The following is a 144,179-nucleotide window of genomic DNA, read 5'->3' on the forward strand; positions in this document are numbered from 1 at the left end:
TAGTTTAGGTGATCAAGAATTCAGATCCTTTCTCTGTTTGTCAACTTGATATCTCTTATTCTTTAACATGATAAATTCTACTTTCCTTAAGAAATAATTTTTACTGTTGACTGATAGTGTAAGTGAATATGCATTATTTACAAGCCTAATAACCAACATGTGCTCCACCTACTATCTGATAGCAACATACATTATCCCACAGTGATGAAAACTCATCAGGATATTGCAGAGAAACTGGTGTCAAAATTCAGTAAGTCTAATAAAGATTCATATTGGATTAAATAATAAAAATGAAAATAATATTCAGTAAGAAATTAAACCTTATGATCCAGCAATCCCACTGCTGGGCATACACACCGAGGAAACCAGAACTGAGACACGTGTACCCCAATGTTCATCACAGCACTGTTTATAATAGCCAGGACATGGAAGCAACCTAGATGTCCATCAGCAGATGAATGGATAAGAAAGCTGTGGTATATATACACAATGGAGTATTATGCAGCCATCAAAAATAATACATCTGAATCATTCTAATGAGGTGGATGAAACTGGAGCCAATTATACAGAGTGAAGCAAGCCAGAAAGAAAAACACCAATACAGTATACTAACACGTATATATGGAACTTAGAAAGATGGTAACGATAACCCTGTATGCAAGACAGCAAGAGAGACACAGATGTATAGAACAGTCTGTTGGATTCTGTGGGAGAGGGTGAGGGTGGGATGATTTGGGAGAATGGCATTGAAACATGTATAGTATCATATATGAAATGAATCGCCAGTCCAGGTTCGATCCATGATACTGGATGCTTGGGGCTGGTGCACTGAGATGATTCACAGGGATGGTATGGGGAGGGAGGAGGGAGGGGGGTTCAGGATGGGGAACACATGTATACTTGTGGCAGATTCATGTTGATGTATAGCAAAACCAATACAATATTGTAAAGTAATTAACCTCCAATTAAAATAAATAAATTTATATTAAAAAAAGAAATTAAACCTTAGTCTTTAAGCTTTTCAGCAAGATTGATAAATTGAGTATGGAAGAAATCACAGAAAATAATGACGTTAGTTAGATTCCCTTTCTGCTAGAATTTTTACTTAAATAATCAGTGAAATATTTATGTACATGTACAAGAATATTCATATGTGTGGAAGTGAGAAATAGATTCAAGGAATTAGATCTGATATATAGAGTGCCTGAGAACTATGGACAGAGTTTCATGACATTGTACAGGAGGCAGTGATCAAGACCATCCCCAAGAAAAAGAAATACAAAAAGGCAAAATTATTGTCTGAGGAGGCCTTACAAACAGCTATGAAAAGAAGAGAAGCAAAAGGCAAAGGAGAAAAAGAAAGATATACCCATTTAAATGCAGAGTTCCAAAGAATAGCAAGGAGAGATAAGAAAGCCTTTCTCAGTGATCAGTGCAAAGAAATAGAGGAAAATAATAGAGTGGGAAAGACTAGAGATCTCTTCAAGAAAATTAGAGATGCCAAGGGAATTTTCATGTAAAGATGGGCACAATAAAGGACAGAAATGGTATGGACATAACAGAAGCAGAAGATATTAAGAAGAGGTGGCAAGAATACACAGAAGAACTATACAAAAAAGATCTTCATGACCCAGATAATCACAATGGTGTAGTCACTCACCTAAAGTCAGAAATCCTGGAATGTGAAGTCAAGTGGGCCTTAGGAAGCATGACTATGAGGAAAGCTAGTGGAGGTGATGGAATTCCAGTTGAGCTAAATCAAATCCTAAAAGATGATGCTGTGAAAGTGCTGCACTCAATATGCCAGCAAATTTGGAAAACTCAGCAGTAGCCACAGGGCTGGAAAAGGTCAGTTTTCATTTCAATCCCAAAGAAAGGCAATGCCAAACATGCTCAAACTACCACACAATTGCACTCATCTCACATGCTAGCAAAGTTATGCTCAAAATTCCCCAAGCCAGGCTTCAACAGTACATGAACCATGAACTTCCAGATGTTCAAGCTGTATTTAGAAAAGGCATAGGAACCAGAGATCAAATTGCCAACATCCATTGGATCATCCAGTAAGCAAGAGAGTTCCAGAAAAACATCTACTTCTGCTTTATTGACGATGCCAAAGCCTTTGACTGTGTGGATAGCAACAAACTGTGAAAAATTCTTCAATAGATGGGAATACCAGACCACCTGACCTGTGTCCTGAGATATCTATATGCAGGTCAGGAAGCAACAGTTAGAACTGGACATGGAACAACAGACTATTTCCAAATTGGGAAAGGAGTACATCAAGGCTGTATATTATCATCTTGTTTATTTAACTTACATGCAGAGCATATCATGAGAAATGCTGGGATGGATGAAGCGCAAGCTGGAATCAAGATTGCCAGGAGAAATATCAATAGCCTCAGATATGCAGATGACACCACCCTTATGGCAGAAAGTGAAGAAGAACCAAAGAGCCTCTTGTTGAAAGTGAAAGAAGAGAGTGAAAAAGTTGGCTTAAAGCTCAACATTCAGAAAACTAAGATCATGGCATCTGGTCCCATCAATTCATGGGAAATAGGTGGGGAAACAGTGCAAACAGTGACAGGCCTTATTTTTGGAGGCTCCAAAATCACTGCGGATGGTGACAGCAGCCATGAAATTAAAAGACACTCTTTCCTTGGAAGGAACACTATGACCAACCTAGACAGCATATTCAAAAGCAGAGATGTTACTTTGCCAACAAAGGTCTGTCTAGTCAATGCTATTTTTCTAGTAGTCGTGTATGGATATGAAAGTTGGACTATAAAGAAAGTTGAGCGTCAAAGAATTGATGCTATTGAACTGTGGTGTTGGAGAATACCCTTGAGAGTCCCTTGGACTGCAAGGAGATCCAATCTGTCCATCATAAAGGAAACCAGTCCTGAATATTCACTGGAAGAACTGATGCTGAAGCTGAAGCTCCAATACTTTGACCTCCTGATGCAAAGAACTGACTCACTGGAAAAGACCCTGATGCTGGGAAAGATTGAGGGCAGGAGGAGAAGGGAATGACAGAGAATGAGATGGTTGGATGGCATCACTGACTCAATAGACATGAGTTTGAGTAAACTCTGGGAGTTGGTGATGGACAGGGAGGCCTGGAGTGCTTCAGTCCATGGTGTCACAAAGAGTCAGACATGACGGAGCACCTGAGCTGAGCTGAACACACATGCATAGACACACATACTATCTCAAAACTCCAAATACCATCTGCCTAAATTTTTGATCTTTTGTTGGACAAAACACAAATCAACCTTTTTTCAGTTCTGTATTAAATCTTGGGTATTTTTTGTACTTGATAAGCATTCTAGAAAAAGATGACTTAAATATTTATGTATGTCCATAACATTTATTTTCCCATGTATCTATCACAATTCTGATTTTTGAAATCATTCCTTTTGCTACCCTTTTCTTTCCATGATGTTGAGTTTTCTCCAGTGAGTAGTTTAAGTCATCCATTCTGCCATTTTTAATATCAGTGAAATTGCTAAGTAAGGTGCTATGGATGATTGCTTCAAAAGTATCAGAAATATTGCTACAATCAGAATGCTTAGCTCTAATTATATTCTGGACAGACCAATGTTTAGGTAGGAAAGGCTATATCATATCTTCTATGATACAGGACTTTGAAATATTTACCAAACTATTTAGGTGGGATGGATGAGAAGGAGTTTAATTGAGAAATACCCATAAATAGGTAAATTCTCCTATTTCATTTCTCGTATTTCTAAAGGGTTTATTACTATTAGAATTAAAACAAGGATACACATTTGCCATTTCTTTGGTTCCTTGAGTATTTATACATGGCTGTAGCATTCCTATTGCCCCAGAGGAATTTTGTTTCTTAGTTTTCATTTATTGATAAAAATCTTGGGAAAAGAAAATTAGGCAACTTATTAAGAGAACTAGGTAATCGGCACCCAAAGTTCAAATATTCTTGGATTTCTGGAGTTTTTTGTGTTTTAAGAAATAAAAATCAGTGACCCACTTCTCGTATAACCAACAAATCTTCTACAGGATCTCATCCTGCTGCAGATAAGAACTATGAACTCTGGACGATTTTTTAAAGTGAATTATGATGCTAAAAGTGAACAACAGCAGACAGTATTTCAGGAGTAAAATTTTTGAGAAAAGGGGATAACTCCTATGATTTTCTATTTCTAAGTTTTTTTGTCAAAGTTAGCTGCATATAAAGCAACTAAAAGTTTGATAGAAAACATAGGAACTTTTTGCTTTGAAGAATCAGAGAACAGAATTTGAGGCAACTAACAGCCGTTTAAAAGTGAGAGGGATTCAACAAGGGTGAGAACTAGTGATAGAAATAAACTTTGTATAAACTGTGTATAAACTTTGCCTAAATCATTTCACTCCTGAGCCACACATGCTTTTGATAGCCTCCAGAAAAAAATAGAGACAAAACTAAGCCGAGATCTGAGATACAGAATTTGGAATTGAATTCCTACAAGTAAACTTCCTGCTAAAATAACAAAATTTTAAGTTTTTTTGAATGAATAAAACAGATTCCCCAACTTCAAAGCATATCAGTGTTCAAAATATAATCCAAAATTACTCTGCATATGAAGAACCAAAAAGATTTGACCCATTTTGAGTAGAAAAGATAATCTTGAAATAACCCATATTTTACAGTTAGCAGGTAAGTATTTTTAATAGCAATTATATAAATATTCAAGAATATAAAGGGAATTATGCTCACAATGAATGGGTAAGAAATAGAAACTATAGAAAGAAACAAATGAACATTATTTACATGAAACATATAATATCTAAAATTTAAAAATAATAATGTAGAGGAAAGAAAATCAGTGAACATGGAGAGAAAAAATAGAGAGAATTTGGAAAAAACAAAACAAAACAAAACAAAAAACAGAACCTCAAGAAAATGTGGAACTATGTCAAAAGATCTCACATACATGTACTTGGAGTCCCACAGAAGACAAGACGGAGAATTGAGCAGACAATGTGTTTGAAGAAATAATGTCCATCATTGTCTTCATTTGGTGACATACATAAATTTAAACAGGCATGAAGTTTTGCAAGCATCAAGATGGATAAATATGGAGAAAACCATGCCCAAGGAACATCATAGTCAAAACACTAAATGCTAAAGATAGAAAAAGTCTTGAAAGGAGACAAAAATAAAACAGCACATTACCTACAGAGGAGAAATAGCATGAATTTCTCCTCAGAATATATAAAGTGAGGAAGCAATGAACCAATGTCTTGAAAGTTATTAAGAAAATAATGAATTGTATATTCTAAAAAAATTATCTTTTAAGAATAAATGTAACATGAAATGATTTTCAAATAAAGGAGAAAAATTAAGATAATTTATATCCAGCAGACCATCACTACAAGAAATGCCAAAGAAATCTTCAAAACTGTTTAGAGAAAACATTACTTCATTGTCCTGTTGGGCTTATATTTTCATGTATGTGTAATATATATGACAACTATAGCTTTAAAAAATGGCTGCACAATTTCTCCATTTTACATAAAATGGTGTAATATTATCATTTGGAGAAGGAAATGGCAACCCACTCCAGTGTTCTTGCCTGGAGAATCCCAGGGAGGAGGAAGCTTGGTGGGCTGCCGTCTCTGGGGTTGCACAGAGTCGGACACGACTGAAGCGAAGCAGCAGCAGCAGCAGCAGCAGCAGCAGCAGCAGCAGCAGCAGCAGCAGCAGCAGCAGCAGCAGCAGCAGCAGCAGCAGCAGAATGAAAAATAACGTTTACTGAAATCCATAGAGCAACCACTAAAAATAATGTAAAGTTCAGTTCAGTCGCTTAGTCGTGTACGACTCTTTGCGACCCCATGAATCACAGCATGCCAGGCATCCCTGTCCATCACCAACTCCTGGAGTTCACTCAGACTCGTGTCCATCGAGTCAGTGATGCCATCCAGCCATCTCATCCTCTGTCGTCCCCTTCTCATCCTGCCCCCAATCCCTCCCAGCATCAGGGTCTTTTCCAATGAGTCAACTCTTCGCATGAGGCAGCCTAAGCACTGGAGTTTCAGCTTCAGCATCATTCCTTCCACAGAAATCCCAGGGCTGATCTCCTTCAGAATGGATTGGTTGGATCTCCTTGCAATGTAAAAGGTCAAGCCAAAAAAAGCCAATAGATACATTAAAATGAAATTCTAATGATACTTAACCCAAAAGAATGAAGAAAAGGAATAACCAAAAAAAAAAAAAAGTAACAAATAGCAAAAGGATATATATAAATCACAACTGTGTCAATAATTACATTATGTATTATGGACTAAGCACTCCAATTGAAAGTCAGTGATTATCAAATAGGTAAAGAAATGAATACAATTCAACTATCTGTTATCTACAAGTGTTTCCCTTTAAATATAAAGATGCAGAGAAGTTGAAAGCAAATGGATGGGAAAGGGTTATGCCACGCTTACAGTATGCCTAAGAAGGTTGGAGTGACTATGTTAATATCAGATGACCTAATCTTTAAGAGAAAAGTATTTCCAGAGGTAAACAGAGAAATTCTCATAGGTAGCAGATAGCTGTTTATGTGGTTTATACAGAACTCAAAACTATATGAAGAAATTGACAGAGTTTATAGAGACACCTTCACACTCGCCACTGGAGATTTTAACACCTCTCTCTCAGGAGCTAATAGAACACCTAAACAAACAAACAAAATCAATAGGTTGTTTTAGTAACTGTGTCACCCACCTTGCCCTAACTGTTATGTATAGAACACTGTACCCAACAACTGCAAAAGACATATTCTTTTCATGAGCACTTAGCATGTTCATCAAGACAGAAATTATGCAAGAATATAAAGCAAATCAGATTAGTATAATTAAATCATGCAGAGTATGTTCTCTGGCTACAAGGGGTATATTTATAAATCAAAAACCATAAAGTATCTAGGAGAACCACATGTATTTTCAAATTAAACATGACACTTCTAAATAACCCATGGGTCAGAGAAGAAATGATAAATGAAATTGAACAATGTTTCAAAAATGAATGATACTGATGAAGCAGATCAGAATTTTGTGGTATACAGCTTAATCAGTGCTAAAGGAAATTACAATTTAAAGTGCTTATATTAGAGATGAAATAATAATCACTCTATATCAGAGATAAAGGAGAAATCCAACAGAATGAGATGAATTTTAAATTCCCCCAAGGCTAAGACAGGTTACCGGATATTTTGGAGAAAAGGTTAGCCTTTTAAATTGGACTTCTTATCCTTTCAATCTTTTCTCTCAACCCAAGAGTCCCAATACTTAGTTAAGCAGCTAAATTTGGATTGAGTGTATCTACTTCTTCTGTTTCTTTCTACTTCCTTTTCTTATGGTACAGCCACGTTTTAAAATTTTGTTTATTGATTGATCTATTTGGCCTCACCATGTGGCTTGCAGGATCTTAGTTCCTCCACCAAGGATCAAACCCTCTACCTACGCACTGACAGCGCAAAGTCTTAACCACTGGACTGCCAGGGAAGTCTTTCTTCTTACTTCCTTACTCCTCATCTCCTATCTCAGGTCCTTGATTGATGGTTCATAAGTAAATCAAGCTGAATTAGTCCTCAGATTCAGTGGTCTTCTTGTTCTGGTATCACTACTAGTACTGTGGTTGATGGATGTATCAGTCCTGCAGATTTTCTTAAAGATTAACCATTCTGAATGACTAAGGTGGGCTATTCCTACAGGGATTCCTTACCAGGGCCAAATGTGAAAACAAATCTGACTCACAGATATCCTTCAAGTGAAGTTAATCATTAAGTTCAGAACTTAACCTTGTAAACTTTGAAAACCTAGATTCAGAATGAGAAACAGAATCTGTATGGTCCTCCCATCCAGTGCTGATGCCTGAGTCAGGAGAACTAGCCCAGACCTGATCAAGGAAGTATCATTTCCAAGTTACAGACACTAGGCAAACACAGAGATGAAAAATTGGACTAGCATTTTTCACCTTTTAAATTTTGACAAGCTAATAATCAGTTTACCTTATTTCATTATGTAAATTTTATACAAACTTTTTTTTCTTTTGGCCACAACAGGCAGCAGACCAGGGATGGAATTAGCACCCCTTGCATTGCAAGCTTGGAGTCTTAACCACGGGACTATCAGGGAAGTCCCTAAGTTTTGAATAGTGATGAGAGACATAAAGCCTAGAATACACAAAATACTGATTTTACCCTCTATCATTTTCTGCCATATAAACACAAATCATATAACATCTAAATGGTCCTCTATCTTTAAGAGATGTAATATACATAATGTAGTCGAAAGAGGACTTCCCTGGTGGCTCAGATAGTAAAGCATCTGTCTACAATGCGGGAGACCCAGGTTTGATCCCTGGGTCAGGAAGATCCCCTGGAGAAGGAAATGGCAATCCACTCAAGTACTATTGCCTGGAAAATCCCATGGACAGAGGAGCTCGGTAGGCTACAGTCCATGGGGTCGCAAAGAGTTGGACACGACTGAGCGACTTCACTTTCTGCAGTTGAAAGAAGTTGAAAGTATTAGTCACGTCTGACTCTTTGTGACCCCATGGACTGTAGCCCACCAGGATCCTCTGTCCATGGAATTCTCCAGGCAAGAATACTAGAGTGGGTAGCCATTCCCTTTCCCAGGGAATCTTCCTGACCCAGGGATTGAACCCGTGTCTTTTGCATTGCAGGCAGATTCTCTACTGTCTGAGCCACCAGGGAAGCACAATGCAGTGCTGGTAGTCAATATATTCTTTTTTTCCCATTTTATTTGGTATAGAAATATTATGTATGGCACATACACAGTGTAGCTTGATGGCCATTGTGTGCTTAATGGACACATTTACTTTCCAAAAATGTCATTTTTGTGTTAAATTTTTTGAGAATATATACCTAGGCTTATTAGGTGTGTGCTAAATGGAATTTATGATATTAAGGGAGTAGGATATTATTATCCTGTGACCTACTAGGGAAGATCTTTTATGAGAGTATTTCACTGTGTGTTTCAGGGAAAAGAACAAAAAGATTTAGAGTGAAATTATTTCTTGGATTTAAGTGTATTAATTACTGCTGTCTTACAAAACAGTGTTCTCCTTAGGTGTCTCTCATAATGCCAAGTTATACTTAGTTTAGGAGCCTTGGGAATGTGAGGGAGGAAAAAAGAAAAGGATTGTTTGAAACTAGTATTTGATTGAAGTAAGAAATCTGGAAAGACTAGATTCCAGGTGGAAAACAAGATAACATCTGAACCCTGTGGTGAAGATTCAAAAAATATACAATTGATCCAGGCCTTTTTTATCTGCAGCCTATTTGCCATGGTCATAGAGATGTAACTTTATGAGCTTGACTGATTTTAGTATCATTTCTCTTTCTTTTTCCGTTTTTTTTTTTTTTTTTTTCATTTGGATGTGACAGTGTTAGTGACCCTAGGAACCACTGCAATGAAACAAACTCTCAAGAAGAGTAAATCAGAAACTGCTTTTAGATTCTATTTTTCTGCCTTGGAAACCTTATTTCCGTAATATTTATTTGCTCAAGTAATACATACAGATAATTTTGTAAATTTTATTACTGATGCTATTGTCACAAATAAATATTTTTTATATTACTCATTTGCTTATATGCTAAGAAATTTTAACATATGGAAAAACAAAATAGGGCTAAATGGCAGAGGAGAAGGTGGATCAAAGTGAACACTTCCTTTAATGGTAGGCTTATTTTATATTTGTTCTAAATGTTTTACCTGTATTAGTTAATCACTACACACACACACACACACACAGAAAACCTAAATTACTATAAGAGTAGGTAAAATAGATTGGGGAAAAGTGGAAACACTGACAGATTTTCTTGGGATCCAAAATCACTGCAGATGATGACTGCCGCTATGAAATTAAAAAATGCTTGCTTCTTGGAAGAAAAGATTTGATAAACCTAAACAGCATATTACAAAACAGAGACATCACTTTGCTGACAAAGGTCTGTAGAATTAAAGTTCCGGTTTTTCCAGTTGTCGTGTCTGGATGCGTGAGTTAGACCATAAGAAGGCTTAGAGCCGAAGAATTGATGCTTTTGAATTGTGGTGCTGGAGAAGACTCTTCAGAATCCTTTGGGTACCAAGGAGATCAAACCAGTCAACCCTAAAAAAATGAACCCTGAATATTCATTGGAAGGACTGAAGCTGAAGCGGAAGCTCCAATACTTGGGCCACCTGATTCGAAGAGCCAACTCACTGGAAAAGACCCTGATGCTGGGAAAGATTGAAGGCAGGGGGAGAAGGAGACAGCAGAGGATGAGATGGTTGGATGACATCACCGACTTAATGGACTTGAGTTTGAGCAAATTCCAGGAGATAATGAAGGGCAGGGAAGCCAGGCATGCTGCAGGTCACAAAGAGTTGGACATGGCTTAGAGACTAAACCACAGGTAATATAGCCTTCTAATTTTACACATGAGGAAATTGAGGGAGAGATTTAAAAGTGACTCCCCCCCCCCAAAAAAAAAGTGACTTGCCCAAGAATACATACTTATTGGATAGCACCACTGAAATATGCTCTTTGGCAGTTCAGTTTCAGAGGCCACATTCTTAACCACTATAATATTGTATTAATATTAGAAGAGTGTCCTTCGTAAGTTTTAACATTCTATGAAGAGTATGATAGTAACATTCAGTTACTGGCCTCAATAAACAGACCTCAAACTCCTCTGTTTAGAAAATCTCTGTTAACAGCTTATACGTCCTAGGATGAATCACCTCATTCTCTACATCGATTTCTTTTCTACTGAAAACAATCAAGTTGTTTGAGTAAATGGTTATTAAATATTTGAATGCATAAAATTCTATAATTCTAAAAACAATTATCAATGTCCCATTTATCTAGCTTTTGATTTCTTGTTATTTAACTATTTTGCAGTTTTGATTTTGCATTCAGACACAGAAGAGTGACCCATGGTCATATAAATGTAAAGAGTCTGCTTGTAATGTACTCAAAAAACATTTGTGGGAAGGGAAGTTGAAAATATTAAACAAAAATTATCACAGTAATGCATTTGGTTAATTTATTCAGTCACTACTATAGTTCTAAATACAGGTTTCAATATATCAAGTATAATGATAATAATGTAAATGGAAACACAAGAATCATTTGTAATAGTGACATTGAACAATATGCATTATTTTATTCATGACCAGTATGAATTTTTCTAGTGATTATTTCACACTGGTTCTTACTGTGAACAGAGAAAAGTCTTCCAGAAGCAAATGAAGATAAATTGCAGCAGTGCATATATTTAAATGCCAAAGCCTACTACAAAGTCATTTTCCCAAAGTGAAAATCTGTAACACCTTCACAATGCATGCAATTTTAAATTGTCTTTGTTTTAATATGAAATCGTGGGTTGTTTTGACGTATGCGTTTTACTAAATCCAATTGCCTTTAATATTTCAGATCTGCAGGATTTCACATAGGACTATTCGACCTAATAATATTTTATATTCCTAAATGTATTTAAACATACTGAATCACAGTAAACTATATAAGTTTGCAACCTGCAATTTTTTTCTTCTGACATAAACCCCTCCAGAATCTTATTAATCATGGCAAACCTTTGTTTTTTTTGTATGTAATTGTTCATACACCTTTAAAGAACCTTCTTCTGCTACATAGCATTCAAAAGCATGTGCCAAGGTAAGGGATGGGCAAATGTTTTGGAAATTGCTTGTTAAGTTTGGAGGAAGTCCCTGATTAATAAAAGAACTTTCAAAGACATTCCAATAGCCAAGTTCAATTTCAATTAAAGTGATTGAAATGCCCCAAATACCAAAACTTTTTTTTTTTCTCTCCAGGGTTGTCCTTATCCTATATACTATCTATCTTAAAGTGGGATTTACCTGCTTTTTTTCTTTTATCAGTATCCAACCATCTTCCCTCCCATTTCCTCTCTGGGCAGTCTGCTGGCCCAGCTCAATTAAAGGACAAATCCATTGCAGTCTGCAGTGTAGGAATTATAATGAAGTCAGCTGTCAAACTCCTATCTCGCAGCTGCCCCTCTGTGGGTAATCTGATGGCCACTTGTCAGCTGTTTCACCCAGTCAAACACAGACAAAGGGTCTCTGATGGCCTGCTTTATTCTAATCAATCTACATGGAGGCAGATGTTGAAATCCCAGCAGGAAAAGGTGTAATTTGATTTAGCATTCAGAACTGCCTTCTCCTATTGATAGATCCTATCTCTCTGAACTTGATATCCTTTTGCAACCGTGGGGTAAATAATTTTGTGTATATTTCCCTCATTCTGTCATTAAAAGTAATGCTTTGGAATGGTATTTCAGAGTATAGGACATCATCGGAGTGAAACATAACAGAATGCCACAAGTTAACTGGTCTCTCAAAGTGGAAGGAATCTAAGTGACTTAGGTTTTGAAAGAGAGGTCTCTAATTTCCTAAATGTTCTGAAGTGAGCCAGAAGAACTAGTGAGCTATTCATTCACTCTTATATGTTTTTTTTCTTTATTCTCTGCCAACCACAGTGGATATTAGAAAGAAAAAAAAAAAATTTCTCCTTAGAGTAATTAGGCAAAAAACATACAGCAAGATTGACTCAAGAAAAATAAAAATAATACCAATTATAATCTGATTAACACCAATTATAATCTTTTTTCCATTCTCCAACCACAAAGATTATAGTGAACTTACCTGTTTCCTTAATGAAGGATTTCTCTTTTTTAAATAATAACTTAAATCAACATATTAATACATATTAGTACTTGAACTCAAAACTTTAAAACTATGTAATTTTGATTATGCAATTACTAATTCTGTCACTCTCTGACTACAGCCATTTTATTTCCAAATTTCTAAAATAAGATACACAAATCTAGGAAAATTCAGCCTCAAATAAAATGGTTCGTCTTTTTTACTGAATTTCTACAAGTTCTATTTCCAATGACTTTCCTAAAGTGGTAAATTCTTGTTATCACTCAAATATTGAATACATCGAAGGAATTTTTTGTTAAAGATATGATCACAAAAATAGACCATTTATGTTAACATCTGCTTAAAAATGGAAACAGAAGTATTGGTGGTTTTAAATTGAATTCTTTTAGATTGAGAATGAATGTCTTCAGTAACCCAAATCCTGCTATTAATTTATTAAATCAACTTCACTTCAAGCATTTTGTTTAGATTTAATTTTGACTCTTTATCAAAATGCAAACTATTTTTTATTGTCTTAAAAAGTCAATGTAATATTGAAATTCTGATGTTCAAAGAAGTATATATTTTCCCCTCATATCAAGTTGCTAAAGGCCATTTTCAGTTACTTGATACTAACTGTCCAGTTGTTCTATTATTGTTTAAAACATCAATATCTTTCTAAGAACAGACTATTTTAGAATGGAGTTCTGCCCCCAAGTATTTCAATTGCTGATACTGGAAGAAATATGAAGAGATATCATAAAATTATAAGAAAATAGGGCCAAATCTTTGGTGACAAAACATTCAATGACACAATAAAAAGAATCACAGCCAGTACTAGACAAAATAAGCAATTATAGAAACCAGTGTGATTTAAAAGTTTGGAATTCAATACCAGAGTTCTCACACTCAAATAGTTTCAACGAATGCATTATTATGTTTGAAGATCAAGATGGGGTGTGTGTGTGTGTTGTTTACATCAGACTATAAGAATGATGAAAGTTTGATATCAAAAGAGAAAATGAGGACATACCCTTTCTGCCATTTCTGGTAAAATCATTATCTGTCTGGCCCCTGAGCACAGTTCTGAGATTGCTTTGTGCTAAAGGAAGAGTACGCTGTCGAAAGGTAAGAATAAAAACATACAATTGCTTCTGTGTTCCTGTATGAAAATGTTGGTGGCAGCATGGGGGAAAGGAATCTGGCTCCATAATTTTGTGCATTATCCAAATTCGGAGGAAAAAAGGAGATTCTTTGACTCTGAGATAACTGCCCTCCCCACAAAGAATTATATAATGCCTTCTTTCAAGAAAAATTACATAGTTAAACATATCTAGGCTGCTCAACTTTTTTCTCTGTGAATAGTTCTCAAGGTTTGTTTGGGACTCCTGGGAATCTCAGAGATCCTTTTAGGGTGTCTGTGAGGTCAAAACTATTTGCATAACAACACTCAAGTGCTGTTAGTCTTGTTACTCTAATTTCCCATGAGCAAAAAGAGGGGTTTTCTAGAGATCTAATGAAATGTTCACATATATTGTTTTAAAAATGCCTTGATTTTAATTTCTAATATAGTAAATATCAATGGATATAACCCAAATAAACAGGAGTTCTTTGGTATCCTCAATATTGTTGAAGGGTATTGCTAGGGACTGAACTGTGTTTCCCCTACATGCCCCACCCCAACCCCATAATTCATATGTTGCAGTTTAATCTCCAATGTGACTGTATTTGGAGATAAGGCTTTTTTAGAAAGTAATTAAGGCCAAGTGAGATCATAAGTGTGAGGTCCTATTCTGATAGTATTAGTGGTCTTGTTAGAAGAAGAGAAAGAGTTTTCTTTGCTTCCAAACACACACACACACACACACACACACACACACACACACACACACACACACACAATTAAAAGGTGAGATATGCTGCTGTTTAGATGGTATCATGCAAATGAATCAACTAAATACATTCATTCAAATTTATCTAGAAATAATTAAAGTAATCCTGAAAAAATGGAGTGGGCCATTTGTCCCAACAAAATAGACAACTATAGAAGGTTGGGTAGAATAATAACTATTTATAACAATTTATAACTATTTATGATCATTTATGACAATGATGCTGAAGCTGAAACTCTAGTACTTTGGCCACCTCATGCGAAGAGTTGACTCATTGGAAAAGACTCTGATGCTGGGAGGGATTGGGGGCAGGAGGAGAAGGGGACGACAGAAGATGAGATGGCTGGATGGCATCACGGACTCGATGGATGCAAGTCTGAGTGAACTCCACAAGTTGGTGATGGACAGGGAGGTCTGGCATGGGGTTGCAAAGAGTCGGACACGACTGAGCGACCGAACTGAACTGAACTGAACATTTATGACATGCTTTCTAATTCATCAAGAACATGGCATCATTTCCCTTATTTAATCCCAACAAGAATCTGATGCTATAAGAGGCTAAGCCCAAGGGCTGGGTTCAAATCTCAGGTTTTACTATGGCAGGTAAGTAATCTTAGATGTTTACTTAACTTACTTAAGAAGTTAACTTACTTAAGAAGTTTACTTAACTTCTCAATGCCTTGATTATGTTTTCTATAAATAGAAAAATAATAATAACACTGACTGGTATAAAGGGCTTACAGCACCACCTGACTCATAGTAACCTTGTTAAGAACATTAACTCTTATTCTCTTATTTTATTAATGAGACTTTGAGACTTAAGGAGGTTTACAAAAAAGTTACCAAAGTTTGCACTGGGTGAATAATACACAGTGTAGTGACAATAAAACTTTATTATAAACATTAAACTTGCCAAGACACTAAATCTTAATTGTGCCTACCAGTAGAAAGAAATAATAGTTATTGATGCAATAGAAGTGTTAGTTAATGTGACAGTAACAATAATACTGCAATATAAAAATATTAAATCAATATGTTGTACATCTTAAACCAGTGCAATGTTACATGTCAATTGCACCTCAACGGAAAAAACCAAACAAACAAACCACTTTTATATGCTTAAATTGGAATTCAAATCCAAACAGTCCAATTTTACAACTCCTGTTTATAACCTCTATTCTAAAGAACCTTCCTCAGAAGTGAAACAGAAAGAGGGGGAAAGTTAGAAAAGTGTTCTTACTTAAGAAACCATCAGAAAGAGTTGAGAAATGAAACATTTTCTGCTATATCAGTAAATATGTCATCCTTGGAGGGATCAGCTGCAGTCAGGAAGGAGAATAATACCTGTGATCTAATAGGCATCAGGCTGTAGCCAGTCCCTATGGTGAGCCTCAAGGGAGCTGAGGATGTGAAAGACACAGGATGTTGGACCCAGATAGCTGAGATGCATATGAAAGGAATAATATCAATGAGCCCATACTCTTGCATCTTCCCATACATAGAAAAGCACTAAATTTATTAACTTGGAATATCTGATTTTCTTTAATTAATAATAATCTTTTTTGATATTCAGCCTACCTGCCCTCTGTTGCAAAACTTCTGTATAACCTGGCTCCTCCCCTTGCCTCCTCAGAGCAGTTTTCTCAGGGTTACTTGAGATGCTGTCTCCCAGGCCTGAAGTTCTAAAAATTCCCACCGAATAAAACATAACTGTCAACTTTTAGGTTGTGAATATTTTTTTAAGTTGACAGAGTCTAAAACAAAATTGAGCCACAGACTTGTAACATCTTACTCTTTTTTAAGAATTCAGTGAGTCAAAGCAAGTATTATTCTTCTCACCTCACAGATTATGAAACTGAAACGGAAAGAGTCACACCTTGCTGATTAATGGGTAAATCTCACCTAAAATCTGACAGGAAACTCAGGAGTATAAATATGTAGAGATCAAGACAGGGAACAGATCTTGACCTGGCTCTGGAGGCGGGGCTTAGGATGGGGATAGAGGGGTATGAGGGTGAATTACTTGCGATCCTGAGCTCCGTAGAACTCTAACCACCAGAGGGGAACCTCGGCGCCCCAGGTGGTGCTAGTGGCGAAGAACCCACTTGTCAGTGCAGGAGATTAAGAGATGTGGATTCGATCCCTGGGTGGGGAAGATCCCATGGAGGAGGGCACAGCAACTCACTCCAGTTCTTCTTGCCTGGGAAATCCTATGCACAGAGGAGACTAGTGGGCTACAGTCCATGGGGTCGCAGAGTTGCTGGAGAGAGAAGAGGAAAGCTAAGAAAAAATGCTTTCATGGAAAATGATGACAGACGTGTGTTATAAAAAACCCCATCAGCCTCTATGGCAAAGGCTGCTAAGAGTCTGTGCTCAACAAGCTTGTGCATGGGTGCTCAGCTGCTCAGTTGTGTCTGACTCTGCAACCCCATGGACTGCAGTCTGCCAGGCTTCTCTGTCCATGGAATTTTCCAGGCTAGAATACTGTGATATTCTCCATGGAATCTTCCCAACCCAGGGACTGAACCTGTGTGTCTTGCATCTCATACATTGGCAGGTGGATTCTTTACCACTGAGCCACCTGGTAACATTATGAAATATAAACTTCAGTGACTAACTTTAATGGTCTTTGATAATCTTGAGAAGACATTGGGCTTTGGAAAGTATGGGAGAGAAAACGGAAGATAAGGAAGTGAATTCAGAAATTCTCTGTAAACAGGGAATTGGCATTTGAAAGGAGGATGCTGTGGTAGAGGTTGGTTTGGTTACTTTACAGTGGGAAACACAAGCATGTGCGTAGGATGATAAGAATGATCCAGCAGAGAAAAGAAAAATTAATGATGTCATTGAGTGAATTCAAGGGCAGAGATTATGGAGAAATAATGGTATGGCATAAATATAGAATAAGTTGCATTTAGAATACAGCATACATTTCTTTTTAAAAAATGTTATTTTGAAACATGTATAATATCATATATGAAACGAATCACCTGTCCAGGTTCAATGCATTATACAGATGCTTGGGGCTGGTGCACTGGGATGACCCAGAGGGATGGTATGGGGAGGGAGGTAGGAGGGGGGTTCAGGATGGGGAACACGTGTACACCCGCAGATTCATATTGATGTATGGCAAAACCAATACAATATTGTAAAGTAATTAGCCTCCAATTAAAATAAATAAATTTATATTAAAAATAAATAAAATAAAAGTTATTTTGAAGTTTATATTTCAAGTTTTGGGATAAGTGAGAGAAAGAAGAATCAGAAGGAAAAAAATGCTTGATCTGCACAAAAATTTTAAATAAACACCATTAAGTTTCAAACCATGGGCTAATGGAGCACTAACCAAGAGAATAACAGCTATAAAGCTTGAATGAGAAAATAAAATAATTTGTTATTAACATAATATATACTGCCACTTTATATTACCTGCCAAGTAATTCTTTAAAGTACTGTAAAATCAATTTGTTTTTCTAAGTAAGCTAGACATCATCTTCCTCTCCAAACACACATTGTGTTTATGTGTTTGTTTATTTTTTAGATAGAGGCATAGAGAAGTACAGGTCACATCTATACTTGAATTAGGACAAATTTGAGAGAAATATCTAGAGCCACTTAAATGCATTATAAGGAGGACATTATGCCAATATAAATTCCAATTATGGTGATGATCAATATTTATGTTGCCTCTCCCAGTCGCCTGAGCACATTCTGTGGCATCCGGAATGAGGGGGCTTATTTATAAGAATTGCTGTCTGCAGCAGGCTATTGAGTAAATCACAATCATAATATCATGACATTAATGCAGGCTGAATGATGATCAGTTTCCACTTCAGTGATGATAGAGTTGTGGATGGTCCAATTTCAAAGAGTGGAGGAAACTCATTATCTTTATTTATCAGATATTGTGGGTTGTTGTCACCTTTCTATGCAAAAGCTCTGCTTTCCAGATGAACTGCATAAGAAGACAATTGAGAAATGACAAGTAATGGCTTTTTGTTGTTGTTGCTACTGCTGTTGTTTCATTTCTAACTAACAAGATAAAATACTGTTTGAGTTTTTGTTATTTGGTTTTGGACTGTTCAAAAATCTATTTCAATTTGTGTGATATAAAATCAGGCCAGATATAGTTTTAATATTGCTGACATTTGCCGTAAGAATTTAAAGGTGATAGATCCAAAACCCAAAATGGCACTACCTTGTGGCCCTAGAGGTAGGAAAGAAGTAGGGTCTAAGAAGAAATCAGGTAGCTGTTGTTGTTATTCAGTCACTAAGTCATGTACACCTCTTTGTAACCCCATGAACGGTAGCAGGCCAGGCCTCCCTGTCCCTCACTGTCTCCTGGTATTTGCACAAACTCATGTCCATTGAGTCAATGGTCGATGATGCTATCCAACCATCTCATCCTCTGCCGTCTCCTTTTCCTCTTGCTTTCGATCTTTCCCAGCATTGGGGTCTTTTCCAATGAGTCAGCTCTTTGCGTCAGGTGGCCAAGATATTGGAACTTCAGTTTCAGCCTCAGTCCTTTGAATGGATATGTAAGGTTGATTTCCTTTAGGATTGACTAGTTTGATCTCCTTGCTGTCCAAGGGACTCTCAAGAGTCTTCTCCTTGCACTAAACCTAAAAGGGTAAGATCAGGCTTTCACAGCCTCAGGAGAAACCAACCATAAGCACATTTACTTGTTAAAGTTACGGAGTTAGGAAGACTGGTAGGGAAATCACTAGGATCTTTGTTTCCCCCTAGCTCTTCCCTCACACTTAGGCTGAAAAATCCATCTATGTTGGTAACTGAAAGGATATTGTATCACATGCATACAGGTATAATGTAGTGGAGGAAAGCATGAAACTTAGCATTGGATCATGTAGTTTGGAAATCAGCTATTATATGTAGGATGTGGTTACTCAGTTTCTTCGTGATTAAGAATTTTGATTTCTTCATAATTAAGATGGGTGTCATCATAACACTAATGCTTAACACATCTAGGAGATAATAGGATTCAGGTCCAGACCACCACAATAAAATGAATATTGTTACAGTCATCCCAAGTTTTTGGTTTCCCAGGCATATTAAAGTTATGCTTATAATATCTTGTTATTGTTTAGTTGCTAAGCTGTGTCCGACTCTTCTGTGACTCCATGGACCGTAGCTTTCCAGGTTCCTCTGTCCATGGAGTTCTCCAGATGGGAATACTGGAGTGGATTGCCATTCCCATCTCTAGATCTTCCCATCCCAGGGATCGAACCCACATTGCCTGCATTGGCACGTGCATGCTTTCCTGCTGAGCCACCAGGGAAACCCTGCTTACACTATAGTCTATTAAGTATGCAATTGGATTATGTCTAAAAAAAACAATGTGCACAACTTAATTAAATGCTAACCATCATCTGGGCCTTCACTTAGTCATAATTATTTTTGCAAAAGTAATAGCAAAGAACACTGATCACCAAGACAAATAAGATAATAGTGAAAAACTTTGACTTATTATGAATATTAGCAAAATGAGACAGATGGCACAAAGTGAGCAAATGATACCAGGGAAATGACGTCATTAGACTTGCTTGGCTCAGAGTTGCCACAAACTTTCAATTTACTAAAACAACAACAACAACAACAACAAAACCCCTCATTGTTTGTGAAGCCAAATAAAGTGAAGTGCAATAAAATGAGATTATGCCTGTACTTCATATAAAATGAGATTATGCCTGTACTTCATATAACATTTTGGGTTATAGAGACATGCATTCTGCTTTCAGCTTCCAGCCCTGTCATAGACACACTGCCTCACCTTGGGAATGTCTTGATATCTCTGAGTTTCAGGCTGTTCAGTGTAAAAAGAGCATCAATATCACCTTGCTCACAAGGCTGTTGTTGCAAGGAAATAAAGAAAATAATTAGATGTAAATTGCTGAGCTTTGTATCTTCCAGATACTTAAATACTCAATAAATGTTCAACATTCATTTTCTCTCTAATTCTACATATTTGTACCACTCTAGAAGCTACCAACGTAGCCAATATTTCCTCAAGCTTGTGAAGTGGACTCAATGAGATACTGTAAATTACTTTGATTGATTAGAATATTGGGCTTCCCAGGTGGCTCAGTGGTAAAGAATCTGCCTGCCAACACAGGAGACTCAGGAGACATCCAGTATTTGTGCCTGGAAAATCCCATGGACAAGGGAGCCTGATGGGCTGCAATCCAGGGGTTACAAAGAGTTGACCTGACTGAGCATGTGTGTGCTGGCAGTACTGGCCTTATGATTAGAATGTTAGGGAAGTGAGAATAGCTCCCAAATATTTAGAATAATCAGATACAAATAGTATATATGTGTTTTAAAAATAACTGTATTTCTATCTTTGTGCCAGTACCATACTGTCTTGATGACTGTGGCTTTGTAGTAGAGCCTGAAGTCATGCAAGTTGATTTCTCCAGTTCCATTCTTCTTTCTCAAGATTGCTTTGGCTATTCGAGATTTTTTGTATTTCCATACAAATCTTGAAATGATTTGTTCTAGTTCTGCGAAAAATATCGCTGGTAGGTTGATAGGGATTGCATTGAATTTGTAAATTGCTTTGGGTAGTATACTCATTTTCACTATATTGATTCTTCCGATCCATGAACATGGTATATTTCTCCATCTATTAGTGTCCTCTTTGATTTCTTTCACCAGTGTTTTATAATTTTCTATATATAGGTCTTTAGTTTCTTTACGTAGATATATTCCTAAGTATTTTATTCTTTTCGTTGCAATGGTGAATGGAATTGTTTCTTTAATTTCTTTTTCTACTTTCTCAATATTAGTGTATAGGAATGCAAGGGATTTCTGAGTGTTGATTTTACATCCTGCAACTTTACCATATTCATTGATTAGCTTTAGTAATTTTCTGGTGGAGTTTTTAGGGTTTTCTATGTAGAGGATCATGTCATCTGCAAACAGTGAAAGTTTTACTTCTTCTTTTCCAATTTGGATTCCTTTTATTTCTTTTTCTGCTCTGATTGCTGTGGCCAAAACTTCCAGAACTATGTTGAATAGTAGCAGTGATGACCCAGAGATATGTTATGGGGAGGGAGGTGGGAGGGGGGCTCATGTTTGGGAATGGATGTACACCCGTGGTGGATTCATGTCAATGTATGGCAAAACCAATACAGTATTGTAAAGTAAAATAAAGTAAAAATAAAAATTAAAAAAAAATAACTAAAATTTCCATATCCATCAGCAGATGAATGGGTAAAGATAAATTTGCTTTTTAGATAACTGCTGATATTTCCCCCTCTTAACCTCAAACTGTGTATCTTTCAAGTTCAGACACAGACCTTCAGAGTCAACTATTGCCTATAAGTCCAACTGAAGAGGAGAAAAAGTGGCATAGGTGTGGCATATCTTTCTCCTTACTATCACTTCAGATTAATTTTAGCCATTTTCATATACACAGATATGACTTTTCTTTCATGTAATCTTGTACACTTAGGTTATGCTTATCTATTCAGGGATCATTGTTTCAGAAGAGTTGTTAGATGTGATGGTGAAAAGCCGCTCAGTCGTGTCCGGCTCTTTGTGACCCCATGGACTGTAGCCTACCAGGCTCTTCCATCCATGGGATTTTCCAGGCAAGAATACTGGAGTGGGTTGCCATTTCCTTCTCCAGGAGATCTTCCCAACCCAGGGATTGAACCTGGCTCTCCTGCATTGTAGGCTCTACTGCTTTACTGTCTGAGCCACAAGGGAAGTCTCAAGATGTGATGGTAAGGTAAGAGTTATGATTCATTTCTCTGCACCAGCCATAACCATGCCTCCTTCAGGTCTTAACCATGGGAGTTCTGGGAAACCTTCCCTAGAGAGTAGGCCTGTTGCCCCTCCTCAATGCTCCCATGTCACCCTGGATTATCCTATCATTTATACTGTCTTACCATTGTTTTCAGGATCGGATTTTCCTATCAGTAGGAGTTTTGAGAAGGCAGATACTATGCTGTTATTATCCATCTTTTTATCTCCGGGGTCTGTCACAAACAGTCTCTAAAATGACTGTGGAATGAAGGACAGAATAAATGAATGTCTAGTCGAATGAACACTTATTCAATTGCTCAGGCGTGTCCAACGCTTTGCGACCCCATGGACTGCAGTGCTGCAGGCTTCCCTGTCCTTCGCCATCTCCTGGAGTTTGCTCACACTCATGTCCACTGAGTTGGTGATGCCATCCAACCATCTTGTCCTGTGTCGTCCCCTTCTCCTCCTACCTTCAATCTTTCCCAGCATGAGGGTCTTTTTCAATGAGTCAGCTCTTTGCATCACGTGGCCAGTTATCAGGGCTTCAACTTCAGCTTCAGCATCAGTCCTTTCTATTTGTAAATGTGGAATTGCAGATGTTAGTAACTTGAAAGTCTTGGATAGTTCAGTGGTGATAGTCATCTGACAAGAGTCTATAATTACTTTCCATTGGCAAAATAAAATTATTTCATTTATACTATCAATTAAACTTTGAGAGGAAAAAGTCCCTTTCTGTGAAAAAACTTATCAAAATCTAGGTATACCTGATTCTTCAGCTATCTGTTTCATACCTCCTAAAATCTTGGAAAAATATTAAATACTTGAATGCTATTAGCTTCAACTTGGATTCCTTAAAGAAATGTCAAAATTTATTATTTTTAAATAATTTTTACATGTTTCTATTATTAATTATTGTAGAAGAACCTGATGTTTCTAAATGATTTTTATCTGTATGTATCAAATATTTTATTTTCATTTATTTTGGTAATTTAAAAGCAGGAAACAATGATATTCTTAGAAACTAAGAAATTATTATTTTCTAAGCTCTCTGCTGCTGCTGCTGCTGCTAAGTTGCTTCAGTCGTATCCGACTCTGTGTGACCCCATAGATGGCAGCCCACCAGGCTCCCCTGTTCCTGGGATTCTCCAGGCAAGAACACTGGAGTGGGTTTCCATTTCCTTCTGCTAATGCATGAAAGTGAAAAGTGGAAGCAAAGTCGCTCAGTCGTGTCCGACTCTTAGCGACCCTGTGGACTGCAGCCAACCAGGGTCCTCCATCCATGGGATTTTCCAGGCAAGAGTACTGGAGTGGGGTGCCATTGCCTTCTCCGTCTAAGCTCTCTATAATTACTTTATACATTTATTATTTACTTTCTTTTGAAAATGACTTAAAAAAATAAAAACAAACTACAATCATCAAAGAAAGTCAAGATTCAATCTATACTTTGATTCTTTTAAGGAATAAGAGGGAAATTTTTCTAAGCTCAGGGACTATGAATTTGTTAAATTATTTTGTTGGTTGAGCAATTGAAGTAAATAAAATACTTTTTTAAAAAAGGTATAAAACTGATAAATATTACAAAAAAACTAATCAAAACAAACTTCTCTGCTTAGCAAAGCACTAAATAGAACTGGCTTACTGTTTTAGTTATTGTAGAAGATTGTACATTGATATTTCACAGTATGGAAGAACAATGAGACAATTACTGAATTCAGGTTTGATTTTCCCTTGTATTCTAATCCGAGAGTCTTTGTAGTGGCTGGACCAGATAATGCAGATAATTCTAAAAACTTTTGACTCAATATCTCTTATTAGAAATCCAAATAATTATGAAATAAATATCCTTATTTTCAAGGTTGTTAGTTTGCCTATCTTCATCCTTCATGTAACAATAGTCAATAAGAAGTGTGAATAGTATTTAATGATTAAAACTGCCAAAAGTTTAGTGCTGAATTTATGACTTTTCTAAATTTATGAAATCTTCAAGATAATGAAATTATTAGAAGGATAACATGGACAATTTAGTAAAAGTTGAAATATGAGTATTTAGAAAAAGAATACCATAAGTGAAAATATTTTGTGATTATAATGGTGAATTTAAAAGCCCACAATGCCCTTTTTACTTTTGTATTTCAGCCATGATGGTAGTAGGGAAAACCAAGACCCAGGTAAACCTACACTATTCCAGTCAAACATAAAATAGAGTAGGATCAAGAATTGAGACAGCCACAAAGGAAGAGAGATTCTGCAGACAGGAAAAACAGTGTAGAAATGGAATTCAAGGTTTAATTTACAGATGAACAGAAGGCTTGATCAGTACCTTGTGCTGTGCTGTGCCCAGTCATGTCTGACTCTTCGAGATCCCGTGGAGTGTAGCCTGCCAGGCTCCTCTGTCCATGGGATTTCCTAGGCAAGAATATTGCAGTGGGTTGCCATTTCCTTCTCTAGGGGATCTTTCTGACCAGAGATCAAAACTGTGTCTCTTGTATCTCCTGCATTGGCAGGCAGATTCTTTACCACCTGAGAAGCCGATCTGTACTTTTGAATCTCTAAAATACTGCAACAACTGCTTTAATTGGGGTGGTGGTGGTGGTACATTTGTCATTTAATTTTTAATTACACAAACAATCCATACTTACAAAAAAACCAGAAAGAGCAAGTAAACATAAATCAGAAAATTGGTATTACATGCTTCACATTTTGTGGTACAGACTTCTCTACAAAATGTATTTGAGTATTTTTGCACAAGAGTAAGATAATACTCTGGATATTTTTTTTAAAAAATTTTCTTCTACTTGTAATTAAACTACTTCTTTCTCTACTTCTTTCTAAGTCAGTCCATGTACTTCTATAACAATATTCCTAATAGCTTTACAGAATTCAATTATGTTTTTATGCCATCATTTAAATTCAATTATCTACTGTTGTTTTCAATGTTTTGCTGCTACAAACAAAGCTGTGATGAACATTTGTGTACTTGAGGTTTGTATAATCCTATTTTAGGAAAAATTCTTCCAGTTAGAAGAATTTTGAATTTTTAAAAATATTTTTGATACTGTATTCCAAATTATTTTTCAGAAGAGTGAAAGTAAGCTACACTCCTCAAAAAACATGGATTAGCATCATGTCTTCACTCTCATATCCAAAACCTAAGCACATTGGGCATACAATGTTTTTTTTTTTTGTTTTTGTTTTTATTTTTTTATTTTTTTTTAATTTTTAGTTTTTTATTTTTTAAATTTTAAAATCTTTAATTCTTACATGCATTCCCAAACATGAACCCCCCTCCCACCTCCCTCCCCAGAACATCTTTCTGGGTCATCCCCATGCACCAGCCCCAAGCATGCTGCATCCTGCGTCAGACATAGACTGGCGATTCAATTCACATGATAGTATACATGTTAGAATGTCATTCTCCCAAATCATCCCACCCTCTCCCTCTCCCTCTGAGTCCAAAAGTCCGTTATACACATCTGTGTCTCTTTCCCTGTCTTGCATACAGGGTCGTCATTTCCATCTTCCTAAATTCCATATATATGTGTTAGTATACTGTATTGGTGTTTTTCTTTCTGGCTTACTTCACTCTGTATAATCGGCTCCAGTTTCATCCATCTCATCAGAACTGATTCAAATGAATTCTTTTTAACGGCTGAGTAATACTCCATTGTGTATATGTACCACAGCTTTCTTATCCATTCATCTGCTGATGGACATCTAGGTTGTTTCCATGTCCTGGCTATTATAAACAGTGCTGCGATGAACATTGGGGTACATGTGTCTCTTTCAATTCTGGTTTCCTCGGTGTGTATGCCCAGAAGTGGGATTGCTGGGTCATAAGGTAGTTCTATTTGCAATTTTTTAAGGAATCTCCACACTGTTCTCCATAGTGGCTGTACTAGTTTGCATTCCCACCAACAGTGTAGGAGGGTTCCCTTTTCTCCACACCCTCTCCAGCATTTATTGCTTGCAGATTTTTGGATCGCAGCCATTCTGACTGGTGTGAAGTGGTACCTCATTGTGGTTTTGATTTGCATTTCTCTAATAATGAGTGATGTTGAGCATCTTTTCATGTGTTTGTTAGCCATCCGTATGTCTTCTTTGGAGAAATGTCTATTTAGTTCTTTGGCCCATTTTTTTAAATTGCCAGTTTGATATATAACATGTAGACTTTCAGGGATTTAACTTGGCAATGTTTGACTTCTGGTGAATTGGAAAATGTAAATGCTTTTTCTCTTACGCTGGTCATGGGGTATCTCTTCAGGGCTGCTCCAGCAAAGCACAGCCACTGCTCCTTACCTTGGACGAGTCGCCCCTCCTGACCTTGAATGTGGAGTAGCTCTATCGGCCCTCCTGCGCCCACATAGCCAGTGCTCCTTGGATGTGGAGTAGCTCCTCTGGCTACCACCCATGACCTCTGGTGTGGCGTAGCTCCTCTTGGCCGCGTTCCATGGAAAAGAAATGCAAAAAAGCAAAATGGCTGTCTGAGGAGGCCTTACAAATAGCTGTGAAAAGACAGAAATATAGATCAATGGAACAAAACAGAAAGCCCAGAGATAAATCCATACACCTATGGACACCTTATCTTTGACAAAGGAGGCAAGAATATACAATGGAGAAAAGACAATCTCTTTAACAAGTGGTGCTGGGAAAACTGGTCAACCACTTGTAAAAGAATGAAACTAGATCACTTTCTAACACCGCACACAGAAATAAACTCAAAATGGATTAAAGATCTAAATGTTAAGACCAGAAACTATAAAACTCTTAGAGGAGAACATAGGCAAAATACTCTCCAACATAAATCACAGCAGAATCCTCTATGACCCACATCCCAGAATATTAGAAATAAGAGGAAAAATAAACAAATGGGACCTAGTTAAAATTAAAAGCTTCTGCACAACCACAGAAACTATAAGCAAGGTGAAAAGACAGCCTTCAGAATGGGAGAAAATAATAACAAATGAAGCAACTGACAAAGAACTAATCTCAAAAATATACAAGCAACTCGTGCAGCTCAATTCCAGGAAAATAAACGACCCAACCAAAAAATGGCTGGATGGCATCACTGACTCAATGAACACGAGTCTGACTGAACTCTGGGAGTTGGTGCATACAGGGAGGCCTAGCGTGCTGTGATTCATGGGGTCGAAAAGAGTTGGACACGATTGAGCAACTGAGCTGAACTGAACTGAATCAAAAAACGGGCCGAACAGCTAAACAGACATTTCTCCAAAGAAGACATACAGATGGCTAACACACACATGAAAAGATGCTCAACATCACTCATTATCAGAGAAATGCAAATCAAAACCACAATGAGGTACCATTTCACACCAGTCAGAATGGCTGTGATCCAAAATTCTACAAGCAATAAATGCTGGAGAGGGTGTGGAGAAAAGGGAACCCTCTAACACTGTTGGTGGGAATGCAAACTATTACAGCCACTATGGAGAACAGTGTGGAGATTCCTTTAAAAAATGGAAATAGAACTTTCATACGACCCAGCAATCCCACTTCTGGGCATACACACCGAGGAAACCAGAATTGAAAGAGACACGTGTACCCCAATATTCATTGCAGCACTGTTTATAATAGCCAGGACATGGAAGTAACCTAGATGTCCATCAGCAGACAAATGGATAAGAACGCTGTGGTACATAGACACAATGGAGTGTTATGCAGCCATTAAAAAGAACACATTTGAATCAGTTCTAATAAGGTGGATGAAACTGGAGTCGATTATACAGAGTGAAGTAAGCCAGAAAGAAAAACACCAATACAGTATACTAATGCATATATATGGAATTTAGAAAGATGGTAACAATAACCCTGTATGTGAGACAGCAGTAGAGCCACAGATGTATAGAAGAGTCTTTTGGACTCTGTGGGAGAGGGCAAGGGAGGGATGATTTGGGGAAATGGCACTGAAACATGTGTAATATCATATATGAAATGAATTGCCAGTCCAGATTAGGTACAGTATGCTTGGGGCTGGTGCACTGGGATGACCCAGAGGGATGGTACAGGGAGGGAAGTGGGAGGGGGTTCAGGATGGGGACACCTGTATGCCTGTGGCAGATTCATGTTGATGTGTGGCAGAAGCAATACAATAGTGTAAAGTAATTAGCCTCCAATTAAAATATATATTTAAATTAAAAAATAAAATAAAAGTTACATGAAATTTTTATTAAAAAAAGGAGAGAAGTGAAAAGCAAAGGAGAAAAGGAAATATATAAGCATTGAATGCAGAGTTTCAAAGAATAGCAAGGAGAGATAAGAAAGTCTTCCTCAGCGATCACTGCAAAGAAATAGAGGAAAACAACAGAATGGGAAAGGCTAGGGATCTCTTCATGAAAATTAGAGATACCAAGAGAACATTTCATGCAAAATGGGCTCGATAAAGGACAGAAATGGTATGGACCTAACAGAAGCAGAAGATATTAAGAATACACAGAAGAACTGTACAAAAAAGATCTTCACGACCCAGATAATCACGATGATGTGGCCACTCACCTAGAGCCAGACATCCTGGAATGTGAAGTAAAGGGTCCTTAGAAACATCACTAGGAACAAAGCTAGTGGAGGTAATGGATTTCCAGTTGAGCTATTTCAAATCCTGAAAGATGATTCTATGAAAGTGCTACACTCAATATGCCAGCAAAGTTGGAAAACTCAGCAGTGGCCACAGGACTGGAAAAGGTCAGTTTTCATTCCAATCCCAAAGAAAGACAACGCCAAAGAATCCTCAAACTACCGCACAACTGCACTCATCTCACATGCTAGTAAAGTAATGCTCAAAATTCTCCAAGCCAGGCTTCAGCAATACGTGAACCATGAACTTCCAGATGTTCAAGCTTGTTTTAGAAAAGGCAGAGGAACCAGAGATCAAATTGCCAACATCCACTGGATCATGGAAAAAGCAAGAGTTCCAGAAAAACATCTATTTCTGCTTTATTGACTATGCCAAAGCCTTTGACTGTGTGGATCACAATAAACTGTGGAGGAAAAAAAAAGTATGGAAAATTCTGAAAGAATTGGGCATACCAGACCACCTGACCTGCCTCTTGAGAAACCTATATGCACGTAAGGAAGCAACGGTTAGAACTGGACATAGAACAACAGGCTGGTTCCATATAGGAAAAGGAGTATTCAAGGCTGTATATTGTCACCCTGCTTATTTAACTTGTAGGCAGAGTACATCATGAGAAAAGCTGGGCTGGAAGAAGTGCAAGCTGGAATCAAGATTGCTGGGAGAAATATCAATAACCTCAGATATGCAGATGACACCACCCTTATGGCAGAAAGTGAAGAGGAACTAAAAAGCCTCTTGATGAAAGTGAAAGAGGAGAGTGAAAAAGTTAGCTTAAAGCTCAACATTCAGAAAACTAAGATCATGGTATCTGGTCCCATCACTTCATGGCAAATAGATGGGGGAAGAGTGTCAGACTTTATGTTTTTGGGCTCCAAAATCACTGCAGATGGTGATTGCAGCCATGAAAAGACGCTTACTCCTTGGAAGGAAAGTTATGACCAACCTAGGTAGTATATTCAAAAGCAGAGACATTACTTTGCCAACAAAGGTCCGTTCTAGTCAAGGCTATGGTTTTTCCAGTAGTCATGTATGGATGTGAGAGTTGGACTATAAAGAAAGCTGAGTGCCAAAGAATTGATGCTTTTGAACCGTGGTGTTGGAGAAGACTCTTGAGAGTCCCTTGGACTGCAAGGAGATCCAACTAGTCCATTCTGAAGGAGATCAACCCTGGGATTTCTTTGGAAAGAATGATGCTGAAGCTGAAACTCCAGTTCTTTGGCCACCTCATGCGAAGAGTTGACTCATTGGAGAAGACTGTGAGGCTGGGAGGGATTGGAGGCAGGAGGAGAGGGGGACAACAGACGATGAGATGGCTGGATGGCATCACTGACTCGATGGATGTGAGTCTGAATGAAGTCCGGGAGTTGGTGATGGACAGGGAGTCCTGGCGTGCTGTGATTCATGAGGTCGCAAAGAGTCGGACACGACTGAGTGACTAACTGAACTGAACTGAACTGTGGTGTTGCAGAAGACTTTGGACTTCAAGGAGGTCAACCAGTCCATCCTAAAGGAGATCAGTCCTGGGTGTTCATTGGAAGGACTGATGCTGAAGCTGAAACTCCAATACTTTGGCCACCTCATGTGAAGATTTGACTCATTGGAAAAGGCCCTTATGCTGGGAGGGATTGGGGGCAAGAGGAGAAGGGGACGACAGAGGATGAGATGGCTGGATGGCATCACCCACTCAATGGACATGAGTTTGGGTAAATTCCAGGAGTTGGTGATGGACAGGGAGGCCTGGCGTGCTGCAGTTCATGGGGTCGCAAACAGTCAGACACGACTGATCGACTGAACTGAACTGAAGTTCTTTTTAAATACACCTTCATAACATATATTCATTTGAATGCTTCCTCTCCTAAGACTAGTAATGAATCCTGTCAGAATGTTATAGTAATAACAGAGGTACAAATGAGCGAGAAAAACACTCAAAGCTCCTGGTGTCTAGGCTGATCCTTAGCACACCATCACCACTGTGTCATTTTATTTGGGAGGGAATGTTGCATGCCCAAATTCACAGTCTACTCACAGAAGAATGTCATCAAGACATTTCTTGGTAGAGGACATGATTACTGGGAAAGAATTAGAGTTAACAATCTCATTTACCTCATTCATTACAGTGGTTTGTTATGACTCATGGAATTTTGGTGTGCTTACCACTTTTCTTTTGAACAGTTTCCACATCAACACAGGAAGTAGGAAATCCCCATATCATCAGGGGCCAGAAAGTGACAGAAACAGACTTCCTTGCTGGTACTGTGGTTAAGAATCCACCTGCCAATCAATGAAGAGGACAGGAGTTCAAGCCCTGGTCTGGGAAGATCCCACATGGTGCAGCGCAGCTCAGCCTGAGTGCACCACCATTACTGACTCCAAGAGCCCTTGAGCTGCAACTGCTGGAGGCCCCACAACCCTAGAGCTCCGTAACGAGAGAGGTCACCATAACGAGAAGCCCGCACACCACAGCTGGAGAGTTGCCCCAGCTTGCAGCAACTAGAGAAAGCCCATGAGCAGCAACAAAGACCCAGTGCAGCGAAAAATAAATCTGAAGAAAATTAAATTAAAAAAAAAAAAGAAGTGGCAGAAACTACAAAGCATTTTGGAAGCAGTAGTGCCCACAGTCAACTGTCAATGTCAAGCCTGAGGACAAATTGATCTGAATTTTAATAAACTCAGTGCTGCCCAAATTAAACATCTCTGTGGATGGATTTGATTTGGTCCCTAGTATGAGACCTTGGTCAAGCTAAATATCTTATTTTACTGTACCCTAATTTGCCTACAGTGGTGTTTCTTGGCAGACATAATGGTAGAATTCACTTGTTTGTATCAAAAACTCTGTGATTTTTCTTAAGTATTGATACTTTATTAAAATGTAGTGACGTTTAGTGTACTTTATTAAAATGTAGTGTACTTGTGTATGCCTTTCACAAGTATAGTGAACATTGAGACATCCAAGACTCATCACCTCTTGGATTCCAAGATATTTTAACATCGTCTTTGCTAAGAATCCAGCACTCAATGGAATTTTTTAAAAAATCACTGAAATTTGTAGTGTCTACTATTACTGACTTGGAAGCAAGTATAAGTAAAACTCCCCAGTTGGGATCAGATTAGATTCAAGGGGCAAGTGGTGCTGATTCTCAAAGTCAAAGACACCCATAAATGTTTCATTCTTTAATCAATCTCCCTAGGGAGATTGAGTGGAAAGTTTCCTTTTTCCCTTCTTTGTTTGCTGTCATTATTTTTTGGCTCATATTGTGCATTTCCGGCTGACTCTCATCCCTGGGATGTATTATAGAACAGTTAGGTTTTTATTCATTCCAGCCACCTGGATGAAATCTCAGCTTTCATCTACTTAATTCTCTCCTAGGACCTTTCCAAAACAGGAGGGGATCTAAAGCTTATTTTTAAGGCTTGCTTCTTCATTAAATACCAGGAAAAGAAAAAGTGAAGATAAAACCCATCCTCAGTGGATTTAAAACCAAGAATTTTCCCTAAAAATTAGCTGCTGATATGATCAGTACATAAAGTGGCAGTATTAAGCATCAAGTGAAGGTTCAGTTTCCTGAATCTGAATAATGGTTTTGCAATCACACCATCCACCAACTGTGCAGCTTTGGAGGAGTTAATGTTTCTATGCCTCAGCTTACTTACCTGTAGAAATGGGAGAACAATAGTATATATATATATATATATATATATATATATATATATATATCTCATATGAGTATTCTGAGAATTCAGTGATATGATAAATTAGCTACTTTTCATCCATCAATAAGCTATGAGTATTGGTTGCTTTGTGGCTCCTGGAAGAACAGAAGCAGGCTTGTGTCATGAAAGAAATGGATTCTGTTCTTTTTTTTATTATTATTGGAGTATAGTTGCTGTCCAATGCTGTTAGTTTCTGCTGTACAACAGAATGAATAAACTGTATACATCTATCTCCTCCCTCTTGAGCCTTCCTCTCATTCCCCCTCCATCCCACCTCTCTAGGCCATCACAGAGCACTGAGCTGAGCTCCCTGTGCTCCACAGCAGCTTCCTGCTAGCTATCTATTTTACACATGGTGGTGTGTATATATGTCAATGCTACTGTCTCAGTTTAATAAACTCAAGGCTGCCCAAATTAAACATCTCTGTGGATGGATTTGATTTTGGTCCCTAGTATGAGACCTTGATCAAGCTAAATACCTTATTTAGCTTCCTCTTCCCCTTCCTCTCCTTCCCCTTGCCTGGAAAATTCCATGGGTGGAGGAGCCTGGTAGGCTAAGTCCATGGGGTCACAGAGTCAGACACGACTGGGCAACTTCACTTTCACTTTCTCCTTCCCCTGCTGTGTCCACAAGTCTGTTTTCTGTTTCTATGTCTATTCCTGCCCTGCAAATAGGTTCCTCAGTACCATTTTTCTAGATTTCATATATATTTGATAATATACAATATTTTGATACTTGTTTTTCTCTTTCTGATTCACTTCAGTCTGTATGACAGACCCTAGGTTTATTCACATAACTTAAATGACCCCGTTTCATTTCTTTTTATACAATACTCCATTGTATACGTTCTTGACCCACCAAAAGTTAATGGGCTTTGCTATCTCTCATTCATTTGCATCACTCCTCTGGAGTTAATTTCCCATCTTGAAGAGTGAGGAGTTTAAACCACATGATTTCTAAAATCTCTTTCAGTCTTATACTTTTTATTATAGGAGGTAAGATGATAGGTGCCATTTATTCATGCCAGAGAAAGAGCAAAAGAAACTAATCATTTGACTCAAAGTTTACTTGGTTTGGTTTGACTGGATTTTTGGACTTGGAAAGGAGATTTTAAAACTTCTTATGACTATAAATCTATCATGAAATGTTTTACTTTCATTTATCAATAGTAAGAAAGAAAAGAAAATGAAGTTGCTCAGACGTGTCCGACTCTTTGCGACCCCATGGACTGTAGTTTACCAGGCTCCTCCCTCCATGGGATTCTCTAGGCAAGAGTACTGGAGTGGGTTGCCATTTCCTTCTCCAGGGGATCTTCCCAACCCAGGGATTGAACCCAGGTCTCTCGCATTCCAGGAAGATGCTTTAACCTCTGAGCCACCAGGGAAGCCCTATCAATAATAAACCTGATAGTAAAAAAAAAAAAAAAAGTATTCTATGAAATATATCAATTGATTCTGAATTCAGAAAGAAACCACACTGGCCATTCTTAGCACACACTTGCTTCTATTATTTGAAACTAATTATTTATTTTGGTCTCAAAGGAATTCATAAGTGTTTTTTGATGAACTACCAGAGCTTTAGTGCATATAAGGAAAATAAAATAAATGAAACTATGTGTTAGACTATGTGTCTATCTCAAGGTTTTAGAGTTAAAAATGTAATTATGGCAGGCTTTTCTTTCCAAGAGACACACTGCTTATGTTGTGTGGCCGGTTAATTCTCTTAAATAAGATGATAAAATATAAATATTATAACAGAAATTAAGGATAGATGACAGTAGCTATACATACCTATTAGGCTGTAAAACCACTAGTCTTATTTTAAAACTAAGAATTGACCTCTAAAATTACCTCCCTGTATTATGAAACATATATTCTGTGGCAATGGAGTAATTTTTGGAAATCTATTAATATTCAAAATGCACACAAGCTTAATACAGTAAAGTTATAAACAACTAATAGAGAAGACAGTAAAAACAAAAAAAAAATCCCACAGCTATTTCACTAATGAGTAATGGACTAGTGATTTTAATAGTGACTTTATGTTGACAAACAAATGTTTTCTGTATTGTCTTTTACAAGAGAGCAAAATAAAAGACATTTTAAGATGAAACCAAAACTGACGGGTTACCACTGAAATGCCTTTACAAAAGCAGTTTTTAAGAAAGTATTTTAACAGGAATTTTAAAAATTAATTATGGCAGAAATAATAAAATACAAGAAGAATGATGAGCAAATTAGTAGAAATGCATGTTAAACTGCCTATATAAGAATGCTCACTGAATTCCACCCAAATGAGAGAATTAAATAGATGAAAATGATATATAAATTGATAAGTGATAATCATGTGTTGAAGAGTCCTTTTTTTTTCTTTCATGGTGAGAATAGTGGGGTGGGACATTTTAAGACTGGATAATTATAGGCTCTGAAAAGTATGTATAGCTAACTAATTATAGAAATTTTCAGGCATAAATCATAAATGATTAATAGATGGTTTATCTGATATATTAGTGTGTAGAGGAGGAAAAGGAATCAAACTAGGCAAGAGATAAACTAAAAATTCTAAACAAAAGGAGAGACTAGAAAAGAAGAGATAGGAGAAAAAAGCACAACAGAAGAAAAACACAAAGAAAACTGGTTAAAATAAGTTTACTTTTTGAATTATCACATGGTTATATATGTGTTATTTTAAAAATGTACCTTGTTTTAGCCAACTTAGTGTTTTCCTGCTGTTTATATGATATGTATAAATATATTAACATTTAAATGTTAACACTTAAAATATAAGACCATAGTTTGATTAAAAATGTGGAGAAAAAATATGAAAAACACTAGCCAAAAGAAAATAAGAAAAGATTTTTAATAGAAAAAATAGCCTTTAAAACAAAATTATTTTCAGGATAGAGAAAATCACCAAAGGACAAAAAGTTCTACACATCAGGATAGTATATGCACATAAAAATAGCTTTAAAAATATAAAATATAACGTAAAGATTTATAGAGATAAGTTAAAAAATATTCTGTCAGTTACTCATAGGTGTAGCATTTCAAAGTTTGATAAAGATATGGAAAAATATTACAACACTACTAATAACGTTGATTTAACTTTTTTTTTGTTTATTGTCTTCTTTCTTAACTTTATTAAGATACAGCTTACATACTATAAAATACAGCTATTCCATCAAAGAAGAAATTATACACAAATTTAAATACTTGGACATTGCCATACCATTTGAAGTGGCAAAGGTCAGAAATTACCTACCTATCTGTCAATAGAGGCCTGGTGGCATAACTGTGGACTATAAAACAAAATGTAATATTAGAAACAGTTTTCTGTATAACTAATGTTCTAATTATAGATCCAGTGACAGGTTTTTAGGTAGATTTAAAGGTATTAACTTAATTCCTTGAAAAAAAAAATGGAATCCACAACTATTACTTCATCTGCATGACATGTCTTATAGCTAAAATGACTTTTATCTAGCTGAAGAAAGATTACACTTCACAGATTTTTCTGGCAAATTTTAAACAGACATTGCCAAAGTAAGAAATAGAAATAATTTTGACAACTGATTTATTTAATACGGAATTATAATTACAACTTTTTTTTGATTATTCAAAGATGAGAGCTAAATGATATCTCTATGGAGAACTGCATAACTAACCAGAACACTTATCCTACTGTATTAGCCATCAAGGTAACGATTATATAAAAGACCTTTGGTGCTTATTGAATAAATCATAAGAACTCATTAGAATTGGGTTATTAGAACACTAAAATCCTGACAGCATGATCCACAGATACAAAAGCACTTCAAGTCAGTTGTTTTCTTAGGAGAGGATTTACATTTTATAACAGCCAAGAGCTTCCTGTGCTTACATGTGGAGATTTTCTTGGCATATATAAGCAATCCCAGTACCCCTGGCTTAAAACAGGATTTACATGCACAGAGACCTTGTGTCCCATATCTCCCAAACTCACTTTGGGATCACGGTACGAATTCATAGTAACTGTAAAAATGAGCATAAATATTGAATGCTGCATTCTGCCTGGGTATTATCACAGAGAGGGTAGAAATTGCTAAAACACATTCTTATATTTAACTGGCTTCTAAATTACTTTGTGTTCCATACTCTTGGATTGCAAGTCAAGCCTACTGAACCAGAAACTATCAGGAAAAGTGTCCCATTATCATTTTGGAGGTGAAATAATAAACTCAGAATGCATCTAACTTGTCAATGGCTGCTTATCTTTTCTATTCATCAATGTGTTGAACATCAGTCACTTACTTATCACTTTTGCCCCTTTAAGAGCAAATTGTGGTATTTAGCAAAATTTAATGTATTCAATTCAGTAAATCGTTTATGTAACTGTAGAACATCTGTGTGAGTATCAGCATTGTTTAAGGTTATTAAAAAGAGTAAGACACAGAATAGACTTCTAATGCAGTAGCAGAAAGAGCCTACACCACCATATAATAAAATCTTGATGATATTGTATTCAAGCACAGCAGACTTTCTTAATCAACTGGCATTTCAAGGAACCTAGAAGGAACAGTGTAGCTTTTGAAAGTGGAAAAACCCAAGCCATCTAAAGACTGGACACCATTTGATTGGTCTGTTTTCATCAAATAATGATGTATTGATGAAGTTTATAGACTATAACTACATAAAAGAGTGCTGTGGTTTGAAACCACTTATTTGAAAAGATTGAAACACCACAATATATATCATTGGGAGACTTACAACCATTGAACTTCATGGAAATAATCTATAAATGGAAAATTGTGGCTTACAATGAATACATAAATGCAAAAAGAATGATAGCACATAAAACCAGAAGCAAGAGAATCAACATCGTAGCCTGGAAATAGTGATTAAGAATTTATCCAAATTTGCCTATGTGGCATAGAGTTAAATATTACCACTCAGTATTAATCAGATGTTTTCTATGGTGGGGTATGGCCATTTCTAGTATTTCATGCATTCCAGCTGGCTATATATAATGTGTTTCGTCAGATATGGTGGGGTTTTCTTTTTCCTGTCCTTTCCTTCTTTCTTCTTTCTTTGATTTTTTCTTTTTCTTTTGGTAGGTAAATTGACTGACTTCTTAGATACCGCTTTCTCCTTCCCCAGATTTGCACATACAATGAAAACGAGAGACCTTCTTAGCTAGAAGGTGACTATCTATGTAAAAGATGAGTATCTGTCATAAAATCCCATGTTTGTTATCCATGATGTACCAAGATTTTGCATGCTTAAAAAAATGTAAGAATTGACTCTTCTGTAAGAATATACCAGATCCCTACCCCTTCAACACTGTCTAGCTTAAGAATCTATTCAGGAGTCAAATAAGGATTTTTAAAAAGAATAATATATGCAGTGCCTGATTATATTCTTCAGCATAGATGAATGAAAGAATAAATAAGCTATTTTATAAGCCCCTTGAGAAACAACACAGTGTCTAATATCCTTTTCAGAGCATATTGTGATATTTAAAAAGTTTAAGGTTATCAGTTCAATTAAGTGGATCATCTATGTAACTGGGGAACATTTGTGTAAGTATTAGCTCTGTTTAAAGGTCATAAAACAAGAGTTAAAAAACATTCTAGTTCACAGTTGTAATTTACTTACCCAGTATAGTGTCAGATACTAAGCAGGCTCAAAATAAATATTCATAAGTGTATTAATCATTTATTTGTTTCTGACAACAGAAAATGACACTGGTGAAGAAAATGCTGTTGAAAGAAAATTTAGAAACCACATATTTTAAGCACATCTGTGTAGTGTGTGTAAATGTTTATCTTTTTTACATGGTTTGCATAGATAAAACTTGCTCTTTCTGCAGTAACTTATATAGAATTATTAAATTACAAAGGTCTAACCAATCATCTAAAGATAAGCATTCAGTCAGATAGTACATATACCTCCATTTATACCTTAATATCTTTACTTTGCAATAACTTGGAATTTACTACTTCACAAGAAAGCCTGCTTGACTTTTGGTTACCTGTATTTTCTAAACAGTATATTTTAAAATTGACCCCAAATCTGCCTTTCTATAACTTCATTCTTTGCTTCTATTTCTGCTGTTCTCTAGTGAAAAGTAGAATAAATTTGCCTGCTTTGTTATCCATATTTATTCAGCAAACATTTATCGAGTGCCTATTTTATAACTGCATATTAGGTGCTGGAGGTTGCTAAAAGACTTACTTTTTTATTGGTGCTTCTGGTTCAAATGCTGCTACCTCAAAAGGTCATTGTTCTCATCTTTAAAATTAAAGCAAGTCAGATAGGTTACATATGTATAGCTTTAAAACACATCAGAAAAAAGTAAGAACAACCCAAGCATAAAACCACTGTTATAACTCTGCTTCTATGAGTTTGCCTCTTTAAAATTTCACATGTATATGCTATCATGTACTATTTCACTTTCTCTGTCTGACTTTCACTTAGTGTAGTGACCTTATCCATAGAAAATCCTAAAGACTCAACCAAAAAAAAATTTTAACTGTTAAAACTAATAAACCAATTGAGGAAAATTACAGGATATGAAAATCAACATACAGAGATCAGTTATGTTTCTTTATATAAATAACAAAGTATCTTAAAAAGAAATAAAGAAAACATATCTTTCACATCAGTATCAAAAACAATAAAATGCTCAAGGATACATCAAATCAAGTGCATCAAGTATCTGTTCGCTGAAAACTACAAGATTCTAAGGAAAGAAAGACACAGGCAGCTAACTGTAACTTCAGTGAGTCTTAAACCCTAGGCCAAGGCTACTTTTAAAACATTGGAATCCAGTGTTGAACTAAAACTGGCATTTTAAAGCCCAAAGCCCAGACCTCAATAACCAAACATATAGACTCTGTTCCTACTCTAGCAAACTGACAGAGAAAGGGTATGTCCTTTGTGGAGACAGATATTATTTACCAGATCTTTATAGAAACACATTCAGCAAACAATTAAAAATAAAAATATTCACAAGAGAGAAAGAAAAATAATCAAGATACACAAAAAAAGAAATGGTCAATAGGAAGAGCATAAGAAAAGGCATAAATCTTAGAGCTATCAGAGTTTTAAACTGACTATTAAAGTAGAAAATGAAAATAGCATAAAAGGATGATAATATTAGCAAAGACATGGAAACTATGAAGCCAAAGAAATGAAAAATAAAGTATGAGAAATAAAAAATTTAGTTTATGAGTTTAAGAGCAGACTGCACATAGCAAAGGATAGGGACACAAGGAAAGCTCTAAAGAAAATACCCAATGTGAAACAAGAAGAGAAAAAGATTTAAGAAGAAGAAGGGAGAGGAGGAGGAGGGGAACAGAGTATCCAATTTCTGGAAAAATTCCAGTGCATCATATGCATAATTGGCATCCAAGAAGGAGACCACAAGAGAAGGATGGGACAGAAATAGTTAAAGAGACTATGACTGAGAACATTCCAAATATTAAGCTATGTATCAAGAAGTTCCATAAACACAACAGGAGATAAAAGTAGCAGGTCAAATTGTTGAAAATCAAATATAAAAACAGCTAAAATAGAAAAAGCAGCCAAAGTAAAAGAGTAAAGACAGAGAAGCAACAATGCTGATCACTCCAGGGGGAAAATGGAGGTTAGAAAGACAATTGGTTTACGTTTTTTAAGTACTAAAAGTAAAAAAAAAAAAAAAAATCACCTTTGATATTTATATCAATCAAAGATATTCGTCTTAAATGGCAGTGAAATGAATGCTTTCTTTGGCAGTCAAAGCTGAGAAAATGGTGTCCAATTGACTCAAATGACGATTTATTACAAAAGCAGTTCTTTGGACTGGAGGAAAATAAATACAGGTGGGGCCCTAGCCCTTTAGGAATAAATGGTGGATACCAGAAGGATAAATATCTAATAAAATAGCATTGATATGCTTTTACTACACATGTTAAACAGCTGTGTGTATGTGCAAGTAAAAATGTAATTTCTTTAAAAGACTTTAAAAAGTATAGTTTCTTTAACAGGTGATTTTAAGGCAAAAATCATCATAACGTACTGTTTGTGATTCACAGCATACCTGCATATACTCCTTTACATGTGTGTGATGTTTCCAAATGATATAAGACCTCATGCGCATAACCATGTAGCAAATTTTAACATTCTTACAATAAATTTGTATGTTTCTTTCAGGTGGGTGATGAGCAATATGCAACTTCTAGAAATAGTAATACATCAGCAATAATACACATATTCCCATATGTGACACCACTGTCGTTTAACAAAGTGACCCTCCACCAGAAAACACCAAAAAATTCCCTGTGTTAAATTAGGTGTTTCCCAATAAAAATGGATATGGCTTTTCTCTGTTTAAGCTGTTTCTAGCTTCTTACCCTTGCTTGAGATTTCATTTATTTGACATATTCTAGAATTTTTATAGATGCAGGGGCAAGTGAAAGCTCTTTCAATAGCTCCACCTGTTAATTTTGGAGATTGTGATATTAATTTACCTTCACAAAGGCTGAATCCCATACATCTGCCTTTATTATGAGCTCCATAGATCTACTCTCTGGTTTTGACTTCGAAATCATCTTTGTGAAACCCTGGTCAAGTATTTAATGTCTAGGAGAGAAAGTAACCACTAAGTTCCCCCTACATTTCTTAGTTTAATAAAAATAATATTTATTTGTGATGAATGCTAGCAAAGGTAAATTGCTCAAATAAAATATAATTCCTCTAACAAGGAAAAGAACAGAAAGATTACTCTAAAACAAAGTCAGTCCTTAAAAAAGTCATACAAAATTAGATTAACTATTGATTGTAAATACTATCAAAACAAAAATTAGGTAATAGATGTTCTGAAAATATGTTGTAGATAAGACTAAAATGCTTCCTAAGTCATGGGACTGGCTGAGGATGCCTCCTTAAATGGATCATGTCAACATAAAATAAAGATAATAAAAAATATATAAAGGGAATTGTACATGATGAAGACATTTTTACAATAGAAGAAAATGGTGTCTGTTAAAGAGGATAGAAAAAGAGGATTGTGTACACAGAATTTTTCAAAATCCTTTCAAAACTGTCCAAAGATGCTATTCAGAGATTTTAGCCCAATGATGTGTACTGCTTATTTAGATTGAAATACAGTTGAATGCACTAATGTATCAAATAATGTTAGCTTCATTCAGATAGCCTCTTAAAAATACTCAAATTTTATGCCTACTATATAGCACATCTTGGGCTCTTCAAATAACCATAATTGGTTATTCTGTTACATTAGCTTCAAGGTTAAACTTTTAAAATTCCGGTTTACATGATCCAGTCTGGAATTAAATGTGATTGGTTCACATGAATTTCTTTCCAAAATCCTTATGATTCATTGGTAAAATGTTTATAAAATTAAAGACTAACTCCTATATTTGCACTGACCCTGCCAAAAAGCCTATAAGGTGATTTTGAAAGTAACTCTGTGTGTGTGTGGTATTAATGGGTGTGTATCTGCCTCTGGGTCTCAGTCTCTGTCTCGCCTTCTCTCATGCTCTCAACCTGTCAAATACTCTACTGGTAACTGCAGTGGTGATTACAAAGTTAATAACAAATCATAACTGATCATATAACTTTGAATACACAGAGTGTCTCATTTTGTGTAGCGCAGTCTTTGCTTTTAGAAGAATGTACTTAAAGGGGCATAGTAAACCTAATGTCTTGTTTTAGATGTAATCATCTTATCAATGAGAGAGCCAGTCAAATGTTACAACCAGTTTGAAAGAGAATTGGATGGATCACACTTACAAAGATCTAGCAGGAATGCTGAAATAAACTTACAAAGAGATATAAAGAGATATAAATTTCCCATAAGTGGGGGATTCAATTATTCTTGCTATGGACAGCATTCATTTGCAAATGGAAAATAATGATTTGCATTGCTAAGAATTATAGGCAACTTAGAGAGTTACAAGGCTAGTGGAGGTGATGGAATTCCAGTTGAGCTATTTCAAATCCTGAAAGATGATGCTCTGAAAGTGCAGCACTCAATATGCCAGCAAATTTGGAAAACTCAGCCGTGGCCACAAGACTGGAAAAGGTGAGTTTTCGTTCCAATCCCAAAGAAAGGCAATGCCAAAGAATGCTCAAACTACCGCACAATTGCACTCATCTCACACGCTAGTTAAAGTAATGCTCAAAATTCTCCAAGCCAGGCTTCAGCAGTACATGAACCATGAACTTCCAGATGTTCAAGCTGGTTTTAGAAAAGGTAGAGGAACCAGAGATCAAATTGTCAACATCCGCTGGATCATCAAAAAAGCAAGAGAGTTCCAGAAAAAACATCTATTTCTGCTTTATTGACTATGCCAAAGCCTTTGACTGTGTGCATCACAATAAACTGTGGAAAATTCTGAAATAGATGGGCATACCAGACCACCTGACCTGTCTCTTGAGAAACCTATATGCAGGTCAGGAAGCAACAGTTAGAACTGGATATGGAACAACAGACTGGTTCCTAATAGGAAAAGGAGTAAATCAAGGCTGTATATTGTCACCCTGCTTATTTAACTTATATGCAGAGTATATCATGAGAAACGCTGGACTGGAAGAAGCACAAGCTGGAATCAAGATTACCGGGAGAAATATCAATAACCTCAGATATGCAGATGACACCACCCTTATGGCAGAAAGTGAAGAAGAACTAAAAAGCTTCTTGATGGACATGCAAGAGGAGAGTGAAAAAGTTGGCTTAAAGCTCAACATTCAGAAAATGAAGATCATGGCATCCAGTCCCATCACTTCACGGGAAATAGATGGGGAAACAATGGAAACAGTGTCAGACTTTATTTTTCTGGGCTCCAAAATCACTGCAGATGGTGATTGCAGCCATGAAATTAAAAGACGCTTACTCCTTGGAAGAAAAGTTATGACCAACCTAGATAGCATATTCAAAAGCAGAGACATTACTTTGCCAACAAAGGTCCATCTAGTCAAGGCTATGGTTTTTCCTGTGGTCATGTATGGATGTGAGAGTTGGGCTATAAAGAAAGCTGAGTGCCAAAGAATTGATGCTTTTGAACTGTGGTGTTGGAGAAGACTCTTGAGAGTCCCTTGGACTGCAAGGAGAGCCAACCAGTCCATTCTAAAGGAGATCAGCTCTGGATGTTCTTTGGAAGGAATGATGCTGAAGCTGAAAGACCAATACTTTGGCCACCTCATGCAAAGAGTTGACTCACTGGAAAAGACTCTGATGCTGGGAAGGATTGGGGGCAGGAGGAAAAGGGGATGACAGAGGATGAGATGGCTGGATGGCATCACCAACTCAATGGACGTGAGTTTGAATGAACTCTGGGAGTTGGTGATGGACAGGGAGGCCTGGCGTCACAAAGAGTTGGACATGACTGAGCAACTGAACGGAACTGAACTGGAGAGTTGGAAAGCAGTTCAACCTCTGCGCATAGTTCTCTGTTGAAGATATCAGTAATTATTTTCATCCATTTCAGAGTTCCTCGTAATTTTTTCTGATACTCTCAATGACCATGCATAACTCAAAGACCATACATAATCTCCTTAACTTCTTTATATTGGTTATCTAAGAGGATAACGGACAGCAGTGGAGACAGAAACACTGAAGATATGCAAAGAGGAAAGAGGAAGCCCGATGAGACCATCAGTGTTGGTGGAATGAGTGAAGAGGGTGGGCCAAAGAAGCCTTCTTGAGTTCCAATCAGTGTATCCCTCTTTTCCACTCCATGCTTCCATTTTTCTCTCTCCATACTAGAAGTCCAGTATAGCTCTCCCACAAAACAAAGATCAGTGAACAGGGAAAATTCATAGAGACTTGAAAAGGCGACAATTCTACTTTTCCAAAATGACAGCAGTTCATGAAATGTTATCGAGAAAGGAAAGGAAAAAGACTAATTAGCTAATTAAACAATATGGCAAATAATTTTGAAGCATGAAAAACAATAGGATATCTCACCAATCACAGAATGCCAACACATAACTAATGCAGTTTTCCAGACTGACAATGAAACAGAGATTCTTTTTGGCACTTAATTCTTTATATTGAGACAGCACAATGACACCAGAGGAAAAAGAACCTTGACGTATTTCTCAAGCTCCTTTCTTCCTTCAGTACATTCCTAGACTAAGCAATTCCTAGGCATTTTTCTTTCTTTCTTTCTTTCTTTCTTTTTTTTTTTTTGTAGCCTGCTTAATCAGATTAAGGGAAGAGGAAGGATAAAATATGCATGAGTATTAATAAGTATCTTAGATATCAACACCAGCTACTTATATATCTGGAAATAATGTGATGAACTTACCTAAGTGGAACTTTTAATCCCTAAGATTGTGAATTTTTCACATGCTGTCTCATGAGGTAAGGTCAGACACTGAAATGTACACTATTTTGAAAATTAGAAGTCTGTTTTTTAAATCCAGACTGTCCCACTAAATCACATGTCATGGTTGACCCTCATTTTTTTTATTTTTTAAAATAAGCCAGTTGAATTTTATTATTTATAAAGTCTCTTCTATCTTTAAAATCTAGTTATAGAAGGATAGTCTATTTAGTATTTTCCTGAGAAATGTCATTAAAGTTTTTTTTTTCTTTAAGAGAATATGTCAAGGATAAATCTAAGGAAAATAAATTATAAGCAATATGAATAAATATTTGAGAATTCTAGAAATGAACATAGTGGCTTTTTCTAATTGAATACATCTAAATACATGGAATACATTTAAAGACATCTAAATTCATGGAATACATCTAAAGACATCTAAATTCATAGAATATTGAATCTGTATGTATGTATGTTTATATTTGTGTGTGTTTGTGAGATGGGTTTTATTTAATCAATTTAGCCTGTTTGTATAATATAGTTTCAATGAATTGTATTACAAACATAAAATTATACCATTAGTATTGAGATGGAAGAAATCTCCAGTGCTGTAATCAGTGAGGGCATATTTAAAACAAAGCAGTAAATTCTACCATCAGTACAAAAAAAGCAATATCAAATGACTCAATATCAAGTGAGTTTGAAAGTTATAAAATTAACACAGTTTGCATTAAATTTGAACATGTGAATTATTTCTACATAGGTACCATACTCAGCAGCCAAGAACAATAAGTATTTATTAGCAAAATATATCTTCTCATAATCTCTGCCACTCTATTATATGAATAGAAGTGCTAGGTTATATAAGGGGCTTTAATATTGGATCTCAATGCAAAAACTTCCCAAAGGTCTTTTTAATGACAAAATGAACTTTGTAAATTAAAAAGATAGACATGTTTTCTGATATCCTCATATACCAATAAGGAGTTTTACCCTACTTTCTAAAGCTTTTTATTTTGAAATATTTAGACACTCATGTGTGTGCATGCAGTTATGTCTGATCCTTTGTGATCCAATGGACTGTAGATAACCAGGCTCCCGTCCATGGGATTTTCCAGCCAAGAATAGTGGAGTGGGTTGTCCTGCCCTCCTCCAGGGGATCTTCCTGACTCATGGATCAGAACTGTATCTCTTAACGTCTCTTATATTGGCAGATGGGATTTTTACTTCTAACACCACCTGGGAAGCCCTAGAGACTGAAAAAGAGTTGCAAAAAATTTGCAGAAAAGTCCCTCATGCCCATCATCCAGCCTCCCCCAATGATGACATGGAAACAAAAGTTCATTATCAGTTCAGAAAACAGATAGGCAGAGCAAAATCAACCAGCTGTCAGCTCTTATTCAGTTTTCACCAGTTTTTGCATGCACTCAAATTTTGTGTCTCTTTGTATATTAATTTTTACTTTCAAACATGGTGCACCAACTTTTCCTTTTTATTCTGTGCTAGTTTGAAATTCTAATGGTTAAAAATTGTATTTTCATTTCCATGCTGTGATAAGCAGGGTGCTCTATTGGCTTAAAATGAACATCTAGGCAGAGAGTCAGCTATTTGGGAAGCAATGACTAATACTTAGCTTACCAAAGGAGATTCCTAAGATATTATAACTATCTGTGCTATATCTGGTGAGGGACTCAAGTGTTAAATTAAATCTCATTTCACATTAGACACCATTAAGATATTCATTGACTTAGCAGATGTTTGTTGAACAGCTTATTTTGAGAAAACACCACACTAGACAATACTCACTTTCATGCATTGGAGAAGGAAATGTCAACACACTCCAGTGTTCTTGCCTGGAGAATCACAGGGACGGGGGAGCCTGGTGGGCTGCCATCTATGGGGTCACGCAGAGTCGGACACAACTAAAGTGACTTAGCAGCGGCAGCAGCATACAATATAAGGGATAAAATATGCATAAAAGTGGTTCCCTATCCATCCAGGAACTTGAATTATATGGCAGGGAAATATGATTGTTGGTTGGGGGAGGGGAGTGAACAGCAGATACTGAGAAATAGTCCAAATGAGGGACAGGTATGAAGGAGTGGCCTTATGTTTGTGAAGAATTTGACAATTTTCCTCAGCCAAGACCAAGAGATTTGGAATTATAAATCCAATTTAACATCTTAAACTGGTACTCTCTGGTACAGTCTTGACTTGCAATTCCATCTACATTAATTTTATTATAGCAATTTAAAAACCTACTCCCATGTTTATTTTTATTGTTTACTACCTGTTTCAAGAATACTAAAGTTCAGAACAAGGATAAATGCTGCATTGAAAATTTTTTGTTGTTTTTTCTTTTTTGGTTGGTTCATTTCTCACAAAATGCACACAGCCTTTCAATGGCAGAATTGACACTTCTTGGGAACACTAACTTTGTATCTACCTATCCTTATCCCAAGCTCCAACCTTTAGTTGGTAAGACTGAATATGCTCCCAAACTTAAAACCAACAGCAATAATAAGCACAAGACTCTACAGAAATAAAGGAAAACAAAGGAAAATTCACATCTTTTAAAAATTCTTAGCAGTGACTACTTTGCCCTATATCATTATTCACTTGGTTTTAACCGGAAGTATAACTAATGTCACATCTAAAAAGAAAGAAATGAGTTAAATTCCAACTTAGCATTGTAGATAAATGTTTGGGCTCTGGAAGCAGATCTGGTTGAAAATCTTGGTTCTTTAAAAGGTCGTAGGCAAGCAACTTAAACTCAGTGTCTCAGTGAGCCTCAGTGTCTCAGCTATAAGATGGGAGAAATAGTAGTGTATATTTTTTGGAAGACTTGGTGCCCTAATGAGTAAATCTTAAACATTAGAGCTCTAACCAATTAAAACCATGTCTCTTGTTCCCAGTACAGTCTAATGTATATCCCTGGTTGGACGGCTCTTCTGCAAATGGGCTTCTTTATTTTGTGGTGTTATATTCTTTAGTATGTAGATCGCAAGACAGCACTTTGCATATTTATGTCTACACATGTGCACATGTGTGTATGTGGGTAAAGAGGAGGGAGCATCACCTTTTCATCCAGTTGGAAATAGAAAAGCGCATGGAGGACTGTTCATGGGAGGTGTGTGCATGGTCCTGGACCAGAAGCAGGGAATTTCACAGCTGTTCAGATTACATTGGTTGAAAGTCATCACAAGGCATAGGGAAATACAAGATAGACAACAAAATGTGGTCAGAAAGTAAGAAACCAGGCTTGGGTGCATGTCTAGCAGCAATTTCCAGGATTCTGTACTTTGAGGGTTGTTTGAAAGTTAAACAGTTTAAAACATGTGAAATCTTTGGAATTATGCCTTAAAACAAATATATGAATCATTTTTTGCATTGTTTAGTACCACGTTTTCATAATTTCTGGTGATAACTTTCATAATCAATTCTAAAACCTGAGAATTCTACAAACAAGATGGCCAGTGAGTTACTGCTCAGGAGATCAAGAAGCTTGTGTCATTGGAAACTCAATTAGCAAGGTATTCATTCAGCAACTTAGCTTTTACTGTTTTAGGGAGACATATACACCCAGATCAATTCAGAGAAGATACCACATATTTAAATATTTATATGAGAAAATAGCCAGAGTAATGTGAGCCTTTCAACCCAACAGAATGGAGTCTCCATTGCACCTGTTACTTCTGCTCTTAGATCCTATATTATTTCCCTTAATTGATAGCACTTAAATTAGATATTTCTCTCTTCAGTGTTTCTTCAGAATTAGGGGATATTTTTATTGCCCCTTCCACTTTTTAAATTAATTCTTATTATGTTATTTGGGGACTTCCCAACTGGCACAGTGATAAACAATCTGCCTGCTAATGCAGGAGATGCAAGAAGCATAGATTCAATCCCTAGACCAGGATGATCCCCTGGAGAAGGAAAAGGCAACCCACTCCAGCATTCTTGCCTGGGAAACTCCATGTATGGTAGCTTGTGGGACCCTGGGCAAGTTACATTTTCTAAACCTCAATCTCTCCTGCTTTGAGTGGAGGAAATAGTGGAACCTACCTATGAATTTGGAGGTAAGCATATAGTGAGATTGAAACTGAACAGGTAATAACTATCATAATATTTATCCTTCTCCTCCTTCTTGTATCCATCCTTCTCTTTCATCTTCTTCTCCTCCTGCTCCTCCTCCTTTTTACTACTACTACTACAGCAAATGGCTGAGGATTCTTGAAATAAGTAGGGAAAAGAATACAAATGTGCTGTGCTGTGCTGACAGTCATGCTCGACTCTTTGCCACCCCAAGGACTATAGCCCACCAGGCTCTTCTGTTCATGGGATTCTCCAGGCAAGAATACTGGAGTGGGTTGCCATGCTCTCCTCCAGGGGATCTTCCTAACCCAGGGATTGAACCCAGGTCTCTCACATTGCAGGTGGATTCTTTACAATTTGAGCCACTAGGAAGCCCCCAAATACAAACAGATAGGTGGAAAAGAGTTGATACTGGAATTAAATAACTCAAGAATTCCAGTCTCCAGGCCTGATACAGTAAAACCAGCAATGGATTAAGGAAAGCATCACCTTTTATTGTCCCAGAGTCCTTTCACTTCCAAAATGCTAGATCACTGTTAAAGAACTTTGGAAAACTGCTAGTGGGTGGGGTAACAACTAGGAGATTTTAGAAGAGCTATGATGATGTATTTCCTTTCCTCTAGAGAGAGATACCCTTCCTCTAGAGAGAGATACCAGGGAAGGCAATGGCACCCCACTCCAGTGCTCTTGCCTGGAAAATCCCACGGACAGAGGAGCCTGATGGGCTGCAGTCCATGTGGTTGCTAAGAGTCGGGCACCACTGAGTGACTTCACTTTCACTTTTCACTCTCACACATTGGAGAAGGAAATGGCAACCCACTCCAGTGTTCTTGCCTGGAGAATCCCAGGGACGGGGGAACCTGGTGGGCTGCTGTCTATGGGGTCACACAGAGTCGGACACAACTGAAGCGACTTAGCTGCAGTAGCAGAGAGAGATACAGAGCACAGAGAGAAGAAGCATTTTTTTCCTTAACCTGGTTTTAAATAGTAAAAACCAGCAAAAAACAAGCAATGTCTCTATCTGTGCTATTTTTTGGGGCTGGGAGGAGGCAATTATTATTCATCAGTATTATCTCAGGATGTGAAATAAGTCTTATATAAGTAACCTGACTGAATCACACAGTCCTCTGACATCCTGACCTGTTCTTGTTGACAACCTGCAACATGAGTGGCCATTAGGAGCCTGAGCATTATTGAATTGGTAAAAAGCATTAAAACCAGCATAAGAGTCCTTAGCTCACTAGGGAGAGCTGAGAAGATGAGCGAAGTTTTCACTCTCAGCTTCGAGACTCCTTAAACTTCAACATTAAAAGCAGCCCTGAAAGGAATAATGCTATCCTCAAAGGAAGCCACCCTTTGAATAAAACATGATTTACTCCTGTTTCCTTCAAGCTGTTTTCCCCCATCGCCTAATTTTTGACCTTGTAAAATTTGGCAAAAACTTTGTGAGCAAAGCTGTTGCTTGTTATGGAGTAGAAATAGAGAGAGATGTGGAAGCTAGTTCTAAGTCATGGTCTGTTTGACAGGACAGCTCTAGGATGGGGTGCTATTTCTTTCCATAACTTGTTTCTTAGGCATCTTCCAAAGCTCAAAAGTCACACTGACTTGAAAACCCACAAAGAAGTCTTTTATGGATAACTTATGTAAAAACATAAATAAGACACAAATACACTGAAAAAAAGTAAATTAAGAAGAAAAAAATGAGAATAGTGTTGTTTCTTTATATATTTGGATCTGCTTGAATGTCGTGGGCTTCCCAGGTGGCGCTAGTGGTAAAGAACATGCCTGCCAATGCAAGAGATGTAAAGAGACACAGGTTTGATCCCTGAATGGGGAAGATCCCCTGGAGGAGAGCATGGGAACTCACTCCAGTATTCTTGCCTAGAGAATCCCATGGACAGAGGAGCCTGGCAGGCTACAGCAGAGACGACTGAAGTGACTTAGCACACACACAAGAATGTCATGGGTCTCTTGAAATACACAAAGCCTCATTTCTACCTTAGTCTCACCGCCCAGGTATAGGAGACATGGGATCTATGTAAGCTTACCTTAGGATCCAGAACCATACTTTTGTGTTAAAATCGCATATAGATCATGAGAGGAAGATGAACAGTATTTGCCTCTGTTGGCCTCATGAACAGAGATGGAGACCCGGCTCCCACTGAGTCTAATGACTCAGGTTTAAAGGGTTTGGCTCACACGATGCCAAGGTGAGGGAAGGAGAGGCTAGTTAAGCGTTGGTCATTTTCCAGTCTCTTCAGGGAGATTCTCCCTGTGCCAATCTCTGTGAAGGCTGGAAAACCCGGAGACAGACCTGCCCAGGAATCCAGCCAAAAAGGAAAGGATGATATGGAATTTATTCATTTCTGAATGTTTTTTATATCTGTGTCTTAGCCATCCAGGCACAGGTAGTGTATGTCTGACTGATAAAGCCTCATTATTACCTGTACCCAGCTCCCATCCAAGTCACCTGAGGGCATTCGTAAAGCACCAGGTGCTGTTAAGATGGAAATAATTAATGTCTCTTTACAGATTCCCAATTTAATCAATGTTCTTTACTGAATGAATGCCCAACTGGTGGTAAACAAAATGGGGGAAGGTAAAGGACAACACAGGGCTTCCCTAGTGACTCAGTGGTAAAGAATCCACCTGCCAAAGCAGGAGATGCAGAGTTGATCCCTGGGTCTGGAAGACTCCTTGGAGAAGGAAATGGCAGCCCACTCCAGTATTCTTGCCTGGAAAATGTCATGGACAAAGGAGTCTGCTCGGCTACAGTCCATGGGTTGCAAAGATGTGATTTAGTGACCAAACAACAATGATAAGACATCGCATGGGATTGTTCTGGGAACGCTGTTGAACCAAGGACCCTTCTCAATAATACCAGTACTTCTTTATCATTCCAGCAAGCAAATAAAGAAATCCATACACTCATTTTAAAAAAAAAAAAAGGAAAAAGTTTTCTCTTCCTAAAGTGGTATTTTCCCTACCAGAAATGTCCAATCTCATGGAAGACATTTAAATAGGTGACACTTTGAGAATCCAAGGGCCACAACTATAATCAATTCCAAACCCTGCAAATTACAGAGAAGAAAACTCAGACCCTAGGAGGCAAGACCCAAAGTCCAGGGCAGTGAAAGTACTATAAATAAGCCCAGATCACCAGACACACAGATGAGTGTTCTTCAGATTGCACCATGCTTCCATAAATGCTGGAATTCATTGTGTAGGAGGCAGAGGATCACAGGGCTCAGGAACTCAGGTTCTTCAGCTGGAAAAACCAAGGTGTGAAATCCAGGTCAGCCTTTGTATGAGCTGCTTCATCTTGAAGCCTTGCTTCCTCTGAAGAAGTTGAGAGACCAGCAGTACTACACCCATTACCCAAGGGCTTGTTAGAGCTCTAGAATTTCAGGCTTCACCACAAACCAATCTACTGGGAAACTTCATTTTAGCCAGACACCCAGGAGACTGGTGTGCACATCAAAGTTTGAAAAATATAACTTAAAATTAGTGATTCTCATTAGAATCACCTGGGAACTATTTTTTTTTGGTTTTCATTTTAATATTAGTTTTTTAGGCTGCACCCCCAGAGACTCTTAGTGATGACATTTGGGCATGGCATCAGCTATAACTCATTTTACAGAGTTATTAGGTGATTTCAATTATACAACTAATATGGAGGCACCTGTGTGCACAAGCTTTCAGCTCCTCCCATCTGCAGGTTCTGTTAAAAGATTACAAAGGATAACGTTTATAAAGTACTTGGTATATACCCAGCATAGACTATGTGCTCAAAATATGTGGTTGTTTTTCCCTCCTCTATCTCTTCTTTTCTTCCTCCTTCTTTATAACATAATATATAAATTAAAGCAAGCATTCCACCTTGGACATGTTGAAAATTTTGCTACTTGTCTACTCAATAATTTGAGGGATTTTTTGAATAAATAAAATTTAATGAGTTCATGGGATGTGCCTGGCACTGTTCTATGCACCAGCCAAACAACCAAAAACCTTCATACACCATAAGCTCTATGAAAACAGAAATGTGATTACCTTGTTTCTGTTTCCACTACGCGCCCAGCCATGCGTTTCTGAATCCAATGTCTGCTTTATTTATAACAGGAAGTAGAACAAATACATGTGGAAATACATAGCCCCCAAAGCAGTAAGGACTGTAGTCAACCCTTTGGGGAGGGGGACAAAAATCTTTTAATTTGAATATCTACAATAAGGGGATGGTTAAACTACTTCTCCTTTGTTAAATTTCAGAAATTTTGGAAGTTTATTATGTTCCCCTTGAAATCAATGATAGGTAATGACATTGTCAAATGACCATCATCCCCCACCCAAAATAAAAATAGTATTCAGAGTAAATACTCTGTGAAATACTTAGTTAAATAACAAAGAAATCATGACTGGAGACCAAGCAGTCTCTGGTCAGAGACTCTGTCCATTGAACAGCCCCCGTCTCTACAGTGTGGATGAGAAGAACAGAAGCGCAAAGACCCAGGCAGGACTGCTTCAGGGAAATTATGATCAAGGATTCGTATTTTAACATCTCCACACTTTTGTCTGATCAGAAGATTATTATTCACTGTTTCTAATTGCTCCATCTCTGGATCTGCTCATAAATACACATCATAGGAACAGTTTCAAAAGCTCTGTCACAGGATTGTCTATTTTTTGTGCTTTTACATGTAAAAGCCCCCAAAGAATTGTCAGCAACTCAAAATAATGATTATGTAAATGAAAAAAAATCCTGCTTTTAAACCAAAGAAAGGCAAAGCTATTTAGAGCAAGAACACTCCTCTCCTCACCAGGCAGGCAGAGCAGCCCTCCTCCCTCCTCTAGCTTCTCTCTTCTGCAATCCAGGGGGCATTCTCTCTGGAGCACACCCGCTGCACCTTTTAGTGGGCCAAGGACCACTTGCCAACCTGTCCATTCACTCTTTATTGTGAAACTCAACCTCTTCTCGATTCTCTGGCGCTTGTGTCAGGCCATCGAATGTTTGCTTCATCTTTTGCGGCTGAACATAAATTTTGATTGGAAGAGAAAAAAGAGCCCTCCAGATATTACAATAAACACACACACACACAGAGGCGGAAAAAAATTTTTTTTCTGTCTCCATTGAGCTTAACAATCAGCAGGGCCCAAATTACCTCTTATTAACATTTATTTTACAAAAGAGGCAGGGTATAATTTGGTGATAGATTCAGATTTGGAGAGGAGCTATAATCAGCCTCCTGAAGGGCTCTGCCTGAAGTACATGGCTGCTATTTTTTGTAATTATATTTCTTGGTCCCCTTCCTCCCTACCGCCCACCCCCTCATCCCCAGTCTGGAGAGTCTTTCCCTCTCATCTCTGGCGTTTGGATGTCTCCCTCCCCTCCTCATCTCCTTCTTTCTCTCCCCACTAGCCGCCCCCACCCCTTCTCTCTCCCTTTCTCTCTTTAGGCCTCTTTGAATAATGCAGGCTTTTTCAATAGCTCAGGCAGGCTTGAAGATTAGGAAGCCTGTTTGTGGAGATGGCGGCTGGCTGAATGGGAGCAGGAGGCCCCAGTTCCCTGGCAAACAAGGTCCTGGGAACCCATCCAACTGTGGAGAGCATGTGCTGGGGGTAAGGGGGGCTGGTGAAGGTGGTGAATAGGCAAGAGCAGGCTGGCCCATATGTCAGCCTGTGCCACAAAGACGCCTCTGCGTATCTAGCATGACAAACAGGATTACCGAAGACAATTAATCTGGCACGCTTTATCAAAATCAAGCACTGACCCCCGACCTCTCCCCTCGGTGTGCAGCAGATGCCACGCTCCAATTCAATAGACCCTGAGTGTTCCCTTTCCCACTTCTGAAAAGAAGCCGGGCCTGAAGAAGCCTGGCACGAACTAATTGCAACTGCTGTGTGATGGTGAGCGTTCTAATCAAATAGGACGAGTCTACCTTTTCCCCCACTTTTAATGGAGAGCCTGGCCGTAGCTGCCTGTCTGTGGAAGAAAGAAAAAAACCAAATGCATTCATTTTACTTCTCTTCTTCTGCTCTGGTGCCAGCAGTCTGCGGTAGGTGGAGAAAGGGACAGAGAAGCAGGTAGCTGCTGTTCTGCTGCTTATTGCCTGAGATTTGCCTGTTCCTTCTAGTGAGAGATGGCTTGCCAGGGACTCAAGATCATAATGGGCTTCAGGAATTTGTTCATCCTCCCCTGGTACTTTATGAGAGAGATACTAAGGCAGCAGGAAAGTCACAGGGCCTCCAGAATCACAAAATCTCAAATCTTGACTCCCTCTAGGAGTAGTTGTACTGTTAGTTGCTCAGTCGTGTTCGACTGTTTGCAATCCCATGGACTGTAGCCCACCAGTCTCCTCTGTCCATGGGATTCTCCAGGCAAGAATACTAGAGTGGGTTGCCATGTCCTTCTCCAGGGGATCTTTCCGACCCAGGGATTGAACCTGAGTCTCCTGCACTGCAGGCAGATTCTTTACCATCTGAGCCTCCATCTAGTCCATTCCTATAATTTAATCCAATTTATCTAAATTTCCACATCTGCATTATTTTGTGACCTTGATGAGAGAAACCTCCAATTTGTCTCTGTTAAGGATATTCACAAAGCTGCCTATATCAGTTTAGAAATGAAAGCCCTCTGTAAAAAGGAAATGTTTGTCATTCTTCTAGAAGCGTTTAAAGTTTGTGAGACCAGTGAAAGAAAGGAAGCCTTTGGCCATATCTTTTCTTCCTGGGAAGGGACTGTGGGAGAACATGGAGCTTAGAATTGAGCATGCTGCTGCTGCTGCTAAGTCGCTTCAGTCGTGTCCAACTCTGTGCGACCCCATAGACGGCAGCCCACCAGGCTCCCCCGTCCCCGGGATTCTCCAGGCAAGAACATTGGAGTGGTTTGCCACTTCCTTCTCCAATGCATGAAAGTGAAAAGTTAAAGTGACCCCCAGTGACCCCATGGACTGCAGCCCACCAGGCTCCTCTGTCCATGGGATTTTCCAGGCAAGAGTCGTTAACATTTAAAAGGGGCTTCTCTAGTGGCTCAGTGGTAAAGAATCCATCTGCACTGCAGAAGGTGCAGGAGTCATGGGTTCAATCCCTAGGTTGGGAAGATCCCCTGGAAGAAGGCTTGGCAACCTATTCCAGTATTCTTCCCTGGAGAATGTCTTGGACAGAGGAGCTGGTGGACCACAGTCCATAGGGTCACAAAGAGTCAGACAGGACTGAAGTGACTAAGCAGGTCCACAGGACATTTAAACATATCTGTGTTCCTCACAGTTCTTTATCCAGAAACCAGCCGAAATACTTCAGAAGCAGGGAGCAGGATAATTCATATCATTTGGTTTGACCTTGGTGACCTGTTAGACACCTGGACACTTCCTCAGTTTTGATATCACAAGTGTTTCTGTAACAATAAAGGAGGAACTAATGTGTGATGTAATACAGCTTTTCTTAAAACAGCACACTCAGACTATTTGTATCATGAAAATCCATCAGAAACACAGATTGTTTGACTTCATGGTGAGACAGGAAGGAAGAGTGCAGGCATAACCTTTAAAAGAATGACACAGCCACTAAGGATACAACAAAAACTGGTGAGAGCCAACTAGGCCCGAGAAAAAGACACACCCACCCACGCCGCGAAAGTTCTGAGGATGACTGCAAAAGGCCAGAAAATTGGGCTCATGATCCTATTCCTCAAAATTCTTCCCCCAAATAGTTCTTCCCACTCAGTGTGTGTGTGTGTGTGTGTGTGTGTGTGTGTGTGTGTGTGTGTGTGTGTGTGTTGGTTGATCAGTCAGTCCTGTCTGACGTTTTTCGACTCCATGGACTGTCCCAGCCTGCCAGGCTCCTCTGTCCATGGGTTTTCCCAGGCAAGAACACTGGAGTGGGTTGCCATTTCCTTCTCCAGGGCATCTTCCCAACCCAGGAACCAAATCCATTCTGCCTTGGCAGTTAGATTCTTTCTTTACCACTGAACTACCAAGGAGTCTGTATCTCTGTAAATAAACTTGCTTTCACTTTACTTAAGCTGCTCTTGAATTGTTTCCTGAAAAAAGTCAAGAATTTCTACTTGTCAACCTGTCCCAGACACTCCCTCAAGATCTAGGTTGTGACCTTTCTAGAGCTCCCCCTTTTCCTGAAACAGCGGGACCTATGGCCTCCAATGCTTTTAGTGTGAGCCTGTATACTTCATCACCACATTCCCTAGATGATTTTCATGGACACAAACGTGAAGTAAAAATAAAATACCCGCTGGGACCCACATCTGCCTCTGAGGAAATAGCCCTCACGCAGCTCTCAAAACTGGGTAAGGACCAGTTCCCCCAGGCACCCACTTAAACAGCAGGAGCTCCAGTATTTCCTTCTCTCGTGACTCAGCACATTGGAGCCAATCAGCACAGGCCTAAGCAACATGCTGCTGACCCTAACCAATGAGAATTAAGCTCTTTGAATGTCCCCTTTTTGGACTGTAAACTTTACTGTTATATTTCTGAGATGAGCTGCTTACCACTCTCAGTGTGAGGTCCTCTGTTGGCAAGCCTCTACAAAATATTCATATCAAATAAGATCTCTGCATTTTCTATTGACACTAATATCTGAGAAATGACGTCATGGTGAAAAAGATAAGATTCAGCTAGTAGCTTGGTTCCAGGTGTATTTGTAACTAAACTAGTTCTGTCATTGTGGCTGTTATTCTTCGTCCGTAGTAAGGACACTGGATCAAGAGCTCCCCTGCCCAATCTATCTTTGAAACATGTTGTTTCTCTTGATCTAATTTTCTGAGGGTTCGTTTCTGCCTTGGGATCTGCATGTCTTCCTAGCTCCCTTTGAGTCCTATGATTTAGATGCTATGCAGGATGGCTAAGAAGGATCTAGAGTTGCAGGCTGTATGGTTCTGGGCACAGTTGCTGTGTGATCTTCTTTCTGGACTAGTCAGTAAAATTGAGTGGAAATGATCAAAGCTCAATTATTGAGAGAAGACAGATTGTTGTTAAACAATATTTGAATAAACTCCAGAGCACCAGGAAGTAGTGCTTTTATTCACTTGACTTGAAGAAATTGAAGATGAAAAACATTTTACTAAAAGGCGTGAGAGTCCAGATATACAAGTGGGTGGGAAAATTGTATTTGTCTGAGTTGTTGTCACTTATGTCCATCTGAGATTTTCCAAGACCTTGCCCAGTATAGGTGCTTGACTCCAAGGGCTTTAATCCTTGAAAAGTACAGGGATTCTACCCTCAAGGAATTGCTCTGCTGGTATCATTTCAGCGGAGCCTAGAGGGAGATTACTATCTGTATGCATGTTCACTGTAGGATTACATAGCATTCTTGCACTGAGATTCATTTTTCTTGGACTCGGAATTCTCCACTAAAAATATAAAAACCTTGTTTTACTGTATTATATTGGAAAATACTTGCAATTAAGTTATTATTAGTTTAGAAATTTGGAAGATTCAAGATCAGTAAATTTGTCTCCAACTAAACTTAAGCATTTAGTATTATACATTAGACTTCTAACATACAGAAAAGTATGTCAAGAAAAATGCATAAATGAGGCTTAAAAAAAGTAAGGACATAAAAATATTATTTACTGTAGAAGGAAAAATTGGGAGGGGAGGGGAATTTTTTTCTTATAAGATTTCTATGTATATACATATAGGCATCCCAGGTGGCGCTAGTGGTAAAGAGCATGCCTGCCAATGCAAGACACGTAAAGAGACACAGGTTTGATCCCTGGATAGGGAAGATCCCCTGGAGGAGGGCATGGCAACCCACTGTAGTATTCTTGCCTGGAGAATCCTATGGACAGAGGAGCCTGGCAAGTTATAGTCCATAGGGTTGCAGAGTCAGACACAGCTGAAGCAACTTAGCATGCACACACATATATACATGCATGCTTGTTTTGTATGTCCTGTAACAGACATAAGACTAGAAAGTTAGACGGTAGATAGATAAATAATTTCAGACTGAAGAGAAGATTTGAGTGTAACCAAAGATGCATTAAGCACAGGGTTCTTAGTGACTACAGATTTGGTCAGTAAGCACTTAACTAGACAGTTCTGGCCTCTAGAGCTATTTTCCATTCCTGACTTTCCAGCTTTACTAAACAATTCTGGTATTTTAATGATATAAAGAGACCCAACTCACCCAGACCTAAGTGTATGCACATGGATGGAGGAGGTCATGTGCTAGTTATTAAAATGATCCTGGGCAAAGCTAATTTTGCTGGGCTGTGTGACTGAGATAAAACCAAGCCCCGCCTGCACTTTTCAGGGAGAAGTTAGGGATGTGATTTCAGGCTGGCAGAGCTCCATCCAGATTGAAGGACTACACTATAGAGCGTCCTGTGATTGCTTCAGGGTTCTTGTCCTGGAGTAAATAATAGCTTAATGCTGATGAAGCAAGAGGTGATTGTCCTTGATAAGCCAGCTGCTGCAGGCTTAGCTTAAGGGGATCATGCACAAGCTATCTCTTTCATGCTGCTGCTGCTGCTGCTAAGTCCCTTCAGTCATGTCCGACTCTGTGCGACCCCATAGACAGCAGCCCACCAGGCTCCTCCATCCCTGGGATTCTCTAGGCAAGAACACTGGAGTGGGTTGCCATTTCCTTCTCCAATGCATGAAAGTGAAAAGTGAAAGTGAAGTCGCTCAGTCATGTCCTACTCTTTGCGACCCCATGGACTGCAGCCTACCAGGCTCCTCCGTCCATGGGATTTTCCAGGCAAGAGTACTGGAGTGGGGTGCCATTGCCTTCTCTGATCTCTTTCACACAACCTCTCAATTGGAGAAGAGTTCAGATGCCTGTGCTGTTCCCTCATTTATAAATCTAGGCTCCTGTCCACGCTGTGTTTCATTTTTTTGTGAGTGTCTCAGCAGAAAATGCACTCGAGTATAAACCTAGAGCCCTTGCAACAGCTGGAAAACCTTGGAGTAACCCATTACCACTTGAAGGATGGAAATATCCCTACCCCCATCCTCTTTATCTTCTCTCTTTTGAATCTTTAAAGGGCAATCCCCCACCCACACCCCATGAATGCTGAGATAAACTGCAGCTTAGATAATTCACTGTCAAAAATATTGAGCACACTTTAGTGGGATGGCAGTCCTAATGGTCTTTTCAAGTGCTGCTGCACGAAAGCTGAGACTATCAAGATTTTTTGTCAGGCTTTGCGTTTAACTTGTCATGTTATATATTGCAGAAGTGCAATTCGGGATCAGTATAAATCAGCTTAGAGGACTCCAGGAAGCTGTGGGAAAGAATTGCATCAGCAACACTTGGGCTAAACAGGAGGTGGCAGCATTTTAACATCATCAAGCCCATGCCCAGCACACACACATGCCATTGCCATTGATTCCTGGGCTCTTCTCTACATTCGTGATAGGTGGTTTTCAGCTTCACACTTATTGCCACAGGGAAGCAGAATAAAGTGAGGTTTGTTTGGAATGATAGCACTGGGCACTTAGAGGCTCAATTGGCAAAATAACAGCAAACAGGAAACGATGACATTGGGCTGAAAACGTTTATAATAAGTAATGTCAGAAAGTTGTCTATTTTTCATTCTTAGTGAAAACCCCAGTGTTAAAACGTAAATAATACATCAAATTAAGCCTAGAAAGGGAAAGGCAATTTCCATTTTCTCTGCTTCCAAGAGAACTTTATGGAACTAACGTAGAACAATGAGAAAACCCCCGAGAATAAGAAAATTGTGGTCCAATATGGATTCCAATGGAATTCTTAGGTTATAAGGGAGCCAAAGAACTTATATTTAATATTTGACTCCCAAGGTTAACTCCTAGCTTCACTACTAGCTAGCTTATGAAAAAGTGAAAGTGAAAGTCACTCAGTCATGTCCGACTCTTTGCGACCCCATGGACTGTGTAGTCCACGGAATTTTCCAGGCTGGAATATTGAAGTAGGTAGCCTTTCCCTTCTTCAGGGGATCTTCCCAATCCAGGAATCGAACCCAGGTCTCCCACATTGCAGGCAGATTCTTTACCAGTTGAGCCACATGGAAAGCCCAAGAATACTGGGGTGGGTAGCCTATCCCTACTCCAGGGGATCTTCCAGACCCAGGAATCAAATTGACATCTCCTGCATTGCAGGCAAATTCAGTTAGCTTATTGAAGCTAGCTTATGACCTAAGGCATATTCCCAAGCCTTAGTTTCTTCATTTTTATTTATTATTTATTTATTTTTAAAAATTTTATTGGAGTATCGTTACTTTCAGTTCAGTTTAGTTCAGTCGCTCAGTCGTGTCTGACTTTTTGTGACCACACGAATTGCAGCACGCCAGGCCTCCCTGTCCATCACCAACTCCCGGAGTTCACTCAAACTCACGTCCATCGAGTCAGTGATGCCATCCAGCCATCTCATCCTCTGTCGCCCCCTTCTCCTCATGCCCCTAATCCCTCCCAGCATCAGAGACTTTTCCAATGAGTCAACTCTTTGCATGAGATAGCCAAAGTACTGGAGTTTCAGCTTTAGCATCATTCCTTCCAAAGAACATCCAGAGCTGATCTCCTTTAGAATGTGTTAATTCCTACAGCAAAGTGAATCAGCTATATGTATACATATATCCCATCTTTTTTGGCTATCTTTCCCAGTTAGGTCAGCACAGAACACTGAGTAGAGTTCCTCGTGCTATAGAGTAGGTTCTCATTGGTTATCTATGTTATACATAGTGGTGTATATGTATATATATATTATATATATATATATATAATATATATATATCAGTCCCAGTTTCCCAATTCATCCCAGCCCTGCTTTGCCCTCTATTTCTGCTTTGCAAATAGGTTAATCTGTACCATTTTTCAGATTCTGCACATATGTGTTAATGCACAGTATTTGTTTTTCTCTTTCTGACTTACTTCATTGTGTATGGCAGACTCTAGGTCCGTCCACATCTCTGCAAATGGCACACTTACATTCCTTTTTGTGGCTGAGTAATATTTTATTGTACTAGAATACAATATTTTGTGCCACATTTTAAGCTGGGATAATAAATAAATATACCTCTGTCATAGGGCTGTGATGATTTGCAAGACCATTGAGGTAATCTCGGTGCATGGTTCAAAACAGGTGTTCAATAAATATTATCTTTATGGTCATTAATATTGTTATTTTTATGACTATCCTCCAAAATGTCAAATACATCATCTAATTTCATTCTTACAATGATTCTGAAAAGTAAGTGGGAAAGTAATTCTAATCTCCACTTTATAGTTAGAATTGGGAAGGGTAGCCTAAGTGACATGCCCCATTGTAAGTCCTCTCCTTCCCCCAGAACTTAGATTTCTCATCGTTTAAATGAAGAAACTGGGCTAAAGAGGGGGAATTTTACATTCATTCCAGCTTTAACAATTGCAACTCCTTTGTTTAGGTAACTCTGTAGCTCAGTAAGGAGAGAGCTGGGTAGGAAATTAATTGCATTTGAATCTCAATGATAATTTGTTATGAATTAAGAAAATGCCTGTTTGCTATGGACACATAGAGTTCTTCTGTCTTAGGAATAGTAAAAGAAACCTTGGAACACAGGGGTCCTGTGAAACCCAAACAATGACAAAAGTCAGCATAAAGGGTGAGTCCTTCAGAAAAGAAACCCTCCTTAATTTTATAAACAGACGGGCAGTTGACTATTTTAGTCAATCATAGCTCCCATCCATTAGATCCTTATTTGAAAGAGGGCCTCTGCTGAAATTAATTGACCTAAATTTTTCATACATGTTCTCTAGTTAAGTATGTTCTCTAGTTAAGTTCTCTAGTAAGTTCTTGTGTTAAGTATCAGTACACTATTGAAAAGAATGATCTTTCAGGTACAACAAGCAAACATTAGCAAAAAAAAAAAAAAAAAAAGAATCAACTGACACTGCCTGCTAAGTGAAGTGTTTTGTTTTAGTAAAATGTCTGGAGTTTCATAATTGTCTCATATTAACAACTGCCACATCTAGAATTTTTTTTAAAAATTTTCTTTTTGTTTTGCATAGTACTTTTGTAAGATTACACCACACATGAGAAATCAAACTTCATGCATGACCTCAGCTATTGTGAAGATCACTTTGTATATTTCATTCCCTCACCCAAATGTCTTTCAATTGCCACATCTAAAACAAGGTTATAGTTGTATTTTACAGATTTAAATTAAACCTTGTGTTCTAATGGTAATATTTGCCTAAGTTCCAATAATTTAGATGTGGGAAAAAAAAATCTGTCATTCTAAGATTGTAGAAATAGAACACAGCAAAATGGGTCTGTGAGAAAAACTTTCTCAATAACGAATCTACTCATGATAAACATCTGGGCTGCCTTTCTTTCTCATTTTGTGGTGGACCCTTGACATTTAAGAGATGCATGCCCCAAGATTTTTACAAATCCCAAAACTTAGAAGTTTGGGGTTGGTCAAAAAGTTTCCTAACTGTCATACGGAAAAACTTGAACAAACATTTTGGTCAACCCAGGTTATTAATGGCAGAATCCTGCAAGTATTACCGTGAATCAATGATACTTATATGTCAGACACTTCCTGGTTATCGAATATCTATGCGCTTCCTTCATATTTTTCAACCACCTTAAAGTTAAGATAATATGAATATTGTGTCTGGCCCGTGGGCCATAACCGGGACTGATATGTTTCTCTAATGGGAAGGACAATTTAAGACTTACATTGAAATTCTCCTTTCTCTTTCACTGTCTGAGAGAAAAAGATCACAGAACTGGCATGAGTAAAATTGCCTAGATCCCCTAAGTCACTGAAAATAGCTTCCTTATGGAGCTACTAACTAATCTCACAATAAACTTTGTATATATGATTAACAAACTTTTGTGTTTGTTACTAAGTTCAAAGCTGGCCTATCCTGACCAAAAAACAGACAAAAAAATCCTATCCTCAACAACATTTCATGGTAAACAGCACAAGTTTATAAGCTTCTTTCTGAGATCACACCTCTTTATCTAATGATGTCGTTTCAGCAAAACAGTAACTCTTGGGCTAACCAGGCCGCTTATCAGATAATTTATGCATGGAGAAAACTTGAACAGTAAATCTCAACTCTATGCACATTTTTCAAACTATGTAACCTAAACCAACATTCTATTATACTTCTCTCAACTTCATTGAGAATCACTGATAATCAGTTAACTGGAAGAATATTACTTTAAAATGAGAATAAAGAGTTAACCCTGAGAAGTGGGTCATTGGTGGTCAACAAAGTTACTTACTCACTACTAAGTGGACTTTTTCCATCAGCCTTGTAATGCACACACATTCAAAAGACATAGTCTGAATATTTGTGAATATGATTATTCCTTAAATTCTACCTAATACTTGCTTTTGCTTGACTTGAAAATATCTCAACCTGCTTATAATTCTAACTCAGATATAATCTGATGTTCGGTATCAGATATATAGGATTATCTGTTGTCTAATATCTTCTATCCTATCCATAGGGTCCAGTCAAGAAATAGAAACCATGCTTGTTGTCAGTATAAGAGTTGTTAACTAAGTGTAAAGTGGTTTAATAGATAATTCAAAAGGTAATAAAAGAATACTGGTTATAACGGAAATACTATTTCAGGTAGCAGCCTCCATCTCTTGAGGCTAGGGAACAGGAGGAGGCTGAAACTATTGCAACATAAAAGCTTTGAGAACACCAACGGAACGGAAACACAGACCTCCTCAGAGGAGGAGGTCTTCAGTTGTAATTCAGCCTTCAGCAATTCAGTAAAATCACCATGTAAATGTCCCTACCAGTTTATGGCTTCAGCTGCATCTGCTCCAGGTAAATGCTCAGCTTTACCTCTGGATGCACTACTATCTCTTTCTAGATATTAAGATAGTGGTTCTCTAACAGGTTTAAGAAAAATCACTGATGTGCACTTTGTACTGTGTTTAGGTTTTCTTGTTGTGAGGATGAGAGTGAGGATTTCTAGGATCTTAACATGTTGGAGTTGAAACCAAAAGTCATAGCCAATATCTCTGATTTCAAAAATCAACAAATATGGATTCAGTAACTACAAAAAAAGTTATTCTAAGGGATAGAGTAATGAACTAAGGACCCTAATCTCTGCTGTCAATGTCTCATAAATAATATGAAACACCCTCAAATAGCTATGACTATCCTGTATCCTCAGGTCTAAATTGTCCTTTCCTCCCCAATGCTCTGGTCTCATAACCTTGAAATATATAATATCCCAACTCACGTTAAGGAAAACCTATGAGGGTAAGAGATCTACTTAGTCTGAAACTCTAGAAAAGATTCAAGTCTGGGCTCCTTTTTTATCTGAAGTGTAGCTCCTTATAAGAATTTTCCCAGCACTCTGTGTTAATCCTTACTATTGCATTTATTACATATACATTTCTGTCTTCCTACTAATCAGTACTAATCAGTAAGCGCCTTAAGGAGAGGAACTCTTTTCACTTAGATTTGTATCTCCAGAATATGGAAAATTCTATCAAATAGAGGAAGATCCATAAGTATTTAGTAAATAAATAAATCCAAGTTACTATTATCAGGAAGTTTCTGTTTGTAAATTGCTAAATATGATTTGACCACATCTCCTTGCCAGCGACCCATTTTATTTTTATTTTTTAAATTTTTATATCTTTATTTTGGCTGCACTGTGCAGCTTGTGGGATCTTAGTTCTCTGACCAGGCAATAACCCTGGACCCTAGCAGTGAAAATGCTGAGTCCTAAGCACTGGACTGTCAGGGAATTCCCAACATAGAGCCTTTTTTAATGAAAATATGGAAATAAGACAACTGCAGGGAAGAAGCTTTCATGATTTTCAACTTCGATATTAATTTAAAATTTGTGGGGTATGAGAAAATAGTGATCAGTACCTACATGCTCACCAGGCATTTCCATATAAGCTAGGGAATCTCCTTACCATCTTCTTCAAGATCTTGCTTGTCAGCAATTTTTTGTTGTGTTACTTTTCTTCATACTCATATTTTGATTGTGCAAATCTCATGCATTTCTCATTTACTTATTGTCTGTCATTGGTAATTGATTAAGTATAGATTAATAACAATTCTCTTTTAGTTGCTGGTGATAAAATAAGAAAAAATATGGTCTTTTGTTTTTAACTAACCTTAATATTTGTAGCACATGAAGGCTGGAATAAAAGAGAACCACCTAAGATGGAAAAGGTATTGCAGGAAAAGTTTTATAAATGAGGTGATGTGAGTTGACATTTTGAAGAATGTGATAGTTATATAAATAAAACACATGTACAGAAAAGTGCACAGATAATATTTCCACAACTCAGTGAATATGCATCAGGAAATGGAAAATATCATAACAGATGTATACACATACAGAGTTAAAAAGCCAAATATAATTATAACTCTCCCCAAATCTGTCCTTTGCAATCACTACCTTCCTAAAATTTACCATTATCCTGATTTCTATTTCCATAAGTTAGTTTTTCTATTTTGAAATTTATATAAAAGAAATCATAATTTTTTTAAGGTGATGCTTCCAAGGTGGCTCAAGCAGTAAAGAATCCACCTGCCAATGTGGGAAACACAGGCAGGAGACTCAGGCTTGATCCTGAGTCGGGAAGATACCATGGGGAAGGAAATGGCAACCCACTCCAGTATGCTTGCCTGGAAATTCCTTGGACAGAGAATCCTGATGGGCTACAGTTCATAGTGTTGCAAAGAGTCAAACACAACTGAAATGACTTAGCAAGAGGTACCAGGCAGATATTAAAAAAGAAAAAAAAAAAAAGAGAGAAAAGAGTGGGAAGTTCCAAGCATAGATACTAGCCTGAAAACAGGTATGAGAGTCAGAAGCCTGACTCATCCAATGGCTGCATCCCAGTTCTGTGCCTGCTCCGGGTCTCTCCTAATATTTGGAGGGTTGAAGTACTTATTCTTCGTTAGTTATCTGCTTTGTCCACTCTCTTTTCTTCTTTGGGGACTTTTGGAATGGAATTGAAGTAATAAGTTTCCCTCCCTATCCTCTGTTTGTTTTCTATATATATTGTATTTATTTTATAATATCATCATATCTCACCTTGGATTGCAAATTCTCGTAGGTCAGGGCTGCAGTTGTTTAAATTGACTTTTTTTTTTTTTTTCGGTCACTCTGTGTGACTTGTGGAATCTTAGTTCCACCAAGGATTGAACGTGGGCCCTCAGCAGTGAAAGCTCTGAGTTCTAACCACTGGACCACCAAGGAATTCCCCTGATATATTTTTTAAATTTATTGATTTTTAAAGAGTTAAGTAAATTTCAGGCCCAAGAGAGTGCTTTAATATTAATATTTTCAATTATATGATAGCTTCATATAGAAAAGTATAAATGATCAACTAAAGTTATAGCAAAAATCTCAGTATGATGTGTGTGTGTCCATGCATGTATCTGATGAAAGTCATAGTTACAGAACATTTAAATATAAATTTATTTATTTTAATTGGAGGTTAATTACTTTACAGTATTGTATTGGTTTTGCCATACATCAACATGAATCTGCCACAGGTATGCACACGTGTTCCCCATCCTGAACCCCTCTCACTCCTCCCTCCCTGTACCATCCCTCTGAGTCATCTCAGTGCACCAGCCCCAAGCATCCAGTATCATGCATTGAACCTGGACTGGCGATTCATTTCATATATGATATTATACATGTTTCAATACCATTCTCCCAAATCATCCCATCTTCGCCCTCTCCCACAAAGTCCAAAAGACTGCTCTATACATCTGTGTCTCTTTTGCTGTCTTGCATACAGGGTTATCATTACCATTTTTCTAAATTCCATATGTATGCCTTAGTATACTGTGTTGGTGTTTTTCTTTCTGGCTTACTTCACTCTGTATAATCGGCTCCAGTTTCATCCACCTCATTAGAACTGATTCAAATGTATTCTTTTTAATGGCTGAGTAATACTCCATTGTGCATATGTATCACAGCTTTCTTATCCATTCATCTGCTGATGGACATCTAGGTTGCTTCCATGTCCTGGCTATTATAAACAGTGCTGCGATGAACATTGGGGTACACATGTCTCTTTCAATTCTGATTTCCTCAGTTTGTGTGCCCAGAGAACATTTAAAAGTTATTTTCATATAACTGAACTACTATCTTCCTGTATACACAAAAATTAACTCAAATGAATGCTGAATGTAAGACTAAAAACTCCTAGAAGAAAACATAGGCAATAAGTTCCTTCACATAGGTCTTGGCGATGATTTTTCAGTGACACCAAAATCAAAGACAATAGAAGCAAACTTAAACAAGTGAAACCAGACCAAACTAAAAAGCTCCTCCAAAGCAGAAACAAAACAAATCAGGAAACAATTTGATTAAAAAATGAGAAGTTCTGAATACACATTTTTCCAAAGAAAATATACAGATGGTAGACAGGTATATGAAAAGATGCTCAGCATCAGGGAAATGCAAATCAAAACCACAGTGAATATCACCTCACATCTCTTAGAATGATTATTATCAATAAGACAAGAAATGACAATTGTTGGTGATGACGTGGAGAAAAGGGTGTGCCCTATTGATGGGAATGTAAATTGGTAAAGCCATTATGGAAAATAATGGGGTTTCCTCAAAGAAATATAAGTAGGGTATCAATGCCTTTCTGTTCAGTCACTCACTCGTGTTTGACTCTGCAACCACACAGACTGTAGCACGCCAGTCCTCCCTATCCATCACCAACTCTCGGAGTTTACTCAAACTCTTGTCCATTGAGTCAGTGATGCCTCCAACCATCTCATCCTCTGTCATCCCCTTCTCTTCCCACCTTCACTCTTTCCCAGCATCAGGGTCTTTTCCAATGAGTCAGTTCTTCCCATCACACAGCCAAAGCATTGGAGTTTCAGCTTCAGCATCAGTCCTTCCAATGAGTATTCAGGACTGATTTCCTTTAGGATGGACTGGTTGGATCTCCTTGCAGTCCAAAGGACTCTCAAGACTCTTCTCCAACACCACAGTTCAAAAGCTTCAATTCTTTGGTGCTTAGCTTTCTTTATAGTCCAACTCTCACATCCGTACATGACTACTGGAAAAACAGTAGCTTTGACTAGACAGTCCTTTGTTGGCAAAGTAATGTCTCTGCTTTTTAATATGCTCTCTAGGTTGGTCATAACTTTTTTTCCAAGGAGAAAGTGTCTTTTAATTTCATGGCTGCAGTCACCATATGCAATGATTTTGGAGCCCAAGAAAATAAACTCTCTCACTGTTTCCATTGTTTCCCCATCTATTTGCCATGAAGTGATGGGACCAGATGCTATGATCTTAATTTTCTGAATGTTGAGTTTAAGCCAACTTTTTCACTCTCCTCTTTCACTTTCATCAAGAGGCTCTTTAGTTCTTCCCTTTTTGCCATAAGGATGGTGTCATCAGCATATCTGAGGTTATTGATATTTCTCTATGCAATCTTTGGTTCCAGCTTGTGCTTCATCCAACCCGGCGTTTCACATGAGGTCCTCTGCATATAAGTTAAATAAACAGGGTGACAATATACAGCCTTGACATACTCCTTTTCCTATTTGGTACCAGCCTGTTGTTCCATGTGTGGTTCTAACTGTTGCTTCTTGATCTGCATACAGATTTCTCAGGAGGCAGGTAGGTGATCTGGTATTCCCATCTCTTTCAGAATTTTCCACAGTTTGTTTTGATCCACACAGTCAAAGGCTTTGGAGTAGTCAATAAAACAGAAGTAGATGTTTTTCTGGAACTCTCTTACTCTTTCAATGATTCAAAAGCTGTTGGCAATTTGATCTCTGGTTCCTCTGCCTTTTCTAAATCCAGCTTGAACATCTGGAAGTTTATGGTTCACATACTGTTGAAGCCTGACTTGGAGAATTTTGAGCGTTACTTTGCTAGCATTTGAGATGCATGCAATTGTGCAGTAGTTTGAACATTTTCTGTCATTGCCTTTCTTTGAGATTGGAATGAAAATTGACCTTTTCAAGTCCTGTGGCCACTGCTGAGTTTTCCAAATTTCCTGGCATATTGAGTATAGCTCTTTAAGAGCATTATCTTTTAGGATCTGAAATAACTCAACTGGAATTCCAGACATCCTGGGATGTGAAGTCAAGCGGGCCTTAGGAAGCATCACTATGAACAAAGCTAGTGGAGGTGATGGAATTCCAGAACATGTATATGAAGTAGCAATTCCACTTCTGGGTATGCATCCAATGCAAAGGTAATCACTATTTTGAAAATTTATCTGCACCCTTGTGTTCATTCCATGTGCAATAGGCAAGATATGGAAATAAAGAAGCAACCCAAGACTCCATCAGTTGGTGGAAGAATTGATAAAGAGAATGTTATTCATATATAACATTGCAAATTAGAATATTGCACAGTTATTAAAGAAGAATGAAATCTTGCCATTTGTGAGAACATAGATGGAGTTTAATGGCATTGAGCTAAGTGAAATGTCAGTCAGAGAAAGACAAATATAGTATGATTTCATTTATAGGTTGGATCTAAACAATAAAAACAGAGAAATAGATTCAAAAAACAAAAAAGCCAAGCTCACTGATACAGAGAAGAGATTGGTGGTTGCCAGAGGCTGGAGGATGAGGGCTGGGAGAAATTGGTTCAAGGGTCAAAAAGTATCAATTTCCAATTATAAGATGAATAAGTCATGGGGATATAATGTACAACATAGTGGTCATAGCTAATAACACTGTATTTCATATCTGAAAGTTGCTAGGAGGACATATCTTAAAAGTTCTCAACCTTAAAGGAAAAAAAAAAAAAACAAAACAAAACACTTAGCAACCATGTAAAAAAAAATTTACTAGAAGGTAAAATTCAGTCAACTGAGAAGTGAACCAAAATAAACTTTTGAAAAGGAAAAAGATTCCTAGAAATGTATAATAAGCCTGTATTTTTCGAACACATAACATTAATCCTATTTTCCTTGTTTCATTTTTATTTGTGATGCTTACATTTTACTCAAGGCTTTTGTTTTCCTTTTCTATGATACACTTTCCCATAATATTTACTAGTGTTAGTGAATACTAGAAGCAATAGACCATCATATACTTCAGACTTTGCAAGCCCCTTGAAATCCTTTCTCTTCCTTAAACAACTGAGTGGTTTCTATGTGTATTCTGAACACTGATCTTGGCTATGTAAAAATGCATATTAAAAGGTCCATATTGCTTTATGGGCTTTCTAGGTGGCTCAGTGGTAAGGAAGCTGCCTGCCAATGAAAGAGCCTCAGGAGATGCAGGTTCGATCCCTGGGTCAGGAAGATCCCATGGAAGAAGAAATGGCAACCCACTCTAGTATTCCTGCCAGGATAATCCCATGGACAGAGTAGCCTGGCAGGCTATAGTCAATTGGGTTGCAAATAATCAGACATGACTTAGCAACTGAGCACCTTGCTTTATAATATACTATATTTAGCCGAGGAAATGAAGATCATGTTTATCCCATTTAAAAATGCCTAGCTCAATGAAAAGATTTGGTTCATATTTATCATTACTTCCTACATCAGTTTGTAATTCAGAATCCTGCACTCTGATGTGCTATTGTTGTGGTAATTTCATTATCTGCATCTAAAGAGTAATTTGAGGGTGACAATAAATGTTTTCATGAATAGTGATCATAATAATAATTAATATTTATTGGGTATGTGCATGGTCCTGACTCTAATTGCCTTATGAATTCATTTAACATTCACAGTAACTCTATTGAGTGGATATTACTATCATCCTCATTTTGTACATACAGAACCTGAAATACAAGAATGTTGACATGTCAGGTTCGAAGTGGTAGAACTGGAACTCAAACCCAGGCAGTCTGACTCTCAAGCCTGTGTCCTCCACATCGAGGTCATGATTAATGTGTAGGATTGGAGACAGTCAGCTAGAAACCATATTCAGTGTTTGAAAAATCAAATTTATCTTGAAGTAAACACTACCTGTAATTAAGTTCTTCTTGAGCTGCTATCATACTCCTACTATGCCAACAGAAGAGAGACACTCCCTGGAATTTGAGAACAGAGCTACAGGGCCAATGCCCTGCTGCTCAACTTTGATGAAAAAACAAAAACAAAAGTGACCACTATTGCTGTGATCATAAGCAGAGAATGCCATCGGAGTGCAAATCAATAAAGGGCAGCTGAATAGAAGAGGCAGCTGTTTGGTCAGGCTTTGAAATATTAGAAGGATTGAAATAGGCAAAGAAGAAAGGGAGAGAGCATTTCAAAAAGATAAACACCAATGGACAACAGTGTTGTGAGCATATTACCCCTGGGTTGCAAGGATTCCCACAGCTTTGGTGCTGAGCAGGAGGCAGAAATAAAGATGAATATATACGAGACAACCAGAAAAGATGCAAGATGAAACCTCAAAGTGGCAATCCCTTATTGTAAAAATGCAGAATTTTCTTTTGTGTAGATAGGCAATTGTAACAAACGTAGAGCTTGAGAAGTATGTATCTAGCTAGATTACTCATAGTCCTTCAAAAGTCAGGGGGCACAGCTAGGAACCTTAGAAGGTGTTCTCAAGGCAAGACTGTATATCCCTTTCCAAGAGGATATTTTTTTCCAAATTTTTTTTCTAAATGTTGTGTTCCCTGACTTTTCTACATTGCCTATTAAACTTCATAAATCTATTTAGAATTCATTTATAATGAAGGTTCCCTAAAGTCCTAAGTTATAAGGCTTGCAGATTGTGGAATAACTGGCTTTTTTTTTCCTTTATGCTTTCCCCTCGACCATCATTTGTTGGCACTAGTGATGCCAGGTTTTCTTCAGTTTTTATATTTGGTGGAGTTGAAGTAGAGAGATAGGGACTAGAGAGATGATGAAATGTGCAAAGCCTTCAAATGGATGAATAGATCACTGCTTGTAGGGCCTCCTTTAATGAAAGCACACTGTTTTCATTAGCTATTCCAGTTTCACAAGACTGGCAGCCGTGGGAAGCCAGATTGCCTATGGAGGGGTACTGATGACCTGCTCAGCCCAGCAGACAGAAGGAGGGATGCCTGTGGGGTAGTTACACCTGCAACTTGGAGATAAAGCTAGACCTAGGACAGGTTTCAGACAGCGATCTAATTGGAAAAGACTAAACATGGCTGCTTATCTGTTATTTAAATCCTCACTCTGTCTAGGGGAAAAAAAATTCTCTGGAAAACAACCTGTAATGTATTGTTTACAGTAATAATATTCATATATGCTTACTGAACCTATAGCTTCATGATATAACAAAAAGAAGCTCCCATATGAAATTCAAATCTCCCTTCTTCATAAAGAAAACAAATTAGACATTGTTCAATTTGGATGAAGAGCTCCCTCCTCTTTTCCTCCTTTGTTTTCATCTAAAATTAATACTGTTTCAACCCAATGTCCCAAGTCCTCCTTATCATGGTCATTTAGCTCAGAAGATGAAATGTATGCAGTTGAGACTTTTAAGGCCGTCATTTGTCATCAGAATTAAACTCTCCTCAACAAAGGGCATCTGGTAGACTGCTTAAAGATTGCTTTAGGAGTGAGAGGTACACATTCCTAACTGGTTCCTTGGGCCGATTCTTTAGGCCATTGGTTCACCACAGTGGTCTAGTGAGCAGCAGCAGCAGCAGCAGCACCTTTGAGAGAACGTGTTAGAAGCTCTCAAAGCCATCTAGATCTACTAAAGTAAACACTGTTGATGTTCTGGTCCCCAAGTGATTCTGAAGCACACTAAAGTTTGAGAACTTTTTCTGAAATCTCTTTGAATTTTCTTTTTCTTTTTACTTTTGTAAAAATTGAGATATAGTTGATAAACAAAATTGTATAAATCAGACGTGTACAACATGGTGATTCATAATTTTCAAAGGCTATACTCCATGTATGCGCTAAGTCACTTCAGTCATGCCTGAGTCTTTGTGACACCATGGGCTGTAGCCTGCCAGTCTCTGTCTGCCCATGGGATTCACCAGGCAAGAATACTGGAGTGGGTTGGCATGCCCTCCTCCAGGGGGTTTTCTAGACCCAGGGATTGAACCCACATCTCTCACATCTCCTGAACTGGCATGTGGGTTCTTTACCACTAGTGCCATCTGGGAAGCCCATACTTCATGTATAAGGAAAGGAAAGTCGCTCAGTCATGTCCGACTCTTTGTGACCCCATGGACTGTAGCCTACCAGGCTTTTCAGTCCATGGGATTTTCCAGGCAAGAGTACTGGAGTGGGTTGCCATTTCCTTCTCCAGGGGATCTTCTCGACCCAGGGATCAAACCCGGGTCTCCCGCATTGTAGGCAGACGCTTTACCCACTGAGCCACAGTGATTATAAAATATTGGCTATATTTCCTGTGTTGTCCAATATATCCTTGTAGCTTATTCATTATTATTAATGACATTATCAATATTTATGTAGATTTTAAGCAAAATAAGGAGGATGCAATTTGATTACTCTCTAGGTCCACCTAGCTCTCATCAACCTAAGATTTTAGCCTTTTCTAAATAGATTTGGCTGATTTAGCTGTACTTTGCAGTGAGGCAGGCAGAGGTCTTGAAAGGTCCAACCACTGAGTTGATAGATAGCACTCAGTAAGTTTCATGTTAAATATTAAGACTTCTCAAATGTTACTTGTAATTTCTTTATTCGCATTATAATAAAGAAACTCAGCACTCTAAAAAAATTACTCCCTCAAAAGGACTCAGGATTATGTATACTGTTTGTAATAACTCTTTTTGTTGTTGTTTTGTTAGAAAAAAACAAAGCAATTGAACTGCTAGTTTTTAATGGTTTGGAGACACATAGAGTTCAGGACTGTATTTGGCAACTTCTAGATAAGAATCACCCACTCCAATATTCTTGCCTGGAGAATCCCAGGGACAGAGGAGCCTGGTGGGCTGCTATCTCTGGGGTTGCACAGAGCTGGACACGACTGAAGCAACTTAGCAGCAAGAGCAGCAGATAAGAATCATTAAATATTTAACAAACACTTAAGCTATACTAAAAAGGTGTAATTAAACAAGTCTGACTATAACCATCTGAAGACCACAAAAAATAGGAACAGAGAAATGACTGAAGAAAAACATAACCTTTGCTCTGGTTGGAAACCACCATGTGATTTGAAAGTGGGCATTGGAGCCATAAACACTTTTTCAGTAAAGACAAAAGGCAGCTGCAGAAATAATCACCCTCTTTAGAAGCCAGAATTCAGAGGAGATGTCAGTTTCTGTTGTCTTTGCCAGGCAAGAACACATCCACCCTCTCATCAGGCCTTCTAGCCCACTTCAGAGAGTGGCTGGATGGAAGGGGGCACCAGTCAGCTGGCGAATAGATGGAAGAAAAGACACTGCATGTCAGACCACCTCATTCAAAAGTGTAATCCAGTCTGTACTGAAAAAGCTTCCTATAGTCATTCCTCATCTATATTCCTGTAAAACTCAGACTTAACTCTTCAAGCTGCTCTTTAACTTAGTACTTGTGGAAGTCAAAATTTATTTTAGGTCCTCTTGGCATTATGTTTGGGTAGCCGTGAAGTTTCCCTTGGGTTTTTATTTTTCCATGAACTATTAATAAGTAGGGCTTTCCAGGTGACACTAGTGGTAAAGAACTCACCTGTCAATGCAGGAGTCATAAGAGACACTGGTTTGATTGCTGGGTTGGGAAGATCCCCTGGAGAAGGGCATGCAACCCACTTCAGTATTCTTGCCTGAAGAACCTCATGGTCAGGGGAGCCTGGTGGGCTAGAGTCCATAGGGTCACAAAGAGTCAAACACAACTGAAGCAATTGAGCATGTGCACATACACACACACATTAATAAGTAGAAGTAAACTTAGTTTCTTTATGTTGAAAGTGAAAGTTGCTTAGTCATGTCCGACTCTTTGCGACACAATGGACTGTAGCCTCCCAGGCTCCTCTGTCCATGGAATCCTACAGGCCAGAATATTGGAGCGGGTAACCTTTCCTTTCTCCAGGAGATTTTCCCAATCCAGGGATTGAACCCAGGTCTTCTGTGTTGCAGGTAGTTTCTTTACCATCTGAGTGAGGAGGGAAACCCAAGAATACTGGAGTAGGTAGCCAATCCCTTCTCCAGGGAATCTTGCTGATACAGGAATTGAACCAGAGTCTCCTGCATTGCAGGCGGATTCTTTACCAGCTGAGCTACCAGAGACACCATGGAAAGCAACAGGCTTATCTGACTGACAAGAAGCATAAGCTGGAGATTCTAAAAGCTTTAAGAATTTAAGGAAAGAGATCAGAAATGAAATAAAGAAGGAATCATCACACAGATACAGAGGAAATATGGTAGAGAGAAAATGTCCCTAAAGTTTTGAGTCCACTTACTCTTGACCTACATGGAGTAGAAGCAAGAGAGAAAAAGGGAGAATGGTGGGTCTGAAGAAATGCTGTTTAAAATGGATAAACCCGCTCATCAAGAACAGTGGCCTGATCAGTTGCCCTGTTTCCTGACTAATGAATCTGGCAGCTTCTTCCTTAAGCAAGATCTAGCAAGTAGTAGTGTGAAAAGCCTAAAATTACTTTTCTCCTTTCATTCCTTTGCTTTCAGTCCCCGGCTTTCTGAATGTTTTTAAAGGATAAGTTTGTCTGCCATGATTTGGTTGGTTGCTCAGGTGTGTAGCTGCCTTGAACAGACTTAATTGCCTTTGCATCTTCATATAGCTCTCACCTACTCTTGTTTTTGCTGTTGTTTAGACACTAAGTTGCGTCCAACTCTTTGAGACCCCATGAACTGTCCAGGGTGTGTCCTGGGCAAGAATGCTGGAGTGTGTTGTCATTTCCTTCTCCAGGGGATCTTCCTGACACAGGGATCAAACCTGCATCTCCTGAATTAGCAGGTGGATTCTTTACCACAGAGCCACCAGGCAAGCCCCTCACATAATCTAGGTCCAGGTAAAAATGATTTGATAATGTCTATAAGTTTTATATGACTACCCATGTTGCACACTAGCTTAAGTTGAATTTGTATTTGCTGACAGGAACTTGAATGACTCTGGAATCATACAGCAAGATTGCAAACCTCAACTCTACAGTTCACTAGCTGTGCCATATTGGACAAATCCTCTGTGCCTCAATCTTCTTTGCAGTAAAACAGGAATACTGATGGCAACAATCACATATAATTATAGTGGTGATTAAATAAATTGATAAATGTAAAGTTCTTGAATTGCCTCTGGCACATGGTAAGATATCAATAAACATTAGCTTTTATCTTAGCCCATATCTCTATATTAAAAAAACAGTAAAATATTACATGCAATAAGAAGTTCTTATTTCTCACATGTCTGTGGGTTATTGGAAGGAGCTCTGTTAATCTCAGCTGGGTTCACTAAGTTGTCTGTGCAGTAGCCAATACCTGCCTGGTCTGGGTTGATATGTCTGGGCAACTCTGCTTCAAACTGCAGGTCTCTAAATTGGCAAGGCCCTGATGTTCATTTGTTATTCATCTTCCTCGGTATGAATTCATCTTCCTTGGCAGTGGGCTACCTAGAATATGTTCTTCAGATAGTGATTGGAAGAGGTACAAGAGGGCAAGTACAACCAAACAAGAAATATTTGAATTCTCTGCTTGTACTATGACTGATTCAAGGAACAGAGAAAATATCTCTTCATGCAAGTGAAGGGGAGGAAGGGTATGAGTAATTCTGAACAATAATTTAACCTGTGTGTGCCGTGTGTTCAGTCTCTCAGTCCTATCCAACTCTTTATGAGCCCGTGGACTGCAGCCCTCCAGGCTCCTCTGTCCATGGAATTTTCCAGGCAAGAATACTGAAGTGGGTTGCCATTTTCCTCCTCTAGGGGATCTTCCCAATGCAGGGATTGAACATGCATCCCTGGTGTCTCTTGCTTTAGCTGGCAGATTCTTTACCACTAGCGCCACCTGGGAAGTCCACACAGCTTTAATGATCATATACATTTTTTTAAATTTAAATTTATTTATTTTAATTGGAGGTTAATTACTTTACAATATTGTATTGGTTTTGCCATACATCAACATGAATCTGCCACGGGTGTACACGTGTTCCCCATCCTGAACCTCCCTCCCAGCTCCCTCCCTGTACCATCCCTCTGGGTCATCCCAGTGCACCAGCCCCAAGCATCCTGTATCCTGCATCGAACCTGGACTGGTGATTCATTTCTTATATGATATTATACATGTTTCAATGCCATTCTCCCAAATTATCCCACCCTTGCCCTCTCCCACAGGGTCCAAAAGACTGTTCTATACATCTGTGTCTCTTCTGCTGTCTCACATACAGGGTTATCATTACCATCTGTCTAAATTCCATATACATGTGTTAGTATACTGTGTTGGTGTTTTTCTTTCTGGCTTACTTCACTCTGTATAATAGGCTCCAGTTTCTACCTCATTAGAACTGATTCAAATGTATTCTTGGTCTACAAGCAATACATGCTGGTGAGGGTGTGGAAAAAAGGGAACCCTCTTACACTGTTGGTAGGAAAGCAAATTAGTATAGCCACTATGGAGAACAGTGTGCAGTGTGGCAATTCCTTAAAACACTGGAAATAAAACTGCCTTATGGCCCAGCAATCCCACTGCTGGGCATACACACCAAGGAAACCAGAATTGAGAGAGACACGTGTACCCCAATGTTCATCCCAGCACTGTTTATAATAGTCAGGACATTTAAGCAACCTAGATGCCCATCAGCAGATGAATGGTTAAGAAAGCTGTGGTACATATACACATGGAATATTACTCAGCCATTAAAAAGATCATATACATCTTTAAACTAAATTGTTGTTGTTTCTCTCTCTCTTTTTTCCTCATTGTGCTTTACAAAAAGAACTTTGGAACCATAGAGCATCTAACATTAACTATTATCCATAGTCTCCTAAGATTTGGGATTTTGAAGTTAGAAGAGATAAATACAGTTTTATTAATCACATATGTTTGTTGTAGTTTGATGGATTGAGCTGTTTATCACAGAAGAAACAATATATTTTGGCATTATCACTAGACCAGCAGTCATGATTCATTCATTATCATTGTTGCTGCTGCTGCTGCTGCTGCTAAGTTGCTTCAGTCATGTCCGACTCTGTGCGACCTAGTAGATGGCAGCCCACCAGGCTCCCCCATCCCTGGGATTCTCCAGGCAAGAACACTGGAGTGGGTTGCCATTTCCTACTCCAATGCATGAAAGTGAAAAGTGAAAGTGAAGTCGCTCAGTCGTGTCTGACTCTTAGCGACCCCATGGACTGCGGCCCACCAGGCTCTTCCGTCCATGGGATTTTCCAGGCAAGAGTGCTGGAGCGGGGTGCCATTGCCTTCTCTGATTATCATTGTTAGTTGCTACCAAATATTAAGCTAATTTGCATTCGGGGGCAAGAAGGATAGATTTGTAGGAAATACCAGTAATATTTCTTCCCTTAGATAAATCTGAGTTGCATTTCGGTTCCTTTTGAAATAAAAATAAGTTTCCCATATTGCGATGTGTTACCTTCCATGTCATAAAAGAAACCTGAGATGGTATTAGAGTTGCAAGAATCAGTCTTGAACTTTAAACTCCACTTTGCATACTTTAAGAATAATTAGAGCACAACAGGAGAAAGGAATTAAGCAGCCTTTAAAGGAGGTATGAATTAAACGATCACAACACCTATGAAACAAAAGGGAATATTTTCCTTCAGTTCAGTTCAGTTCAGTTGCTCAGTCATGTCCGACTTTTTCTGACCGCATGAATTGCAGCACACCAGGCCTCCCTGTCCATCACCAACTCCTGGAGTTCACTCAACTCACGTCCATTGAGTCAGTGATACAAATCAGTCATCTCATCCTCTGTCATCCGCTTCTCCTCCTGCCCCCAATCCCTCCCAGCATCAGGGTCTTTCCCAATGAATCAACTCTTTGCATGAGGTGGCCAAAGTATTGGTCTTTCAGCTTCAGCATCAGTCCTTCCAAACAATACCCAGGACTGATTTCCTTTAGAATGGACTGGTTGGATCTCCTTGCAGTCCAAGGGAATCTCAAGAGTCTTCTCCAACACCACAGTTCAAAAGCATTAATTCTTCCTCACTCAGCCTCCTTCACAGTCCAACTCTCACATCCATACATGACCACAGGAAAAACCATAGCCTTGACTAGACGGACCTTTGTTGGCAAAGTAATGTCTCTGCTTTTGAATATGCTATCTAGGTTGGTCATAACTTTCCTTCCAAGGAGTAAATGTCTTCTAATTTCATGGCTGCAATCACCATCTGCAGTGATTTTGGAGCCCAGAAAAATAAAGTCTAACACTGTTTCTAGTGTTTTCCCATCTATTTCCCATGAAGTCATGGGAAATGCTATGATCTTCGTTTTCTGAATGTTGAGCTTTAAGCCAACTTTTTCACTCTCCTCTTTCACTTTCGTCAAGAAGCTTTTGAGTTCCTCTTCACTTTCTGCCATAAGGGTGGTGTCATCTGCATATCTGAGGTTATTGATATTTCTCCTGGCAATCTTGATTCCAGCTTGTGCTTCTTCCAGCCCAGCGTTTCTCATAATGTACTCTGCATATAAGTTAAATAAGCAGGGTGACAATATACAGCCGTGACATACTTCTTTTCCTATATGACACCAGTCTGTTGTTCCATGTCCAGTTCTAACTGTTGCTTCCTGACCTGCATATAGGTTTCTCAAGAGGCAGGTCAGGTAGTCTGGTATTCTCATCTCTTTCAGAATTATCTACAGATTATTGTGATCCACACAGTCAAAGGCTTTGGCATAGTCAATAAAGCATGAATAGATGTTTTTCTGGAATTCTCTTCCTTTTTCGATGATCCAGCAGATGTTGGCAATTTGATTTCTGGTTCCTCTGCCTTTTCTAAATACAGCTTGAACATCTGGAAGTTCACGGTTCATGTATTACTGAAGCCTGGCTTGGAGAATTTTGAGCATTATTTTACTAGAGTGTGAGATGAGTGCAATTGTGCGGTAGTTTGAGCATTCTTTGGCATTGCCTTTCTTTGGAATTGGAATGAAAACTGACCTTTTCCAGTCCTGTGGCCACTGCTGAGTTTTCCAAATTTGCTGGCATATTGAGTGCAGCACTTTCACAGCATCATCTTCCAGGATTTGAAACAGGTCAACTGGAATTCTATCACCTCCTCTAGCTTTGTTCGTAGTGATGCTTTCTAAGGCCCACTTGGCTTCACATTCCAGGATGTCTGGCTCTAGGTGAGTGATCACAGCCTCGTTTTTATCTCGGTCATGAAGATCTTTTTTGTAAAGTTCTTCTGTGTATTCTTGCCACTTCTTCTTAATATCTTCTGCTTCTGTTAGGTCCATACCATTTTTGTCCTTTATTGAGGCCATCTTTACATGCAATGTTCTCTTGGTATTTGTAATTTTCTTGAAGAGATCTCTAGTCTTTCTCATTCTGTCATCTTCCTCTATTTCTTTGCATTGATTGCTGAGGAAGGCTTTCTTATCTCTTCTTACTATTCTTTGGAACTCTGCATTTATATGCTTATATCTTTCCTTTTTTCCTTTGCTTTTTACTTCTCTTCTGTTCACAGCTATTTGTAAGGCCTCCCCAGACAACCATTTTGCTTTTTGCATTTCTTTTACATGAGGATGGTCTTGATTCCTGTCTCCTGTACAATGTCACGAACCTCTGTCCATAGTTCATCAGGCACTCTATCTATCAGATCTAGTCCCTTAAATCAATTTCTCACTTTCACTGTATAATTATAAGGGATTTGATTCATGATCTGAGCCACAGTCAACTCCCAGTCTTGTTTTTGCTGACTGTATAGAGCTTTTCCATCTTTGGATCCAAATACAATCAGTTTGATTTTGGTGTTGACCATCTGCTGATGTCCATGTGTATCCTTAATTAAGTCAGATTCTGGCTTCCGGAGAATTGAGGCTATCTGCACTCAGAATAGCTGATTCTAAAGCTATGTGTGTGCCAAAAGAATTAGTTCATCTCTGATTTTCGATAGACTTTTCACAGTTGCAGTCATTATAATGAATTTAATAATGTGTCATGATATACTACTTTAGACAATCTACTAATAAGGAAATATTTGGCCAGTTTCAACCAACATATAAGTAAAACCATCAGGCAGGATTTTATGTAGTAATCTCATCTGAGCTTGTATCAATACATGTTCATCAGATGCATATGAAATGTCAAAGGATAAGGCTAGGTAAGAGTTATTTAAATAAAGGGTCATGCCTCCCTTTTTTGGTACAATGGATCCAAACTGTAGTTTCTAACATCTGTGATAATATAATACAGTTTTCCAAGTAAGTCATAATTTATCATTATATGTAATTGCCTTTATATACTTTTATTTATATTAAATTTATAAATAGTCAATTTCAAAAAATATACTAATATATAACAAGTTTGGGGTTTGCTTTGGTCTTTTGCTTTAGAAACTTTGGGAAAATAATTATTATATTTTCGACAATTAGATATCAAAACATACATTGAGACATCACCCTGAAACTACGGCAGCTTTCTAAAGGTTATAAACATACATATTTTTATAAGACCTATTGGATTTTAATGATACCTGTGTAGATTCAAACTGCAGAAACAGCCACCATACATAGAAATGAGAGGTTATAATTCATAAAATTAGAGTGATCCCCTAGTTGACATTTTCTACTGTCTTTTCCCTTTAATTTTTATAAAACTTTTTTTTCTTTTTTTGCAAATCATCTCTGACTTCTTTTTATTTCCTACACCTGAATCACGTGATTACTGTTGAATCCAGTAGGGTTACAAAGATGTAATATGTATACATAATTAAACTCCTTTCTGCCATTTAACTTATGTACATTTTGGGGCTCTTTTCTAATTAAAAGTATTCCATTGATTTATTTTTTAAGGGTCTTCCTGAATTATACCAATACGAATAGTTTTTGTGTTGAAAACGTAATTACAGGGCAGTTTTTCTGTATACCTACAACTTTAAAGTTTATTGCTCTTGAGGTGGGTCCAGTCTCCAGGGAATCTGAAGATTTCTATCTCGAAGCTCCTGAAGCTCAACTCTCCATGATTTTTCTGAAGAAGAAAACCCCAAGCAGATTTCTGTTCAGTGTGCTTTGTACATGTGGTAAAGGAACACTGAAGGAAATAACTTTTAGAGGATATGCTGGTGAGTCAAGCAAGAAGGCAGCTGACAAAGAGAAAGAAAGAGAAAAGTAGAGACACTAAAATAATTATATATCTGTCAGTTCCTCTTTTTCTCCCTGTTAAACACACACCTATTTTTTTCCCCTGTGAAAAGTTCATTTAAAGCTGTCTCCCTCCAGCTATATGAAAAAACTCACAATGCATTCAATAGTATAATACAAATCCAGAATGTTTTCAAATTTCCTTCTTTTGTGGCTTTTGAGATTGACAGCTCTATAATTAGGGATAACAAAGAAGAAGGGAATTAGTAAGATTCAAATACAGGGTCCCAGTTAGAAATCTGGAGTGGAGAATAAGGGAGAAAGGAAATCAAGGGGTGTAAATCATATAATCTTATTGTAGGCTGGAAAGCTAGACCTTCAGATTTTATACAACTACTTATTTGTTTAGATTTTATACAACTAGTTAGATGTTCTGACTTTATATAAAAACTAGTAGAAAAAAAAAACCTAGTAGGTCATAGGAACACTAAAATTGATCATCAGATTCCAATGTATATATATGGACCTGAAATAAAATTTTGATAAAAAAAATGCTCCACCAAATACTTGGTATGTTAAAATGTCTCCTGGACCCCAGCTAAATTAAAATAAACCTCTTATCAGAACAAAAGGCTTGGGGACTGTAACACAAGCATCCTGCTATATTTTGGGAGCGAGGTGTTTACAATATTTTTAAGCAAAAATGACTGGCTTTCATCTGGGAAGCTCTTCTTGTTCTTCAGGACATTCTCTTCATTTTTTGCTTGCTGTTTGTTTTATCTAGCTAACCCATTTGATGTTCTACAGGATATAAAAAGTCATGTAGAATATGGTTATGTGTTTTAAAATTTTACCATATGTGCCATAATTGTACTGTATTTTACTGTGTTGTATAGCGTTATATTTACTTCTTCTTGTTTTATTTACTTATATTCACCTTCTTCTGTTAGATGTCTCTGATTTAGAATAATAGATTTCCACGTCTGATCTTCTATTCAGCAAGTAAACAGGCCGTGATGATAGCACTAAGAATTATTTACATGTTTATTTAGTCATTCATTCCATGTTAATGCAAATCACTTGTCAAAATGTAAATTGTGTGGGGCATCTCTTTAGCAAATAACTTTAAGGAAACATGCAAAACTAAAATGAGTAGTTATCAGGAAACTTGGATTTTAGTTATCAACTCTGACAGTTTTTACACATTCTTAGCAATTCATTTCAAATATTTCTTGACAATTATAATCTCAATTATTAAGATACTAAAAATTTAGTGGGGAAAATTAGCAACCAAGAACTTTGTAATATAATATAAGTTCCAAGAAATCTAAGAGACTGTGCACATAGCCACACAGAGAGAGATAAGGAAACTAACTATCAAGAATGATTAGAAAAAGTTTAGGAGAGAAAAGACCTTTAGCCCAGAATTCTGCAACCCAGAAATTTCTTCGCTGATTAAAAGTAAAAGGGTTAATGTCTTTATGCCGAGGAATCAGTCTGGTCAAGGGTAAAATAGACATGCAAGTACCAGATCAGAGGCCAGGGGGCTGATACCTGCCGTCTAGATATAGACGTGGTTACAGGAGAAGGTATTCCAAAAGATACAGTGCTGTCAGTGAAGATGCCACTGGGAAAGCCTTGCCTAACGGGGAAGCTTTTAGCATGGATGCCAGTGGGTTTTCAAACATTAGTGTTATAAATTCACAGAGATAAATTTTGCGCTTAAAGCTATAGTTTCAGGATTGAGGAAACCTATTTATCTTTACTGTGTTTTATTATTTTTTTAAATCCTTGTTTGTTTGTTTTGTATTTACAGCTTTCATGGTAAGCTATCCCCTCAAATTCTGAGTAAGAAGTAAACACTAAAAATATTAACGCATCATCAGTGCACAGTTTCCTTCAAAGAAGCTTCAGTAACACCTTTGCTATTTTCTCTGGCTTCACAAAATGATGAGGGAGAAGTATTTACATGTTTCCTTGCTGATAGTTATACAGGAACTCTGGCTAATGAGTAAATCAATTAAGTTGCATTGACAATGGCTAAATTAAAATAAGAGTTAGGATCGGGTTATTGACTTGCAATGGATCTGTGACCTAGTCTTCATTAAAGAATAATAAATTAAGCATCTAAGTGTTCACTTCACATAGATCATTCAGATGAAACAAGCTTCCTGTTCAACTCAGTATATAAAACTGTAAGAGGTAAAAATTTCACCACTAGTCTCATAGTTATTATAAGTCAAGCTGCTGCTGCTGCTGCTGCTGCTAGTCACTTCAGTCGTGTCCAACTCTGCGACCCCTTAGAAGGCAGCCCACCAGGCTCCCCAAAGCTACATGTGTTTATTATTAATAGCATGTCTTTTTAAAGTAGAATTTTTTTCCCTGCCTCAAGTACCTATATTTTTTTTTTTATTGAATTCCTTTCTTTGTATCAATTTCTCATTTTCAGGCTGCACCATTCTAAACCTTATCTTATTTAATTCACTTTTCAAACTACCGCTTATATTTTTTTCTTTTTTCCTTTTAACTCAGGGTATTTCTTTCTGTTGCATTTTTCTTCTTTTTGTATGGATTTTTGTTTGTTTGTTCGTTTTAATATGTGGTCTGCCGAGAGTTTTTAACTTTTTTTTTTCAGTCTATGATTGAATGACTCTATTCATTGTAGCACATTAAAAAAATACCTCTTTCATTTCTTGATGTTTTATATCATCGAAAACATTCAAACTGGCCTTTATCTTCATTCAAGTATTTTAAAATATTTTTGTATGTATTGCTTATCATTCTTTAATCACTCATTTTCTCTGTAATTTAACACCACATTGATTTAAATGATTTATTTTATGATCTTGACTCTAACTATGAATATTTAGAAACTCTATGGGCTGTTTTACAGGCAGCTCTGTTACCATACTTTCAGGTCAAGGACTTCTAAGAATTAGCTGTGTGATCACTGCTTTTCTCCCTCAAAGAAAGGTCATCAGTTTATATAAAAGCTACTTTGAGGAGACAGAATCAATACTAATCCCAATAAATGTGAAATACCAGAATTTAATAGAAACCAATTGTGATTTTGAATGTCTCAGGGATATTTGTTTGGTACTTGATAAGGTTAAATAATGCAAAATAATGTAGCTAAGACATTTTATTAATTCCTTTAGCTGAGTACACAAAGTTACCTTGAATCTGTCCATCTCAGAAATTAATTTTACATAAATACAGATGGAAGACCAACACTGCATATGAACTAAATGAAGATCTTCTAAGGTTCTATCATCAATCAATTAAATTGAAGGTGAATGTTCTAGAAATTTTTGAAATTAAAAAGAATTCATTAAAAGAGAGAGAGTTTGACACACGGTTAAAATCTTTGTCAAGGGGCCTAAAAGTTGAAGTCTATAAGCAGATTATTGCTACCTATAGAAATAATTTATAGAATAAAATCCTACTGCATCCCAGTGAATAACATATTTTACCTAAAATATTATACATATTTCTCTGATATTCCAACTCTTAAAATCATTAATATTTTTATTTAAAAGATTGAATTAGTCTTTACCATGTCCTAAGAAGTGGGTACAGAAAGTATCATCATTCCCATTTTAAAGTTTGAGAAAAGTACAGCTAATGATTATTCAAATTATTTTGAGAAAATATAGATTTTCCTTACATTTAATCAACAGTGTCAGCAAGCCCATTTTCATCATTGGATTTCAGAAATTTCATTTTCTTACAGATATAAAGCTGCTTGAGCAAAATACTTTGCAAATCATAAAACTCTACTTGATTTCTCTCTTTGCAGAGCTCTTAAAAGTAATAATCTATTTCAATAAATTTAAAAGATAAGGCCAGGAAATACAACTAAATAAAAATACACCTGTAAAAGTGATATACCTGGTAATCACAAGAGTAATTCTCATGTTGCTGAAAGATCATTTCTAGCTCTTAATTCAGTTTTATTTATTACTATGAGATTCATAAAACTCCCTCAAATTTTTATAGATCTTTTAACACACCAATTCTTTCCATAGTAATCGGAGTGGTTAATTTTTTTATGGAGTATTTGCTTGCTTGTTTGTTTTTTGAGGTCAGATTTTATAATGTGCTATAATGCACCCAGATTTAGGTTCTAACATCAGACATGTAATATTTGTCATTGTCTTCCATTTGCTTAATGATCTCTCTCCCTTGGGATGTTTTGCTTATGAACATAGAAGCAAGATTTTCACTTAAGTCATGAAGTGTTTGTTCAATTCTTTCTATTACTTTTCCCTTGCTTAAGTTGTTGCTGCTATATAATCAGTGTTAATTCTTTGTATGATATAGTGTTTACTTATCTTTAAGTTTTCCAAAGAGCTGAAAAACTTTCAAATTAGAACACTACTAAAAAACAAGTTAAAAACAACAACAAATTAGGAAAAAAAAAAACCTCAAAATGAACAGAAAAATCCACAATAAAACAAACCAAAAACCAAAAAACAAGCTACCTATCTGCTGTTTCATCAAAAGTTGTCTGTGTTTTAGTCAAGTACAAAATGTAAGTCAATACTTTTCTAGTAAACATATAGAGACCTAACAACAAAATTAGTTAAGTGAAACAAACAACAAAAAAAGAAATAGAGTCAAATCAACAATCAAAGCTTTTCATTACTTGAGGAACCCATTTCATCATTTTAAGACAAGCTAAATATTGACATGACTGTACATTTCTCAGCTTCTATTTTATCTACTGCTCATTCATGTAAGTGATTCTAAAAATATAAGTTCAGGCATACAGATCTACAAAACAGCTTCAGTAGTTACACGGAATCAAATTATTCCCACATATGCTGGGAAATATTGAGGGCAAAAGATGAAGGGGGAGGCAGAGGATGAAATAGATCGGTAGTAGCACTGACTCAAAGGACATGAATTTGAGCAAACTCCAGGAGATAGTGGAGGACAGGGAAGCCTGCTGTGCTGCAGTTGGTGGGGTCGCAGAGAGTCACACAGGACTTAGCAACTGAACAACAACAACAACAACAAAATACCTGTTTCAGTTTCTTTTTTCTCAAAAGAAATTGCACTCTTCTGATTTTGTAGCCCATTCCTGCCTGTGGTTATAATTTCTACATCAGGATTTTTCATTACTTTCTTCCCTTTCCTTCTGAATCAATGATTCACTATGAAAGCAAAATCAGACTATTAAAATATAGGTTGAAAGTGAAAGTGTTAGCCACTCAGTCATGTCTGACTCTTTGCGACCCCATAGACTGTAGCCCACCAGGCTCCTCTGTCCATGGATTGCTCTAGGCAGGAATACTGAAGTGGGTTGCCATTTCCTTTTCCAGGTGATCTTTCTGACCCAGGGATCAAATCTGGGTCTCTGGCATTGCAGGCAAATTCTTTACCAGTTAACTAATTTAATACATCTTTTACAAATTAACTATAGATACAGCTTTCACATTGCCTACTGATATTCAAGTTTATCCACAAGTTGATAAACTGTGAAGTTTTCATTGCGTGCTGTGTGAAGGGTGGAAGAATGTACCACACCCAAATGTCATTTTGTCATAAGGATTATTTTGAGCCAAAGGCCCTTGAAAAATAGCAAAAACAAGAAGAGTGTTCTGACCTCTTCTTTGTCTTTCTGAAAGCAGAAGATAAAACTCACATGGAAAAGATACCCTCCCTGTATCAAGAGGAAAGACACATTCTTAGTAATGGAGATGGGAGTTGAAGTGGAGAGAAATCTGTACAAACAGATCTTATCAAAATAACTTTTATCTTCCATTGGTTTTTCCATATTTTTACTTTTTTACCATATTATTTCCTTGTTCATCCTAGTATCGAAGCATGTAGATCTGGCATCTCTCAGCTCTGTGATTTCTGTCTGGTACTTCAAAAACTTTCTATCTCATAGTTGAAATGTTCACTTTATTCTCCTGACCTTTTGCTATTATTCAGTTACTAAGTCATGTCAGACTCTTTGTGACCCCATGGACTGCAGCACACCAGGCTTCCCTGTCCTCCACTCTCTCCCAGAGTTTGCTCAAGTTCATGTCCATTGAGTTGGTGATGCCATCCAACCATCTCATCTGTTGCCTCCTTCTCCTCTTGCCCTCAATCTTTCCCAGCATCAAGGTCTATTCCAATGAGTTGGCTCTAGCATCAGGATGCAAAGGATTGGAGCTTCAGCCTTAGCACCAGTCCTTCCAATGAATATTCAGGGTTGATTTCCTTTAGGATTGACTGGTTTGATCTCCTTTCTGTTTAAGAGACTCTCAAGGACTTTCTCTAGCATCACACTTCAAAAGCATCAGTTCTTTGGTGCTCACTCTTCTTTATGGTCCAACTCTCACATCTGTACATGACTACTGGAAAAGCCGTAGCTTTGAATATATGGACCTTTGTTGGCAAACTGATGTCTCTGCTTTTTAATATGCTGTCTGTTTGTCATAGCTTACCTTCCAAGGAAAATACATCTTTTTGATTTTTAGTTCTAATTTTTAAAGAAATTCTAAAATTTTTAATTTTAATTTTGTGGTTGCAGTAGCCATCCACATTGATTTTGGAGCCCAAGAAAATGAAATCTACCACTGTTTCCACTTTTTTCCCATCTCTTTGCCATGAACTGATGGGACCAGATGCCATGATCTTCATTTATTGAAAGTTGAGTTTTAAGTCAGCTTTTTCACTCTCCTCTTTCACCCTCATCAAAAGGCTCTTTAGTTCCTCTTCAATTTCTGCCATTAGAGTGGTATCATCTGCATGCTTGAGGTTGTTGATATTTCTCCTGGCTATCTTGATTACAACTTGTGATTCATCTCTTAACCTTGGATGAGAGAATGTAGCAAGTTAATCATTTATCTCCTTTCCATTTACAGCAAGGTGTTTTACCTTGCTCTCTTTTTTTCGGAGCATTTGCTTCTGTTGCTCCATTTTCCTTTATTCTCTGTGTTGACTTCTGCAGAGGTATGGATAAAAGAGCCATATCTCCCAGTCTTGACAGAGTGGTCTCATAGAGAAGAGAAACCTTATCACTGAGCCCATCACAACCTCTTGGTCACCTCTCAAACCTTTGTGATTATCTAAGCTTCCTTCTTTGTTCTTAGTATCTCTGAGTATATGAAGGCATGTCATGGCCTTTCAGCAACCCAATGGGGAGGACCTCAGTTAACACTTATGTGTAGACTGATTAGAAGCTGGACATTTAGGCAGCATTTTTAAGGTTTGCAAGTCAACCGCTTTCAGGGAAAAATTTGGAGATGGCTATTTCTGTTCTGCTTTCTGCACTGAACCACATTTTGGGGGGATTTTTCCTCATTCATCTCTTCCGGAATCTTTCAACTAGTTCCTGAATTTCTTTCAGAAGAAATTTATCCATGCGCAGCTACCTATTCAGTTTGCCTGCGGGAATATATGAGTTCAGGAGCCTCCTATATATCTCAGTAAAACTAGGCAAAACAAGAATAAATTAACTGAACAATGCCATAAAAAAAAAAAAACCTTTTGTAAAGATGTGTACCTTGATTTCCACACAAAGCAGACAACTGATACTTTTTTTGCCTTTTGTGTGAACTGCAAGCAACATTGTTGTTCAGTGTCCGACTGTTTTCAACCCCATGGACTACAGCACACCAGGCTTCCCTGTCCTTCACTATCTCTTAGATTTTGCTTGAACAACATTAATGTGGAGGGAAAAACCCAACCAAATAAACAACAATGATTTGCAAATGGTTCTCATAAAAATGCAATCTTTTAAGTGCATGTAAACTTTAATTTTGATATTGATACCAAACTAAAACATAATATAGGGAATATTAGCTGATATTGTGTGTTATAAACATAAGAATTTTGTGGCTTTGATGGGTCATTTATCTTAGTTTTCTCCCTAGATAACTAAGGTTAACGGTAAAAATCTAACCTTGTCCCTTTCAGTGTTGTTCTGATAAAGTAAGGTAATTCATAAAGATTATGTAACTCTGTATGACTATATTCTTGTTGTTGCTAATATCACCATCATCATCCAAGTATGAAGTTAAGTACTAATTATTCTTAGTATCTGGAAAGGAAATATATTCACTTTTTGAATAGATATCAAGATACAAATGGCAATAATCAATCCTGTTCACCAGATTGGACAGTTCTTAAAGTGAAATTGTTCCAGAGACAATGCAGAATTTAAAATATTGGTGCTTAGCAGTTCACTTTGGATTTAAGATACTTAACTGTTTTACTATATTAAACCTTTATACTCTTCCTTATTTCTCTCTTTACCTTCTGGCTCCTAAGCTCATGTATTATCATTTTGTTGGTGTTGTTGTTTTTGTTTTTGACAGCTCTAGATGGGGGTCAAGTACGAAGGGCATAATTTTTATTTCAACTCCCACCTTTGCATGTGACACTTTCAACATTTCCAAATTTCCAATCAGAGGTGAACTAGAGATTCTTCAGGTAGCACGGATCTGTCAACTTCTTAAAAGTGTCAACTATAAATTGGCACTTGCCATGGATGCTTGCCGTCTACATGTACAAGGATTAAATCATGTGCTGTTGCAGCTGCTGAACTTCAATACTCCTTGAAGGAGTTCAGGGTGAAGAGCAGAAATGAGGCACTTTATGCTCAGGGAAAACTGGCAGGACAGGTCTTCAGATAGTTAGATATTCTCAGGAGCTGATTTATGAGCCCAATTCTTATATCGTCTCATATCTAGAAAAGCACTAAAATCTTTCATGGTGATGATTGTTTCTCCTGGCTAGCAGAACCTTCATGATTCCAGCAAAAACCTTCTACAAAAAAATAAATAAATAAATAAATAAATAAATAAAAAAGAAAAATCTGTGCTTGATGCATTTACTACCCCTTCACCAAAATCACATGTACACTGACCGTCCCCCTACCTCTTTGGAGCAGTTTCTCAGAGCTACCTAAGGTGCTATCTCCTTGGTTTCAGTCCCCATTTTGCCCCAAATAAAACTTAACTTGCAATTCTCACATTGTGCATATTTTTAGTTGACAAAAGTAGGTGCAATAACTCGAACACCATTTAAACGAAGTTATGGGGAATCTTGGTGATTTTAACCTATTTGTTAAATTTGAGTTAAACTAATTATATGATTCACAGTGCACCTTTTAAAGGGAGTGAATTTCAGAAATACCATATTTATTCTTTTCAGCAAAATTCTAAATTAGCCATCTAGGGAAAGGAGACCTTATTAAGCCACGTAGTGGAAGTGAAAGTGTTAGTCACTCAGTTGTGTCTAACTCTTTGCAATCCCATGGACTGTAGCCTGCCAGGCTCCTCTGTCCAGGGAATTCTCCAGGCAAGAATACTGGAGTGGGTAGCTATTCCCTTTTCCAGGAGATCTTCCTGACCCAGGGATTGAACCCAGATCTCCTGTATCCAAGGCAGATTCTTTACTATCTGAGCTACCCAGGAAGCTCTATTCATCCATAGTTATAGATTATTATTACCTTAGTTGGCATTGTAGTTCAATTTTCAAAAGGAAATAATACATGACTATATTTAATGTTAACCTTGGCACATGATAAAAGTGTGACCCAAAGCTTCTGGATAAATGTCGCTTTTTAAAAGACAGGCATAATTTAAAAAAAAAAAATCTTCATTAACCTAATGAAGGGATTGATTCTCCCAAACAACTTCCAAACTGAATACCTAGCTTGGATTTAATATCCCCTTCCCCCTAAAATAGTGTATTCAGTTACAGTTTTCCTCCATAATGAAAATTTTTATGAATAGTTGAGCATTGATCTTCATGACCTAAGACCTAACAGATCAATCTTGCCCAATGTCTGTGAACATATGCAAGACTGTTTTTGTTTTATAAATAATTATACCACTATATGCTTTCAATTGTATTTTAATTCATTTGTGGCATATAGATTTCATAATCATGTTAGTCATTCAGCCGTGTTTGACTCTGCAACTGCATGGACTGTATTCTGCCAGACTCCCCTGTCTGAAGAATTCTTCAGGCAAGAATACTGGAATGAGTAGCTATTCCCTTCTCCAGAGGATCTTCCTGATCCAAGGATACTACCCAGGTGTCCCAAATTGCGGGCAAATTCTTTACCATTTGAGCCACTGGGGAAACTCAATTGTCAATTCCCCCTTCGAGCCTTAATTGAACCAGTGACCACAGGATCACTTAATCATGAGAGATTTTTAATCATGAGTGATATAAAATCATATTCCTGGATGAGAAAATTTCCTGTCTCTTGCTAATGCCTTGACAGATTCCCATATTTCCCCAAGTGCTAAAATATTTACCTGATACTGGTTTTGAGTGATATGATAGTAATAGAGCATTATTCCTGACTGTAATTCATTTTGCTTGCATATCAATCTTGCTGTATTTGAATGCATACAAGGAATACTAATCACTGTACTGTATGTCTTTAATCTCTGTCATAAAGAAGTAACTTTATTTGCATATGTAAGATTTTCAATAATATTTGCATAAAGGGGAAGTCAGACACTTTGATTACTAGTAAACTTTTTATAGTTTATAAGGTTCTATACTTGAGTTTCCCCCCTTAATTACTTTTTTTTTTTTTTTGCCAAGTTGAGTTTTTCTCTCATTTTTATGCCTCCCATCCTGGAAGGTATACTGGTAATAGCTACTATTCAAGAAGACAAATGGTGAGAGAACCTCAATCAAAATTTGACAATCAATGGATTAACAAACTTTTAATTTAGGAATATATTCCAAAAATTCTCAATCCATAACAGGTAAAAACTGAGTTATTTACCTCTTTAACTCTAGTATTTTTCTCCTGTCCATTCTTAGATGATAAATAATAAATGATCAAAGATCTACTGTTTATCATACAATATACAAAAATTTTCAAATCTTGTTTAATGAAGAGTTGAAACAAAGCTTTAAAAAAAGAAGCTACAAAACAAGTTACATCTTTAGAAAAATTTTGGGTGAGCAATGCTCCTTTGTGTTCTGTCCCTGCTTTCTTCAATTCTCCCACAATTAATCTGAAAAGTGTGAAAATCTGCAATCACTGCCTGTCTATGAAAAATGTCACAAAACTTCTGTGTTCTAAGGCATGAAACAGGCTAAACCAGATAAATGTGGCTGAGTTTTATTACGATTTTCAACTATAGTTATCAATCTCTCCCACAGTGACTTTTTTTGAATATCATACTGCTGGCAATCCACCTGCTATTTTCTTTTTCTCCTGATCACACTAAATCTCTGCAGATCAATATCCTGTCTTTTTGTCTATCAATCTAACCAATAAAGTTCTATAGTCATTAACATTCACCTTTCTGCATTTTGGTGACTATTTTTATCAGTTTTTCTTCATAGTTAACAATTTTGTTTAAATGTTACAAACTAATTTTCAGTTTAATAGGCTGTAAGCACCCTTATGGCAGAAAGTGAAGAGGAACTAAAAAGCCTCTTGATGAAAGTGAAAGTGGAGAGTGAAAAAGTTGGCTTAAAGCTCAACATTCAGAAAACGAAGATCATGGCATCTGGTCCCATCACTTCATGGGAAATAGATGGGGAAACAATAGAAACAGTGTCAGACTTTATTTTGGGGGGGCTCCAAAATCACTGCAGATGGTGACTGCAGCCATGAAATTAAAAGCCTCTTACTCCTTGGAAGAAAAGTTATGACCAACCTAGATAGCATATTCAAAAGCAGAGACATTACTTTGCCGACTAAGGTCTGTCTAGTCAAGGCTATGGTTTTTGCAGTGGCCGTGTATGGATGTGAGAGTTGGACTGTGAAGAAAGCTGAGCACCAAAGAACTGCTGCTTTTGAACTGTGGTGTTGGAGAAGACTCTTGAGGGTCCCTTGGACTGCAAGCAGATCCAACCAGTCCATTCTGAAGGGGATCAGCCCTGGGATTTCTTTGGAAGGAATGATGCTAAAGCTGAAACTCCAGTACTTTGGCCACCTCATGCGAAAAGTTGACTCATTGGAAAAGACTCTGATGCTGGGAGGGATTGAGGGCAGGAGGAGAAGGGGACGACAGAGGATGAGATGGCTGGATGGCATCACTGACTTGATGGATGTGAGTCTGAGTGAACTCTGGGAGCTGGTAATGGACAGGGAGGTCTGGCGTGCTGTGATTCATGGGGTCGCAAAGAGTCGGACATGACTGAGCAACTGAACTGAACTGAACTGAAGCTACAATAGGGCTTCCTTGGTGGCTCAGATGGTAAAGAATCTGCCAGGATACCTGGATTTGATACCTGGGTCAGGATGATCCCCTGGAAAAGGAATTGTCTATCCACTCCAGTATTCTTACCTGGAGAATCCCATGGACAGGGAAGCCTGGAGGGCTACAGTCCATGTGCTGGCAAACAATCAGTCACGACAGAAGCAACTTAGCATGCATGCAGGCTACAGTAAGATATAGGGGAACTGAAGGAACTAAATGGGTCACCCAGCCTGCAAATACATTTAACCTATGGTATTTGCTACTTTTTATTTTCCAAAATAACTTGGATTCACCTCCCTCTACCATTTGTCATCTGCCATATGTCTGTAGACACATATCAGACTTGTGCAAGTTTGGGGGATTCTACCACGCTATTTTATGTCACAGGAAACCATCATCACCATGGCACTGCTCTGAAGAACCAAAGTTACTATTTATTTGTGAAATGTTTTGAGTTCTCTTATAAACCTGAGAACTCAGAAGTCATTATCCCCATTTTTCATGCAAACTAATGAAGAATTAAGGTTAAATAGCTTCCCAAGGTAAGATATTTGCTAAGCCAGAACCTGTAGCAAACCAACCATATTCCAAATTTCAAGCCCTGTACAGTTTTCTCTTTTCTCAGTTAAGGCGCCTTTCAGGCCTGCCTTAAATGGAATAGGATGATAATAATAACATGTACATATCTTCTTATTTGAACCTGTTAACCTTGTTAAGTTAGTCTCTTTTTACATCTCATAGTACTTGTGTTTGGAAAGTTTGAATGAATGGACCAAGGCCACAAAGTTGGTTTATGGTATAGACCAGAATTTAGGTTTTCTGAGCAGAAATCCAGTGTGTGTTCTATAGTTATTGTGTGGCTTATCACTGTTTCAATGTCAATATTTGACTTGGCACACGTTCTCAAAGCGTGAGTCTCACAAAGAGTTTATCACAGTCAGATATGAGGGGAAAGAATTGAGTTTGCTATTTTGAATTTCAGGACAATTATTCTTCCAAAATATATTTGAAAGAGGAAAATCAATACTAGGGAATATATGTTACTATTCAGTTAGATACATTTCAAATTCTTAGTTTTCCAAGCTTTCAGTTCAGTTCAGTTCAGTCACTCAGTCGTGTCCGACTCTTTGCGACCCCATTAACTGCAGCACACTAGGCCTCCCTGTCCATCACCAACTCCCAGAGTCCACCCAAACCCATGTCTATTGAGTTGGTGATGCCATCTAACCATCTCATCCTCTGTTGTCCTCTTCTTCTCCTGTCCTCAATCTTTACCAGCATCAGGGTCTTTTCAAATGAGTCAGCTCTTCGCAAAGAGCCAAATTATTGGAGTTTCAGCTTCAACATCAGTCCTTCCAATGAAGACCAAGGACTGATCTCCTTTAGGGTGGACTGGTTGGATCTCCTTGTAGTCCAAGAGACTCTCAAGAGTCTTCTCCAACACCACAGTTCAATAGCACCAGTTCTTTGGCACTCAGCTTTCTTTATAGTCCAACTCTTACATCCATACATGACTACTGGAAAAACCATAGCCTTGACTAGACAGACCTTTGTTGGCAAAGTAATGTCTCTGCTTTTGAATATGCTATCTAGGTTGGTCATAATTTTTCCTCCAAGGAGTAAGTGTCTTAATTTCATGGCTGCAATCACCATCTGCAGTGATTTTGGAGCCCATAAAAATAAACTCTGACACTGTTTCCACTGTTTCCCCATCTATTTCCTATGAAGTCATGGGACCAGATGCCATGATCTTCGTTTTCTGAATGTTGAGCTTTAAGCCAACTTTTTCACTCTCCTCTTTCACTTTCATCAAGAGGCTTTTTAGTTCCTCTTCACTTTCTGTGATAAGGGTGCTGTCATCTGCATATCTGAGGTTATTGATATTTCTCCCGGTGATCTTGATTCCAGCTTGTGCTTCCTCCAGCCCAGCATTTCTCATGATGTACTCTGCATATAAGTTAAATAAGCAGGGTGACAGTATACAGCCTTGACGTACTCCTTTTCCTATGTGGAAGCAGTCTGTTGTTTCATATCCAGTTCTAACTGCTGCTTCCTGACCTGCATATAGGTTTCTCAAGAGGCAGGTCAGGTGGTCTGGTATTCCCATCTCTTTCAGAATTTTCCACAGTTTATTGTGATCCACAGAGTCAAAGGCTTTGGCATAGTCAATAAAGCAGGAATAGATGTTTTTCTGGAACTCTGTTGGTTTTTCAATGGTCCAGCGGGTGTTAGAAATTTGATCTCTGGTTCCTCTGCCTTTTCTAAAACCAGCTTGAGCATACCAGGTTCACATATTGCTGAAGCCTGGCTTGGAGAATTTTAAGCATTACTTTACTAGTGTGTGAGATGAGTGTAATTGTGCAGTAGTTTGAGCATTCTTTGGCATTGCGTTTCTTTGGGATTGGAATGAAAACTGACCTTTCCCAGTCCTGTGGCCCCTGAGGTTTCCATATTTGCTGGCATGTTGAGTGCAGCACTTTCACAGTGTCATCTTTCAGGATTTGAAATAGCTCAATTGGAATTTCATCACCTCCACTAGCTTTGTTCGTAGTGATGCTTCCTAAGGCACACTTGACTTCACATTCCAGGATGTCTGGCTCTAGGTGAGTGATCACCCCATCGTGATTATCTGGGTCGTGATCTTTTTTGTACAGTTCTTCTGTGTATTCTTGCCACCTCTTCTTTATATCTTCTGCTTTAGTTCTTCAAAATCACAAACAGAAGGGGCTCATGGGTCTTCCCTGGTTGCCTAGTGGTTAAGACTTTGCCTTTTAATGCAGAAAGTGTGGGTTTGATCCTTGGCTGGGGAGCTCAGGTCCCACATGCCTTGCAACCAAAAATCCAAAACATAAAACTGAAGCAATATTGTCACAAACTCAATAAAAACTTTAAAAATGATCCCCATCAAACAAGAATTCTTATACAAATTTTTAAATGCTCGTAAAATTGATTGTCCAAACCAGAACATTTTTGAAAGTAGAATGAGGCATTATTAATAATGCTACCAGAACAAACTGGGATACATTCACTCCAACTGTAAGGGGTTTTGACAACAGTCTTCTTTCTTTGTATGCTTCCTAGAAATAATTATCTACCTTAAGGTCCTTATGTGCCTATCTGTCTGTAAAGACCCATCATGTTATTTGGGATTGGTCCTGTTATATTTTCTGCTTTCCATTTTGTTTTCCTCTGAGATGAAATTATGTAAATCCACCTTTCCTGAATAGAATTGGGTGGGGTAACTTGGGAGGAATGAGAAGCAACTTGTCCTGAATTTTGAACAAGTATATTTAAAAATATTTTATATTTACATCAGAGAGTTTGGCTTGAAGTGAATGTTGTACTTTAAAGGAATGAAAAATATCTGATTCTCTTACACAGTGATTCCTTGAAAGATCATATAGAAATAGTCTATAATTACCCATGCATCCTGCTTTCATTTAGCATAGAAAAACACATAGGGAATAAAACACACTCCTTGGAAGATCAAGTCCGTTCGTTTCTGTCTCTCTCATAAACACTAGAAAGTGTGCGAGTAAAAATCTGATTTAAAAACAAATTAATTTTACTAAACACAACATAGCACATATGCTGAACTGCAACATAATGTCAGATGTTCTTAATGGGAAGGATTAATTTAATTTCTTGTATTCTATTACTAAGGAAGAAAAATACACAGCTAAGCAAAAATGCATTCCACTCTGTTCACCCATGCCCTAGGCATCTGTCATGATTGCCTATCAATGCAATGAATTCATGCTTTCAACAAATATATTTTGAGCGCCTGCTGTGTGCCTATAGTACAAGCTGACGTTGCAAAGCTGACACTGCAGACATTAAGTCTACAGACATATAAGTCTGTAAGACATGAAGTCTACTACAGACATATAAAATGAGAATCAACCAAAAAGTAAACACCAAATTGTGGAAACTGCTATCTCAGGGAGATAATGGAGAATAAACAGGTGGCATTGACTTAAACCATGTGATTGGGAAAAGGTGACAGAATATAAAAATTCAGATATCAGTATGAATAGAGATTTTAATCCAGACTGAGCTTAGAGACCTCTAAGACAATCACTATGTGCATCACAAGTGTAATGTCTCAATATAAATATGCCTAAACTTTTGTTTTCATCTATAATTTTTTTTTTTTACAATATCCTAGGCAAGTGTCAGTTATGCAACATGAACAAATTCTAGGAACCTTCTGGGTAACAAAGTGCCTATAGTTAAAATTCAGCACTGTACACTTAAAAATTTGTTAAAGCGGTAGATATCATATTAAATATTCCTAACATATGCATACACACACACACACACATACACAAAGGGTCTGGGGAAAACTTTTACATGTAATAGGTACATTTATCACCTTGGTTATTATGATAGCTTCACAGATGAATGCATAGCTCCAAATTTATTAAAGGGTATGCATTAAGATTTTGGGTATCAATTATACCTAAATAAAGCTGTTAAAAAAAATCCCAGGCTATTGGAAAAGAGATCTGAAATATCTAAAGTCCAAAAACACTTATAGCACTCTGCCAACTCTTGCTCCTAAACAAGTGTAATACTTTTCTACTCTTTTTGTGCATATGATGCTGCACTGCACCTGTGGAGATTCAATGCTGGGCAGAGGATTTTAGCTTGTAATTCTCAGGAAAGGAAAAGGCCTGGGGAAGGGTATAACATATTAGTAGCAGGGTATACCTCTCTTATTTGGACTGTCTAAATGAGTTTGAAGAATATTTTTTTGTAGAGATTTTAGATGTCTGTATGGAATGCAAAATACTGTTAGAATTCAGTCTTCCCTACTAATCCCCTTAGGAAATTCATTATGTAGAGTTCATAAATGAAAACATCAAATTGGTGGTGGGTGTATATATATGCATGTGTCCGTGCTAAGTCACTTCAGTCGTGTCAGACTCTTTGCAACACTATGGACTGTAGCTGGCCAGCCTCCTCTGTCCATGAGATTTCTCAGAAAGAATACTGGAGTAGGTTGTCATTTAATCCTCCTCCTCCTCCTGACCCAGGGATCTAACCCACATCGCTTAGGTAACCTGCATTGGCAGGCAGATTTTTTGCCACTAGCGCCCCTGGGAAGCCTGGGATGTATATATAAAATATAAAATATATATATATATATATAATATATTCATTCATTAATGCCATCTGATAGCTACTTTTACTCTAAGCTAAATGATTTGAGACTCTAGTTTTATTTCTTAATTAGTCATTATTTTATTAAAAAATGTGTCTTCAGTCTCTGGGAGCAGGTTTAAGGTGCCTGCAGATTTTAATTCTGTTGTTTCGAGTACCAGAGGTGGGTTCCTCAAGTTCTATGATAATGAGGGTAAATGGGACGAAGGGTCAGTGTGCTCAAGATGTCTCAGTGGGCTGAATTATGTCCCCCTAAATTCATATACTGAACTCCTAAGGCCCAAGGTGATGGAATTCGGAGTCAGGGCCTCTGGGAGGTAATTGGGATAAGAAGAGGTTATGGAGGTAGAATCCTGGTCCAGTGGGATTAGTGCTTCTATGAGAAGAGAAGCCAGAGAGTTTGCTTGCTCAAGAAGAGCAAGAAGTGTTCAAGAAGTGCATTTGAACCCAGGGACAGTCAAGAGTCCATAGTGAAGAGGTATTCCTCTGCCAGCTAGGAAAAGAATTGTCACCCAAAACAGACCATGCCGACTCATTGATCTTGAACTTCTAGCCTCCAGAACTGTGGGAAATACATTTCTATTGTTTAAGCAAACCATCTACGGTATTTTGTCAAGCAACCCTAGCGAATATCGTGGCTCTCAAGGTTCATAGCCCTAAGCAGCCTGAGCAGGTGGCAGAACGCGCATCTTCAGGCAAAGCCTTTGGAAAGCTTATTTAAAAATCACCTGGGATACTTGAGAAAGTGCAGATGCCTGGGCCTGACTCGCTTTATTCAGTCAGAATCCCTGGAGATAGGAGTTTCAGAATTTACCGCTGTATCATCCACTGCTGCGCATGAGGAGCTTGATTGTAAGAACAGGAGAGCAGGGACAAACTCTGATTTGTTCAGTGCTGTACACCCAGAGCCTAGCAAAAGACAGGCTATGTGGAAGATGCTTACAAAGTATTTATTATATCTGGACCACAAGTAAATTCTATGACAAGAAAGTGAAATGAGATTATGATGATGAAGGACTTTGGAGTGGGATGATAAGCCAGTCCATTATCAAAGGCCTTCTAATATGTATCATTAAAGCTTTAAGTACATTATGTTTACCTTTCACAAAACCCCTGCTAACAGTCAGTGTTCAGGCCCAAGAAATATCTAATAACCTGCTCATTGTTACCTAGGCAAAGACTAAAGGCAAAAATGTTTAATTAGAGTTATTTTTACTGTCCCATTTTGCCTTCAAAACCCTTCTGGACTACCATAAGCATTGAGTAGATATGCAGGAAAGATCTTAAAGACTAAACTCCATACAGAATGCCTCCCCCAAACTTATTGTGAATTGTATATAATGAATACATTAATAACAAATAAAATTTCCCCCTAACACTGATTATTTAGCCTGGAAACTTTCAGAAGATTTCAAATGTCACTCTGAGTTGAAACAGATCAAGAACCTCCCACCTACCTTGTAGGGCTTTCTAGGTTTTTGAAGAGAAATATTTATACTTATCATGTTTAGATCACAATACATTTTAAAAATTTTGCTTGCTTTTTCTTTCATTTTGCATATATATATATATATGTATATATATATAAATTGAGGCTACATAAGTGGCAGAAGAAGGCAGTAGCTACCTAGAGATAATTAGGTAAATACTCGGTCACACTAATAAATTCCAGCATGCCTGCATGTTGCTTCAGTCATGTCTGACTCTTTGCGGCCTCATGGACTGCAGCCCATCAGGCTCCTCTGTCCATGGGGTTCTCCAGGCAAGAACACCAGAGTGGGTGCTTGCTTCATCAGCACATGTACTAAAATTGGAATGATACAAAGGTTACCAGCATGGCCCCTACCCAAGGATGACACACCCATCTATGAAGAGTTCCATATTTTTATGGAAGCTAGAAGGATGGTAACAATGATCCTATGTGCAGGGCAGCAAAGGAGACAGAGACGTAAAGAACAGATTTTGGACTCAGTGGGAGAAAGAGAGTGTGGGGATGATTTGAGAGAATAGCATTGAAACATATGCACAAAGCAGGGCACCGAAAGCCAATGCTCTGTGACAACCTAGAGAGATAGGATGTGGAGGGAAGTGGGAGGGTTTCAGGATGGGGGGACACATATACCTATGGCTGATTCATGTTGATGTATGGCAAGAACAATTACAATATTGTAAAATAGTTATCCTTCAACTAAAAAAAAAAAATACTGGAGTGGGTAGCCATTCCCTTCTCCAGGGGATCTTCCCAACCCAAGGATCGAACTTGGGTCTCCTGCATTGCAGGCAGATTCTTTACCATCTGAGCCACCTGGAAAGCCAAATTCTACCACATCCCACTCTAATTCTCTCTGGTACAATTAACCATACTCGCCTGCATGTGAATGCAGGACTTCCCTGGTGGCTCAGACAGTAAAATGTCTGCCTACAATGTGGGAGACCCGGGTTCAATCCCTGGGTCAGGAAGATCTTCTGGAGAAGAAAATGGCACCCCCCTCCAGTATTATTGCCTGGAAAATCCCATGGATGGAGGAGCCTGGTAGGCTACAGTAAATGGGGTTGCAAAGAGTTGGACATGACAGCGAATTCACTCACTTCACTCGCCTGCATGTGAAATATATTGATTCAAACATTGACAGAAATGCATTTTATTCATTTTATGAGGAAGGGATGTTTTTATTTTTATTTTTCAATTTTGTTTTGGAAGGAAATAGATGTTGATGGAATACACCATCTAGTCTGGAGACATTGGCACATGTTTGTGGGACACAGAAATTATCTTATTTATTTTATACATAGTAGTTTGTACTTAAACCATTCCACCACTTGCCTCTGGGAAAACCAATAAATATTCCATAAACCAGCTCTACCATTTTGTCACCATGCCTTTTCCTCTTCTATTTATCCTTTGAATCCAAAGTTTTGAACAAAATAATGAAAAATTTTTTCCGAGAGCAAAGAGATATACTGAATCACAGAACACGCATGGGCTGCTGCTGTAAGGTGGAGTGTGGAGACCAGAGCTTTTTCATGCAATTGTCTCTTCTATGAATATTTCCTGCCTGCTGAAGAGGCAAGAAACAGAGAGAATACAGGGGCCACTGATGTTCTCAGAATGCCTCCAAGAAGATTGTGAGGAAATGTCGTTTCCAGATAATGTGCAGTAAGGAGCAGTAGTAAGATTAATTTTGTTTGGAGAAAATTGAACAGAATAAAAACTTATTTGTTTAGAGATAGGTTGCCATTTGATTATATTTAGTGCAAACATGGACTATTAGCCACTTATAGAATTGATCTATTACTACAGCCGTTGGAGAGCTTTAAATGAGCCAACTGAAAGCAATTACTAAATGAAATACTTTGCATATTAGCAGGAAAACTGGAGCCCCTCTATTCCTGAGGAAAGGTGCTTACACACAGACTATATTACACGTGGTGATGGATTACCCCAGGGAAACAAAGAACACTTGTAAGCAAAGAGGTTTCAAAGCCAGGCTGGCCAGCATCTCCAGTAGCCTACCTGGCCAGCCCCTTGGCACTGCCCAAGAGTCCAGTTCATCCTTTCTCCATTGGCTCCCTTGATATCTCAGTTTTTCCATCCCCAGTCCTTTAGCCTACAGTCACGCACACAATCACACACACACACACACATACCTTACCTGAATTTCAAATAGAAACCTCCCAATAAAACGCATGCACCTTTCTTATTAATATTTATTCGATTTATTTGTTTAGCTGCTCTGGGTATTAGTTGTGGCACATGGAATCTTTAGTTGTGGCATGTGATTTTAGCTGTGGCATGTGAGATCTAGTTCCCTGACCAGGGAACAAACTCAGATCCCCTGCTTTGGGAATGTGGAGTCTTAGCCACTAAAACACCAGAGTCCCTGAAATTCATGGATCTTTAAATCAGGGAGTTTTGGGGAGCTTCCCTGGTGGTTCAGTGGTGAAGAGCCCACCTGCCTGTGCAAGAGACACAGGTCCTGCCTCTGGTCTGAGAGGAGCCCACATGCTATGGAACAACTGAGCTGGTGTGCACATCTAGTGAGCTTGTACAGTTGCTGAGACCAATGGCCCTAGAGCCGGTGATCCACAGCAAGAGAAGCCAGCGCAGTGAGAAGTCTGTGCATCACAACTAGAGAGTAGCCCCTGATGGCCGCAACTGGAGAAAAGTCCACACAAGAGACTCAGCAAGGCTGAAATAAATAAATAAATTACATAATTAATAGTTTTAAGAAATAGGGAGCTCTTGAGGCCATTCTAAGTCACTGATCTCCGGAGAGGCTGTTCAAGTTTTGTATCTGCTATAGAGAAAGTGTCTTTTCTTTGTTCTTTGCATTATTGTGCTGCCGATTAAGACCTTAAAATATTTCTTCTACAGTTTTGGAGCTGTATTATTTTGAATCGGCATTATTGAGTTATAACTCATATATAATAATATGCAAAACTTTTAAGAGTATAATAAAATGTTTGGACAAATGCATATAACCAAGTAACCAACATTAGAATAATGAATGATATGGAACATTTCCATCACCCCAAAAGGTATCCTGTGCCCCTTTGGAGTCAACCGGCTACTCCCATCCTCAGCCACTTGCAAATATATATACTTTCTGTCACTGTAGTTTTACATTTTCCAGAAATTCACTCAGTAGAATTGTTGACTGTGTGATTGCTTATCTCTGGCTTATTTCTCTTAGCATAATGCCTTCAACATGCATCCTCTTGGTTGCGTAACCTCGGTGGCTTGTGTCTGTCTATACTATTGAGTAGTATCTCACTTTTTATTCATGCTGTACTCAGTCACTTCAGGCATGTCTGACTCTTTGTGACCCTATATACTGTAGCCCATCAGGCTTCTGTGTCCGTGGGATTCTCCAGGCAAGAATACTGGAATGGGTTGTCATGCCCTTCTCCAGGGGATATTCCCAACACAGAGATTGAACTCGAGTCTCTTATGTCTCCTGTATTGGCAGGTTCTTTACCACTGGCACCACCTGGGAAGCTCTATTTGTACATACCATAGTTTATTTGTCCATTCACCATTTGAAGGCTACGTTGTTTCCACTTTTGGGCCATTATGAATAAGGCTACTATGAAAAAAGGATAACAAATCTTTATGTAAGTATATATTTCATTTCTCTTGGGTAAATGTCTAAGAGTAGGATTGTTAGGCCCTACGGTAAGTGTGTAGGATCCAACAATTCCACTCTTAGATGTTTACCCAAGAGAAATGAAATATATGTTTACTTGGGTCCTATGGTAAGTGGTGGCTCAGTTCTAAAGAACCTACCTGTCAGTGTAGGAGACACAGGAGATGCAGGTTCAAGGCCTGGTTTTGGAATGATCCCCTGGAAAAGGAAATGGCAGCTCACTCCAGTATCACAGAGAAGCTTGGTGGATTACAGTCCATGGGGTTGCAAAGAGTCAGACGTGACTGAGTGACTGAACATTCATGCACAATAAATGTGTATGTTACTTTATAAGAAATCCCCGAAGTGTCTTCCAAAGTAATTTGTATTTTGTATTTCTAACAGCAATATGCAATTCTAATTGCTCTATATAATTCTTGATGTGTGTAAAAATGTTAGTCGCTCAGTCGTGTCCTACTGTTTGTGACCCCATGGACTTGGAGCCCACCAGTCTCCTCTGTCCATGGGATTCTCCAGGCAAGAATACTGGAGTGGGTTGCAACTTTCTTTTCCAGGGGATCTTCCTGACCCGGGGGTTGAACCCAGATTTCCTGCATTGCAGGCAGACTCTTTACCATCAGAAGCATTCTGAGAAGTTTGTATTGGTATCTCATTGTGGTTTTAATTTGCATTTTCCTAATGCCTCACCTAGAGCCAGACATCCTGGAATGTGAAGTAAAGTAGGCCTTAGAAAGCATCACTATGAACAAAGCTAGTGGCGGTGATGGAATTCCAGTTGAGCTATTTCAAATCCTGAAGGATGATGCTGTGGAAGTGCTACACTCAGTATGCCAGCAAATTTGGAAAACTCAGCAGTGGCCACAGGACTGGAAAAGGTCAGTCTTCATTGCAATCCCAAAGAAAGGCAATGCTAAAGAATGCTCCTACTACCGCACAATTGCACTCATCTCACAGGTTGGTGAAGTAATTTTCAAAATTCTCCAAGCCAGTCTTCAGCAGTATGTGAACTGTGAACTTCCAGATGCTCAAGCTGGTTTTAGAAAAGGCAGAGGAATCAGAGATCGAATTTCCAATATCCGCTGGATCATCAAAAAAGCAAGAGAGTTCCAGAAAAACATCTATTTCTGTTTTATTGACTATACCAAAGCCTTTGACTGTGTGGATCACAATAAACTGTGGAAAATTCTGAAAGAGATGGGCATGCTAGACTATGTGACCTGCCTCTTGAGAAACCTATATGCAGGTCAGGAAGCAACAGCTAGAACTGGATATGGAACAACAGACTGCTTCCAATAAGAAAAGGAGTACATCAAGCCTGTATATTGTCACCCTGTTTATTTAACTTATATGCAGAGTACATCATGAGAAGCGCTGGACTGGAAGAAGCACAAGCTGGAATCAAGATTGCCGGGAGAAATATCAATAACCTCAGATATGCAGATGACACCACCTTTATGGCAGAAAGTGAAGAGGAACTCGAAAGCCTCTTGATGAAAGTGAAAGAGGAGAGTGAGAAAGTTGGCTTAAAGCTCAACATTTAGAAAAACGAAGATCATGGCATCTGGTCCCATCACTTCATGGGAAATAGATGGGGAAACAGTGGAGACAGTGTCAGACTTTATTTTTTCAGTTCAGTTCAGTTCAGTTCACTCGCTCAGTCGTGTCCGACTCTTTGCGACCCCATGAATTGCAGCACACCAGGCCTCCCTGTCCATCACCATCTCCCGGAGTTCACTCAGACTCATGTCCATCGAGTCAGGGATGTCATCCAGTCATCTCATCCTCTGTCGTCCCCTTCTCCTCCTGCCCTCAATCCCTCCCAGCATCAGAGTCTTTTCCAATGAGTCAACTCTTCGCATGAGGTGGCCAAGGTACTGGAGCTTCAGCTTTAGCATCATTCCTTCCAAAGAAATCCCAGGGTTGATCTCCTTCAAAATGGACTGGTTGGATCTCCTTGCAGTCCAAGGGACCCTCAAGGGTCTTCTCCAACACCACAGTTCAAAAGCATCAATTCTTCGACACTCAGCCTTCTTCACAGTCCAACTCTCACATCCATACATGACCACAGAAAAAACCATAGCCTTGACTAGGCGGACCTTAGTCGGCAAAGTAATGTCTCTGCTCTTGAATATACTATCTAGGTTGGTCATAACTTTTCTTCCAAGGAGTAAGCGGCTTTTAATTTCATGGCTGCAGTCACCATCTGCAGTGATTTTGGAGCCCATAAAAATAAAGTCTGACACTGTTTTTACTGTTTCCCCATCTATTTTCCATGAAGTGATGGGACCAGATGCCATGATCTTCATTTTCTGAATGTTGAGCTTTAAGCCAAATTTTTCACTCTCCTCTTGCACTTTCATCAAGAGGCTTTTGAGTTCCTCTTCACTTTCTGCCATAAGGGTGGTGTCATCTGCATATCTGAGGTTATTGATATTTTTCCCGGCAATCTTGATTCCAGCTTGTGCTTCTTCCAGTCCAGCGTTTCTCATGATGTACTCTGCATAGAAGTTAAATAAGCAGGGTGACAATATACAGCCTGACATACTCCTTTTCTTATTGAAACCACTCTGTTGTTCCATGTCCAGTTCTAACTGCTGCTTCCTGACCTGCGTACAGATTTCTCAAGAGGCAGGTTAGGTATTTTGGGGGCCTCCAAAATCACTGCAGATGGTGACTTCAGCCATGGAACTAAAATATGCTTACTCCTTAGAAGGAAAGTTATGACCAACCTAGATAGCATATTCAAAAGCAGAGATATTACTTTGCCAATAAAAGTCCATCTAGTCAAGGCTATGGCTTTTCCAGTAGTCATATATGGATGTGAGAGTTGGACTGTGAGGAAAGCTGAGGGCTGAAGAATTGATGCTTTTCAACTGTGGTGTTGGAGAAGACTCTTGAGAGTCCCTTGGACTGCAAGGAGATCCAACCAGTCCATCCTAAAGGAGATTAGTCCTGGGTGTTCATTGGAAGGACTGATGCTAAAGCTGAAACTCCAATATTTTGGCCACCTGATGCGAAGAGTTGACTCGTTGGAAAAGACCCTAATGCTCAGAGGGATTGGGTGCAGGAGGAGAAGGGGACAACAGAGGATGAGATGGCTGGATGGCATCACCGACTCAATGGACGTGAGTTTGAGTGAACTCTGGGAGTTGGTGATGGACAGGGAGGCCTGGCGTGCTGTGATTCATGGGGTCACAAAGAGTCGGACACGACTGAGTGCCTGAACTGAACTGAACTGAACTGAATGCCTAAGGATGCTACATATCTTTTCATGTCCTCATTGCCCATGCTGTATCTTTTGTGGGGCAATATTTCTTCAAATCTTTGTCCTGTTTTATAAATTGTGCATTTTTTTCTTTTTTTCTTTTTGATTTAAGTGTTCTTTCTATATTTTGGAAATGAGTCCTTGATTAGATGTATGTTTTGCCAATACTTTCTTCCAGTCTGTGTCTTGTCTTTTTATAGTAACAGTTTTAAATTCAATAAAGTCTAATTTATCACTCACTTTCTTTTTTGGTTAATGTTCTCTCTGTTCTATTTATTAAAATTACTCTGTAAAGATTTTTGTTCAAACTTAATGTTTATAAGTTTTATAGTTTTGGCTCTTACATTTAGGTCTATGATCCAATTAGAAGTAATGTGTGTATATATATATATATATATATATATATATATATATATATATATATATATATAAAAGTTGTGAGTTTTTGTATGTTTTATTTCTTTTCTTTTTTGCATTTCAATGTCTAGTTATTCTAGCACCATGTATTAGAAAGACTATATCCTCCTGATTATATTTTCCTGGCATTTTGTTGAATACCAATTACTACATATGTGTGAGTCTCTTTCTCTATTTTGTTCTATTATTCTATATGTCTATACTCAAACCAACACCATACTCTCATGGTGATTATATCATTATAATCACTCATAATAATGTAAGTCTTCTAGTTATATTCTTATTTGAAAGTCCTTTATTTTTCCCAAAATTTTAGAATCAGCTTATCAGTTTCTACCAAAAAGAAGCAGCCAGCATTTAATAAGAATTGCATAGAATCTATAGATTAATTTAGAGAATTTCTATTGCATCAATATTTAGCATTGTGGTTCATAAATATGGCATATCTTTACATTTGTCTTGATTTTTATTAGCAACATTAGGCTCTAGTTATGTACCTTGCACTTATTTAAAAAACATACCCTCAAATATTGTACATTTTTTACATTATTAAGTCATTTGGATATTTGTCTCAATTTCCAGTGCTTCATTTGTAATATACACAAATACAATCAATTTTTGCATATTCATCTTGTATCCTGAGACCTCACTAAACTCAGTATTATTTCCCAAATCTTTTTTTTTGGGTAGATTTCTTAGGAATTTTTACATAGACCATCATATTACTTGTGAATATTTTGTTCTTCTTCCATTGAATTCTCTATACCTTTTCTCTTTCCTTATTGTATTTTCTAGAACCTTAAGTATAATGTTAAATAGAAGTGGTAAGAGTTGATATATATGCCTTGTTCCTGTTATTGAGGGAAAAGCATGTGTTTTTTCACCATTTAGTATTATGTGAACTTTAAGGTTGAAGAAGTTCTGTTTTATTCTTAGTTTAGTGAGAGTTTGTATTATGAATAAGAGTTAATTTTGTCCTGGTGCACTGGGACAACCCAGAAGGATGGTAAGGGGGGCGAGGGGGTGGAGGAGGGAGGGGGGTTCAAGATGGGGAACACGTGTATACCTGCGGCAGATTCATGTTGATGTGTGGCAAAACCAATACAATATTGTAAAGTAATTAACCTCCAATTAAAATAAATAAATTTATATTAAAAAATTGTCAAGTGTTTTTATCTTTTCATGTTTGTCAATACAATGAATTATATTGATTAAAAAAATTAATTCTATGTCTCTTGGACAAATTACAATTACACATGATAACTGTCGGAGGAGGCAATGGCACCCCACTCCACTACTCTTGCCTGGAAAATCCCGTGGACGGAGGAGCCTGGTGGGCTGCAGTCCATGGGGTCTCTAAGAGTCAGGCACAACTGAGTGACTTCACTTTCACTTTTCACTTGCATGCATTGGAGAAGGAAATGGAACCCACTCCAGTGTTCTTGCCTGGAGAATCCCAGGGACGGGGGAGCCTGGTGGGCTGCCGTCTATGGGGTCGCACAGAGTCGGACACGACTGAAGCAACTTAGCAGCAGCAGCAGCAGCACCAGCATGAGGGGTATTTATATCTATTTTCATCAGTGATATGGGCTTGTAATTTTCTTGTTATATCTTTCTGGTCTTTGACTCATCAATCTGCAGGTTTTATTAAATTTTAGAAAGGTACAGGATTTTCTCATTTATTTTTCTAGAAAATTTCATGTAGAATTTGTATTGGTTCCTTTTTAAATTTTGAAGAAATTATCACTGATGTCATCTAAGCCTGGAAATTCTATTGGGGGATTCTTTGTAACTATGCATTTAATTTCTCTAATAAATATTGGGGTTGGGCTGTATAAGATTATCCATTTCACCCTGAATGAATTCTAATAGTATGTGTCTCCCGAGGAATCTGCCTCAGTACAAAAAATATAGATTAACAAGCAAAGTGATGTGCATTTTTTTGTTTGTTTTTTGGAAGAGGATTTAAGAGAGCTAGTGAGGAGAAAGGAAAGTAGCTGGAGAGGGAAGTTAGAGAGGGAAGAGAAAGTCTCTGATGAGGAAAGAAAGTAGGGAGATCTCAGAGCTTAGTGAAGTGGTAAGTGGTACTTTGCAGTGTTTTCTAGATGGGAGCCTGCAGGTAAGGCAACAATTACTGCTTTATCTCACATTTTCATAATCATTTTGAATCTACTTAGAATCTGAGACATAGTCAATGATCAGTGTCCTTAGTTGTGAATGTTTAGTCAGTGGAAAATCAAAAGATACATATCAGCACTTTCTTGGTGGTCCAGTGGTAAAGAATGCACCTGCCAAAGCAGGGGACACAGGCTCTATTCCTGGTCAGGGACGATTCCACATGCCACGCAGCAAATAAGCCCATGTGCCACAACTACTGAGCCCACACACGGGTACTATTGAAGCCCACGCTCTCTGACAAGAGAAGCCCCCACAATGAGAAGCCTGCACACCACAACTAGGGAAAAGCCGACATGCAGCAATCAAAACCAAGTGCAGCCAAAAATAAATAAGTGATTTTAATTTTTAAAAAAAGACATCTGTGTCAGATGGACAGCAACTCAAAAGCTCTGAAGCCAAGCGAAGCTTGCAGACTATGTTTCAGCATCCCCAATTGCTGCATGGAGTATTTGTGGGCACAGGGCTACATGCAGAGCTCAGCATTTTAAGTCTTTCACTTCACAGAGAGTGAGAATTACATAAGTATTCAGGTGTTTCATGCACCAGGGGTTTTATATGTACAACAGAGGAAGATTATTTTTGCAAGATAGCAGCCTATATTAAGGCACACATGGGTTTATATTGTTTTTGGCATCTCAGGCCCTTTTTTACTAGATTTTGTCAACCATGTTTCCTTTCTGAACAGAGGCCGCATACAACAATTGGATGAACAATTTTGTGAAATCTCTCTAGGGGCCTCTCTTGAGGCTGAGCCCAAATGAGATCATGATATGAGAGAGTGGCTTGGCAGGACTTTTATTTCAGTAAGTGATCTCATTCACTTAAAGCACTAATCATTTTAACAGGAGAAAAGTTCAGCCTTCCAAAATTGCAGCAGGAAAAAAATTAAGAGAAAAAGCATGTCAGAGCAATCTTATGGAGTTTCCCATGTGATTTTGTGCTGAAAATTTTCCATGTATACATCATCAGAATGGATATACAGTCTGATATTACTGGTGAAAGATATATGAGAACAGTCAACTTAATGCAAACAAATAAGATTCCAGGCTGCAAAGCCGACTTACCTGGTTTGGGTTTATTACATTTGACATGAAGAAAACCACTTTCCCCTTTTGGAAGTCTTTCCGTCATATGACATGTAACATCTGCATGAATAAAATTTGTAGATGAGAGAGACTGTAATATGCTTTTAGCATGCTGGATACTAGTCACTAGGTCTACCTGAAGTACAATATCTGGATGAAAACTGGAAATTCTAACATGGCTATTCCTACCTTGCATCCTGGTTTTATTTGATTTCTATATTCACATTAGCTAAGTTGAGCTCTTTCATTGATATTCTCCATTTTGCAAACTTTATATCTGTCCCTTTGTTTATTTCTGATTGTCATTGTTCAGTCACCCAGTCATGTTCAACTCTTTGTGACCCCATAGACTGCAGAGCACCAGGCCTCCCTGTCCCTCACCATCTCCCAAAGTTTGCCCAAGTTCATGACCATTGCATTAGTGATGCCATCCAGCCATCTCATTCTCTGATGTCATCTTTTCCTTCTGATTAGCCATGGTGAAAAATTTTGTTTTCTAGGTGCAGCAAAGCACTTTAAGACATCTCACATTATAAGGAGTAGGATTACTTTCAACTAAACTTAACAGGTCTGGAAAGCACATCAAACTCAGAAAAAGGTTGGCCCAATTCTGTTTTCATCAGTAAATGCACCAGGAACAGATTCAAGTAAATTTTGGAATGGTTGTATTTAATTTATTTATTTATTTTTTTGGAATGGTTGTATTTTAAACAAAAATTTGTATCCACTAGGGGGGAAAAATAATGACCAGCATTTCTATAATTGCATGTAAGGCAATCACACCTCCTGAATTTCTGCTTAGAACACTGGGTGTTGCAGCTCAATGTGTGACATGTCAATTAATACAAAATTGGGGACCATTACTGGAGGGGCTGATGGCCAGTGGCTCCTGTGGTTTTATACAGCTTGGACTAATGATGCGTTTCTCAGTTTCTATGACTACACCTCTGACCATTAGATCTCCATCTTCACTCCTTAGCACACATACTGCCATGGCACCCAGAGCCGTCATTAGAGTCAGTGCAATCAACTCAAGTCAGAATTTCCTCATCGATTATCCTTTCTTTCAGAATTATATTTACCCCAAGCCATGGCTGATCTCTCCCAAATGAATAGAAAACTGTTATGGCAAGTCTGTGAGTTCTTGACTAGTTTATTCTGCTTCTACTCAAATTTGTTCTCCTGCTCATTACCCAAGATCTGAGCCTTTCTACTCATCCATAATCTAGATTCTTAAACATATTACTGCTCCAGGCTCCTTTTTCCTTGATCTGACCTCATTGCTGAGCATTTACCCATCATCTGTCTCTGGGAGACCCTGATTCACAGTTACAAATTTCCCCTTCATTTATGAGTTCTTCACTGAAATTCCACACTCTTCATGACTCTGCCAAGAAAGCCATTTTCCCCTGCTGCTCTTCCATTAAGATTCTGCTCTTTCACCAACATCTCATGGACCTCACATCTGGAAATTGAAGCTGGCATCCTTCTGACTTCCAATCTGGAGTTTTCACTATTTTTCCTTCTCCATGGAGTAAAAAATCCTGCTCTTTGAAGGCTTATGCCAACCTGTATTCATTCACCACATAAATTATCCACAGACTTTCTGATCAATCTTGCTCACTTACTAAGAAATACTAGATACAATTAGTCCCCAGTAATAATCCTTTTTTCTTGGCTAAATTGGGTCTTTATTATAGGTGACTTTAAAATTCACTTTGACAACCCATCTAACATAATAACCTTTCAGTTTCTTTAGTTTTCTTGCCCTGTTCTTTTTACCTGTACTGTACATTCCTATACCCCTGGTCACATCCCAGAACTCAACATCTCCTGAAAATGTTCTACCACTGGGCTAATTTTTCAGAAGGCTGGTTGAGATGGACATAAGAGAAAATGTAAAGAAATGTTTAGGAATTGTTTTATTTCTTATTTCACAAAGAATACCTTTAAGTACAATTCAAAAAGGGTTTAATGAAGAATGTTGTCATTGCTCAGTCACTAAGTCACCTCCGACTCTTTGCAACCCCATGGACTGCAACATGCCAGGCTTCCCTATCCTTCACTGTCTCTTGGAGTTTGCTCAAGAGTTTGTCCACTGAGTCAGTGATGCCATCCAACCATCTCATTCTCTGTGGCCCCCTTATCCTTATCCTTCTGTCCTCAATCTTTCTCAGCATCAGGGTCTTTTCCAATGAGTCAGCTCTTCTCATCAAGTGGCCAAGTATTGGAACTTCAGTTTCAGCATCAGTCCTTCCAATGAATAGTCAGGACTGATTTCCTTTAGAATTGACTGGTTTGATCTCTTTGCTATCCAAGGGACTCTCAAGAGCTTTCTCCAACACCACAAATTGAAGGCATGAATTCTTTGGCATCTCACATCTGTACATGATTACTGGAAAAATCAAGGTGCATAAAAGTTATAAGTTTCATCCATTAGTGATAGAGAAAGATATTTAAGAAGGATGAAGGAAAAAACAAAAGAGCAGATGGAAAGGTTAAACTTAGTTACGGAAAGCACAACTTGTCCTTTAAAAGAGATGAAATAAGATGAAATAAGATAATATAAACAAATGTTTATATTAGTGGCAAGTTTAGGGAACCATACTGAGTGGTTTCTAATTTCTCTGTAAGGAACACGTAGAAATTTCCTGCTGATAGTAAAAGAATGGGAGTGAGAATAAGGGAAAAGAACTAAAGAAAATTGTGAAAATTTTGAAGAGGATTACCAAATGTTGCATTATTGAGGTGAAAATCCAAACCATAAATATTTCAGAACAGATAATATAGGGATAGTGACTTGATAGACATTCGTAGCAGAAGGCAAAGAAGCTGAAATTGTCAATGAGTGTGTAATTTATGGAAAGTGGGTCAACGCTTGGTTGGGAAGGCAGTGAAACTACTCAAGACAGCTGAAATTAAGAGTAAATTGGAGAAGTCAAAAGGCAAAAAGTCTCAGAAAGTTCAAAGAACTTTTATAAGGAAAATGGAAAAGACAAACTGAAATAATAAGAGATATGAAAACAAAGACTCTGCAATATTTGCCTGTATACATTTCTCACATTAAAAAAAATCACAGAAATGACATTCATTAGCTAGTGTAGAAATATCATTTCTATGTAAAAATTTATTAGAGAGTCACAGAACCATTTTAACGACATAATCCATTTGCATTTTGGAGTCTGACTGCTTGTTCAGCCTTGTCACAACCTAAGTGAAGCGGGATCTCTAATCCAATAGTTTATTTTAAAGAGGGAAAAAAAGAGCTATGAAAGACTCCTTCAGTGGAAACAATAAAGAAAGCAATTCCATACCTAATTTATTTAACCACAAATTGTTTTAATCCCTTATCCTCACAGCAGACAAACAGATGGCACTCATTCCTTTTAAGCAATACATAAAGGTTGCAGATTGAATCATCATTCTTTTAGAAAAAAATAACAGAATATATCACAAAACCCTCACAAGTTCCTACTTCTTACAATATCTACTTAAACATCAAAAAGATCCTTTGACACAGACAAAACAAAGCCAACTCCAGGATAGGGTAAGAAACAGGCAAAATTTAAAGACATTCACGAGAATAAATTGAATGAAACTATTATGGATTTTTTCTTTTAAGAAGAATGAGAAGGCAGGTCATAATACCATTTTCAAACATTAAGAAAAGATGTATTTATTTTGTGGAATTTAGGCACTCAGGGTAAATGCAATGGATATTCTAAGAGGGGTTGTTTTGATTAAGCCTGGAAGATCAGCATTTGGAAGTATTATCTATCTGATGAAGGATTTTTTGCAATCATATTTTATCTCAGGAAATTGGTAAATAGCAGGTGTTTGCATTGCATTTTCCAGTAGGTTGTGGATTCCAGGCAAACAACTTTTACCCAGAGGAATAGTTGATTATATTACTGCTCTACAGTCGACTATTCTTGTTCACTGGGGACTGTAACTCAAGATCGACTTGTGTTCCAAGAAGAAATACACTGACTGGTGTCAGTGAAGTCTCTAGTAGACTATAATCAGCACAAAATTCAGTTGCAGTGACAAAATATATTGGCCAAAGCTATCAAAGGAAATGAAATGCAGCAGAAGTCAGTACCTCTGGGTCAACCTGCAGGCCAGTTGTTTTGGGAGTGGATTTAATGACAGAAGTTGAGTGCAGCAGTGATATGTGTCCTGTCCAGGTTTACTGAGAGACAATAAGAGATTAGGAAGTCAGCAAATGTATTCTCTGCCCTTGAACTAGTTAGGTAGAAGACAGAGAGATAAGGAAAGCTTTCTCGTACTGGATGCCAAGTATGCAACCTTAGCACTGTCTTACAAATTCATAACTTCAACGTAAACAAACAAATTATGTCATCTTCCTGATCTCTTCTGCAGTAGCAGCTACTTTGAAAGTGAAAGTCGCTCAGGTGTGCCCAACTCTTTATGACTCCATGGACTATACAGTCTGTGGAATTCTCCAGGCCAGAATACTAGAGTGGCTAGCCTTTTCCTTGTCCAGGAGATCTTCCCAACCCAGGGATCAAACCCAGGTCTCCTGCATTGCAGGTGGATTCTTTACCAGCCAAGCCACAAGGGAAGCCCAGCAGTTATTGTTGTCAGTCTTAATTAGATATGGGTTAAGTAACCCCTTCCTCTGGGAGGATAGGGAAGAAAGCAAACAACCAAAACTTGTTTGCACAAGCAAACAACTTGTGCATATTTGCTGATTCATCCAACAAATAATTACTGGTACCTACCATGGTGGAGACCTGATTTCAATCCTGGGTCAATTCTCTTGGGAAGATTCCCTGGAGAAGGGAATGGCTACCCACTCCAGTATTCTTGCCTGCAGAATCTCATGGACAGAGGAGCCTTGCAGGCTACAGTCCATGGGGTCACAAATGGTCAGATACAACTGAGCAACCAATACTTTCACTTCAATTTTACCATGAGCCAAGTACCATTTTGGGTGCTTGGAACACATCAGTGTACAAAATAGACAGAGCTCTTAGTGGAGCTTACATTGTACTTGACGGAGATAAGCAATAAAAATAAACTTTACAAATAAATGAGAGAGTGTGTTAGAAAGAAATTGTTTTAAGAAGAATCCTGAAGACTAAGTCAGCAGCAGAAGAAGATATTTTTAATTAAATAAGGTGGTTGGAAATGGAAAAAAAAAAGCCAAGTCTTGAAGGAAGCGAGATTCTGGTAGATAACCTGGGTGGACAGACATAAATACACGAGTGAGGATGAGTGTTGAAACAGAGGGACTTCAGCCTTCTGTTTTCTCTGGAAAGTAGGAAATAAGCTCATCCTCTGAAAAGCAGGCTTGGAGTAAGAAACTAATGAGAATAATTAGAGTCTGGAAGAAACTGAAACATGTGAGAGGAAGGTAACTAGGGAGAATACAAAAAAAGTTCTCAGCAGTGTTGGAGGCTGTTTTGTTGGTGGAGACTAAACTTTTGTAATGGATACAACGGGAATGGTTTTCTGAACACATTGTTTGACAGAGCAAGACATGATTAAACTGGTTCCAAAATGGGAATATTGAATTGGTGAAACAGCAGGACAGAGAGATAAGGGAGAAAAGTTTGTAATGAAAAAGCACTAGAGAGATGGGTGAGTGGATTCAAGTTCAGTAGAACAGAAAGTAAAGGCATACATGCACATAGATGGAGAGGAAATAAGGGATTCCAAGGGACTGGGAGGTCATAAAAGTATGTAATCAGATGAGGAAGAAATAAGAAGTAAACAAATATAATGCTGTGGTTTTGGTGGAACGTTAGATTCAAATTCTGAAGAGTAAATGATTTCAAGCAATGGAAGTGAATAACCTTGGTTGTGAATTACTTAGAAGCCACTGGAGGAGATGGTTGGGAGATGGTTGAATTAGGAAGTCGTCTAAGCTTCTGTTCTCTCAGTGCTCCTGAGGTTAGTAAGTAGAATGTTACATCTACCACAGCTCCAGGGGAGAAAACACGAACTTGGTGTTAAGTTTAAAGAACACAAGACTTTCACTTACTAGCTCAGTAATCTTGAGCAGGTTCACTATGTACAAGACACTCAATTTTCTCTTTTGCAAAACTGATAAAATTGAGTGCAACACAAGACTATTGAGAAGAATAAATGAGTTCATGCATGTGATATGTGTGACCAGCACTGTGCTTGACCCAGTAAAATATAATAATTTACGGATATTACATTGTGTCTATTCAAAGACTCTTTTTTTCACACTTAAAATATTTGTTTTGGGGAATTCTCTGGTGGTCCATTGGTTAGGACTCTGCACTTCAATTGCAGAGGGCATGGGTTAGATCCCTGGTCTAAGATCCTTCATGCTGTGTGGAGTGGCCAAAATATCTATGTTAAAAAATGTGCCTGATAAAGTAACCCCTGTCCCCAAACTAATATTAAATCAATAATGGTCTTCATCTTTCTACAGTTAATTATGTTTTAGAACTGAAGGATATAGCCATACCCTTCTCTTTGCTCCACCACTGGTTCCACAGTCAATGTGGAAAACTAATTTTAAGCTAGGAAAATGATAAATGCAAGCAGAGGCAGAAAAACTGAGAAGTGGGAATCGGAATGGAAACAATGGCTTTTCTGGAAGGTAGGAATTTGAATGATCCAAAAAGTCATGATCACGCTGTTGACACTACCACTTGAGCTGAGATATGACTTGGTTTCCCCACATTTAAATTTTACCTCTCACCTCAAATTCTCAGGAAGGTGTTTTTAAACGTTTCAAGGATATAAAGTTAAGGGATCCAAAAATGATAGAAAATCATTACAGGAAAAGATTGAAAAGTAGTAAAGAAGCATCCTTTCCTATGGTCTAGAAAGAGACTGACAAACAACAGAAACATTCTTATTTAGCTGCTAAATATCTTTCCCATCCAGTTAAGACAGGGAAGAGAATGCTAGGTTATAGCTTGAATGCATGCATGCTCAGTCATAGCCCACTCTTTGCAACCCCATGGACTATAGTCCCCCAGGCTCCTCTGTCCATGGGATTTTCCAGGCAAGAATACAAAAGAATACAAAAGGAGAGCGTGGACAGTGATGCTGAGACAAAATCCGGAAAAAAAGAAACTATAATTGGAAAAGGAGTTGCAAGATCAGAACTCAGAAACAACAGGAATAGTACAGAAAGTTGGAGAGTTGGGTCAGTGTAAGAATTCAGTGTGGAACTAAGAACAAAGGGAGTGAATGGCCTGTTTTATATGATGTTGGCATGGAGGTCAGTCTGCTGACTGAGACAAGGCTAAGCAACTATGACATTTCTACAGGACCTGGAAGTGGTGGATATAACCTATGAGACTCTCAACCTTATTTTAACCTGGTCATATTACCCCTATTCATATTTGGGCAGGTTGCTTAGCCACCTTTTTATACTATTTTCAGTCATCATTCATAAAAATCCCCTTTAATCTTCTGTGTCTTGTTTCTGATCAGCAATTCTGGTGTTCTCATTTCCTGTTTTTCCTAGCTGATTTGCCCCTTGTCAGTTACTATTCTTCATTTTGATATCCTCTGTGGCCATTCTATTCCAGTGCTGATAAGATTATCCTGCTTTCAGATCTCCAAACAATTTACTCATCTCATTATCCCTGTCATTCTCTTAGTGCACATTTCTGGAACTTCGCTTAGTAGACACAAACCAGTCAATCCCTGTTAGATCACCTGGCATTCCATCCTCTGGAATGCAAATCCATTGTTTGTTATAGGCATTTGTAACAATAAACCTGGCACAGACTCATAGTGACACCTCCCTTTAGCATATAATACTCATATTTAAATGTACACCTGTTTTGAAAATGGATTTTCTTTACAGAGATTAATTTCCCTCAACAGTGTCCTATGAAATTTATAAACAATAACTTCTTTGTTTTCAATAGGAATATCTATGGAAGTATTTTTTCAGTTTTAACTTTCCCGATTTGTCACTTGTAAATGAAAACATTTTAGGTCAAAGCAAATGGTAAAACAATAATATTCCTGGGACAATAACTTTTGTAATCCTTCTTCCTGATAGTCAGGATTCAGTGACTACAATATATTCTTAGTGACTATGAGGTCAAATTTGTAAGCTAAAGAAATGGATATTGTCTCTAAGTGTCATTGAAATGGTGAATGTCTTATACCGTCACTAGTTATTATTCAAATTTTGAAGAGTCAATGGAGAGTGGAAGGGAATATCGGATTCTATTTCAAAATTTTAAAGTTATTTAATATCAACAGACCTGAAAGCAATTAAAATATTTGGAAATAGAGTTGCTGACCTTATTAATTTTGTAACAAGTCACTACAAACTTGATGGCTTCAGACAATAGATCTTTATTCCCACACAGGGCTGGAGATGAGAAGCCTGAAATCAACATGTCAGAAGGGCCATGCTCACTCTGAAGATATTACAAAAGGCACCTTCTTGCCTCTACCCAGGTTTCCGGCGTCTCCAGCAATGCTTGGTGTTCCTTGGCCTGTAGCTGTATCCTTCTAAGCTGTGCCTCCATCAACACGTGGACTTTCTTCCCTGATATCTCTGTTTGCCCTCTCTTTTCCTTAAAAGGATATCATTATTTGATTTAAGGCTTACCCTAGTCCAGCATGACCTCATTTTAACTTGATTGTATCTGAAAAAAACATATTTCCAAAAAAGATCTCATTCTTAGACTCTGAGTGGTTCAAATGGACCATGAATTGGGAGGGGGTGGTACTATCCAATCCACTACAGGCTGGGCTGTTTGTGACCAAATGTTTCTTTTAATCCACCACCCCTATAATATGGGCTTCCCTTCTGGCTCAGCTAGTAAAAAATTCACCCACAATGCAGCAGACCTGGGTTCAATCCCTGGGTTGGGAAGATCCCCTGGAGAAGGGAAAGGCTACCCACTCCAGTATTCTGTCCTGGAGAATCCCATGGACTGTATCCCATGGGGTCGCAGAGTCAGACACTGTTGAGCGACTTTCACTTTCAATTTCCCCTACAATATGTAATTTATTTCTCTCATAAAGGAGAATAACAAGAGGTGGAGAGATAGAGCAGGTGTGTTACTGTAGAGGAAGCTCTCCCATATTGAAAAAGTAGATCAGAAAACTAAAAATTCTCCCAATTGCATTACAATTGTTTGCTTAACTGATCATACTTAACTCTTTGGTCTATCCCACTGACTGTGGACAGTCCTCCCTGGAGAGGCAACACTCCATGAAGACCATTTCATTGATCTTTTCTGGGTCCATACCTCAAATACCCATTGCTGCTATTTGAGTTTCCTTCTGCTTCCAGGAGAAGTTTAGCTTTTGTCCCCACAGGAGTCTAAAATGGTTCAGTATTAAGATCCCCTTGAGAAGGAAATGTCAATCCACTCCAGTATTCTTCTGGGAAATCCTATGGACAGAGGAACCTGTGGGCTACGGTCCATGGGGTCACAAGAGTTGGACAAGACTTCGCAACTAAGACGTCAGCACCATATGTTAAATGCACACACTGCTGTCCCCTAGAGCAGAAAAGTAATCTTTATTCTCATTTTTACCTATTCTCAAAGTATGCCCAGCCACATTGTATGATGACTTCACCGTAAGTCCTTCTGTTAAATCAAATGACACCATTAAACCATTCTAATACCAAGATGTCAGCAATACAGAGATATCCCAAATTTAAATATGAACACTCCTCATTATCATATGCATGGGAGAACCTAAGATGCCAAGAATAAGATCCTACCAGTCTAAGTCCATAGAAATCAAAGATCAAAATCCTCAGGTTAATAGGTAAATAAAACCAATTCCAAAACAAAATGATCTTGCCTTTAAATATTAAGTTCAAAGAAAGTCCAAAATCTTCATTTTAGTCCAGAAATCATCGTTGCCAATTTTTTTCTTTAACCCTGCTAATTCTCAGCCAGAGAGCAGAATTCTAAATCAGACGCCAGAGTGAAGTTGAAGAATTTCAACAGCTTCAACCTGTCTGTCTCTCCCTGGAAAGGATGTAGCTGTGCAGTGCCTCTGAGATTGAATTACTCCTGCCAAGTCTCTTATGAGCCCCCATTTGTAAAAAGTCTGAAGCATGCATTGGGAACAAAGGAATGTCTTAGCATGAAGCCACATACACAAAATGAAGACAATAAGCCAGTCCCCAGGTCTGATAGCAGTTACCCCAAGCAAAAGAAAGCTTCCAAAACACAATTAATCTAGACCCACGTTACTGTTGCCTTAGACTTAATATCTAAGCAATGGAGGAGAGAGAAAATCAAGAAAATTCTTCATTTCAGGTTCACCACTTTGCCAATTATTCTATCCCAGGGGTCCAGCCTTCAAGACTCATGGATTAAAATTCAATGAGAAGAAATATCTCACCATGGAATTAATTATGGTACTATTTATATTCTCCCTCTTGAAGAAATATTCTCCTCAGTGTGTAGCATTAGAATAATCCTGCTATTTCAGGGAGTTCAAATTTGCAGGGTGGTGAGTCCATTCTTCAGGGTTTATTTTCATCTTGTACATTCAAAATATCTTAATTTGTAGTTTTCCTTTGAACATGGATTAGCCAGTGACCTGGTGCTGTACTGGGTATGGAATCTGTGTGGTGACAACCTCCCCACCACCTCCCCCAACACTTCCTTGATTAGAATGCATTTTTACTCTACTTTCATCATAATTTTGCAACCACTGACTCTTGCAATATAATTGCTTTGAGCCTCCAAGGCAGAGTTCCTCAGTCCCACAGCCAGAGCTGCATCCTCAGCAAATCACTTATAGAAAGCTGTTTTTGATGGTTATGAAACCCATGCCCCGGGAGCCCTGATAACTACCAATAACTCAGCTATCTGCTCTTCAAGGCATGATCTTTGCTTAGTTTTCTTTCATGTCTTGAGTTTGGAGAAGGGTTTCTTTTTGGGTACATATTTTTATGCAATAGTGAATGATGTCTCCAATGGTCTAATTCCCCTGTAATGTCCTTACTCCTATGAATAAAACTCAGCTGGATTTTAGATATTTAAACTGACTTTTTGACCTCATGTAGGACTGGCATTATTATTATTATTATTTACTAGATCTTGTTTTTTTCTTTCTCCTTGTCTTCTGTATCTGAAATTCTTTTGCTAACACACTCTTATGACTTTGTATTGTGTGATCATTCATAGCGAGAGATTTGGAATGGATGAGCCCTAATTTTGCTAACCTCAGTCTTTGTTCACACAATTTTTACTATAACATAAATTATGGGTTTACCTGTTGGCTCAGCAGGAAAGAATCCACCTGCAGTGCAGGAGACACAAGAGACTCTCTGGTCCGATCCCTGGGTTGGGAAGATTCCCTGAAGGAGGGACTGGCAACCCACTCCAGTTTTCTTGCCCAAAAAATCCCATGGACAGAGGAGCCTACAGTCTGTAGGGTTGCAGAGTTGGACATTCCTGAAGTGACTGAACACAGCAATATTCCTTATTCCCATGATATACATTAAATAGAACCTCGATTTTGCTAACCTACTTACTTCTCAGAGACTTTTATGCAAGACTGACTGAAAGATCCAGTTCTGGCTAAAAGGATGTATGTGGATATTACACAGTAATGGGTTCAAAGAGGTTTTAAAAGAAAACCATCATAACAAGCTTCTATTTTTACTTTTACCACCACTCTTTCACCATTTGTCTTCCTGAAATGCAGACTCAATTCTACATATGCAGTATTAATCTTGCTCAACCTTTTGTATCTACCACCACACAGGGACCAACATGTAGAACTAACATTCTGTAAATCCAGTAGCCATTAATGTGCTTGTTAAGTTGCTTCAGTCATGTCTGACTCTTTGTGACCCCCATGGACTGTAGCCCACTAGGTTCCTTTGACCATGGGATTCTCCAGGTAAGAATACTGCAGTGGGTTGCCATGCCCTCCTCCAAAGGATCTTCCAGACCTAGGGATTGAACCTGCGTCTCCTGAGACTCGGGCATTGCAGGCAGATTCTTTACCACTGAGCCACCCCGGAAGCCCAGCCATTAGACTAACACCCAAAAAGGGATAGGCTCAATCTAGCATTGACCATACTCGTCAGCTTAAAAAAATATGTCTAATCTTCTCTATGCCTTTGTAACCCTGATTCCATTTATTTCTACAGTGTATTCATCAAGGGCAATAGCTACTTCCCTATATAAATATTTGAAGCTTGAACATTAATGCTTTAATAATCCCAGGCTGGTTTTGTCTTCACCTCTCAATCCATCCCAGATATTATGTAACCACTTGGAGTAGATCCCATCTTGAAGGGGTGGTTTCCTTCCTGAGAATTCTTATTTTGCATTGCTTTGAGAGAATGGCTCTCAGTTGTTTCCTGTATTTGAGGAGTAATTTCAGGTCATTAATGGAGATTTCTTGTTTTTCTCTTGATCAGTTTCCTGATTTAATATCCATTAAATCAGCTCACCCCTTTCTGATACTCTCTTCAAGAAGAATTAGACCTGCCTGTATGCATCTCTGCTCTGCTTTTATTTCTGCCCAGTTTTGTATTCAAGGTCTCTTTTTTCTCTACGTATCTGTTTTTCAAATCTTCCCAAATCTCAAACTTTTTTCTATAGACATAACTCTTCCTCTGCCTTCATCAATCTGTCTAGCTTTTATTTCCCACCCAGCTCCTGATGGTAAGACAATTAGATACAGAATGTCTGATTCCACTTTGTATAATGAGGTACCTAGAATAGTCAAATTCATAGTCAGAAAGTACATTGGTAGATGCCAGGTGCTGGGGGTAGCGGTGGGGAGGGAGGATAGGGAGTTAGAGTTTAATAGGGACAGTTTAATAGTTTCAGTTTAGGAGGGTGAAAAATTCTGGAGATGAATGATGGTGAGAGCTGCACAACCATGTGGATATACTGAGTGCCACTGAAATGTACAGTAAAATATGGTTAAAATAGTATGTTTTATGTTATGTGACTTTTGCCACAATAAAAAAAAATTTTAAGAAAAATATCATACCTCAAAAAAGGCATAATTTTCAAATGACATGTTTCTCCTTGATTTCCTGATTCTTAGAGGTAGGGATTTCCAAAGCTAGGCATTTTAAATTGCTTTCTTAGCCCCTGGATTTCCAGTGATTTCTATGAATCATTCAAATTATTCAGAGAGGGCATTGTTTGGCCTTTTATTCTGTTAAATTTTATCTATATCTTCAGTCACTGGTCTACTCATAAATTGGTCACTCTTGGAGCTGATGGCTTCCCTTTAATCAGATGTGAAAAGGAAGCACAAATAATTTAAATAAAGTTTCTGCTTTACTGTAAAAAATAAACAAGGTAGGAATCACAATTTTCTAAGCAGAGTTTGGGAGCTGGAAGACACTAACAGGTGTTCTAGTTTAAAGAAGTAAAAATCTAAATGGGGTTTTGGCCCAGGTGGACACTGAACTGACCCCTGTAACCAGGTGTTTATGGGTATATAGAAAGCTTCCTTGGTGGCTCAGACAGTAAAGAATCTGCCTGCAATGTGGGAGACCCAGGTTCAATCCCTGAGTTGGGAAGATCCCCCTGGAGAAGGGTATGGCTACCCACTCCAATATTCTTGCCTAGAGAATTCCATGGACAGAGCAGCCTGGCAGGCTACAGTTCATGGGGTCACAAAGAGTCGGACACGACTTAGCAACTTTCACTTTCACTTCAGAAAGCAAATACCTCTACCCAAGAGAGAAATTGCTTTCTGCCATGTGTCAATTAAAGCTAGGAGATAAGACACATATTTTGAGTAGATTAATAATGCAGTGGTACTCATTTAGGAGGAAATAGGAGTTCTGGCAGAAAGTCATTAAGGATAAAGAAAGAGATGAAAAGTCAAGTCAAGGGAGACTTGGCTTAGGTCACCATGGTAATAAGAGAAGGGAACATGGGTGACCTAATACTGAGCTTACCTTTTAGATGGTGATCAAGAGTGTCAGGGGTATGAGGCTCATAAAACACATCTGGGATCCAGATCATAGATAACTTCATAAGTATTATTAATAAGCTCAATTTCTAGAACATATGACAAATCCTTGAAAGAATTTAATATGGGAACTTGAGTACATTTTGAAATAAAATTTGTTGCCAGAAACTGCACCAAAGTTACTATATAGATATTGACCAGCATATACATGTAAACAAAACTGATTTTAGATGAAAGGAGATCATGGTCCTATTGTCAAATTCTTTATAATAATGTAGGTATTTGAGAATAAACACCAGGGAGTAAATAACCCTAAGCAACAAAACATTTATAACCTGCACGTAAGATTATGTTGGACTTCTCAGGTGGCACTAATGATAAAGAAGCTGCCTGCCAATGCAGGAGACATGAAAGATGCAGGTTTGATCCCTGAGTTGGGAACATGCCCGGGAGGAGGGCATGGCAACCCACTCCAGTATTGTTGCCTGGAGCATCCCATGGACAGAGGAGCAAGGCAGGCCACAATCCATGGGGCTGCAGAGTTGGACACGGCTGAAAAGACTTGGCATGCACACACACACACACATGTTGGCTAATGACCCAGAATAGACAAACTACATACAAGGGAATTCCTTGGCAGTTCAGGGGTTCAGTTCAGTTCAGTTCAGTTCAGTTGCTCAGTCATGTCCTACTCTTTGCGACCCCATGAATTGCAGCACACCAGGCCTCCCTGTCCCTCACCAACTCCCGGAGTTCACTCAGACTCACATCCGTCGAGTCCGTAATGCCATCCAGCCATCTCATCCTGGGTCATCCCCTTCTCCTCCTGCCCCCAATCTCTCCCAGCATCAGAGTCTTTTCCAATGAGTCAACTCTTCGCATGAGGTGTCCAAAGTACTGGAGCTTCAGCTTTAGCATCATTCCTTTCAAAGAAGTCCCAGGGTTGATCTCCTTCAGAATGGACTGGTAGGACGTCCTTGCAGTCCAAGGGACCCTCAAGAGTCTTCTCCAAGACCACAGTTCAAAAGCATCAATTCTTCGGTGCTAAGCCTTCTTCACAGTCCAACTCTCACATCCATACATGGCCACAGGAAAAACCATAGCCTTGACTAGATGGACCTTAGTTGGCAAAGTAATGTCTCTCCTTTTGAATATACTATCTAGGTTGGTCATAAATTTTCATCCAAGGAGTAAGTGACTTTTAATTTCATGGCTGCAGTTATCATCTGCAGTGATTTTGGAGCCCCCCCAAAATAAAGTCTGACACTGTTCTACTGTTTCCCCATCTATTTCCCATGAAGTGATGGGACCGAGTGCCATGATCTTCGTTTTCTGAATGTTGAGCTTTAAGCCAACATTTTTACTCTCCTCTTTCACTTTCATCAAGAGGCTTTTTAACTCCTCTTTACTTTCTGCCTTAAGGGTGGTGTCATCTGCATATCTGAGGTGATTGATATTTCTCCCGGCAATCTTGTTTCCAGCTTGTGTTTCTTCCAGTCCAGCATTTCTCATGATGTACTCTGCATATAAGTTAAATAAGCAGGGTGACAATATACAGCCTTGATGTACTCCTTTTCCTATTTGGGACCAGTCTGTTGTTCCATGTCCAGTTCTAACTGTTGCTTCCTGGCCTGCATACAGATTTCTCAAGAGGCAGGTCAGATGGTCTGGTATTCCCATCTCGTTCAGAATTTTCCACAATTGATTGTGATCCACACAGTCAAAGGCTTTGGCATAGTCAATAAAGCAGAAATAGATGTTTTTCTGGAACTCTCTTGCTTTTTCCATGATCCAGTGGATGTTGGCAATTTGATCTCTGGTTTCTCTGCCTTTTCTAAAACCAGCTTGAACATCAGGGAGTTCACGGTTCACGTATTGCTGAAGCCTGGCTTGGAGAATTTTGAGCATTACTTTACTAGCCTGTGAAATGAGTGCAATTGTGCAGTAGTTTGAGTATTCTTTGGCATTGCCTTTCTTTAGAACTGGAATGAAAACTGACCTTTTCCAGTCTTGTGGCCACTGCTGAGTTTTCCAAACTTGCTGGGCATATTGAGTGCAGCACTTTCACAGCATCATCTTTCAGGATTTGAAACAGCTCCACTGGAATTCCATCACCTCCACTAGTTTTGTTCATAGTGATGCTTTCTAAGGCCCACTTGACTTCACATTCCAAGATGTCTGGCTCTAGATTAGTGATCATATCATCATGATTATCTGGGTGGTGAAGATCTTTTTTGTACAGTTCTTCCATGTATTCTTGCCACCTCTTCTTAATATCTTCTTAATATTTTCAGGGGTTAGGACTCCACATTTCCACTGCAGCAACAAGGGTTGGATTCCTGGTCAGGGAACTAAGGTCCTGACTGCCACGATGTGGCCAAAAAACAAGTTAGGCACAACTAGCACTTTGAATCAGCTGTAGAGAAACTGCCTTCTGGTTATACAAAATTTATGAAAGTGTATTTTCAGTGTTAGTAATGTGAAATGTGAAAGCTTCCCAACTGGCTCAGTGGTAAATAATCTGCCCACTAATGCAGAAGACATAAGTTCGATCTCTGGGTCAGGAAGATCCCCTTGCGAAGGAAATGGCAACCCAGTCCAGTATTCTTGCCAGGATAATCCCATGAAGAGAGGAGCCTGGCAGGCAATAGTCCACAGGGTCACAAAGAGTTGGACATGACTGAGTGAGCAGGATGAGGACAAATGTGAAAGCATGAAAACCAGCATGCAGTTCCATTTCTTCACAGCTCAAGAAGTCCTCTTGCCAGGATATATCTCTTAATAGATAAGTTATTAGTATCTGAAAGATACTAGAAGACCAATGAACTTACAAAGCAAATACGCCTGGAAAGCCATGTTCCCTGCTGTAACATTTCTTCATTTAAACCATTCTGCTTAATAATGGAGCATACTGGGAGCATAATGGGGTGAAAAGCTATCAAAGTGATGGTTGCTGTGAGCACTGAGATTGAATAATTGTTCACTGTTTCCACAAAGTATTGCCATAACCATAGGCAAAGGCTGAGTCGGGACCAACAATTTACACTTGAAACAGCCTGCTAGGAAGCAACAGCCAAACCAATCTACAGTCATCTCTGCCCAGAATGGAGAATTTTAGATCATGCATGCTGTGAAAAGTCAGGAGGTGGTCCCTGTGTTTGTTTATTTTTTTTTAATAAGGTCTTACAAAAAAATTAATATGTGATAGAAATAAAGGGAGATATTTCATGGCTGATATCAGGTAAAATAAGAAATGTGGGTTCAATCCCTGGGTTGGGAAGATCCCCTTTGCGAGGGCACAGCAACTCACTCCAGAATTGTGAATGCTGATCTGGCATTCCCAGCTAGAATTTACTGGTCTACAGCTGAACAACTTCACAATACATCGATATCAGACAAGGCTACTCTTGGACTCGAGTATCAACACAAAATCAAGACCACGTGATAATCTTGTCTCAACACAGAAAAATACTAACATCGCCCCAACCACAAAAAGTGATTAAGCAGCCCATATAATGGCTAATATGTGTGACTGTTGTGTCTTTGCCTATTATGACTTTATTGTTGCTCTAGTTTCTGCTCCCATTGGATTAGATTTGTAAAGATACTCAATCTTACCCCCATTTCCTGATAGCATTTAGTCCAGAGAAAAGCCCAACGTTCTCCTTCAAATTACCTAACCCAAATTCGAATCCTCTAAGTTCAAACATTTTGGTACTGAAACACATCATAGTCACTTGTCGCAAAGATCAATAAACAAAAGCTACATTCCTGCTGGTATATGGCTGAGATCAAGGTCACATTCTCATCTTGTAAACTTTCACCACATCAACACCACCCATGGCATAATATCCTGACTGGATATTTATCATGATTTTGAAGTCTTGTCCCAGTTGCATTCCAAACTTTAGATCAAACCACATTGAAATAACTAATTCTCAAGTAGGACTTATGAAGGCTTTCTCAGTTCTAAATTATATGTACATATGAATGATTTAATTTAGTCCTATCAACAATTTTGAAAGATATTGCAAATATATATATATATTTTTAAATTTTTCAATTAGGAAATTCTCTCTTGTAGGTTCATGCAGAGAATATGTGAAAGAAGCAAGATTTCTACAAAAGTCTGTTTACAAGTTCTGTGACTTTATGCAATGGCAGACTACTTTTTATTCCTATGTGGAACAATAGACTGGTTCCAAATAGGGAACATGCCAAGGCTGTATGTTGTCACCCTGCTTATTTAAGTTATATACAGAGCAAATCATGAGAAATGCTGGGCTGGATGAAGCACAAGCTGGAATCAAGATTGCAGGGAGAAATATCAATAACCTCAAATATGTGGATGACACCACCCTCATGGCAGAAAGTGAAGAAGAACTAAAGAGCCTCTTGATGAAAGTGAAAGAGGAGAGTAAAAAAGTTGACTTAAAACTCAACATTCAGAAAATGAAGATCATGGCATCCGGTCCCATTACTTCATGGCAGATAGATGGGGAAACAGTAGAAACAGTGACAAAATTTATTTATTTGGGCTCCAAAATCACTGCAGATGGTGACTGCAGCCAGGAAATTAAAAGATGCTTACTTCTTGGAAGAAAAGTTATGACCAACCTAGATAGTATATTCAAAAGCAGAGACATTACTTTGCCGACTAAGGTCTGCGTAGTCAAGGCTATGGTTTTTCCTGTGATCATGTATGGATGTGAGAGTTGGACTGTGAAGAAAGCTGAGTGCTGAAGGATTGATGTTTTTAAACTGTGGTGTTGGAGAAGACTCTTGAGAGTCCCTTGGACTGCAAGGGCATCCAACCAGTCCATTCTAAAGGAGATCAGCCCTGGGATTTCTTTGGAAGGAATGATGCTGAAGCTGAAACTCCAGTACTTGGCCACCTCATGCGAAAAGTTAATTCTGGAAAAGACTCTGATGCTGGGAGGGATTGGGGGCAGGAGGAGAAGGTGACGACAGAGGATGAGATGGCTGGATGGCATCACTGACTTGATGGACGTGAGTCTGAGTGAACTCCGGGAGTTGGTGATGGACAGGGAGGCCTGGTGTGCTGCAATTCATGGGATCGCAAAGAGTGGGACATGACTGAGCGACTGTACTGAACTGAACTGAACTGAATGTGACAACCGAGGAGACTAGGGACTGGAAGGAGATGAGAAATGAAGAGCACACTTTTTCTCTATTGCCTTGAGTTTAAATAATACACCTCGTACAGCAAGCCATTTTAGGGGAAAAGGCAGAAAGAATATCATGTGAGAGGCACTTTATCCCATGAAACCTTCCCCATCTAAAAGGAAAGTGAAGTCTCTCAGTCGTGTCTGACTCTGCGACCCCATGGACTGTAACCCACCAGACTCCTCCGTCCATGGGATTTTCCAGGCAAAATACTGGAGTGGGTTGCCATTTCCTTCTCCAGGAGATCTTCCCGATCCAGGGATTGAACTCGAGTCATATATATATATATATATATGTCAATCTTAATCTCCCAGTTCATCCCACCCTTCCTTTTTCAGGCTGTGACCACATCCATTTACTACATCTGTGTCTCTATGCCTATCTTAGAAATAGGTTCATCTGTACTATTTTTCTAGATTCCACATATATGCATTAATATGTAACTCTTAGAGGAAAGCACAGGAAAAACACCCTTTGATATAAACCATGGCAAGATCTTTTTTGACTTACCTCCCAGAGTAATAAAAATAAAAACAAAAACAAACAAATGGAACCTAATTAAATTTAAAAGCTTTTGCACAGACTTTCAAAACAATGTCCACCCCACCCACCGGAGTCTTCATTCACATTGGGTGTGTTCCCTTCAGGTCATATAGATGAACTCTTAGGGATCCTCTCATTCCTACCTTGTCATTTTTGGCTTGTGTATTAGGTTATTCTCATTGGCATATAAAACACTGTTATTTCTCGTATACTTAAAAAATTAAAATCCTCCTTTTGACTCTATTTACCTCCCCACCTCATGCACCTCCATTTTGAACCATCTCAAAAATTCTCTTCCAAATGGTTATCATTATTTGCTATCACCAATTTTCTCTTCCCATGTTTTTCTTAAGCCTTCTCCGGTCAAAGAGTCTCCCTCCTCTCCTCTAAAATTTATTTTGTAAAGGTCACTGGTATTCTCTACTACACTTATATCCAATGTTCAAATCTCAATTCTAATCTTATTAAACTATCAGCACCATTTCATAGAGTTCATCACATTATTCTCCTTGAAATACTTATCTTAGTGTTATGGGCATCGTGTTCTATTGCATTTCCTCTTATCTTCCTAGCAGTTTATTTTTAGTCTCCTTCTGAATCCTCCTCTTCTCGTCTGTCTCTTATCTTCAGAGTGACTCAAGGCTTAATCCATGGCTTTTTCCTCCTTTAGAACTGTCCTCCCTTCTTGGCTGTCTCACCCAGGTTCATGGTACCACTTTATTTCATTTATTTTTGTATTTATAAGTTTAGCCCAGCTCTCACTCCTGCATTCTAGGCTTATCTATCCAACAAGTTGCTAGACAGCTCCAACAGAATGTTTAGTAAGTATCTCAAATATAATGCACTCAAAAGATAAATGTGCTCAGTTTTTGTCACATTTGTTCCCATAGCTTAGTAAATAGTGAAAAAATAAAAAGTTAATCCCTCCAATTTCTTGGGACAAAACATTTAGTCGTTCTTGATAGCTCCATTTAACACCCATCCGCCATGCCCATTCGACCAGGAAATCCTGCTGTCTCTCGCTTTCTGCAAAACAGATCCAGAATTCAACCGCTTCATACCATTTCCACCACTAATATCCTGGTTGAAATCAAGATAACTTCTCATCTCAATGTGCTTTCAAAAGGTTCAGAATAATGTTGCTCTTTCTATCCCTCCCTCTTTCCATCTTCTGCTTCACAGAGTAGCCTTATAAACATGCCAAATCACATGACTCCTCTACTGAAAACCTGCTAATAGTTTTTCATTCTCTTCAGAATAAACACCAGCATTCCTACCATGGTCTACAAAATCTCATGTGACATGGACCCTATTTCGTTTCAATCCCTCTCCCTAACCCCTACCCTCACTTAATCAATCCATCCACCTCTCCCTACAGTATCTCCATATACCTAGGCACAGTCTCTCCTAAGAACTTTCACACTCCATTACCTCTGGAATATTCTTCCCTTTACCAGCCATATGGAGAGTCCATCATCTCCTTCATGCCTTTGCTCAAATATTGCCTTCTTTTTTATTTTTATTTTTTATGGAAGTATAGTTGGCATACAATATAATATGAGTTACAGGTGTGCAAATAGAATGATTCACAATTTTTAAAGGGTATACTCCATTCATAGTTATTATAAAGCATTGGCTATATTCCCCATGTTGTACAATATTTCTTTGAAGTTTGCTTTCTTTTTTATTTACTTTTTATTGGAGCATAGTTGCTGATGCTGCTGTGTCTGTTACTGCCTTCTTGAGGCTGCCTGCCCTGATACTCTATTTCAAACTGCGATTTCTCTTCCTTGATTCCGTTTAGGCTATTTTAGCTTTTGTTTCTTTTCCTATGAGTCTAGCATACTATTTAATTATTTATTATGTTTATTGCTTTGTCTATGTTTTCTTCACATGACATAAACCCCTTTAGGATCAGAATTTTTTTTTTTCCTTTTGATGGTTTATCTCACAAGCACTTAGAATAGAGTCTGAGATTGGAATGGATATTAAATTAAAATCTGAGCTAGGTATTTCACATATAAAATGTTTTGAATGCCACAAGTTCTTAATAAATATTCATTTTCCTCTCTCTCCTACCTGCCTATTTCCTTCCAGCAAGTATTTTATATTCTCTACATTATTAATGAATTACTTTATACATATATAGAATCATTTGGCTACAAGGTCCACAATTTCATCCTCATCTCATGTAAATGACATTTAGGACACACAGAACCATCTATGCACAATCCTAGCTTGAAGAATTAGGAGGAATTATCCCAGCTTTGAAAGATCAGCATTCTGTTTCTTTATTTCAAAGTGGGATTGATTGCAGGGAACAGAGTGTCTGCTCAGGGAGTCAGTCTTTTGATTAATTCAAAATTGTTTATCAAACTCTGCCATGGAAACATTGCAATTTTTAACTACCCTGAGCATGTTTTCAGCTATAGATAGTGTTTTAGATTAGGGATGACTAATAGTTTCATCTTAATTTGAACTTCACCCCCACTCCCTGACACCCATCTTCCCATTCCAACCTTAATAGGTAGCTTTCCAATAAAATGTCTTAGGCCAATGAATGACTAAAATAACAGATAAATAGCTGTGTATAGCCTGTGGCTGGTTCTGAGGTCCAGGCATGAAACTACTCTAGGATGCTAAATTGAATTAGTAGCATTAGTATATTTGGATTTCATTGTATGTGCTTTTGACACAATTTCTTAACAGCATTAAGAACTGCTTCCACCAGACAGAGTTATTGGTGGGCTGCCAGTCCCCTGATAACAAATTTTCTTTAGTTCTTGGCTCTGATGTTCTTTTATACAGTAGTATGGGCAACATGGTATAACCAAGTTGTCCAAGAAATTCACAGAAAATTTGGAGAGGTAGTGGGACAAAAGAAAAAAAAAAGTTTGCTGAATTAACTAGACAGCATCAGCCAAAGTGTAGATTACAGAACATGCTTCATCACCTCCGTTGTAATTATAACCTTGATTATCTGAGAGATGTTTCCTGGAGACAGCCTGATATTTCCATCTGAAATTTTCATAGTTTGGAAATTTGCAGTTCAAAGGAAATGTTTGACAAATTGGCCCCCAAATTAACTTGGCATCTGTTTTAGGTCATTGGCAACTATCTGCCTGGCATGGTTTTTCTCTTGCCTTGCATTTTACCCTAATTCCTCACACAACCCCTTCTTGTGTGTTTTTAAGCGAATAAGCCATGTGACACTTTTGTGGCAGAAAGAGGGGTTTTATTCTTAGCTTCCTGTAATCTGTTCCTTTTTCTGAAAACGTTATAATTTGCAAACTTCCAGATTTTAGGTATTTTCTTCTTAAATTTACAGAGACTAGAGAAATGATTTTTCGAGAAGATCCCAGATATGATGTGTTTAATAAAAGACTAGCCTACTGCCCCACTTTTCTGCCTATTCCAAAGACCCACTGACTAATCTTCTTTGTTGAAAGCACTAATTCATTATCTCTTCTTACCTCCTATAGAGTGAGGATTGAACCTAAATCTGCAGCTTGCAGAGAATTATGCAGAGGAGAAAAAACTACCTATACTCGCACATACACATAAACATGCACAGATGATCTTTATTAAGGGACTGCTGCATAGGCATAATTGATGTGTGATGAAAATAGGAGTGCAAGGCAAACAAGAGGACTGTTTCCCTCTGAAAATTGAAAAGATAGCAGCCTATGGCTTGGGTCGATCCAGAAATTTCTGTCCCTCCCCAAATATCTCAAAGCATTCTTACATCATCAATTGATATCCAATGTCCATGAAAAATAGGCATGTATTGTACTTAGGTATTAGAATTAAAATGAAAAATAGCCCTAGAATATACTACCCCTGATTTACATATATTTGCTTTATTTGTTCAACTGAGCTGTTTCTGGATTAAGGCAGAGAGTATATCCATAGATAATAGATAGATGTTAGTATTAATAATATCTGATCTTTTCAGAATTCAATTTTATGGGAGGAATATGAAAGTAATAATAAGTTACAATTGCCTAAGGGAGCAGAAGAGGATTTTTTTTTTCTTTTCTAAATTTTTATTGGAGTATAGTTTCTTTACAATGGTGTATTAGTTTCTTACTGTACAGCAAAGCAAATGAGCTATATGTATACACATATCCCCTGTATTTTGGGATTTCCTTCCCATTTAGGTCACCAGAGTATTGAGTAGTGTTTCCTGTGCTCTACAGTAGGTTCTCATTAGTTATATATTTTATGCATAGTATCAATAGTGTATATATAAAATTGTTATAGATGATCCTATTTACAAATCAGAAATACAGACATAGAGAAAGATTCTATACAAAAGAAAGCAGTGCAATGGGAAGTATAGGCACAAAAAATAAACTTTAGTCTGTCATTCTGTCTTTTAAAAGTCAAGCCTTAATTATTTCAATATTTATGGACACCAGAAATACTTAAACATTTGAATTGAGTTCAGATTTGGAAATCAGAAATCTTTACCATAATTAACAGCAAAATTGGTGAAAGGGAAAGAGAAGACTGATCAGAAAAATGATAGAATTTTAGAGATAAAAGTAACAACTGTGGAAACAATTCTTTACAGATAAGGAAACAAGACCCAGAGTGATTATGCTGGATAGTTCTCAGGTTATAGAAACATTTTAAAGTAATACATAGGTTTTATGGGGGCTTCCCAGTGGCTTGAATGGTAAAGAATCTGCCTGCAATGCAGGAGACCTGGGTTCAATCTCTGGTTCAGGAAAATCCCCTGGAGAAGGAAATGGCTACCCACTGCAATATTTTTGCCTGGAGAATTCTGTGACTAGGGGAAACTGGCAGGCTACAGTCAATAGGGTCACAAAGAGTTGGACACAACTGAGTGACTAACATTTTCACTAGGTTTTCTGAATCCCAGACCACCCAATTCACTTAGAACAAAAGTATGCTCATTAGTTAATAAATCATATCAATTTTTAAATTTTATTTGACTTAAAATTTAACTGATTAAAGGACTAAAGAAGGGCCAATGTTGAAATTCAAAGGCCTCTAGGACAGTGTCTTTCTGTCTGTATTTTAGTTCTTGAAAGATCTTTGAAATCTATTGTTCATTTTGATAAAATTCTGTTTTCACCTAAAATGTAATCACCCTGACAATTATTTCAGGACCCTTCCTTCTCTTTATATCTGTAGAATTTAGGATTCAGGTACACCATGTACAATACACCATTCTCATTAGTTATATATTTTATGCATAGTATCAATAGTGTATATATAAAATTGTTATAGATGATCCTATTTACAAATCAGAAATAAGGACAGACATAGAGAAGGACTTCTACACAAAAGAAAGCAGCGCAATGGGAAGTGTAGGCACAAAAAGGAAACTTTAGTCTATCACTCTGTCTTTCAAAGGTCAAGCCTTAATTATTTCAATATTTATGGACACCAGAAATACTTAAACATTTGAATTGAGTTCAGATTTGGAAATCAGAACTTTGGAAATCAATACTTCCATGAATGGTGTATTGTACACCATATCTGTAGAATTAAAGATTCAGGTAACAATACAATATAAAAATATATGCATGTTTGCCTCTGGTTACCTAAAATTTAAGAAATGTCAGAGTGTTCTGAAAATTAAATATATATATAGTGATTATACTGTAGATATTCTATAGAACTTTTAAATGACCAACTGTATATCCCAACATGATAATTATACATTACACTGCATATTACTTAGATGTATTTCTACCACTACTTTGATGCAGTGAAATTCATGACTCCTGTTTTCCTTACACCAACTAGGAGAAAATTTATACAGGCAGTTCCCTTGCTCATGGGACTAAATCAAATGGAAATTCCAAAGAAATTTCTCTCTGTCCAGACCAGAGTGTTAGCAAGTCTTTCTTTACAATAAGTTCAAAAACAGAGTGAAGTAAGGCAGAAAGAAAAACACCAATACAGTATACTAACACATATATATGGAATTTAGAAAGATGGCAATGACGACCCTGTATGCAAGACAGGAAAAAAGACACAGATGTGTATAATGGACTTTTGGACTCAGAGGGAGAGGGAGAGGGTGGGATGATTTGGGAGAATGGCATTCTAACATGTATACTATCATGTAAGAATTGAATCGCCAGTCTATGTCTGACGCAGGATACAGCATGCTTGGGGCTGGTGCATGGGGATGACCCAGAGAGATGTTATGGGGAGGGAGGTGGGAGGGGGGTTCATGTTTGGGAACGCATGTAAGAATTAAAGATTTTAAAATTAAAAAAAAAAACTAAAAATAAAAAGAGAAAATGGGGGAAAAAAAAAACATCACTACTGGAATAAATGTAGACTTCAATGAGACTAAGAAAAGTGAAGGCCACTCAGTCGTGTCCAACTCTTTGCGACCCTATACAGTTTCCTGGAGTTCTCCAGGCCAGGACACTGGAGTGGGTAGCTGTTCTCTTCTCTAGGGGATCCTCCCATCCCAGGGATTGAGCCCAGGACTCCCACATGGCCAGCAGATGCTTCACCAGCTGAGTCACCAGAAGAGGTGAAGTTGAATGGTTCTCTGATGACCTACAAGACCTTCTAGAACTAATATGAAAAACATGTTCTTTTCATCATAGGGGACTGGAATGCAAAAGTAGGAAGTCAAGTAGTTATCTGGAGTAACAGACCAGATTGGCCTTGAAGTACAAAATGAAGCAGGGTAAAGGCTAACAGAGTTTTGCCAAGAGAACACACTGGTCATAGCAAACATTCTTTCATACAGTTCATGGAATTCCTTACAGTCCATGGGATTCTTTAGGCCAGAATACTGGAGTGGATAGCTGTTCTCTTTTCCATGGGATCTTCCTAACCCAGGGATCAAATATAGGCCTCCTACACTGCAGGCAGATTCTTTACCAGCTGAGCCACCAGGAAAGCCCAAGAATACTGGAGTGGGAAGCTTAACTCTTCTCCAGTGGATCTTCCCCATCCGGGAATCAAACCAGGGTCTCCTGCATTGTAGGCAGATTATTTACCAACTGAGCGATCAGGGAAGCCAGAACAAAGAGAAGTGAAAGACAAAGAAAAAATGGAAAGATACACTTATGTATATGCAGAGTTTCAAAGAAGAGCAAGGAAAAATAAGAAAGCCTTCCTAAGTGATCAATGCAAAGTGATAGAGGAAAAAAAAGATCTCTTCAAGAAAATTAGAGATACCAAGGGAACATTTCATGCAATAGACACAATAAAGGGCAGAAATGGTACGGACATAACAAAAGCAGAAGATATTAAGGAGAGGTGGCAAGAATACACAGAACTGTACAAAAACAATCTTCATGACCCAGAGAGCCATAATGGTGTGATCACTCACCTAGAACTAGACATCCTGGAATGTGAAGTCAAGTGGGCCTTAGGAAGCATCACTGTGAACAAAGCTGGTGGAAGTGAAGAAATTCCAGCTGAGCTATTTCAAATCCTAAAAGATGATGCTATTAAAGTGCTACACTAAATATGCCAGCAAATTTGGAAAACTCAGCAGTGGCCACAGGACTGGAAAAGGCCAGTTTTCATTCCAACCCAAAGAAAGGCAATGCCAAAGAATGTTCAAACTACTGCACAATTGCACTCATCTCACACGCTAGCAAAGTAATGCTCAAAATTCTCCAAATGAGGCTTCAACAGTATGTGAACCAAGAACTTCCAGATGTTCAAGCTGGTTTTAGAAAAGGCAGAGGAACTAGAGATCATATTGTCAATATGCGTTGTATCATCAAAAAAGCAAGAGAGTTCCAGAAAAATATCTACTTCTGCTTTATTGACTATGCCAAAGCCTTTGACTGTGTGGATCACAATAAACTGTGGAAAATTCTTAAAGAGATGGGAATACCAGACCACCTGACCTGCCTCCTGAGAAATCTGTATGCAGGTGAATAAGCAGCAGTTAGAACTGAACATGGAACAATGGACTGGTTCCAAATTGGGAAAGCAGTACATCAAGGTTGTATATTGTCACCCTGTTTATTTAACTTATATGCAGAGTACCTCATGCGAAATGTCAGACTGGATGAAGCAGAAGTTGGAATCAAGATTGCCAGGAGAAATATCAATAACCTCAGATATGCAGATGACACCACACTTTTGACAGAAAACAAAGAGGAACTAAAGAACTTATTGATGAAAGTGAAAGAAGAGAGTGGAAAAAGCTGGCTTAAAACTCAACATTCAGAAAACTAAGATCATGGCATCTGGTCCCAACACTTCATGGCAAATAGATGGGGAAACAATGGAAACAATGCCAGACGTTATTTTCTTGAGCTCCCAAATCACTGCAGATGGTGACTGCAGCCATGAAATTAAAAGACACTTGCTCCTTGGAAGAAATGCTATGGCCAGCCTAGACAGCATATTAAAAAGCAGAGACATTCTTTTGCTGACAAAGACCTGTCTAGTCAAATCTATGGTTTTTCCAGTAGTCATGTATGGATGTAAGAACTGGATTCTAAGGAAAGCTGAGAATCAAAGAATTGTTGCTTTGAAACTGTGGTGTTGGAAAAGACACTTGAGATTTCCTTGGACTGCAAGGAGATCCAATCAGTCTATCCTAGAGGAAATTAGTCCTGAATATACATTGGAAGGACTGATGCTGAAGTTGAAATTCAAATACTTTGGCCACCTGATGCCAAGAACTGACTCATTGGAAAAGACCTTGATGCTGGAAAAGATTGAGGGCAGAAGGAGAAGGGGATGACAGAGAATGAGATGGTTGGATGGCATCACTGACTTGATGGACATGAGTTTGAGCAAACTCCAGGAGTTGGTGATGGACAGGGAACCTTGGCCTGCTGTAGTTCATGGGATTGCAAAGAGTCAGACATGACTGAAGGACTGAACTGACAAAAGAGACTAAATGTGCCAGGATTTTTCTTTCCTCTTCCCTGTTTAACCAATCAATGAGAATTTTTCTACATGAGGTAATATTCTTCACTCACATTTTATTGGTTGAGTGAGAATCATCCTGCATCCTGCAGCGGCTCTGCATGGTTCTCCAGCTGCCTCTAGACCTTTCTCCATGTAGCCAGGGTGGTCAATTACATTGTACTATTTTTTATGGAGTCATTATTTTCTCTTCCTTGACTCTTCACTCTTACATAATTCGATGCCAAAGACAAATGCCTGTTCTCATTTAGCAGGAATATTGCAAAATGGAATTTTTACTGACATTTTAATATCTCCTTTTCTTGTGTGCTATAGCTTAGAGCACTTAGATGGCTGGGTTGTCAGCTCAGATAGCTTAAAGTTTCTTCATTTAATGTAAAGTTTAATAAATGAAGCCATTTTGTTTATAGCTTTGGTTCATTTTGGTAAGTTTTGTTGTTCTTGTTTCCAGTGATTTATAGATTTGCATGTAATTATTTTTTCTTAATGTGAATTTTATTTCAAAGAGATCAACTTTTCATAGGCTTCTTAACAGAAGTCTCAGAAAATGGACAAATCCTGCTCCCTTAAGCATTGTATTTTTCATAAAAATGAATAATATATGTAAAAATTTTCCCACAATTATGTGCTTATTCAATTTATGAACCAGACATAAAAATTGACTTTGGCATCCTGGACAAAATACATGTTCTAGTTACATTCCCCTCAAAAGCATTGATCTGGTTATCAACAGTGTCTGGAAACATGAACAAAGTTGCGTATTTTGCATCCTGTTATGAGCCACTTTTAAAAATTGAAGCCTATATTAAGATAATTTTTAAACTATACTACTTTTAGGAGACTTTTAAATACTCCCCTCCCTAAATAAAAATAAATAAATGGTAAATTACATAATAAGTAAACAGATTTTCTCATAAATTGTGGAGACAAGAATGGCTTATGAAAAAGAGAATATAAGAATTAAGAAAAATGTGGAAGTTAAAAGAATTATTCATTGTTCCCAAGTATTTATTATATCACAAGCAGATAGAAATGATCATTTAATTTCAGGTTTATTTTTCCTACATTCCAGTAGCTCAGAGTTTAAAATATTAGAAGAACTCTGTATTTAAGAATTGCATTTTGAGTAGCACATTAAAGCATTTCAGTATATATACTATCGTATACGACATTTCAGAACATCATCTTCCAGTATGGGTTGCACAAACTAGATATAAAGTTTTTTTTTTTTTTTAATGCTCTGTTTTTTGTGTTCTGTTTAACCATGAGGGTATTACATAGGATTCTTACAAAGCAAATTATATAATAAAATGAATAATAAGGTAATACTTCTGAGTATATTTTTTACTGGAATTTGGGATTAAAAATCCTCAAATTTTGCTAATATAAATTATCTGAAATTCTTTTATTTTACATCAATTCTAAGTTCAATTTTCCACTGAGAAGAAAACTAAGATTAAGTTCCAAATTTAAACAGGTATTGTTCTTCTATCCAAATGAAATATGCTGTCTATCTTGATTCTTAATCTTATGTTTGTTCTTTCCAGTTTTCTTGAATATATGATTTCAGTTACATCAATAGTATTTTTGCGATATTCAGTCTTTCATATCCTTGAAACATAATCATTAATATGGAAGATGATTCAGGACATCTGATTATCTAGAAAGGAAAAGACAGGCTAGCCTTTATGAATTGAAAATTTGACTAGAAAAGGATTCCATTTGAGATGGCTTTACCCAGGCAAAATTGCTATGAGAGGTGAGTATTTTACATATGCTTTTTAAAATGTATAAATTCTGGATGAAAGAGCAAAGATTCATTGCATTTTAAACACTTTTCAGAAGTTTGACTTTTCCATTTGTGCTGAGGTTAAAGCTAGTTAACTTCGTACATTCAAAGGAAGAAGCATCTTAGCATAGCTATTGGGCCAATGTATTGAACATTGGCATGTCTCCATCTATTGAATGCTCTCACACAAAATGAATCTATTTCATAGTTTAGTTGGTGTAGGTACCAACATTAATGCTCTGCACAGGGACCACTGTCCTGCATAAAATAAAAAACATCAATTTTATTCTAATCTTCAGGCCACTATTAACATTTTTTTTTTAGTGCAAATCTTCATTTGCCATTCTTGTGCTTAGGATTTATTTTCCTGGGGCTAAATATAAGATGGAAGCTCAACCCAGTGTGATCAAAGATTTTCACTGATTTGCTTAGCAGTAGCAAGTCTTTAAATTTTGAGGTAGACAGAATTAATATTTCTTCTGCAGAAGCTGTTCTAGTGAACTCATTTCTCATCATCCTTAAAAATAATTTAGAAAATCAAATAAAATATATTCATGATGGATTAATTTTAGCTCTTTCTTAGCTGTTTACTTTGAAAGGGGCCACAATGTGCATGTTTTAGAAATTGTCTAGAATCAACAAATAGATTATGTCATTCTCTCTATGTAGGAAAAATAACTTTCTTTTCCTTAGCTGGATTTGTGATGGCAGTCTGGGTTGGAAGATGCTAGGTAATTATAAGACATTCAAAGTGAGGTGACCAGAACAGTCAGGTTAAGAAATTATTAAAGTTTGCAAATCAGAACGAGGGGATGCTTACCCTCTGGTGAAGTGGTGTACAGGGTGCTAAAACTGTGGATATTTAAGAAATGCTTAACCAGTTCAGGGCTTCCCTGGTGGCTCAGATGCTAGAGAATCTCCCTGCAATGAGCTCTTAAGAGTCATGAAGCTCTGGAGAGGGTGTGGAGAAAAGGGAACTCTTCTATATTGTTGGTGGGGATACAAATAGGCACAGCCATTATGGAGAATAGTACAGAGTTTCCTTTAAAAATTAAAAATAGAGCTACCATATGACCGTGCAATTCCACTCCTGGGCAAATATCCAGAGAAAAACATGATTCAAATGATACATGCACCCCAGTGTTCATTGCGGCACTGTTTACAATAGCCAAGACAAGCCTACCTGTCCATTGACAGAGGAATGGATATAGGAGACATGGTAAATATACACCATAGAATATTACTCAGCCATTAAAAAGAATGGAATAATGCCATTTTCAGCAAC

At 38.0% G+C, this 144,179-nt stretch overlaps 1 non-coding gene across 1 annotated transcript; it reads left to right on the forward strand.

Annotated features, from left to right (window-relative positions):
* The first annotated feature begins 102,257 nt into the window (after nucleotides 1–102,257).
* Nucleotides 102,258–102,364, forward strand: LOC138426133 (U6 spliceosomal RNA). The gene has a single exon (XR_011251556.1). It is a non-coding gene; the product is annotated as a U6 spliceosomal RNA (small nuclear RNA).
* Nucleotides 102,365–144,179: the final 41,815 nt, after the last annotated feature.

The sequence above is a fragment of the Ovis canadensis genome, chromosome 20 (genome assembly GCF_042477335.2).
Source record: "Ovis canadensis isolate MfBH-ARS-UI-01 breed Bighorn chromosome 20, ARS-UI_OviCan_v2, whole genome shotgun sequence".
Lineage (NCBI taxonomy): Eukaryota > Metazoa > Chordata > Mammalia > Artiodactyla > Bovidae > Ovis > Ovis canadensis.